Consider the following 144,179-nt stretch of genomic DNA (forward strand, 5'->3'; position numbering starts at 1 on the left):
CTCTTATGGGCTCCTCAATTTTCATGTTCTTTTGTAAGAAAATGCCTCAGACTGTTTGAATCCTTTGCTTCAACATCATAAGATATTTCTTGAAATGGTTAATATTTCCCCCAACAATCCTCTCCTAGAGCTTTTGGTGCCCCGTTGAATGTCTCTGCATCTGTCTGCACTAGATGCCCAACTATCACAAATTCAACTTGAGCCTTTAACCAACTCTCTGGAAATGGCCCATCTTGCATATTATGTTTGCGATGTTGCCCCTCATGATCATGCTCATTATGTTGGTTTACTACTACTGGCTCCTTACTTAAGTCTCCTTGAATGCCTTCTCCTTGGCCTTCTCCACTTGTGGGGACAATTTGTTGTTCATCCTCTCTAGTTGTCAAACATGGATGCACTGGTCGACTTCTATCTACACTTGATTACTCATATTATTCATGGATGTCCTCTTGGATATCTATGGACTTTGTTGTACAAGAGTCTACCACATCATTAGGAATAATTACCTCCTACCTTTCCCCATGTACTTTGTCAAGCTGGTTGATTATCATCAGCTTGTCTTGCAAGTCCCTCTAAATAACATTGTGTTGTTGCTCACCATCTATACTTGAGTGCTTGGATCATTCATGGGTCCTCTCCTAAAAACTGATGAACCCAACTACAGATGAATCCCCATGATCTGAAGGAGTCTCCAACTATTCTTCCTATGTTTCCTCCTTCCTATCACATGGGCATGAATGGTTAAGTTCCCAAGGTCCCTTACAGATAAAGCATAGTCATCTCATTCTTAGTCCATTCTTGCTACATGTTTTATTTCCTTTGTTCTTACTCCTTCCATCCATCCTCTTCAACTCATTCTTAGTCAACACATTTGTAAGCAATTTTATGTTTTGCATGACAACCTTTTCGACTGGATCATAGCAGGTCAGTGATACAACTAGTTCCTTTCTCCATAGCGTCAACAATTTGGACCTTAGTATCTTGCAAATGTCAACATCTCCTTTTAATAACAAGGACACAATATTTTGCATGATTGTTTTGACACGGTTGGGATGAACTAATGTAATGCTGGTGTAAAAGGTGTGGAGCAACTGAAATATTAAGTCTTCACATTCCAAATTTAGCATAAAGGTGCCAAAGTTGAACTCTGCCATGAGTTCTAAAATTTTGTGCCGCTTCTAAAAGGTAGGAAGCATCATGTTGTTCAACCCTTGAAGGGTTTCTACTATCAACTACAATATCTCCCTCATGAGGTCATTATGATAAGGTGGTAGAGGCAATGTTAAATTTAGGATCCTGCTGAGACAAGAGGCAATTGTGAGCCTGACCTCTTCACAAGGATGCTCCCAAAGTTTGGGTTGTATCAACTCAAGCATGGATGGCTTGAGAGCCCAATTGAGTTTCTTCCATTCTGGCTGCCCCACCCCGGACAGACACATGTCTAATTCCTCCAACTTACGAAGGTCTATGACTAAATTTGTCATTGCAATTCGGATCCAAGTGCGAATAGCATAGCCCCTCTTCCCTGTCCTTCCTTCACTTCCCATTGGCACTTTTGCTGCAGAATGGCATAGACTCTTTTTAAGAAAGGTCTACAGCTTTGACCATTATTTTGGTCCAAAAAGGTATTCGTGCGTAAAAGACCATATATTTTCTCTAGTTCATCAATAAATTTTTAAGTGTTTTCTAGTATCTCTTCAAGACCCATCTTCCCACATACCACATACCAAAGAAGAGAAATATCAATTCTCTTTAACATCTAACCATCATAAATCCCAAAATTAAAGCCCCTTTCTTCTCCTTTTTTTTTCTTTCTCCGTTTTTTTTAATAATAATATCAAACCCTTATTTACATATATATAGTTATATCCTTATATCTCCCACATTCTTCATTATAACTAATCGCTGGTCTCCACAACACAACAACCTCGTCGTCTCCACAATATGTATGGATCAATATTGGCAGTCCCCTTCTACAATTTGACCCAATGCCCAGATGTTATGGCCCTTGGTGCTGCTACGGATGCGATGATTCCAAGCTTTCTCCAGAGACTCTAGTCTATTGGAAAACTGGGATCATCTAATTTTATTGTAAGGAAACAACCTCCAAATACCGGCGCGACGCCACCAATTCAAATATTTTCTTACAAATCGACTGACCCATTCCGGATATGCAACGCACCCTCAAATATACTCCATTAAATATACCGGGGAAACTTGTGATCCCTAAAGCATTGTTGACAATGCTCGAGCCCATGTTGATTCGCTCTGCGCACCTGTTGGACATGGTATCTAGCGCCTTGACCGCTATGTGTTGTTGTTAAGACCGACGTCCACTCTGATTTTTCCTGTTCACATGCTCTTTGACTTCCCAGACAGATATTTTTTCAAATAACTTACATGTAAACAATCAGTTAAATATCTGAGGCAAGGCAAAAATCTGATTACAGTGCTACTGGAGGTCGGACCCCAAATTATCCAAATTGCTTCAATATTCAGATCTGGAACTTCTTTAGAATTTGGTCATCCTATCAGATGCACAACTCGGCCTCTTTTTCAGAAGAAAAAAAACATCATATATTTATATTAAGGATATATAAAGGTCTTAGATACAATGACTGTAAGAGACTGTTGCCAGCCCTTAATCATAATGCTGTATGAACAATCTATACCAAACAGAACCAGTTCAAATCATCCTTATCAGAAAGACCGAGAACTGGAGAGCGACTTAAATGGCTATGAGAAGAGGCTGTATTTCTCCCAGATTTAAGACCCCAGATTAGAGACCCAAATTTTTTTTACAAGACTGTACCAAAAAGCAGAGCATCAATAATATGAATGACTGTTGCGCCCAGCCTGCTGAAATGTGGAGCCATGATCAACAAAACTGAACCAAAAAGCAGACCATCTAAAATATGGATGACAGTTGCGCCCAACCTGCTGAAATGTGGAGCCATGATCAACAGGAGCATGTTACATACGAAGATCATCAGAGAGCAATTGCTGGTCTAGAACTACGACATCAAAAGAGAATCATATTTATACAAAGAGCTTTTCTTGGAGAGACTCATGACAGGCCAGAATACGCTGGAAGATAGCCTGGATAGGCTCCTTTGAGTCTTGAAAAGTATGTGCATTCCTCCAGATCCGTAGATGCCAAACGGTGATAATGAACAACGACCTCCTAGAGGGCGGTTGCCCACTCCACCAAAGAACTCCTTCCTGGACAGAAGAGAAACGGATGAGAGGGAAAACATAATGCAATGATAAATCATACCAGATTTGAAGGGACGATGGGCAGTGGAAGAACATATGCAGGTTTGTTTCCGAAGCTTTCAGGCACATGGAGCATCGGCTGGGTCCCTGACATCGTCTCCTTTGCAATGACTCCCATGTGAGGTTCTTATTCCAGAATACCAACCAGGAAAAGATAACCATCTTCATCGGGCAAGCTGCTTTCCAGAAGCAGGCAGGAAAGAGAGGATGTGAATTCTCTGTAGCAAAAGAAAACAAGTCTTCATAAATGTTCTTAACGCTGACCAGCTTATGAATGGACCAAACCAGGCAATCATGGTCGCCTGTCCTGGAGACCCCCAAGCTAATGAGCCGCTCCTTTGTCGACCGCCATAAGGGAAGCATCTGACGAGATAGATGAAGGTCTTCACCTTCCTTCCAGATCGGAGAGGCAGTTGTCCACCCCTTAATCAATTTGTCCCATGTAAAGATCCCCAGCCTGTGAAATTCGTGCAGCAGCGGATGTGGAAAAGAGAACCCCTTGCCTGATAAGATGGAATCGAAGGCAACAAGAATGTTGGATCCGGAATATAGGGTCCAGCAGAATTTGGACATGAAGAGGGGTTGAACCTTGCGGAAACTGTTCCATATCAGCGAGCCTTTTCTGATTCCCAAGGATTGCTTTCTATACCATAAATGAACAAGTTTTCCTTTGAGGTATTTTGTCCTTAAGAGATTACTCCACGGCCCGTCCCCAAATAGGCCTCTGTGAAGAGTTTTACAGAGCAAAGCGTTTCCAAAGGCGCGAATGTTCTTCAGGCCCCATCCACCCATAAATTTTGGGGCAGCAATGGAAGCAATTTTGACAAGATGGATTTTCCGGATAGAGATTGATTTCCTCTTTGCAAAAATAATTTGGCTCTCTTCCGGATAGAGATTGATTTCCTCTTTGCAAATAGGTCTTGGCCTTTATACTCCCTAGAAAATCATACTTCACCATACAACTCGATGATCTGGGAAATAGAGAATATGCTTCAGCGCTTAGATTGGTTCCTTACACTGCATAAGTTCTAAAAAAAACTCTGGTAAATTAAGTTGAATGAATGGTATGGTATGTTAGATATTCTACAGTTTTAACAATGATTCTGCATGCAGAATAAACTCAAAGAATCATTAAACCTTATTGCCCAGGGATACGAGTTACCTCTAGCCATTGGTGATGTATTGATGCAGGCCACAGTCCACAAGCTGCTCCTTCAGCACTCCAGCTTCTGTCCAAGCAAAAGAACACAAAATTCTGAAGGCACTTCCAAGCTCAGTTATCTCAGCTAGATGGTGTAGAACTGAAGGGGGTTGAGATGTGAGCTTGGGGACCAAACAGATGAACATATAGCTAAGCTTCCATCAAGCTTCTAAATGCTATGTGTTAGAAAAACCACAAATCAAGGTAGAGATGAGATCAAAGTAATGGACCACTTTAGTAGCTCCCAATTATAAATTTAGTAATTGCAGTTGATTTTCTTAACTTAAGGAAACTACTGCAGTTGGTTTCCATAAGTTAAGAAAAGCTGCAACTCCATAAATCAAGGTAGCTTTTGTGTAAAATTAATGGAGCTTAACATTCTCCCACTTGGTCCATACTTCCAAACTTAATGTCTCAACTTAAAAACCATTGATAATCTGTATTAAGTAATAGATACATGAATCATGGCGATAAGTCCTCTAATGACGAGTATTACCTTCCATGTATTACTATGCATTTATTCTTATTATAATTTATGTGGCAACAATTTCTTAATGAATAAACCTTATGTTTATTCTTGGTCCTTCTTAAATGAATTTTCTCAAATCAACTTAAGGTGCACATAAATATGAGAAAAAACATCACAATAATTAAGAATTTCATTAACATAACATTGTCCATACAATGAGAAACTACATAATGGAACCAAGTCCCATATTCAATACACGATCCTTGAATTTAAACGGTGGCATGCCCTTAGTCAAAGGATCAGCGATCATTAACTCAGTGCTGACGTGCTCAATGACCACTTTCTTTTCTTTAACACGTTCCCTTATAGCTAAATACTTAATGTCGATGTGTTTATTTCGACTCCCACTTTTATTGTTTTTAGCCATAAAAACAGCAGCTGAATTATCACAATATATTCTCAATGGCTTAGATATAGAATCCATAATTCTAAGCCCAGAAATGAAATTCCTAAGCCATACACCATGTAAAGTAGCCTCAAAACAGGAGACGAACTCGGCTTCCATAGTGGAAGTGGCAATCAATGTCTGTTTGGCACTCCTCCATGATACAGCTCCACCGGCCATCATAAAAATGTATCCTGATGTTGATTTGCGTGAATCAACACATCCAGCAAAGTCAGAATCTGAGTAGCCAATTACTTCCAAGCTGTCCGTCCGTCTATACATAAGCATGTAGTCTTTGGTTCCTTGAAGGTACCTCATTACTTTCTTTGCAGCTCTCCAGTGGTCTAAACCTGGATCACTCTGATATCGTCCCAACATTCCCCCAACAAATGCAATGTCAGGTCTTGTGCAGACTTGAGCATACATTAGGCTTCCGACAGCAGAAGCATATGGAATGTTCTTCATTTGTTCCCTTTCAAAGTCGTTCTTCGGGCATTGGTTCAAATTGAACCTATCACCCTTCACAATGGGAGCTACACTTGGTGAACAATCCTTCATCCGAAATCTCTCTAAAATTTTATTAATATAGGTTTCCTGTGACAGACCCAAGATGCCTCGAAATCTGTCTCTATGGATCTTAATGCCAATGACATAAGATGCCTCACCCATATCCTTCATATCAAAACTTTTAGAGAGGAATTGTTTCACTTCATGTAGCAAACCCTTATCATTGGTTGCTAGCAAAATGTCATCCACATATAAAACAAGAAAACAAATTTTACTCCCACTAACTTTCAGGTATATACATTGATCCATAATGTTTTCTACAAAACCAAAAGAAGAAATTACATTATGGAATTTCAAATACCATTGGCGGGATGCTTGTTTTAAACCATATAATGACTTCTTGAGCTTGCAAACCAATTTCTCACTATCACTAGAGAGGAATCCTTCAGGTTGTTTCATATAAACCTCCTCCTCTAGATCTCCATTAAGGAAAGCCGTTTTCACATCCATTTGATGCAACTCCAAGTCAAAATGGGCTACTAATGCCATAATAACGCACAAGGAATCTTTCTTAGATACATGAGAAAAAGTCTCCGTGTAGTCGATTCCTTCTTTCTGAGTGAATCCCTTAGCAACAAGTCTTGCCTTGTATCTCTCAATGTTGCCCAATGAGTCTTTCTTTGTCTTAAAGACCCATTTACATCCAATGGCTTTTGCACCATCAGGCAACTCAACAAGATCCCAGACTTCGTTACTCTTCGTGGAATTAATCTCTTCCTTCATGGCATTGTACCATAGTTCTGATTCTTTGCAACTCATGGCTTGTGAAAATGACTCAGGATCATTTTCGGCTCCAATATTATAGTCAGATTCTTGTAGATACACAACATAATCATTAGGAATTGCTGATCTCTTAGGTCTAGTAGATCTTCTTAATGTTGTACCATCATCTTCCTGAGAAGTATGTGGTTCAACTTGTTGTTCAAAAGTTCCTTGCAATTCTTGAACTCCTTGATCTACTGGAATATCGTCAGCAGCTTGTGGAACTTCAACAATTGGTTGTTCGACACCAGTTTGTACTTGAGGGGTGCCCTGAACAACAACCAATCTATCACTTGAAGTGGAAGGTTGAGATTCTGAATGATCCTTCTCAGAAACTATGTTTCTGGTTTGATCGCTCCCACTAATCAAGTCATTTTCAAGAAACTTTGCATTTCTTGATTCCACAATCCTAGTGCTGTGAGATGGACAATAAAATCTGTAACCTTTAGACCTTTCAGCATATCCAATGAAATACCCACTAATGGTCCTTGGGTCCAACTTCTTCTCTTGTGGATTATAAATTCTTACTTCAGACGGGCATCCCCAAACGCGCATATGTCGCAAACTCGGTTTCCAACCTTTCCATAATTCAAATGGCGTTTTAGGAACCGCCTTGGTTGGAACTCGGATTAATATATACACTGCCGTCTTAAGTGCTTCAGTCCACAAAGATTTAGGAAGATTGGAGCTGCTAAGCATACTCCGCACCATGTCCAACAATGTTCGATTTCTTCTTTCTGCTACACCATTCTGGTCGGGTGAACCAGGCATGGTGTATTGGGCAACAATCCCATGTTCTTGAAGAAACTTAGCAAATGGCCCAGGTGCTTGTCCATCTTCTGTGTATCTACCATAATATTCTCCACCTCTATCTGATCTCACGATCTTAATTTGCTTGCCGCATTGTTTCTCTACTTCAGCCTTAAAGATCTTAAAGGCATCTAATGCTTCGCTCTTATTATGAAGCATGTAGAGATACATATATCGTGAGTAGTCATCTATAAAGGAGATGAAGTATCTCTGACCATGTGAGTCCATGTCTGGACTACATATATCAGTATGTATGATTTCTAATATGTCTGAACTCCTATTGGCACCTTTCTTTGACTTGTTGGTCTGCTTTCCCTTTATGCAGTCCACACAAGTCTCAAAATCAGTCAAATCTAGAGTATCAAGTATTCCTTCATTTACCAATCTTTTAATTCTATCTATGGAGATATGACCTAGTCTCCGGTGCCATAATGTAGAGGAATCTTCATTGATAACACATCTTTTAGTGCCAGTGTGAACATGCATTGAATCATAAGTGACATTGTTTTGTAAATTAATGCAGTAAAGACCATTAGACAAAATACCATTCCCAACATAATCAGATTTATAGAATAGACTGAAAGATTTTTCTGAAAAGTTTAAGGAATATCCAAAAGGTACAAGCCTTGAAACTGAAATCAAGTTTCTAGAAAAACTTGGAACATAAAAGGTCTTTTCTAACTCCAAAGCAAAACCACTACTTAAAGTCAAATAAGATGTTCCTATAGCTTCCACATGCGAGCCCATCTTGTTTCCTGATAAGATGCTTTGCTCACTTCCCACTGGCTTCCTTAGGTTTTGCAAACTTTGTAAGGAATTCGTAATGTGAATTGTTGATCCAGAATCAATCCACCATGTGTTAATATTAACGTTAACCATATTAGATTCATAACAAACAAATGAGATTGTTTCCTTAAGTTCAGGAATGTCACAACGAATTTCAGAGAAATTTCCAGGTCGTACTGCTGCATCAAAATAAAGAATCACATGCTTATGTTAAAAATTGAGGCTTAATAAACTTTCATGTTTTACCAATGTAAACCATGCTTAAAAAAAATTGAATCAATTGACATAAAAATTGCCTGTGGGCTAAATTTTTAATTCAAACAGATTCAATAAACTTTATGAACTTTTATGTTTTACCAATGTAAAACATGATAAAAAAAAAGAATTGAATCAAATGACATGAAAATTGCCTGTGGGCTAAATTTTCAATTCAAACAGATTCAATAAATTTTATGAACTTTTATGTTTTACCAATGTAAAACATGATAAAAAAAGAATTGAATCAAATGACATGAAAATTGCCTGTGGGCTAGATTTTCAATTCAAACAGATTCAATAAAACTTTATGATAAAACTTATTAATTCATAACTCCTGTGGGTAGGTTATGAAATTTTATCCTAATTAATCACATAAATATAATAAAAATTCATGTGGGATAAAATTTATTATATTCAGTGTAATTAATTACAATTTAATGTCTAAATAATCTTTATGTGATCTTGCCAATCAATATATAATTTTATTTAATTAAAGATGCTGTGGCTACTCTCTAATTAATTAAAATTACATGGATCACTAGACATTAATTTTGTTGCATAAACAAAACTTAACCAGAGAGAAAAATAATGTTTACTGAAAGGAGTAAGTCAAAATGACATTTAATAAACTCCATATAACTGTAATATTTTTCCGCTTTAACATTTAATGCTCTCAGTCTCTGGATTAGTAAAACATCAAAGTTTTAAATTGAAATCCACTGAATTGAGATACTTCCAATATCTACGATGCAAAAATGTAAATTTTACATTAAATATGTAATAAAAATTATAAAATTTATTTTGCATTGTTGATTTTATATAGTTATCCAAATGCAAAACATATTACCAGAAATACAACGAAAAATTAAGCTACAGATCGCACTCGAAACTCTAATAAGCATTTATTAGTATGGATGCTTTCGCAGAGAGACATTTTGTTATTGATTTTTTGGTTTATCAGTGCGTTAATTGTTTTGTCTCCGAAAAGTTTCGGCTTAACTCTGCCCTCATGCTCAGGGCAACATGAAAAGTAGCAGCGACCTCAACAGAACCGGAATTCAAGACCGCCGCACATAAACTTTCAGGAAATCCAAAAAAAAAAAAAAATCTAAGAAAATAAGCAAAAAAAACGCCATGCTTCACGAGCGACGTTTCAAAACTCTTAGAATACATGGCAAAGGTAATATTTATCAAAAGAAACTACAAACACGATTTGCATGCGGACCCAGAAAACCAAAGTTGACAAATGCCCTCCACAATTCAAACGCGGATTCATATCAAGAAACCTCGGAAAAATCAGAACTAATTTCTAATGCTATTCGAATTGCACACTAAGGCAGAGGCAAAAATAGGCTCCGATACCAAATGTTAGATATTCTACAATTTTAACAATGATTCTGCATGCGGAATAAACTCAAAGAATCATTAAACCTTATTGCCCAGGGATACGAGTTACCTCCAGCCATTGGTGATGTATTGATGCAGGCCACAGTCCACAAGCTGCTCCTTCAGCACTCCAGCTTCTGTCCAAGCAAAAGAACACAAAATTCTGAAGGCACTTCCGAGCTCAGCTATCTCAGCTAGATGGTGTAGAACTGAAGGGGGTTGAGATGTGAGCTTGGGGACCAAACAGATGAACATATAGCTAAGTTTCCATCAAGCTTCTAAATGCTATGTGTTAGAAAAACCACAAATCAAGGTAGAGATGAGATCAAAGTAATGGACCACTTTAGTAGCTCCCAATTATAAATTTAGTAATTGCAGTTGATTTTCTTAACTTAAGGAAACTACTGCAGTTGGTTTCCATAAGTTAAGAAAAACTCCAACTCCATAAATCAAAGTAGCTTTTGTGTCAAATTAATGGAACTTAACATGGTAGGGGTCAGCTCAACTGATGCCTTAATGAGGGCAATAATTTTCAGAAAATTCCATTATCTTGTAAGAAATTTTTTGTTTTGATGTGCGATTGTCTCAACGGATGATTCGGCCACTGCTTAAGAAATGTGCCTCTGATGCGTAAGTCGAACCCTGCAAGAGCAATTCTTTGTCTTCGCTCCTTCAGAAATTATAATTAATCTTGCCCTGTAAATTTCCACGAATTCACACCAGCAATGTGGCTCGGCTCCTTGCAAATAATTGACCCTTTAATTGAAGAGATATGATTTTGAGATTTAATAATAATTCACGGCCTTCATAAATTTTTTAAAGAAATTCGCTCCTTTTAATAATTCCACTAAGCAGAATATGTATATGGCTTTAAGAATATAGTCCTCTGTCTCTTTTCTTCTCAAACCTTAGCCTTCTAAATATTTGGCCCCTTTAAGAAAATTAATGATTCAGCTTCATGGTTTTCTTTCGGCCTAAGAATATTAATTGGGCCTTTGCAGCTGATTCCCAGCCTGCTGTATCAATCGGTGGTCGCTCGACTCTTCTCTCAAGACCTTAAGGCTACTGCACTCTACCTTGTAATCACCACCGGGGAACGAGAAAATCGCCTCTCATCCCTGTCTCCACAACGCTAGATCCTTTTCTGCAACAAAGTAGGGTCGATCTTCGAAATTTGGTAGTTGTTGGAATATGGCTTATGCTCTGTATAAGTTTGTGGCCTATCAGCCTGACTGGCTTCGACTTTGAGTTTCTGTTGCGATGGGTTATGGTCCCACTCATCTATGGCGTGGTGCCCTCCTCTGCTCCTGTACAACCAGTTTTTTGACTGACGAATTTAATCTGAGGCACAAGCTACTGTGCACTTGTTGCTTCCATAAAATAGATGGAGATTTGAACTATGGTACAATACAATATTCACAAGTTTGATGTTTGTGGCAATGACATCCCAATTCATATCCAGTATAAGAGTATATAGGAGAATTGGCAAAGGATGGGTACATGGCCCAATTACAAAAAGTACATATAAATTGGAAGAAGATGACAAGTTGATGGATGGACATGTAGAGGGGATTAATGGAATATATAGGTGAATATTTAATAGAAGGTATATGATGATACACAAGGAAGAAGGATAGAGATGAAACCTATTATTGTTTTTTTAAGACAAGAACCTATTAAATGCATCTTTAAGCAGAGAGGCTTTTTCTACAACCCAGTAGGAGGGGATGTGTAAGTATGAGGGGATGGACAAGGATAGATATGAAACCTATTATTGTTCTTCTAAGACAAGAACCTATGCAATGCATCTTTAAGGCGAGAGGCTCATTCGACAACCCAGTATGAGGGGATGTGTAAGTTTGTTCGTCTGTAGGTGCCCCTTTAAAATAAAAATAAAAAATAAAAATGTTCTAAATAGAAAAATAATGTCCACTATAATCTAAAAAAAAAATGAATATGTTGTAAAGTAATCAGAAGTAAAAAAAATGTGTAAATCAAATGTTTAAATCTTATACTTTTCAAAAATATTTCGATAAGATATTTAAATAAACTATTTGAAAATCTATGTTAACTAATTTATGTCGATATCAACTTCATATATATCTATACATAGAAAAAAATCAAGTTTTTTATGGTTAAAATTTTTATTTGGTCCTATATATACTATATTTAACATTCAGAAATACAATTTAACCAATGAAAAATTACACATTATATTTTGCACTCTAAAAAGGTTTGAATGTGAAGAGATTTGATCCCTCTTGGCTCATGTTAGATCCGTACTTAAATGGATCTATGCTGGTAAATAAACATCTCATTCAAAACAATCATAACAGGTTTTTATTTGAAGTGTAACTTGTATTTTCCATGGAATTTTGAAACAAATCAATGACCTTGATTAATGAATTGAGCAAAAGCTAAGTTGTGTGCAAAGTTATGCTCTTCATTCTTTCTATCAAAATATGCCCTCCATTTATTGCAATTCACTATATATAACATAGCAACTTAAACATTAGACATTTTTACACTTTTCCGGGCAATTATTCTGATTAATTTTGGCAGAAATTTGGTAGGGAAATTTTAGAATCTTAAGTTTTAGTGTTGTAATATGTAGAAATAGAGTGTCCTATGGACTTTTCATAGCATTAAATATATTTATACATTTAAAAATGCTTTCTAAACCATTTAAATTCAACATTTTATCAAATCAATTTATCACCAAATTCAAAAAGGAAAATAAAAAAACATCTAATAATTAAACTCTTCAGTGAAAACGTGTATAAAATAAATAAAAAATAAAAATAAATAAAAATAAAAAATTATAATGAAAATAAATATATTTAAAAAAATATTCTTAAAAATAAAATACAAATATAATTGAATAGACATAAAACTTTAATTGAAATAAATTTATTTTAAAAAATATAGTCTTAAAAACAATATATAAATAAATAAATAAAAACAAAAAAACACAAAACACATAAACATAATAAATAAAAACAAAAAAACATAAACATAATAAATAAAAACAAAAAAACATAAACATAAACATAAACATGTGATAGTGTCCAATTACTTGTAAAGGACGTCCAAATGGAAGGTTGCAAGAACTACAACCATCACTTTAAGAGAGCATTAAAACTAGCATTTGCATTAGATGTTGCAAAGGAAATGTCGTAAAGCATAAATTCAAGAAGAATGATGACATATAAAAAGTCATTAGATCCCATTGTCAAATTCAAGAAGAATCATGACATATAAAAAATCATTAGATCCCATTGTCATTCTTTCTGTGTTCATAGAAAATACCATTGTAGGAAAAGAAGGTAGAGGATACCCACATTTTAATAAAGTTGAGGTGTTCATAGAAAATACCATTGTAGGAAAAGAAAGTAAAGGATACACACATTTTAATAAGGTTGAAGGTTTTAGGATCAATTGGATATTAATTTGGGTATTTTCTAGTATTTTCTAAAATTGGATATTAATTTGGGTATTTTCTAGTATTTTCTAAAACGTCAGGAACAAGGATTCTTAACCATCTTGGATATTAATTTGGGTATTTTCTAGTATTTTCTAAAACTTCAGGAACAAGGATTCACTATTTTTCGACCAACAAAACATCAAAACATCAATACATGCTATTTTTTTAATCAAACTTAATCACAATTATTCAACCCACAAAACATCGAGAATTAAGTCATGTTTTTAAACTAAGAAATAACTAAATTAATTATCAACATTGTATGAAAGAAGACAAGCAACACATGCATGACTTTCAACTTGCTTATTATGTACCCTAAGAAATATAATAAATACCCTTCATTATTTAATCATACATCATGAGAAAATATATATATGAGCGTGCTTCGAGCTATTTCATAAGTGGCACCTACTCAAATGATCTACTCAACCTAGGATTCACCTATAAACGTTGAACACTTCGCATTAAAAATTGAGCAACTATCTGCTTCTCCTTATTCAAATGCAAACCCACTTCTGCATCCACAATTAGATAATTGGAAAAGTTGTGATTCTAAATTTCATTAGTATATGAAGAATGAAAAATAGGCCAATACATTTTATATTATAACTCCACACATGCATTAGAAAGAAAATTCAACAAGCTAGGAATATCGTTGACAATATACAACTGGAACGTACTTACTTTATAATGATAACATGAAATTTGTGTTACATAATATAGTAGAAACAACCGAGGGAAAGCGCAATGGCAGAGAAAAATTTAGTTTGGAAATTTGCTGAGCTACTTATCATATGGCGCTGCGTTCTGGAGGTGGGAAATGGGCACCATGGAGGGCCGATTTCCAACATATATATTTGAGCCGGCTCCTCTCGCTGCTACGCCATAGAAAAATCCATCAACGCTCGACGAGGCTCTCCGCTCGAATTCGAGCAGTGAAATTGGCCACAGATCTATCGCTGGCAATGATGGTGAGGAGTCCAACTACGTGGTGCTGGGCCATCTCCAGAGCAGTTGCAACGGATTAACTATCCCCAACAAAACGCTAGGAAAAATAAACACGTTTGATTCACAAGCCAGAGTAGTTTGTGCGGTTGGGAAAGCTAGCAACCGTCATCCAATTCAAATCAACGGATCATCTTAACCTAATCGTCTAACAAAATATCTAATGGCACAGGTTATGACACGAAAGCAGTTAGGATAGTTGATTTCAGAGAGAAACGCCTTACGACGTAATTACCGTGTCCATAAAATCATGTCGAATCTTTGTAAAAACCAAAGTATGAATCTAATAGCTAAAAATATTAGTTAGAAGGTAAAGTAAGAAGAGAAAACCAGCCCAACTGTCATGCGCATTCACATCAGGTCGCAATCACAAGAAACGAATGGTCTATTCAAATGGACGGCTCCACTACCAAATTGTATAAAGAATTGGGTCCCAACTACTTATCTGTGGTAAAGCAGATTTGCACAGGAAAATCAACTTAGTTACGTAGGTCTTCCAAACGCTTTTTGCGTACGGGAACAGACCGATGGGAATGGTCAATAATGTTGTGACGGGAGGAAGCAGAAATTGGCAGGAAACTTCATACTTCCATCATTCAAATTAAGGTATATTGGCACTTGATTTGCTCAAGGAAATAATCAACCAGATATCAAAGGTGTTTTGTTTTCAATGGTGTGCCCAACTATTGAGGTATTTTGATGGGACCAGCCCACCCTTGTCACACTACCCAAGGTTAATAATGCGTGAATAAATGGAATTGAATGATGGCAATTAGATTACATGCAATGTTGATTCATCCGGCGGTTGATTGTAATGATTTTGATTTGGTTTTGGAGTCCGCACTTATGATTGGTACCTTGCGCTTCAATCGATGGACAAGTGTCCACCCTTGGGATTGTCAACCCCACCTTGGTATGGGAGATCAAACCCTAACGCTGGTCATTTGCATGCACATTTGTTGAGTTTGAGAGCTCTGCATTTTTTATATGTCGTGGTTGTTTCTGAGTGATTTTTCTGTTGTTACTATGCTCTGGTTCGGCTCTTGACCTGAAAGTTTCGTCCTCCGTCCGGTATGAACCTCTGTTGAACCTGTTAGTTTCGTTCACATTGCTTTATCTGCACTTGTTCTTGTGGGCTATTGTGAAACTGTAGTTTGCTGGTTAAACTCTGCGTTTTCTCTGTATGCGATGCCAATGCTGGTTGTTTGCTGGATAATGTGACTCTTTCCGGTCTTGAATCTTTCTAGGCGACAGTTGTTGAGTCTCTGGTTATCTTCCCTCGGTTTCGAATAGGATGCGGTTGCAGTTCTCGGCTTCGGCTTCTTCAACGATGCAAAGGTAAGTTCTCTGGTTCTATGCTATCAGTTGTCTCCTCTTTTCCCTCAGTTGACTGATGTTTTTGCTCCTCTGCGAGCAGGGTAACCCTAATGAACTGCCATGACCGCAGCTTGTCTCTGCCAGGTAATTTCGAACCCAGGTTTTGTTCTTCCTTCTGTTCTTGACTTACTCTGCCACTCAATACTCACGAGCTTTGATTAATGGTTGTCGTTGCAGGTATAATGACCTGGAGGGTTTCGGAATTCGGCTATTCGAGACTCCGGCTAGACTCGGGTAGAGTCGTTCTCTGTTTTCCTTGTCATTTGCATTCAATGCCGTAGGCTTGGGTTATTGTAATTCTTGTTTCAAAGATTTCTTAAGTCATCGACTGTATGAAGTCACAGGCTGTTGGCTTGCATGGTTGTTCTGTTAGTTAGTTGTTGTAGGTTCAGCCCTAGGGTTTCTAGGCCCGCACGATATGTTACCTCGAACTTGTAATATGTTATGGTATGGACTGTATAATTATTCGAACAAGGTTTTGAAACTGTGTATGACTGAACAGAGATTTTCTCATGCTTATTTTATAAATAAAACAGTGGGTTTACTCTTCAGGCATACCTGGATATTTTGCTTGGTTTGTTGTTCGTAAATGCTTGTGCCTTATCTGTATTTTAATGCTCGAAATATACGACTTGTTCTGGACTCCTCGGCGTTTATATGCTTGTTAGGTTCAGGGTCTGTAGGTCTTGTTTCAACAACGCGTTCTTGCATTATGTCTACAATTCGTTTGGTTTCGTAAGCCTGCTTGAATCAATGCAATTCGAAATACATGTACATATATGTGCTCGTAGAATAAAACAACAACTAGACTTTTACTGTTACTGGAAATCAACAGAATGACATGTAGATAATTAAACAATCACAGGATGCTGGAAAGAAATGTCTGTGTGCTCAGAGATATATTTCATTAGTTTTTTCGCTTACTCTCCAAAAAGTCGAACCTTACAATTGTGTTCTATTCCTCTTTTAAAATGATTGTAAGGCACTGTTTTGTATGGAACTGTTTTCTTCCAACTGTGGTTGGTTACATATTTTTAGTTCCAGGAACTGTTATTGTCCTACATTATTATTATGAAAATAAAACTAGTTACTTACAACAATTGTCCTAATTAATCCTTTACCTTCCTACATACTGTTCTTTATTAATTTAAACATCATAAACAAAATAAAAAAAAACAACCACATTGTTCACTCCGCAAATTCCTCTTCTGTCCTCTTCAGAGACCAAACAACCTTTCCTTTCGTCTTGACCTGTCAGCTAGATGCTCCTGCATCAGGCTCCCGGGGTAAGAAAAAGTCATGGCTCTGTTCCATGAGTTCCTCCACAGAATAACCAGCCTTTTGTATTTGTGCCGCGTCGAGCCATGAACTGTCCTCAATTGGACGGTTCTTCCACTTGACAAGGTATCGCAGATACTCTTTCCTGCGAGTCCTCTTGGCTACCTGTGTGTCGAGAATCTTCTCGATCTCATGGGGTTGAGCCGAAGGCATATGCCTCATCCAAGAACTGTCTCCAACTTGGGTGTCCCGTTCTGGCCGTACCACACTGTCTTCCTCTGGGTTGGCAGTATATGGGAATAGGTCTGCCACATTGAAAATAGGTGATATGCCTATATCAGGTGGCAGTTGTATCTCATAAGCGTTGGTTGAGAATTTACGCAAAATCTTGCAGGGACCAATCTTCTTGAATTTTAGCTTGTTATACGCGCCCTTAGGAAACCGTTCTTTGTGTAAGTGTGCAAGGACTTCATCACCTATATTGAATTGGACTTCTCGCCGCTTTAAATCTGCCTATTGTTTATATTTCTGCACGTTGTCCTGCAACTTTAATTTCACCTGTTTGTGTAGTTCACTCATCGCTTCAGCAAAATCTTCCCCATCAACACTTCTCCTCTCCAACTTTCCAAGATCCCGCAATTCATGTATTCCGCGAGGATGCATACTGTATAGGATCTGAAATGGACTGTGTCCGGTGTTGTGGTTCGGTGAATCGTTATAAGCGAATTCTGCCTAAGCGAGAGCACGATCTCATAACCGTGAATTTTCCCCAGTCAAGCTCCGTAACAAGTTCCCCAAACTCCTGTTCACCACTTTCGTTTGCCTGTCAGTCTGCGGATGATATGAAAAACTAAAGTTCAACTGTGTGTCCAACTTCTTCCACAAGGTGCGCCAAAAGTGTCCCGTGAATTTTACGTCCCTGTCAGAAACAATAGATTTGGGTAGGCAGTGTAATCTAACAATCTCCGTGAAAAACAGGTGAGCTACGTGAGTGGCATCACTAGTTTTTCGACAAGGGATGAAATGCGCCATTTTCGAAAACCTGTCTACCACCACCATCACTGAGTCATAACCTCGCTGTGTTCTAGGCAGTCCTAAGACAAAGTCAATGCTGACTGAGTCCCATGGTCTACTTGGAATAGGTAGTGGTGTGTAAAGTCCAGTGTTTTGACTATGTCCCTTCGCTAGTTGGCAAACTTTACACCTGTTCACATACCGCTGTACATCCCTTCGCATTCTTGGCCAGTAATAGAAGTGTCCGAGCTGCTCCAAAGTTTTGTCTATGCCGAAGTGTCTGGCTAGACCCCCGCTATGTTTCTCTCGTATAATATTTTCTCTCATCGAACAATCAAGGATACATAACTGTCCCCCTCTAAATAGTAGTTCCTCCTGCAAGTTGTAGTCCAACCATGGACTTTTGTTCCTCAGCATGGGATTTTGACAGGCTTCAAAGGCCTCTTTGAAATCTGTGTCGGTCTGGTACAAATCTTTCAAGTGCTCGAAACCCAACACCTGTATTGTACTTTCCTGTAAGAGCAAGGCTCTTCTGCTCAATGCATCCGCCACCTTATTGGCCTGCCCGCTGATGTGTTTCAGCACAAAGGTGAAACTCTGTAAATACTCCACCCATTTGGCATGCTTGTGGTTCAATTTGTGCTGTTGCATTACATATTGCAACACTAAATTATCAGAAAATAACACAAACTCATTCCCCAGCAGGTAGTGTCTCCAATGCTTTAAAGCTTGGACGACAGCATAAAATTCCTTGTCATATGAGGAATATTTCTGCCTGCTTTTGTTCAATTTCTCACTGAAAAATGCAACAGGTTTGTCTTCTTGGCTGAGTACAGCACCAATAGCTGTACCACTTGGAAAAGCTTATTAAAATATGGCAACCTTAGAATCGGTCTTTCCATAATTTTCTGCTTTAGGAGCTGAAAGCTGTCCTCTGCTGCCTTGGTCCAACAAAAAGGTTGACTGGCCTCATTGATAGTGTCCAGCATAGGCGCGCAGATTTCACTAAAATTTCTTATAAATTTGTGATAGAAACTCGCCAGCCCATGAAAACTACGTACCTCGAATAAGCTTTTTAGAGATGGCCAATTAACGATTGCTGCAATCTTTTCTCGATCCATCTTCAATTCGTTTTCTGCAATTACAAAGCCCAAATAAACCAGTTCTCTTTGTAGGAAAGTACATTTCTTCAAATTTATCAGCAGTTTATTCTGCTGCAATTTCTCTAGCACTCTTCGAACATGTTGAAGGTGCTCCTCTTTAGTCCTTCTGAAAATCAATATGTCATCAAGGTATACTATCACAAACTTGCCGATGAACTCTTTCAACATTTCATTCATCAATCTCATAAAAGTACTAGGAGTGTTACTGAAACCGAACGGAATGACCAACCACTCGTACAACCCTTCATTAGTCTTGAAGGCTGTCTTCCACTCATCTCTTTCTCTGATCCGGATCTGATGATAACCACTCTTTAGATCAATCTTCGTGAAATACGCTGCCCCACTTAGACAGTCCATCATATCGTCCATCCTTGGTAAGGGAAACCTGTACCTAATGGTGATTTTGTTGATGGCCTGTGAGTCCGTGCACATCCGCCATTCTCCTCCTTTCTTAGGAGCAAGAACTGTTGGTACTGCACAAGGGCTCAAGCTTTCCCTTATCAACCCTTTATCTAGCAGCTCCTGCACTTGCTTCCTGATCTCTTCATTATCTTTGGGGCTCATCCGATATGCTGCCTTATTTGGTAAGCTTGCTCCGGGTATGAAATCGATATGATGACTGATGCTTCTTTTGGGAGGCAACTTGTTCGGCAAATCATCAACTACAATGTCTTTGAATTCCTGTAGCATCTCTTGAATTTCTGCAGGCAATTCAAACATTTCTGTGTGCAACAACACTATCTTTGCCCTCCTCACAACAACATAATTCACTTCGTTTTCCTCGATCTGTTTCACAAACTGTTTTCCACCTACTAACAACGCTTTTGTCCCACTTGCTTTTGTTGTATCCTCTTCCTTGATGGGTACAAGCGTATGCTTGACTCCATCTTTAACAAACTTGTAGCAATTCGTCTTCCCATCATGTGCCACCTTCCAATCATATTGCCATGGTCTTCCCAGCAGTATGTGGCACACGTCTATTGGCATAATATCGCAGATAACTTTGTCCTTGTACCTGCCAATGTGAAATTCAACCTCACACTGTTCATCAACCAATAGCTGGTGGCCTTTCTGCAGCCACGACACCTTGTAAGGGGTGGGGTGCTTAAGCCGCTTCAATCCCAGCTTCTCCACCATCTCGGTGGCAACCAAATTATCTGTACTCCCACTGTCTATGATCAATTTGCAGCACTTTCCGTGTGATTTGTAAATTGTCCGGAACAGTGCTTTCCATTGGGTCTGCTCAGCAGTTTCCTTGGCTGGCTTCAACAATACTTTGTTTAGAACCAAGGCCTCCCCGTTTCCGCTACATTTTTTGCTTCTTGGGGCGGTGCCTCAGCGTCCTTAGGTTGTGCAACAAATGTTCCCCTCCGGCCAGCTTACTCTACTTCAGGGCATTCAAAAGATCTGTGCCCCCACTTGTGGCACCTGTAGCACTGGAAATTAGCTCCTCTACCTCGGCCATTCCCTCTTCCTCGCTGATATGGCCTGCCACCTCTAGTGCTGTCTCCTTTCTCTGCTGTTCCTGAAGCCTTGGAGCTGCTGCCTTCTTCGCTATTACTGGCAGTTCGCCCTCTGCCATAGGACTATCCTCGTCCTCTATCGTTTCCCCGTCCTCTCCTATTATTCTGTTTTCTATTAATCTTTTCTTCAACCTTTACAGCACTCTGATAGGCTTCCTCTATGTTCCTCGGGGAAAGAATACTGATTTCATCCAGTATTTCCAGCCTCAAACCGTTTACATATCTTGCTGTCTTCTCCGGAGTTTCATCGGTATAACCAGCCCTCAAGTTCACCCGGTAGAATTCTTCTGTATACTCCTTTACTGTCATGCCTTTCTGTCTTAAGTTCTGCACTTGTCGGTAAAGTGCAACTTGGTAATCCTTAGGCAGAAATCTGCCTTTCAGCTTGGCCACCATCCTTGGCCACTTCTTTATCGGTAGCTTATTCATTCTCCTTCTCTCTGCTTGAACACTATCCCACCACAGGGCGACGTGTCCCTTCAATTTGGTTGCAGCGAACCTGACTCTCCGGTCCTTGCTGATCTCTTCACTTTCAAAATACTTATCCAACTCGCTTATCCAGTCCAGCAGAACTTCTATGGACAGACTGCCATCATAGTTAGGAATTTCTGGTTTGGGCTTGCTGCTGGCCAACAGAACTGACCTCAGCAATCTTATCTCTGGTGCTTCCTCATCTGATCCGTCTGTTGTAACTACTGCTTCCTCCTCGTTGTCATCTCTGATTTCTGGATCCCTTCTCCTTCCTGCCTCCACTGCCTCTAAACGAGCAATAAGGGTCCTTATTTCTTCCCTCAGTCTTTCGTCTGCTGCTCTGCGCACACCTCTCCCACGTCCTCGTCTTCCAACCTCCATATCCTGACTCTTTCAACTTCTTGCTCTGATACCACCAGCCCACCCTTGTCACACTACCCAAGGTTGATAATGCGTGAATAAATAAAATTGAATGATGGCAATCAGATTATATGTAATGTTGATTCATCCGGCGGTTGATTGTAATGATTTTGATTTGGTTTTCGAATCCATACTTATGATTAGTACCCTACATTAAATTTCCAATGAATGGGATAATAATTCTTTCTTAAAAACTATCATGCCAATGCTAAGAGAGAAAAGCTTTACCCGAATTGTCAATCCTTAGCTTCCAATGAATGAGAGAGCTTTCATTAAACAGAAAATCATATTTATTGAATCATGGCTAAAGGCATCAAGTGGGAAGAGGCTGCTAAACCCTCCCTTAAACCTCAACTCGATTCCTTTCGCGGGGACAAAACCATGAGCGACGGGCCGAACGAGCGATCAGTCAAGCACAGCGTCACATGATCACTTCTCTGAAAGGTTTGCTACAAATTTCTGAGATTTTTTTGACCAAACATAGCAGGGGAAAAACACGAGAGAAAAGCTATATATGGCACGAATTAGATCTATATACCCTGTAAAAATTTATCAGAATACCCTAACGAGAGTCATTTCCTCGCATTTTTCGGCACTTCCACAACCCTATTTCGATGAGCCAACAAGTAATTTGCCTTCAGAGAATTCGAGGGGATCAAAACACAAAGACCAACATGCGAAAACATCGCAGAAGGACGTCATTAATGCGCTTTTGAATGAGACCAGGGTTACTGAAGCCAAGCGAATGTATGACAAAATGGTACGTAGTAATTTCATCCCAGATACTTCTACCCACAACACAGTGATTAATGGGTTTGCAAAGGCTGGACGAGTTGAAGATGCCTTGAGCCTCCTTCAGCACATGAAACAGAAGGGTGGATTTTCACCAAATACAGTGACTTTCAATGTTTTGCTCGGTGAACCCAGCAAATTAGGCCATGTGGGTCGTATTGAAAATATACTAGATCTGATGATTGATGATGGTTGTGCAGCTGATCATGTCACTTCTGATTTGTTAGTTCGTGCATTCTGTAATGCAGGCAGAGATGAGGAAGCCTGCAATATTTTCATTGAAATGGTGAGATATGTTGTTAATCTAGATATGAGTACTCTCAATTTTCTCATCAGGCATTTGTGTAAGGCTGGGAAGATTGACACAGCATATACGTTTCTGGAGGAAATGAAGGGTCTAAACTGCAAGATGGGTCTAAATTGCAAGCCTGATATTGTCACTTGCAGCATTCTGATGGATGCTTTCTGCAATGGCAAACATATGAGAAAAGCAAGAAATTTGTTGGATGAGATGTTAGAGTCTGGGTGCAAGCCTGATAGCTTCTTATACAACACGCTAATGAAGGGTTACTGTAAAATCGATAAGACCAATGAAGCCTTGGAGGTTTATAAGAAGATGGACACAGAGGGGTGTGCTCCTGATGTCGTAACATTTAATACTCTCATATTTGGGTTGTCCAAGGCTGGGAAAATAGATGAAGCCAAGAAGTTTCTGAAGCTCATGGTCAGGAAAGGGCATTCTCCCGATGTCATTACTTACACTTCACTTATGAATGGGATGTGTAGAGAAGGCGATGCCATGGGAGCTCTTACGTTGTTAGAGGAAATGGAACAATCTGTGTGTCAGCCTGATGGTTGCACGTACAACACCCTTATGCATGGCCTTTGTATGTGTCAGCACTTACATCAGGCCTTGAAGCTGTATGAGGTGCTGAAGTCGAAGGAAGTTGATCTTGAGAGTGGCACCTATGCGGCGTTTCTCAAGGCACTTTGTAGAGCAGGGAAAGTGGCTGAAGCATATGAAGTCTTTGATTACGTGTTAAACAGGAAAACATTACCAGATGTTGTAGCATATTCTGTTTTGGAAAATTCTCTGAAGTTTTTTAAGAAACCTCGTTTTTCGAGGTAATTCCTTCAAGTTTGTTCTCTCTGGTCAAGGTTATCTTGAGAGTGGTACCTATGCGGCATTTCTTAAGGCGTTTTGTAGGGCAGGGAAAGTGGCTGAAGCATATCAAATTTTCGATTACATGTTAAACTGGAAATCATTGCCAGATGTTGTAGCATATTATGTGTTGGAAAATTCAATGGGTTTTTTTAAGCAACCTCGTTTATCTAGGTAATTCCTTCAGTTTATTCTTTCTGGTCAAGGGTTTGCTTGAGAGTAGTACCTATGCTTGCCAGATTTTGTAGCTTATTCTGTGTTGGAAAATTCTCCAAAGTTTTTTAAGAAACCTCGTCTATCTGGATAATTCCTTCAGTTTATTCTCTCTGGTCAAGGGTTATCAAAGGAATTCAAATTTTGTGCATCTGATTTGATAGCTCTTTGCCCTCTGGTCCACCTCATCCAAGGTAATTCCTTGTTATCTATTTGATTGCTGTTGCTTTTCTGGCATGCCTAATGGCAATATACCTCTCTATTTGGAATTTCCGAGTCTTGATTGCTGATCAGCCTATATTGTTTGAGTTTGAGTCCCACGTATAGCTGACCAGCAATTGCGAAAGAATAAAAATCTGACATTTTGTTTTAATGCATTAACTTTTTGGTTAAACTGTTGTCAATATGTTGCAATTGTACTGTTTTTTCTTCACTTTGGTATGGACCACAAGCAATGGCAGTAGTCTAACCAGACTGCTTTTTTGCCCTGAAAATCATAGAATTTCCGGCAATATTTTGATAAAATCCGGCAGGGATTTTTGTAAATCGAGGTTAAAGTTGTCAATTTTCAAGATTTTGGATTCCCCAGACGTTTTTGATGGTGCTGAATCCATTTCCACCATCAAAAACATGATTCAAACACTGCTATTGCAAGATTTCTTGAATTTTTTTCGCCTGGATTCCAGCCACTTTTGGCTGTCTGGGCAAATCCTCCACCTCTGTAGACGCCCAAGCAATGTGGCTAAGGGATTAGTCTTGTTTTGTGGGTCAGCTAGACAAGAAGCCAGGACTATAGTCAAAGCTATATAAGATAAGAAAAAGAGTTACATTATTTAGCCTCAGTTATACCTGGTGGGTGAACTGCTACAGGAAAACGTGACAAAGAGACAAAAATAAACTTAAAGATCTCATCTGTTTTCCGGTTCCCATCCTTTAGCAATCAACAAACTGGGCTACCTTCTGTTTGAGAAGCTTCTCCATGAGGCTCATGTCGGATGAAACCTGTTCACTTTTCTCAGCTATCTCTTTATAGCTTTTTTCTGTTTGCTTCTTCACAACAATCCATTATCCGTGTGTCTCTTCTTCATAGGGAAGAGGCAGGGAAGGGGCCTTTGACATTGGAGCCATGAACATTGGATTCGTCTCCACCTTAGCTACAGCTTATGTTGCCCATTATTTTACTTCAATAAGTTAGTGGTGATCTTCCACTCCTTTCCACCAACTAGGTTCCTTGCTTCTCTTTTTTTTAATGGTCTTTCCATCCTCACCCTTCACGACCTTTTGGCAAGAAGATGCTAAATGGACATATTTGAAGCAAGAGCAAGATCTACGCTTGAAGGCCACCTGCTCATACTTGAGCTTTTGCTTCCAGGTCATGTCTGCCACTTTTAAGCCCTATTATGATGTCTTCTGGCAAATCAGAAGCAAAGTCCATCTCAATGCAGTGTGCACAAACTTGATTAAGTTGAGATCAGTCCATTATTGGTTTTTGGGGCACAAAAGTGAAATCTTCCAAAAGCGTTGTCTATGGAGGTTAGGGATTATCTCCCTAGAAATGCAATTGCAGTTTTAGCAACCTTACCTATAGTGTTGTTGATGAAAAAGCCTGAGGAGGGATCAAAAAGTGGAGACCATGGTTTTACTACTATTTAGGCACAAGCCTTCTTTACCCATAAACCTATTAATTTTTTACCTTTGTTGCTCAGTTAGTTTTGTCCAGCAGTGATGGTGCTCCAGCTTCATTGTTCTTGGTTCCTGTGCGCAGCAGCAGAGAGAGGGCAGTGTGTATGAGGGTGCAGCTCTAGTGGAATAAATGAGGTGCACAACAGTTATGTATGAGAGATATGGAGCGGACGCATGCATGCATGCATCAACCTTACGACAATTCCAGAATTATATTGCTGTTCAGATTTATCACTTTAGTTAGCTTTTATATTTCGGAGTTTGTTTTTTGCATGGATTATCATTTTTCGATTGGGTGAATATCCCTAGGACTTCTAGGGTGCTTTCATGACAACTTGAGGAGGGCTTAGATCCCAAGGAGGAGTGTGTATACATGTGACAGTTATCCTCTTGGCACTTATATGCATGTAGGATGGTTAAGATTGGATTGAGTTACATTGGGTGCTTCATGCATGTGACCGTATACCTTGTGTCTTCCCTCAGTCTCTTGTATAATGAAAGAGATCCGGAGCTCACCATTTTGTTGGTTGGCAAGTTTAAGTTCTAAGCTATAACTGTAATTTTTCTTCTTTTGGTAAATAGAAGATAGTTGCAGCATTGAATGTTGTGCATTATGCATTAGTGCAGAAGTTGCTTACCATCGTCTGAAATTTTAATAAAACTCAAGGTATTGATGGAAGAACATGCTCTATAATTTGTGTAATCAAATGTCACGATGATAAACCTGAGTATATGGCTAAATGGCAGCTTTCTTGTGAAGAGAGGTTTTCCAAGTTTGAGAAATCTAGAGGATGGATATCTGAGAGCCACCACCAAAACACAAGAAATTTGCAAATCAATGCATGAGAAACTTTTGGAAAAACAATAACCTTTTCAACTAAAAAGCGACCTTTAGGAGCTATGAGAACAACGAAGCTCAGAGCTATGAGGGCCTGCTTAAAAGATGTACCACTCACAAGGGCTAAAGGAAGAATTGACGAAACAAAGATTTTTACTCTTGAAAAAACTGAGGGATTTATGAGGAATGCACCAAAAACCTTGGCAACAAACACCTTGGCTACAACAGATGAAGAAGAGGAAGGAGCCACGAGGACAATGAGGTGGTTAGGTAAAGCCCTAGCCTAGGCAAAGCATCTAACATAAAGTCCTAGCAAAGTGCTTACTAGAGCATAGGTAGTGAACTCAAAATGGGTGACCTGAAGGAGGACTTGGGGGTGGGCTTTGATCTGCTTATGTGTGCATGGGTAGTGCAATGCAAGGTTCACGCATTCAACCACTACCTCTAGGTGCCCACGTGGCTACATAAATAGGGCAGAAAAGCCCCAATGAGAATTGAACATTGGCCAGTGTTCACCATTGCATGTAGCCCACTTGGGCTTATAATTTGTAGAAATCCCACGAAGTTTTGCAACTATTAATATAAACAATTTGAAACTAATTTCTTTTCATATAGACACATAATTTCTCTACTTATTTTTGCAGTGGAGTAGAAACATAAATAAATACACAATCACACAATTCAACAACACAATTTTTCTAGGAACCCAACTGGGAAAACCCTTTGCTTGATTGAGAATATTATTGAAGAAGAATAAGCAATAGATCCCTTACAATACAATATAATTTCAATAGAGAATACAATGATCTCCTTGCTTGAACTAAGCTTGAAACAATTTGTAAGACCCTTGCTCTGCTTGCCTTCTTGCCTTGCCTGGATGAGCTCTGAAATCCTTGCACAAATCCTAGGAAATAAGGCCCTATTTCCTAGCGCATTCTGAAGGCAATTCTTCATTCTTCAATACTCGCACAAGCTCCTCTTGTTCTTGTTACTCTTACAAGCTCATGCACAATACTTGTGCTCAAGAAGAATGATTACAATTGTGCCTGCGTCCTCCTTATAAGCAATTCGAATGGCTAAGTCTAGCAAATTATATTTTAGGAATTGATTTTGTGATTGATGAGTTAACCGAGTTAACTAACTCATGCAACTCGTCTCATCTCAATTCTAGAACTTGATATTCGGTGACTTGTCCTTTTTCCAAATTAACTCGCACTACAAGACAATAAACTTGACCTTCCACTTATGCACATTAGTTAACTGCTTCATAACTCCCCCTAACTTTTAGGAACTGATCCTAAATTATAGGAACTTGTCCTAATTTGTAGCGACTCATGCTAAATCATAGGAATTCATCATAATTTATAGGAATTAGCTCCTAACTTATAGGAATTGGTTCCTAACTTATAGGAACTCGAGCATGCTAAGGAAGAACTCGTTGAGGTCCCTTTGATCAAGGCACAAATCAAGGAACCCTTTCTTGCTATCATTTTCAACATAATCCAAGGTTTTGGAAGGTAGATTGGCATTTAAGTATTTACCTTATGGTTTCTTTAAGTCCATTTTCAATAAGCGTTTGGCTAATATGTTGAAGCTTGTCCTAGAGTAAAGGGTGTGGAGCTATGTAACTTGAGCCAAATAATTTTATTTTTTGATTTTTCTTCAAGAAACATGCCATGATGTTGGAGTTTACACCATGTAAGATGAACTTCTTGTGCCTTATGTAGATTTTTTTTACAATTTTGTAGCCCACCTAGTTTCAAGGAATTAGCATAATGTTTAATGCGCACAACCCCGAAGTGTTAGCTGATATAAAAACTGATAATGCTAATTAACTCAAAACATACAAAACTATTCTACTCCATTTAGTTTTCAGCTGATAAAGAAGAAATAACACAAACTCACACAAAGTTTACACAGTGGTTTTTGTTCAGCTAGACCCTGGATAAACCCTACAATGGGGCAAACCAGTTTAAGGAGGATTGATATTTCCTTCTCAGGAAATTAATTGCACAACAATAAAACAACAGGGTACTTATCTCCCCTTTCTTTGCCATTGTTTAACCTTTTGTCATAGAAATTTGTGCCCCACAATTGTGTTGGAAAATGTAACTAGGTTCGGTCTTCATTAATGTATATGAGTCATCATGAAATGTACTTGTCAAAAGAATAAAGAAAATAATTTTTATTATTGTATCAATGACTTATTAAAGCATGGGTTTCATGTTTGGGTCATCATTATATTAGTCAAAGTCCCATTGTGGACTTCTAGGATTAATATTGAGTCTATAAAGTCATTGTACATTTAAAGAGACCCTTCTTGGGCTTTTGAATTATGTAAAAATGTTTACTATTGAGTCAAATATAATTACTGTAACCTCCACACTAAGTCGGCCTAGAAGAGATCAAGTCGGCATAAGGACACCAATTCGACCTCACTTGGAGCCTATAAATAGAAGGAAGTCGAATTCATTTGGAGCATCTCATCTCAAGCTAGTTTGATATCTCTAAGGAAGCTGGAGAAGTGTGAAGTGGGTAAACGGAAAGCTAAAGTAAGTGTGACTTGGGTGAAGTCTAAGGAAGAGAAGAAAATTGAAATTTTGGAGCTACTCTCTCTCTGTTTTGTGCCCTAGTTTGGGAGATCGAAGTCTTCCAAGTGTTGTTGCTGCCAGTTGCTGCCTAATGTTGTAAGTTGTTGCATAGTCGAAGTTGCTAGGGTGAAAGTGTCGTTGCAAAGGGGTCGAATATCTGGAAGGTTGACTTGGTGTGGAGGGAAGGTTTGGTCTTTGTCTAGGTTGAAGAGTCTCAAAGAATACTATTGAAGGAAGATAAATTTTGACTGGGTTTTCCCCTCGAGGGGGGTTTTGCCCTGGCATAGTGCCTACATCTTCTGTCTCTTGTTTTGTGATCTTCATACACACATAATATGGTAATTGCTTGATGAAAGATAAGATAATAAAGAAGTAAAAGAAGCCAACATAACTCACAAGTAATTATCAAGAAAGAGGAATCAAACCCTGATCTACTTGCATTTGATTTCTCAACATGGTATTAGAGCTAAGGTCAAGAAAAGTTGAAGATCACTTTGTTGGCATAGATTCTCCCTCTTTGATAAACTACATGAAGATGGATATCAACACTGTTGGAAGCTAGATCAAGAAGGTCATCTACTACTTATTCAACAAAGTCAAAAGTCAAGGGTTCTTGGATGCTCTTACAGGTTCTCTTAGTGATGACAATGCATGGATCATTGATAATGGATCATCAAGACACATGACAGGAGAAAGTAAACAACTCCATACACTATCAAAAGAGCCACTTCTCATGCAGCGGAATTGGGTGACAACAAAAGCTCTGCTGTTAGAGGTCTGGGATCAACATCGTTGAAGATGGAAAATGGATTGAAGCTGCACGTCAACAACATTCTATATGTTCCAGGTTTGAAAAAGAATTTTCTTTTTTATTTCTTGTTTAGAAGATAAAGGGGATAGAGTTGCTTTTGTTGATGGAAAAGTATTGGTTTGGGGAAAAGACTCTAGCATTGATAAAGCTAGGGTTATTGGAGTTCGTGAAGGAAGCCTCTATAGGGTTATTACACCACCTCCTCAAGCTTTGGTTCACATGGAAATCAATGCCATTGAGGTATGGTCATCTATATCGTAAGGTCATCCCTACTCTTAGTCAATTAGTTCATGGCATCCCTAATATGAAGTTAGATCATGAAGGAGTGTGCAAGGGATGCTCTTTGAGAAAACATATAAGAAAGCCATTTCCGAATAGTGAAACTAGGTCTAAAGAGATATTAGACCTCATCCATTCTGATGTGTGTGGGCCCATGTCTGACAAATCACTTGTAGGTCATCTCTACTATGTAACATTCATTGATGACCATTCTAGAAAGACATGGCTCTACCTTCTCAAAACAAAAGATGAAGTCTTCGAAAAGTTCAAGGAGTTTAGGTCCAAAGTGGAAACCCTAACCGAAAGAAAGATAAAAACTCTAAGGTCCGACAATGGTGGGGAATACACTTCTAAGGAATTGATTGCATATTGTAAGAAAGCATCAATTAAGAGGGAGCTCATTGTTCCCTATTATCTCGAACAAATTGGAGTCTCTGAAAGGAAGAATAGGTCAATTGAAGAAGGCATTCGAACAATGCTCCTTGATTAAGACCTACCAAAATTCTTATGGGGAGAAGCAACAATGACAGCTGTGTACATTCAAAATAGAAGTCCTCATAGAAGTCTTAATAATATAACACCCAAAGAAGTATTCATAGGAAAGAAGCCAAGTGTGGATCACCTCTGAATCTTTGGAAGTCTAGCATACATCCATGTTCCAAAGGACAAGCAAAAGAAGTTGGATTCGACAAGTATCAAGGGAATATTCGTTGGATATAGTCTCTCCTCAAAAGCATATAGAATCTACATTAAGGAAGGAAGACATATTGAAGTAAGCAGGGATGTCATATTCGATGAAAATCAAGCCTACAAGAAATCAAAGGATATTCCTATTGATTTTGATGACGAAGAAGTTCCAATATTTGAAGAAGAAGATCATCATGAAAACCGTACTACAAATCAAGAAGAAGAAGGACCAAGTGAGCCTATTCAATCGGTGGTCATTCCAATCACAAGGAAAAGGCCAAATTGGTTAAAAGCTACATTAGAAGATGCTAAAGGACATGAAGTTGTGAAAGGAACCTTAAGGGAAAGTAAGAGACCAAAAACATATTCTGGTTATGCTGCTACATGACAAAATTGAAGCCGAACCATCTACATTCAAGGAAGCTTCTCATCAAGAGGTTTGGAAGAAAACGATGCAGGAAGAATATCAATCCATCATGAAGAACGGGGTTTGGGAAATCGTTCCTAAACCTAGTGACAAATTGGTTGTCACCTCCAAATGGATCTATAAGATCAAACATACTGTTTGTTGAAATTTGGTACCGGAAGACAAGTGGTTCCTGATATTGGTCATCTTCGTATCTTTGGGTGCATTACATACTCCTACATACCCAAGGAGAAGAGGACCAAACTAGAGCCCACCGCAGAGAAGGGTATCTTTGTGGGCTACAGTGAGACCTCAAAGGCCTTTCGGATTTACATTCCTGCACAGAGGAAAGTTGTTGTCAGGCGGGATGTGAAGTTCGAGGAGGATAGGGCCTTTAGGAGGTCACGGGAGTTAGAGTATCTGGATCAGCCAGACCCTCAGCAGCAGTTGAGTCAGTCGCAGGGATCAGGAGGATCCGGAGGTACATCTATGAGGATGTCAGGTCCGTCAGTGAGCAGTGGCTCGCCGAGCTAGAGGGGTGGTGCTCCGGGCAGCATGCAGAGCAGTTCACAGAGCAGTTCACTAGGGAGTCCACTGATGGACAATTCACACGGTACCTCAGCTTCTACAGGTTCAGGTGCAGGCAGGAGGACAACAGATAGACAGTCAGGAGTTCAGGCTCCTGATGATGATGAGGAGGAGGAGTTTCATTCTCCAATGGGAGAAGTACGCTCAGGGAAGAGGAAGCCCAAGTGGCTTCAGGACACCTTGAGAGATGCCACATCTGTTGTTGAGCCTAAGAGGCCGGTCAGAGAGAGTAGACCACCTGAGAGGTTTTGTAGCTATATGGCAATGGCTACCAGCATCCTTGACTCTGAGCCTTCTAGCTATGAGGAGGTAGCTAGCCAGCAGGTCTGGAGAGAGGCCATGCAGGAGGAGTATTCTTCTATCATGAAGAATGATGTTTGGGAGGTGGTGCCGAGGCCTGAGGGCAAATCCGTGGTTACTTCCAGATGGCTTTACAAGGTAAAGCATGCTGCAGATGGCAGCATTGAGAAATTTAAAGCAAGGTTTGTGGCTAGAGGGTTCTCCCAGGTAGAGGGAGTTGATTATGAGGAGACCTTCGCTCCCGTGGCTCGATATACTTCGATCGGCTCCATTATATCGATAGCAGCAGAGATGGGTTGGAAGATCCACCAAATGGATGTGAAGACTGCATTTCTCAATGGCTTCATACATGAGGAGGTGTACATTGAGCAGCCACAGGGCTTTGATGTGCATGGGAAGGAGTCCCATGTGTGCAGACTGAAGAAGGCCCTTTATGGCCTGAAGCAAGCTCCCAGAGCTTGGTACTCCAGGATAGATACGTACTTGCAGGGGATGGGTTTCACAAAGAGTGAGGCAGATCCGAACCTTTACTATATTGTGATAGGTGAGGAGCCTCTCATTCTGGTGTTGTATGTGGATGACTTGGTCATTACAGGCGCAGAGAGACTCATAGAGCACTGCAAGAGAGATCTTGCGGCGGAGTTTGAGATGAGGGACATCGGTTTGATGCATTACTTTTTGGGTTTGGAGGTATGGCAAGAGGAGGGGCATTTCTTCCTGGGGCAGGGGAAGTATATTGTGGACATCCTTGGCAGATTTCACATGGAGGATTGTAAACCCATGTCGACACCAATGATCACCAACTGGAAGAAGCTTCATGCTTCAGATTCCGAGTTGGTGGATCCCACATTGTATAGGCAGCTGATTGGTTCCTTGATGTATTTGGTCAACACTAGACTAGATATTTGTTTTGCAGTCAACACGATGAGTCAGTTTATGTGTGAGCCTAGGAAGGTTCACTGGGTGGCTGCAAAACACATTTTGCGGCACTTGCAGGGGACAGTGGATTATGGTCTCAACTACAGGCAGGGGGATGGAGTGAGATTGGCAGGTTATACTGATTCTGATTGGGCAGGTTGTGCTTCTGATAGGAAGAGCACTTCAGGGTGCTGTTTTGGGTTGGGTTCGGCAGTAGTGTCATGGTTCAGCCGGAAGCAGTAGTCAGTAGCATTGAGTTCAGCGGAAGCAGAGTATATGGCAGCCAGTCTAGCTAGTTGTGAGGCCATCTGGCTTTGCAAGATGTTGTTTGGCTTATTTGGTCAGCGATTGAGACCTTCAGTGATTTACTGTGATAATCAGAGTTGCATTAAACTCACGGAGAATCCAGTATTTCATGACAGGTCAAAGCATATCGGGATCAAATATCATTTCATCAGAGACTGTGTTCAGAAGGGCACTGTGAAGATTGAGTATATTCCTACTGATGAGTAGGTTGCAGATATTCTTACGAAAGCCTTACCACGGGGCAAGCATGACTACTTCAGAGACAAGATGGGTGTGGTGAGGAACACCTTCCTCGGTAAGGAGTGTTGAAATTTGGTACCGGAGGACAGGTGGTTCCCTAAGGCTTTGATCTTTGGCCTAGGGAAAAGTGTCCAAAAGAATTTAATTTTTCTCCTAAAATGACTTTATAATTTTTATAAAGTCAAATCTAATTTAAAAGTGACTTTAAGTGATAAAGTTACTTAAGTCTAATTTTAAAGTGACTTTAATAAAGTCAATGTAAAATTAGAAAGGAAAAGTGACTTTGGAAATAAATGACTAAGTGGGTCTTTATTAAAGTGGGGTGAATTAAAAAATAGAAAGTGAGATTTAAATGAGCATTTAATCTCAGCCCTAGATCTCAATCTATTTCAGCCATTGGATTTAGGGGTTCCCCAAAAGTCACTTAGGGTTAGATTAAAGGAGGAAAAGGAGGAAAAGGTCATTCATTCTTTCATGAGCAGATTGAGAGAAGGAGAGCAAGGGAGATTTTTGGACAGGGAGGAGAAGGAGGCAGCAACTTGGCACACATTCCAAGGCAGCAGTTTAGCAAATCCGTACAGTTGAGTTAGCACACAGTGAAAGGCAGACATTGGGCACGATTTTCTAGAAATCCGTACAGCAAGTGCACAAAAATCGAGGAGCAGAAATCCGTACAGCAAGTGGCTGTACCTTGGCACGCAAATTGAGGAAATCTGTACAACATATTTATGGCAGCTTGCACGCTTTTCTAGGTAGGCCGTACAACAACAATTAAGGTTGAAATTTGGCACAAAAATCGAGGAGGCTGTACAACATTTATCGCTATTCTGTTTTGCTGTTTGCAAGTTTTTCCAGTTGGCTGTGAGGCATGGAAAACGAGATAAGTTGTAAAAGTTTGCTTGCTGATTTTTTGTTGAATATTTCTCTCATTGTAAAAAGCATTTTCCAGAAATAAAAGAAGCTTTCAAACTGGTTTTCCCCAAGAGTTGTAGGGGGTTTTTCCAGGGTCACCTTGACCAAAAATCTCTGTGTTTAAATGTTTTAAATGGTTGTTTGTACCTGCTGATTTTTTATTTCTGCATTTTCCAGCATTCTGTAAAATTTCCAGAATTTGTGTTTTCAGCAAAAAATTATTTTTCAGTTGTTGAATGTATGGATATGGGAAAGGGCATTTAACTATTTTGGAGAAATAAGGAGAAACTGAAAACCAGGGTGGGAAATGAGAAATTTCTACACTGTTGATGGAAGTATAGACAAGTACAAAGCTATATTCGTTGTAAGGGTTTCTCTCAAACAGAAAGCATTGATTATGAAGAAACCTTTGCACCCACAACAAGGTACACTACCATTAGATCCTTGGTTTCATTGGCTGCTACAATGGGTTGGAGTATCCATCAAATGGATGTGAAGACTGCATTTCTGAATGGGACCATTGCTGAGGAAGTGTATATCGAACGACCCGAAGGTTTTGAAGTTAATAGTAGGAACTCTCATGTTTGCAGACTTAAGAAGGCCCTATATGGTTTGAAGCAAGCACCTAGGGCATGGTATGCAAGGATGAATGCATATTTACTTAGAATTGGGTTTGTAAAGAGTTCTGCTGATCCAAATCTCTACATCAAGGTCGTGAATAATGAGCCCACCATTATTCTACTATATGTGGATGATCTATTCATCATAGGTGTGGAGCGAAGAATTCAAGAATGCAAGAAGATGTTGGCAGTTGAATTTGAAATGAAGGATCTAGGATTGATGCACTATTACTTGGGTCTAGAAGTATGGTAGAGACGTGGGGAGATATAATTGGGGCAAGGAAAGTACATCATCAAGTTGTTGCAGAAATTCAGGATGATGGATTTGAAGCCTATTACTCCTATGATCACCAATCTCAAGAAGTTGAGGGGCTCTGACTCTAGTCTCGTGGATCCTACCTCCTATCATCAGTTGGTGGGTTCCCTAATGTATCTGTTCAATACTAGGCCAAATATATTTTTTGCAGTAAACATTCTTAGTCAGTTTCAGTTGGAGCCTCGTCATGATCATTGGATAACTGCCAAACACATGTTGAGATATCTTCGTGGCACTATACATCACTGCCTAAAGTATGATAGTAAGGAAGTCAAGCTAATAAGCTTCACAAATTCTGATTGGGGTGGCAGTGAGACTGATGTAAGGAGCACTACTGGAGGATGTTTTAGTCTGGGAGCTGCTATGATCTCATGGATGAGTAGGAAGCAAGATCTCGTTGCTTTAAGTAGTGCTGAGGCAGAATATGTGGCTGCATGTGAAGTAGGAAAGGAGGCTGTTTGGTTAAGGAAGCTTCTAACAGATTTGTTTGAGAAGTCTCTGGGTCCTACTGTGATTAATTTTGACAATCAAAGTTGTATCAAGATGTCTGGAGATCCCATGTTTCATGCTAGAACGAAACATATCAACAATAAGTTCCACTATATTAGGAACTTGGTGCAGGATAGGATCGTGAAGTTGGAGTATGTCTCGACAAATGAACACGTAGCAAACATACTAACAAAGGCTCTTCCTAATAAGAAGTTTGAATATGTTATGCTCTTAACCTGCAAAGCGATACCCAAACATAGAATTTGCGAAGAAAAGATACCGAGAACACAGAATATGCGAAAAAATATACCCAGAGCACAGAATAGCAATGATTTTATTATTCAGAGAGAAATGTTCACAGGCCTCTTCGAGGGGGCAACCTCCAATAGAGCAGAGCTCGATTACGAAACAAGACACAATGCTCCTCGCAGGGAGTCTCTATCCTTTATATATGACTCATACATGCAATACCACGAGCCAATATCATGGGTTTTATTAATCCCATCTATCTAATACTACCGCCCATTTACCATCTAACTAATACTACCGCCCATTTGCAACTAACTGTGGTCCCGTAATTAATTGCGGGTTAAACACTTACAAATATTAATATGGGCTTTATTGACTCTTGACTATGACGTGATCCCATGACATAAATAAGGGGGTTAGGGTGGGACCCTAACATGCCCTCCCCCTTAAGACTAGCCTTGTCCTCAAGGCTGAAGCTGCGGAAACTGCTGAAGAATAGCGGCTGGTTCCCAAGTTGCATCTTCCGGCGAGGTATCTTTCCATTTGACGAGGACCTCCTTAATCATGCGGCCGCGCAGGTGCTTGTCTCGAGTGTCTAGAACCTGTTCAGGTTGAAGCCAGATTGATCCTTCTTCATCCAACTCAGGTAGACTGGTTTGAACTCGGCAATTGTTCCCAATCACTTTCTTGAGGCACGATACATGGAAAACTGGGTGGATTTTTGCTGTAGGTGGCAAAGCCAACTTGTAAGCCACTTCTCCAATGCGCTGAAGTACTTGATATGGTCCGTAGAATTTTGGAGAGAGCTTTTGACAGCCCTTGTCTTTGAGTGATGTTTGCTTATATGGTTGCAGCTTCAAAAAGACCTGATCCCCTTCTTGAAATTGGCGCTCTGAGCGATGTTGGTCAGCCTGTTGCTTCATACGGTTTTGAGCTTGATGAAGATTCTCGCGCAGGTGGGCAAGCATGGTTGCACGGTGTTGTAGGAGTTGATCCACGGCTTGTACTTTGGGGCACCCCGTGAGATAAGAAGTGGGGGATGGCGGAAGTTGTCCATAGACTGCTTCATAGGGAGTCATTTTGGTGGTGGCATGATAGTTGGTGTTATACCACCATTCCGCCAGAGGTAACCACTGTACCCAAAGGTGTTGTTTTTCTGAAGTGAAACACCTAAGGTAGGTTTCTAGACATTTGTTGACGGCTTCGGTTTGACCATCTGTTTGCGGATGATATGAAGTACTGAGTTTGAGTTGAGTGCCTTGTATTCTGAAGAGCTCCTGCCAAAAATTACTGGTGAAGATTGGGTCGCGGTCGGACACAATAGAAGTGGGCATGCCATGCAATTTGAAGATTTGATCCATGAAAGTTTGAGCAACCAAAGTGGGTGTGAATGGTTGGGGTAGGGCGCAGAAATGAGCATACTTCGACAGTCGGTCCACAACCACCATGATGACTGATTTGTTCCCGGACTTTGGAAGACCTGTAATGAAATCCATGGAGACCTCCATTCAAATTGACGCCGGAATGGGCAATGGTTGTAATGTCCCTGGTGTGTTGACGGTTTCCCCTTTGTGGCGTTGACAGACGTCACATTTTGCTACAAAAGTAAGGATGTCCTGTTTCATGCCGGTCCAAAAAAATGATCTTCTGGTGCGAGCGTATGTCTTTTGAAAGCTCGAATGTCCTGCAATGGGAGATGAATGCAATTCTGCCAAAATGCGACTTTTGAGGGTGGATGTTGGTGATATGACGATTCTGTCCTTGTAGCGAAGAATATCATTCTGCCACGAGTAGCCCTTGCTGGAATTAGGATCTGCCTGTAATTGAGAAATGAGTTGGGAGAGCCCGGGATGTGAAAACCATTCCCTGCGAGCCTCTTCAATCCAGTCTGGAATGGGGAGGGATATTGCGAGCAGAGTACTTTCCTCCTCAAATTGGCGCGACAATGCATCTGCTACCCTGTTGTCTTTCCCTTTCTTGTAAATGATCTCATAATCATATCCCAACATTTTGGCTAACCATTTATTTTGTTGGGGGGACGATAGGCGTTGCTCCAAAAAATATTTAAGACTGTGATGATCTGTGCGGATTTGGAAACGTCGCCCCAACAAGTAGGGTCGCCAGGTCTCAACTGCATGTAAGATGGCCATCATTTCCTTCTCATAGGTAGATTGGCCCAAGTTCTTCCCACTTAGTTGTTGGCTGGTGAAGGCCAATGGTCGCCCTTCCTGCATTAAGACTGCTCCAATACCTGTTCCTGAAGCATCAGATTCAATGACAAATGTTTTGGTGAAGTCCGGTAGTGCTAAGACCGGAGTGGAACACATGGCGGTTTTGAGAGCGGTAAATGCCTGTTGTGCTTCTTCGTTCCAAAAGAAGGAATTTTTCTTTAGAATTTGCGTCAGGGGCTTCGCTATGCGGCCATAGTTGCGGACAAATTTACGATAATAGCCTGTGAGACCCAAAAATCCTCTCAAGCTTTTCAAGGTCTTAGGTTGAGGCCATTCTTGCATTGCCTGGATCTTTTTGGGATCCACCTTGACACCTTCACGCCCCACAATGTGGCCTAAATACTCAACTTCTTCCATGCCAAACGCACACTTAGACATTTTGACAAATAGTTTATGCGTGCGGAGCAGTTGCAAAAGGATATCTACATGCTGAAGATGTGCTGCCCAAGTGCCACTATAGATGAGTATGTCATCGAAGAAGACCAGGACGAATTTTCTGAGATATGGTTTGAGGAGGTGATTCATAAGGCTCTGAAAAGTAGAGGGGGCATTACAGAGACCAAATGGCATGACCAAGAACTCATAATGGCCTTCATGAGTTCTGAAAGCTGTCTTGGGAATGTCGACTTCCTTCATGCGAATTTGGTGGTAGCCTGAGCGAAGATCCAATTTAGTGAAGAATTGAGCCCCATTGAGTTCGTCCAGCAAATCGTCAACCACTGGGATGGGAAATTTATCTTTGACTGTTAACTTATTGAGGGCCCTGAAGTCTGGACACATCCGCCACTCCCCATCTTTTTTGAGGACCATGACGACTGGAGATGAATAAGGACTAATGCTAGGACGAATGACACCTGCTTCCAACAATTCCTTGATGATTTTTTCTATTTCATTCTTTTGGGTGAACGGATGTCTGTATGGCCGCACATTTGGGGGTTGGGCCCCTGGAACCAATGTGATGCTATGATCATGTTCCCCTCGCGAGGGTGGAAGTTCATGAGGTTTGTCAAAGACCATCCGATGTTTATTCAAAATCTGTTGCATCTCAGGATGAATTGGCGAAGACATGGTGTCTACTACCTGGATGGCATTAAATTGAGCTACCACTCCATGATGGCCCTTTTTTAACAATTTTTCCATCCTATGCGAGCTTATGATAGAGGGGGCTCCCGCCTGTAGTCCACGGAGGGTATGTGTGAAGTCGTTCTGCTTAAAACTCATATATAACTCCTTGAAATCCATTGTGATTGGCCCAAGAGTGCGGAGACATTCCGCACTGAGGACAATGTCGCAACCCCCCATGTGTATTGCAAACATGTGGGTTTTCAAATGATAATCCCCCATTTGAATTTTGACATTTTCACAGCGACCTTCACATTTCATTGTGCCCCCATCTGCAATCTGGACTTGGAAGTTAGAAACTGCCCGGACAAAACAATGTGCTGCTTCAGCGATCTTTTGGTGGATGAAATTATGGGTACTTCCACTATCAATCAAGACTACTACTGGGCGATGTTTAAGAAAACCCCTGATTTTGAGAGTTTGAGGGGAAGAAATTCCTGCCAATGCATGTAGCGAAATCATTGGTTCATCAGATACCATCTCCTGTTGGTTATCTTCTTCGGTGGCCTCTGGTTCCTCAAGTGGTGGATCTTCCTCGGTGGAGCTGTAGTCAGTGGCATCTATTTGAAAAAACTTGTGCTCTTTGCATTTATGACCCGGGGAATATTTTTCATCACAGTAGTAACATAGTCCTTGCTTCCTTCTTTCGGCCATTTCTGCCGGTGACACCTTTTGAATCTTAAGTGTTTGGGTCATATTGGGAGCCTGTGAGGGACGACCTTTAGCGGGGAAGTTGGGGCGGCTGGATTGGGCTGTTAATGCATGTTCCACCTTACGGGCTACCTGGCAAGCCTCGGTCCATGTGGGGGGGTGGTGGAGTAGAACCTGAGCTTTGATGGCTTCTTTAAGACCGTTGATAAAGCATTCCATGTAGAACTCATTTGTGAGACCCTTAGTGCGGAAGGCTAAAGCTTCAAAAGCAGCCATATATTCCTCCACTGTACCCGTCTGTCGAAGCTTAGTGAGACGCCCCAAAAAAGAGTCTTCCTGTTCAAAGCGACTGCGGAGAGTTTTGGCAAATTGGGCCCAATTCTGAAAATGTCCATTGCAGCGTTGATGCCATTCCTTCCATTGCCATCTTTCATTGTCCAAGTACATGGTGCCCACCATAAGCTTAGTTCCCTCATCTGTGATATGATTCAATTGGAAATACTGCTCCATTTGTGCTAGCCATGTTGACGTGTGAGAACCATCAAATTTCTGCATATCCAACTTGGGAGGACGCTGACTGGGTGGTGGATGGGAGTGCCAAATGTGAGGAGAGTGGCTAGACTCACCCTCATGGTAGTTATGGCCATTATACCCCTCCTCGTGGGCTGGCTCCTTGCCTTCTGGGAATGCCTGCTGTATCTGGTTACTCATTCCTTTAAGCTGAAGTTGTACGAAGCTACTCATTTCTTGAAGCTCATGTTCGATCTTGTTCATAGCCGTTTCGAGGGTCTCCATATGGTTTTCAATTTTGTCGATCCGTTCATTGGCCATCGCTTGAGCGCGAGTTTCTACCATACACCAACCTGATGAAAATTTGGGACCGCCTAAATTTTTTTTACTAAGAAATTGAATGGTACCACCTTGCTCAGCTCGTCGTCCTGATACTGATGGGCTAGGTCACCAATAAGCGTCCCGGAAGATCTCAGACTCTTTTTTTTGCAAAACTCCTAACGGAGTTTTACTCCTTCCTGATCAATACTGCAGTCGCCAAATCCTCAAAATGTCAATGCCGCCAAAAGTCCTGCGAAAATTATATCCAGGTACAGGAACCCTTCCCAACTACTCCGATCTGGTGAATCTGAGAGATCTGAATGGTGGAACAACTGCTGCTGCTGATCTGAAATATCCGATCTGGTGGATCTGAGAGATCTGAATGGTGGACAACTGCTGCTGCTGATCTGGAATATCCGATCTGGTGGATCTGAGAGATCTGAATGGTGGAACAACTGCTGCTGCTAATCTGGAATAGATGATGTGTGATCCCCCGATAGAAAGGGAACTATGGTCTTGGGGAGTGTCAGGTGCTACAGATCGCAATATACATAAGGGTCTGACAGTAGTACTCGGCCCAATGTTTCAGGGCTCTAACTAAGGAGGATCGACCGTACCCTGGGTTAGCGAAGGAGTATTTCTTCTGGGGTACTTGTTCTGGGTAACCAAGATAGAGATCTAGACTAGAGACCGAGATTCTCTAGAGGAAGCTAGTAAGATCATAAAGTCTAAGATTCTTTAGGAGAAGTCGAGAAGAAGCAGGGTGAAGGATAGAGACTGAGATTCTCTAGAAGAAGCCGAGGAGAGCAATTCGAGATCAAGAAGATCAAGAAGAAAATTGAGAGAGGGAAGAGCCAAAGCATCAAGGTTAGTGACAAGGTTCTTGGGAGGATACTAGAGTCAAAGGTCTTTGCCATGGTCTTAGTACTCATCAATTGAAGATCTAGAAGAAGAATTTTGATCGGGTTTTCCTCTCAAGAGGTGAGAGGTTTTGGCCTTGGCTGACAAGCCTACATACTGTGTCACTTGTCTTTTATTGTGCATTTTTGGTAATTGTCTTGATGAAAAGAACACAATAATAACATAACGGAGAAAAGACTATAAGCTAAGAAGTAAAAGTATATCACAAACAATTATCAGGTAGAGAAATATTTTAACTTTTCATGCCCTAGATTTTTCAACAACTTGGAGCGTATAAATAGAAGGAAGTCGAATTCATTTGGAGCATCTCATCTCAAGCTGGTTCGATATCTCTAAGGAAGTTGGAGAAGTGCAAAGTGGTTAAAAGGAAGCTAAAGGAAGTGCGAGTTGGGTCAAGTCTAAGGAAGAGAAGAAAATCGAAATTTTGGAGCTGCTCTCTCTGTTTTGTGTCCTAGTCTAGGAGATCAAAGTCTTCCATGTGTTGCTATTGTCAGTTGCTGTCTGATGCCGTAAGTTGCTGCATAGTCGAAGTTGCTGGGGTGAAAGTGCTGCTGCAAAGGGGTCAAAGATCTGGAAGGTTGACTTGGTGTGGAGGGAAGGTTTGGTCTTTTCCCGGGTTGAAGAGTCTCAAAGAATACTGTTGAAGGAAGAAAAATTTTGATTGGGTTTTCCACTCGAGGGTGGCTATGCCCTGGCATAGTGCCTACATTTTGTGTCTCTTGTTTTGTGATCTTCATACACACATAATATGGTAATTGCTTGATGAAAGATAAGATAATAAAGAAGTAAAAGAAGCCAACATAACTCACAAGTAATTATCAAGAAAGAGGAATCAAACCCTAATCTACTTGCATTGATTTCTCAACAAGTTGACTTTTGATAGCCACAATAAATGCACTATCAACTGGTTGATATGCCTTGAATTTTGTGCTCTTTCACTGACAAAATTCCCTCGAACTTTGTGCCTGAGATCTGCCACTTTTTTGGAAAATTGGGCCTACAAATAACTGCCCTCTCCTTAGAATTTCAGGCCTATAAATATCAGTCCTCTTCCTTGAAATTCAGGCCTATAGCGGATAGAAGTCTTCCTCAATTTTCGAGCCAGGAATCAACGGTTCTACTCCTTGAAATTTGTGCTTGTTCTCTTCAGAAAATTTGAGCTCAACAACTTTAGAACTCATGTTGAGACAACTCCCTAGAATTTCGGGCCAGCAGTGCTGAAGCAACTCCCTAGAATTTCGGGCTAGCAGTGCTGAAGCAGCTCCCTAGAATTTCGGGCCAGCAATGCTGAAGTGGCTCTCTAGAATTTCGGGCCAGCAGTGCTGAACTGGCTATCTAGAATTTTGGGCTTGAGTGTGATCTCTTTGCTGTAGTTGGTCTCTCTGCCTTAGCAAACTTGTTCTCAGAGCCTCCTCCTCTTTTCTTTGCTCCCTCTCTTTTCCAAATGCTCATGTGAAGAATGAATGAGCTTCTCTTGCCTTTTTCTCACTTTTTGTTTTTCATTAGATAGGAGAACCCTAACCCTAGTGATCAAGGGTTGAGATTAGATCTCAGCGCATGAGATCAATGTGGAGATCATTTCCTCACTTGACCCCCTTTTAATGTGGTCCCCCTCACTAATGACTCCAAGTCACTTTATAACTTCATTTTTGTACCTTGTACGTTCTCTCTACATAAAGTCACCTTTAAAATATAGTGACTTCAATATTAGGAAGTACTTGAGTACTTTTTTCAAAAATTCAGTTTAATACATAATGTGACATTAATATAAAGTACCTAGTAGTTGTACCACATAAAGTGACATTTTCCTCATGACTTAAATATAACCCATAAAGTCACCTGCCAAAAAGGTAATTAAAGTGTCTTCCTAGGAAAAAAGGCTAAAGCACTAGGAAACACTTCCTTGGTACCTTAAAATTTTTAACACTCCCTCTTATCGAGGAAGGTGTTTCTCACCACTCCCATTCTGTCTCTTAAATACACGTGCTTGCACCTTGGCAATGACTTGTTGAGAATATCTGCAACCTGTTCATCAAAGGATATATATTGAAGCCTCCTCTCTGAACCCAATCCTTAATGAAGTGGTACTTGATCTCTATGTGCTTTATCCGTTCATGAAATATTGGATTATCTGTGGGTTTGATACAACTCTAATTATCATAATACATCGTAGTTGGTCTCAGCCTCTGACCAAATAAGCCACATATCATCTTCCGATACCAAATAGCCTCGCAACTGGCCTGACTAGCTGCAATATACTCAACTTCTATTGAGCTCAGTGCCATTGATCTCTGCTTCCTGCTAAACCATGACACAACTTGCTGAACCCAACATGAAACAACATCCAGAAGTACTCTTACGGTCACTAGGACTTCTTGCCCAGTCTGAGTCTGTACAACCTGTCAACCTGACTCCATCCCCTCGGATATAGTCCAGATTGTAGTCCACTACGCCTTGAAGGTACCTCAACACATGTTTCGCAGCCACCCAATGTACTCTCCCAAGCTCCATCCTAAATTGACTCAATGTGTTGATTGTGAAACAGATATCCAGTCTAGTGTTTACCAGATACATCAAAGAACTGATCAAATGACGATACAAGGTGGGGTTCACCAACTCGAAATCTGAAGCATGCATCTTCTTCCAATTGGTGATCATAGGAGTAGCCATAGGCATGCAACCCTCCATACGAAATCTCTCCAGTATGTCCTCTGCATACTTTCCCTGGCCCATGAAGATATGCCCATCCTCCTGGCAAACCTCCAACTTGAAATTGTAATGCATCAATCCTAGATCAGTCATGTCAAACTTTGAAGCAAGGTCCCTCTTGCAGTGCTGGATGAGTCTGTCCTCTCCTGTAATAAACAAGTTATCTACATACAGAACCTGAATGAGTGGATCGTCACCAACCATGATAAAGTATAGGTTCGGATCTGCATCACTCTTCTGGAAACCCATCTGCTGCAAGTAGGAATTGATCCTCTCGTACCATGCTCTCGGCCCCTGCTTCAGTCCATATAAGGCTTTCTTAAGCGTACACACATGAGACTTTCTCCCATGCACCTTAAAGCCCTGTGGTTGTTTAATGTACACCTCCTCTTGTATAACCCCATTGAGAAAGGCAGTGTTCACATCCATCTGATGAATCCTCCAACCCATCTCAGCTGCTATAGATATCATTGCTCTAATGGAGGTATATCGAGCAATTGGTGCAAAGTCTCCTCATAGTCAACTCCTTCTACCTGTGAGAACCCCCACGCCAGAAAACGAGCTTTGAACTTCTCCACGCTGCCATTCGCAACATTTTTGATCTTGTAGAGCCACCTGGAAGTTACCACTGACGTCCCCTTAGGTCTCGGCACTATCTCCCACACAACATTCTTCATGATAGAGGCATACTACTCCACCATGGCATCCCTCCAGATCTGCTGACTAGCTGCCTCCTCGTAACTACCTGGCTCAGTCTCCACAACATCTGCCACATAGCCAACCAACCGCTTTGGTGGTCTGCTCTCCCTAACTAACCACTTGGGTTTCCCTACCGCATCTTGTGCTTTCTTCAGGGTCTCTCAAAGCCATTTTGGCTTCCTCTTCCCTTTAGTAGCCTCCTCTACTAGTATGGGAAAATCCTCCATTGGAGTCTCTCCTCGTGATGAGAAATCCACACTTGTGGTTTGTGTAAACATGCACTTTGAGATTCTGTGCTTGGTGATATTGGACTTTGTGAACCTATCACCCCAGATGTAGGTGATCCTCCTGACCTTGGTGTACCGCTTGAAGATCCTGATATGTTATGAAACCAACTCAAAAAAAGATAGAAAAGATAGATCAATGCCTTAGAATTCAGCCTCTTCGAGGGGGCAACCTCCTTTACATTACATAAATGAACAATTCTTGGATGATTCAAATGACAAAACCTCCTTTCTATATATAGGAGTCTAAGGAGTCACAATATAACCCAGCCGACCTAACAATAATAATCTAAAGCCACAAAAATAACAATAGAGAGATTCTATGGGGCACAGTAATAATAATATGGGGACAATAGGGGCACAACAATATTAATAAGGGATACAACTACAATAGTAATGGGGTAATCACTAGTATTATAGGGACCTAACATGCCCCTCTCTTCAAAAAAGTGTTGTCCTCAACGCTTGAGTAGTTCTAGATGCTTCTGTATAAATTTTTCATCCTCCCATGTGGAATCTTCAGTGGATAAGTTCTTCCACTTGATAAGATACTCCGAAATTGATCGATTTCGTAGCTGTCGAGTTCTTGTTTCTGTGACTGCTTCCGGTTCCAATATAATTTTTCCTTCCTCGTCAAGTTCTGGCAATATTGTTTGAACTGGGAGCTTGTCGCCTATAACCTTCTTTAAACATGAAACATGGAAAACTGGGTGCAATCGAGAAGCTGCAGGAAGCTCCAATTTGTATGCCATAGTACCAATCTTTTGCAACACCTTGTACGGACCATAATACTTTGGTGATAATTTATTATCCTTCTTAGCTTGCTTGAGGGACATTTGCTTATATGGTTGTAGCCGTAGGAATACCCAATCACCTACATCAAAACTTCTTTCGTTGCGATGTTGATCTGCCTGTTGTTTCATTCTATTTTGTGCCAACACGAGGTTATCCTTTAAGAGTTGGAGGACGACTTGTTGATGTTCGATGTGATGTTCCACTGCTTGAACCTTAGAATTTTCTCTTAAATATGATGTGATGGATGGTGGCTGATATCCATAAAGTGCCATAAATGGGGTCATTTTTGTTGCTGTATGGAAGGAAGTGTTATACCACCATTCAGCCAGAGGCAACCATTTGACCCATTGTGTCTGTTTATCAGATACAAAGCAACGAAGATATCCTTCCAAACATTTGTTTACTATCTCAGTTTGCCCATCAGATTGAGGATGATAAGATGAGCTATGAGCTAACTGAGTACCAAGACAAGAAAATAATTCTGTCCAAAAATTTCCAGTGAAAATGGGATCTCTGTCACTTACAATAATCTTTGGGTTTCCATGTAGCTTTTGAATTGTTTCCATAAATGCAGTAGAAACTGTACTGGCTTTAAATGGATGTGATAATGCACAAAAGTGTGCATACTTGGTAAGTCTGTCAACTACCACCATGATGACACTCTTTCCCTCAGACTTGGGTAAACCTGTGATAAAATCCATTGAAACCTCCTCCCAATGTTGGCTTGGAATGGATAAAGGTTGTAATAGCCCGGTGTCTTAATTGTTTCAACTTTATTTTGTTGGCAAACCAAACATTCCGCCACAAACTTTTGAATATCCGATTTAAGGCCATCCCAAAAAAATTCCTTCTTAACCCTGTGGTAAGTTTTTAAAAATCCTGAGTGCCCTCCTAAGGGAAAGTGTGCAATTCCATAAGAATCTTTTGTTTTAGTTGGGAATTCTTACAGAGGTATAAGCGATCTTTGTACCATAACGAATCATTTTGCCAGCTAAATGTATCAGATGTACTGGAATCTTGTTGTAGCTTTCGAATAAGTGCCCACACTTCTTCATCATTCTTCCATTCCTCCCTTGCTTCGTTTATCCAATCTGGTTGGATAATAGAAATGGCACACAACAATGCTTCCACATCCTCATCCTTTCTTGAGAGTGCATCTGCCACCACATTTTGCTTCCCTTTTTTGTAGATGATTTCAAAGTCATAACCCAACATCTTTGTGACCCACTTTTGTTGCTCTTCAGAGGATAATCTTTGTTCTAAAAAGTATTTAAGGCTATCATGATCCGTTTTTACCTTGAAGTGTCTTCCCATTAGGTAGGGTCGCCATTTCTTAAGTGCATGGAGTATTGCCAACATTTCCTTCTCATAAATAGCTTTGTGTAAAAACTTTCCCTTGATTGGACGACTTTCAAAAGCAATGGGTCTTTCATCTTGCATTAAAACAACACCAATTCCATTTCCTGAAGCATCACATTCCACAATAAAGGTTTTTGTGAAGTCCGGTGTAGCTAAGACCGGTGCTTGGCACATTGCCTCTTTAAGATGTTCAAAGGCCTTTGTTGCTTCTGGAGTCCATGAAAATGCATCTTTCTTCAATAATGTTGTTAGAGGTGCTGCTATTCTCCCATAATTCTTAACAAACTTGCGATAATACCCTGTCAACCCGAGAAATCCTCGCAGATGCTTTATGGATGTGGGGATTTTCCATTCCTTAATGGCTTTAATTTTGCTAGGGTCTACCTTAACTCCTTCATGAGATACAATATGACCCAGATATTCCACCTCTTGTACTCCAAAGAAACATTTGGATCTTTTTGCATATAATTGTTTCTCCTCCAATAGTTGTAGCACCTTGTCAACATGTTCAACATGATCCTTCCAAGACTTGCTGTAGATTAGTATATCATCAAAAAATACTAACACAAATTTTCTAAGGAATGGTTTGAAAATGGAATTCATCAAACCTTGAAATGTTGAAGGTGCATTGTAAGGCCAAAAGGCATGACCAAAAATTCATAATGACCCTCATGAGTTCTAAATGCTGTTTTGGAATGTCTTCAGTCTTCATTCTGATTTGATGATATCCTGAACGAAGATCCAACTTGGTGAAGTAAATTGATCCATGCAATTCATCCAGTAATTCATCAATGACAGGAATGGGAAACTTATCTTTAATAGTGAGCTTGTTGAGCTCCCTATAATCCGGACACATGCGCCATGATCCATCCTTCTTGTGCACCAATACTACTGGAGCAGAGAAAGAACTTTGACTAGGTTGAATTATACCAGCCTCTAGCATTTCTGCAACCATACGTTCAATTTCACTCTTTTGGGCATAGGGATATCTGTACGGCCTGATGTTTGGAGGAACACTTCCTGGAATCAGATGAATAGCATGATCATGATCACAAATAGGTGGGAGACCTTTGGGAGTCTCAAATACCTTGGAATGATTGTCCAAGACTTTTTGGAGATCTGGAGAAATAGATGATTCCAATGTGGAAACATCTAGCGAACATAATTGTGCAATTACACCTCTTTGTTCCTTTTTTAGAAGCTTTGTCATACTGTTAGAGCTGATTATCTTTCCTGGTTTCCCTGCAATACCCCTTAATTCAACTTCCTTTCCTTCCACAGAAAATTTCATGAAAAGTTTTTGAAAATTAAAAGCTATTGTACCCAAGGATTGTAGCCATTGGACTCCTAGTACAACATCATCACCTCCCATTGGAATGGAAAGCATTGGGCTAGTCAATACATATTCTCCCATGGATAGCTTGATATTATGGCACTTTCCAGAGCAATTTATTGTTCCTCCATTTGCAACCATCACTTGACACTCTGGTGCTGGATATAGGAAGCAATTCAATTCTTTTGCTACCTTACAATGAATAAAATTGTGGGTACTTCCTGAATCAATCAACACTATTACCTTTTTCTTCTTGATTTGTCCTTCTATCTTGATGGTTTGAGGAGTGGTAATTCCAGCCAATGCATTACAAGATATGGTCGGATTCATTTCTTCTTTATCTAGGCTTTGTTCCTGGAGTATATCCTCTTCTTTTGACCTTTCTTGCTCCTTTTCTTCTTCCTCTTCACAATCTATGTAGAATAATTTCTTCTCAGCACACTTATGACCTTTAGTGTATTTGCTATCACAACTGTAACAAAGCCCTTTTGCTCTTTTTTCTTCCAATTGTTGTGGTGTCAACCTTATAGGTTGTGGAAGACTAGGGGCAACAACACTTCCATCTTTATAGTTGTGAGTGGTATGCTTCCTGGTTGCCATAATTTTGCTTTCCATTTTTCTTGCTAACCTGAATGCCTTCTCTAATGAATCAGGTTCCCAAAGGCGAACATCATGTTGGATATTATCCTTTAAAGACCCTATGAACACATCAATCCTATGCTCCTCTGGAATATTTTTTACCCTTATGTTCAATTTTTGGAACTCCTCAATGTGCTCCATTATTGAACCCTTTTGTTTGAGACTTATCAATTGGCTAAAAAAAGTGTTGCTTTTTGTATCCTCATAATGTGCTGTCAATTCTTCCGTAAAAATTGCCCAAGTGATAATTTGTTTACGAGAGCAAAGCCATTGATACCATACAAACTGATTTGGTTCCAAATATAAAGTTGCAATACGTACCTTTTGTGTGTTTTGCACATTATTGAGATCGAAAAATTGCTCCATTTGTAATATCCATGTTGCGGGATCCTTGCCATCAAACTTCCTCATATCAATTTTTGGAATATGGTGGGTCTTCGATCCAACATTAGAGTCTATGAAATCATGATTAACATTTCTTTTGTTCTCATCATGAGTTTCCTTTACTACCCTTTCACCATTAGTAAGCATTTCTTGTAGAAACTTTGTCAAATCTGTCTTCAAATCTTCCATGCATGTCTTCAAATCTATCTTCAAATCGTCCATCTTAGCTTCCATGCCATTCATCTTAGCTTCCACGCCCTTTATCTTAAATTCCACGTCATTTATTTTAGATTCCACGCCATTTATCTTAGCTTCTGTTAGCTTTTGTGAGAGTGACATTTGTTGCACTTGGTCTTGTAATTTTGATATATCATGTAGCATTTCTTCCTCTTCTTCATGAGTCATGCTAGAGCTTTCAGATTGCTTACTAGGTGTTTGCATTTTCTTTTCTTGGGGCATCAATTACCGATAATAATGCTCTACTATGCCCTTTGAATTCTTCAAAATAATTTTTCAAACCAAGCTTAAGAAATTTTTTTAAAAAAATCTACACACTTTTTTTCACTTTGTAGGAGCTCGATATTGCCTCTGATGTATCTCTGTAATTTCGGATCATCCAGTTCTGAAATTGCGACCTGCAGTAGCCCTCTGTGTCCTCTTTCCAATGCCACTAGTCTGATCCAAATTGGATTCTCCAAGGAAGAGTTATGCCAAATCTCCCACAGTGACCTAATTATAGACTAGTTCAGTAGAGCGAACTTGTACGACGTGCCACGAGTCACTGTTTCGACCTTTTTCTCTGAAAAATATATACAAGAAACTACAATCCGTCCTCTTTCTGTAACTTCTTACGAAATTTCAATCCGATGCTCAGAGAGAAAGTTATGACGATTTTCCCCAGGTCACCTGTTTGGAATGTAATTCAGGAGTCTGCAAAAAGACCAACTTCCTCAGATCATATCTCCGCAAATATAGTGCGAAAATCTCTGAAATTCGGACCCGAGGTTCAGTGCGATTTCTTCTCAAATGGGTTTTTTTTTTAGCTTCTGAAACGTCGCAGAAAAAAGTTATAGCGAAAATGCCACGATCACCTATTTGGAGCAGCGAAACCCTAGAATCCAAAGCTCTGATACCAAATGTTATGAAACCAGCTCAAAAAAAGATAGAAAAGATAGATCAACGCCTTAGAATTCAGCCTCTTCGAGGGGGAAACCTCCTTTACATTACATAAATGAACAATTCTTGGATGATTCAAATGACAAAACCTCCTTTCTATATATAGGAGTCTAAGGAGTCACAATATAACCCAGCCGACCTAACAATAATAATATAAAGCCACAAAAATAACAATAGAGGGATTCTATGGGGCACAATAATAACAATATGGGGACAATAGGGGTACAACAATATTAATAAGGGATACAACTACAATAGTAATGGGGTAATCACTAGTATTCTAGGAGCCTACTACTCTACCCGATCAACCTCTTGAGACCTTCTCAAGGCCCTCTCTTGAAATCTCACATCCTGCCTCAGGACAACTTTCCTCTGCGCAAGAATGTTTATATGGTAGGCCTTGCTGGTTTCACTGTAACCCACAAAGATACCCTTCTCTGTAGTTGGTTCCAACTTCGTTCTCTTCTCTTGAGGGACGTGTGAATATGTAAGGCACCCAAAAATCCTGATGTGCCCAATCTCAGGCTTCTTCCTAGGAAAAGCCTCCTCGGGAGTCTTACTCCCCAAGACTCTATGTGGGATCATGTTCTGTAGATACACTGTAGTGTTACATTCCTCGGCCCACAAAAATAAAGGTAGCCTCTGATCATGCAACATAGCTCTAACTGCAACCACTATGGCTTTGTTCTTCTTCATCTCCACCCCATTATGCTAGGGGTTATAAGGCATTATGTACTGTCTTGATGTCCACACTCGTATAAAACTCCTTCATCTCCTTGGAGCTATACTTACCCCCGTTGTCTGATCTCAACACCTTGATCTTCTTCTTCATTTAGTTCTCCACAAGAGCCTTAAACCCTTGGAACCTCTTGAAGGCCTCATCCTTGGTCTTCAGAAAGAAAATCCAAGTCTTCCTCGAGTAGTCATCAATGAAAGTCACATAATACTCGTGTCCGCTCAATGATACATGAGGCATAGGACCACACACATCAAAGTGTACCAAGTCTAGGATACCTGTTGCTTTGTTGTCACTGCTTGGGAAAGTTTTCTTGGTGTAATTTCCCAAACCACACCTCCTGTAGACATCATGATGCTTAGTTCTGAACTCAGGTAAACCTGCAACCATCTACCTCAACATCCTGAATGCTCCATGGTGCAAGTGGGCCATCCCCATGTGCCAAATATCACACAAATCACTACTGTTGGTTTGTGCACTAAGACTCTAGTAGGATGAAACATAAACCTATCGAGTGACCCACTGTGGACTCCAATCACTCTAGCAGACTCAATACTGGATTCCCTAGGATATATGAGCACCTGTCCTCGGAACACCGCCTTATATCCCCTGCCCTCAATACTGGAGACTGAAAACAAGTTCGTCTTCAACCTGGGAACATAAAGTACATTCGTCACTTTTAGAGGAGGTGAAGACTCCCTCTGAAAGGATACTGTCCACACTCCTACTGCTTTGACCTTGGAGTTATCACCAAGTACAACCTCCAAGTCAATATCATCCTCTCTCAGACTCATGGAGTGCTCTCTCACTCCAGTCTTTTGGCAGGAAGCTCCATTGTCCACAATCCACTCACCAGAGGACGTGACACTCGTGGCAAGACTCACCACTAAGGCAAACTCCGTGTCAAATATGGAGGCGAACTCATCCACCTCTGTCAAAGCTGCTACACTCTTCTTCTTATTCTTCTTGTTGGGACACTAAACAACATAGTGGCGCAACTTCCCACAAGCAAAGCATTTCACTTGCTCATTTCCTTCTCCTTGGCCTCCTGCTCCCCCTTCTGCTGCTTGGCTCCATTAGAAGAGACCTTCATGGCCTTCTTCTTTCCCTTAGCTGCGAGGGCAAGATTCTTTTCCTCACTTACCCACCACACTCACTGCCACTCTTGGCACTCCTCTTGGATGAAATCATCCCACATCCTCCTCCAATTTGGAAAATGCTCTTTGGCAACAATGCCATCTATGAATCCATCCCACTATTTGGGAAAACCATCTAGTGCCGTCCTGACTAACTGGTCCTCAAGGATAGCCTCTCCCATGATAGCCAACTCATCTCTCACCTATGTGATCTTGGTGAGGTATGAGGTCACTATGTCGGTCTTGGTCATCTTGGTGTTTCTCAACCTTTGTCTCAACACCATCTTCCCATTCTCATTGGAACTCTGGTGTAGTGTGAGTCACGGTCGGTCTTCATAATTGATATCTTAGCCCTCCAAATATATGTAATAATAAATACAAGACATGTTCTTCATGTCAACTTCAAAGAGAGGGAATTTTGAATTTTCTAAATTTTGAATTTTTGCCTACAATTGTAAGGTCGGCTTCAAGTTTGGCCCCAGTGAAGGGACATGCCAATTTGGCCTCCTAGGATCACTATATATATGCCATTCGATTTCCTCCTCTTGGCCAATTCGGATCTCACACACAACAAATTATCTTCTGCTCATCCATGTGAAGGAGACAAAGAAAAGGAGGCCGAAATTGATTAGAAGAAGACCGAGCTCTCTCTCTCCTCATTTGATCTCACACGTGTAGCAGATTGACAGATTTTTTCTGGGCATCTTCATTGGGAACCATCCAAATTTTTTTATGGAAGGAGTAGGTCCAAGTTTCGGTCTGTTTGACTGGCTTTGACCGAATCTTCAAGTAGCATCTTATCTCATCTTGTGGATAGTCTAACCAAGTTTGACTTGGGAATATTGCTGGTCAGTTTGATCTTGTTTTGACTACAAGGATTAGATGTATTTCTTGATGAATTCAATAATTTCTCTAAGGAAAAGGTTGTTGGGTTTTTACCCCAAGTGGGCTTTCCCAGGGTGAAATACTTGTATCTCTTGTTTGGTTGTCTCTTTATGACCTTATTGGCATTTTTGTTTCTATTGTTGAGATCTTTTGTGTAACTTCTTTCTGATGAATATGAATACAATAAAGATCAACTTAAGAAATCATAAGAAGTAATCATTAAATTAGAATATCTGTGAAAAATCAACACTTTGCCCTTAGAAGGGGTGACATAGGGCACATTTTTGATGACATCATGGATTTGGAGGCACTTTTGAAGGCATTACCCATATACTTGAGCTTTTCCTTGGAGTATTGAGCACTCATGACCCATTTGTCACTTGTAGCATATTAAGCCTTAATGGAGGATGATGTCTTATTGGAGGACATAATTTCCCCACATGTGTGGGATTTTTGGCATTTATTGTTATGTTTTTGAGCTATATTAAGGTTGGCTTGTAACCTCACACTTGTTGAACACTCAAACAACCTTGTTTTAGGGTATTGCTTGTAAAATTAGTGAAAACAAGGGTTGTTAGGCCTCATACAAATAAAGGTAACCTTATTTCCTTTTCATCTTCACACATCCATTCACTTTTCTCTTCAAAAGAGTGTGAATTAGTCTCCTTGTTTCAACTTGGGCAAAATGTGATCTTTTTATGGTGTGAGTTTCTCTTGGAGATGGTTTCTTGCTTGGAGATGATTTTCTGAGATTGATTGAAGTGTTTCTTTTGGAAAATTTTGTAAGTTTACCGCAAATTTTCTATATTTTGCATATTGTATTTGTGTAGTAGGGTTTTTAATTGTGCCATGATATAATTGCTAAATTTATCTTGAAATCTTGCTCCTCTATGATATGTAAGATTGTTTTTTCGGGGAACCTTCTAAGGGAACTTTGAGTGTGCATCCCTTAAATTTAAAATTTCCCTCACATGGAAATCACTAGGGTTTTAAGTGGATGTCCTAATCATTCTCCCCTTACTTCAACAAGGCCATTCTCAGAGATTTAGCCCTAAAAGACTCCATTTTCCCATTTAGGACAAAGGCACTAATCATTGTTGTGTTAATCAACCCCCTTATATATTAAATTTTTCCTTCTTTTTTTTCCTAGATATCTAGGGTTAGGGCTAGAGTTTTATGTGGAAAATTGCTAAAAATAAAATTATATTTGATGTTTTATTGCTCTTAAAGTAGAAAATGCATTAACAATAAATATAAAAGCAAAATCTAGCATTATTGCATGTTGAATCCTCCTCTATAGGGCTTGATGTCTTCCCTAGTTTGTTGTTTATGCATGTTTTCAACCATAAAACTCCATTAAAAACCCTTAAACCCCGATATCTATTTGAAGGCCTGACATCTGTTATTCACATGAGAAGGTCTTTGCGCTTGGCCGATATATGATAGTGTTCAACTTATCGTTGAAAATATGCAAAACCCTTATTTATAACAACCCTCTAATTGGTCTAGGAATAGGGTTTTTGAACATTGGCATAAAACACTTCAGCCTTCTAGGCTATGCTAGTACTATATCCCATTTAGTAGACCTCATATCAATCACCTTGAGCCATTATCTTTGGATATCCTTTAGATAAGTTTATAGAAGCCTCCCTTGTGATTAAATACCACTAAAGAGCAAGAGAAAGGTTGATGAGGTGACAATGGCAACCCTTTTTCTTGTTGCCCTAAGGTCTGGTTTTGCCTAGTAGGGTTTTGCACTAGGTTTGCTAGATTTTGTGGCAACAATGCACAATAATTGTTCCAAGGTGATGTGGCTACGTGAGGCAAGTTCACATCCCTCCATTAGAAGCCTCCATGAATTCCATCAAACAACCTAAGCAATGACATTGGGTCAGTTGCCCCTACAAGAACATTGTAGAAGCCCCATTCGTCTTCGAGCCATCCCTAATTCTTTGAAGGGGTATCCAAACTGCCACATGCCAACTAGGGGTTGATGGCCTTCTCCAGGTTGCACAATGTTCCTCAATCCATATAGTGTGCTCTCCTAGCAAGTGGATTCTTTAAGGGGCCCCAATGAAGGGCACCCATCAAACTGTGAAGATAACTCCAATGCCTAAGGGAATAACACTAAACCTGTAACGATTAGAGTTAAAGCATCCACTGAGCAATCTATCTCACCTGTGCAAATCCATCAAGGATTATTTCTAATATGCCAACCCATCTTGGACCATTTAGGAGTTGAACATACACCATGTACCCAAATCTCAAGAAGCACCCCAGGCATGGTGTAAACACTTTCAAAGTAACCTTGAAAGTCAACACTCCCTCTTTACAAGGAAAGTGTTTACGTTGACAACTATCGACTCCCTTTGCAATTCTACCAAATCTGTTCCTTGTTGGGGTCTTGGAATCAAACACTGTCATTTGCGAAGAATTTGTCACCCATGCTATCCCAACATCCTGAGTCAAAATCAACATAGAACACATTATGAGCTATTTAGGACATTTTATAGAGATGATCACATTTCTATACAGGATCAAGATAGGTGTATCGCATCTATCAAAGTCACAAATATAGAGATCCATACATGTTAACTACTCGATCCTAGAATACGAAGCTTGTGGTATAGGTAATAATCCATGTAGGGTCATCATCTTGTGAACACGAGAGTCCCTCTCATACATCTCAAATCTTTTGGCAATTGGACCAAGATGAACTAGATCGATCCCCTCACGTAGAGAAAATCCTAAAGTAAGAGTAATATCATGGTGAATTTCTTCTGTACAAGAGAGTCCATGATCCTTGGAAAGAGTATCATCATGGGAAACTCCCTTTATTTGAGAGAATCCATGATTCCTAGTTTTGTACTCTTTAATACTCCCATTAGTTGCAACTTTGGAATCAATCTCAACATCATCCTCCCTCAAAGTATCATACTTCTTCTTTAGTGTACAATTAGAAGTCTCACGGATGGAAGAAACCAATGCAACATAACTAGCATATGTACTAGGAGGAACAATTGCCCCTAGGAATTCCTACATGCTCTCGAGCCTCTAAATTTGGAACCCCAAACTTCTCATCCTCCTTGATCATTGAAGGAGAATCTTGCGAATTGAAGGTTCTTGCATCCTAATCAACACCATATGCTATTAGAGCATTTGCAGTTGGTGTTGAACTTGGATCTATGATCTCTCACCATGCATGTGCCTCCTCAAAGCTGGAAAGCTCTTCTAGTGTCCCAGTGGAATATACACGTGCCATGGATCAACAAGTAGCCCTTGGACTAGCTAGACTACAATCATTGATGGTGCACTATTGTCCCTCAAAGGAAACCGTCCAATGTTTATATATCATACAAGAAACTGAAAGGAGGTTCTTCGTCAAACGAGGAACCAACAAAATGTGATCTAGCTTAAGAACGTCACCTGAAGGCATTTGAAATGAAATGGACCCAATTTCTCTCACATGGTAAGTGGCATCATTGCCAAGCTCCACAGTCATGCCTCCTTGCTCCTAAGTTGTATTGAACAAAGACCTCTCATATATCATGTGTCTTGAAGCTCCATTATTGTTAAAATTGACAACTAGGGCCAAACTCCATGTGGGTCATCTGATTTATGGCAACTGATATTTTTCTTGGATCCCTCTCATCGAGAGGTGTAGGATTGATCTAAAGATCATCCGATTCCGATAAGTATTCATGAAGTTATGGGTTTATTTGTGTTATAAGACAATTCATCAAGTTCGGCCAGCAACCAAATAACCCCCACATGTGCTCAACGTTTTAGTATAAAAGGAGGTGACTTGATAGTCATTTCTACACACACTTCACTCTTGATTTCTCTCCACTTGTTCTGGGTTTTAGTGGCAAGAGAAATTTAGATGATGAAGCCCTAGACGCAAGAGGAAAGGATACTAAGGGAGCTGCCTTAGAGATGATGCCCTAGCAAGGAAAACACAGTCCTAAGGAGGATGCCCTAGCCGCAGTCCTAAGGAGGATGACCTAGCCACAGTCTTAAAGGATGTCTAGCCGCAGTCTGCCCTAATCCAAGAAGATGCAGTCATGTTGTGAAGGAGATAGCCCTAAGTTGGAGGCAAGGGAACTCTGTCTTAGCCGCAACAAAGGAGAGCTGAACAACGTGGTTATAGAGGCCCGTTTCATGATATTTTGGAGGGCCGAGTTTGTTGTAAGGGAGGCCGAGATTACTCCCTAAAGGGCCGAGACAAGGAAAGGCTGTTGCAGCCTGCGTGGAGGAGTTCTTAGGTGTCTAACTCATGGTGACGGGCTGTGTAGGTTGTTGTGGGTAAGCCGCAAACCCTACGAGCAGTTTAGAGGGCAACGTAAGGTGTTTTGAATGGGTTGTAGGTGGCAGCAGAGGTCTGTGGTAGGCCGCAGGGCTAGCCACTCCAAAACAGGCCAACGTGGAAGTGTTAGGGGCTGCCATATGCCCAGAATAACAACATGTGGAGGCAGCTATCTACCTTGACTAGGCCGCAGTTTATTGAGGTTGTTCAAGGTATGTTTTGGGCATGATTGTTGGGTTGCTGTAGGTTACTATGGGACAACAACAACAACAAGGTGCAACAAGCACATGGGACAATAGTGGCAAGCATGGTGCAGTAAGCACATGGGACAACAATAGCAAGCATGGTGCTGCAAGCACATGGGACAGTAGTGGCAAGCATGGTGCTGCAAGCACATGGGACAACAGTGGCAAGCATGGTGCTGCAAGCACATGGGACAACAGTATGGCAACATGGTACAACATGCCACATGGGACAACAATGTGGCAACATGGTGCAGCAATGGCACATGGGACAACAATGGTACATGATGCAGTACAGTGATGGGTACAATCATGATTAGTGAAGCATGATGAGATGCAACATAGTGATGATGGGTGCAGCATGGTGCAACTTAGTGAGGTGCAACATGATGATGAGGAGCAGCACAATGATAGGTGCAGCATGGTGATGGAGTCACCTGGGAGAATCAGTTGAAGCAGCATGTCTTCAATTGAGTTCAACTACCTCATGTATCATCTACTTAGAGATGATCTATGCTCTTATTTAGATAAGTCAAAGTGTTGACTTCTGTTGTATATGTACTATCTCTCTCTCTCTCTGCTGAATTATTGAAGAACTTATAAGAAGAATTGATCAAGGGTTTCTCCACATTGGGGTTTGTCCTTGGCTAGCGCCACATCTTGTGTCCTCTTGTCTTGGCTTGTCTTCTGCGATTTATGTTTATGTTCTATCTGCGATTTACTATTATGCTGATGTGATTGCTAATTTGGAAAAGATATTGAGCTAACTGTGAAAATTGAAATAAATTGCTCTAAGCATAGAACATACCTAAAATTAACATGGGATCAGAGTTGAGGTGAAGACAAAGCCCAAGCAAGAGTGAAAGAGCAATCACCGAAGACAGTTGGGAAAGGACAAAAGGATCAAGGATTCCTCATCCCTCTTCAAATTCACCAAGAGTGAAGTCGAAGCAGAGAATATTATTAGAATGGTGCAGCAGAAGCTTCTGATGACCTACCTAAAGATCACTTCAATGGGAAGTCCGGATCTAAGGGTGGAAGGAAAGGCAGATGCCTTGGTTGTAATAAGTTCGACCATTATGTGAAGGAGTGTCCGAATGGTAGGGACACATCACTTGATGACGATAACAATCATTCCAGGGACATCTTCAATGATCGGAGGAATGACAGGTAATGCAAGTCATCAAGGAAATAGTCGACTCTTCAAAGAAAGCAAGGAACCCCAGGTACGAAGAATCAAATGTTGTTTCTGATAAGATAAAGAAGCATTATCTTATATTGGCCCTCTCCTCCAGACTCTTTGGGAATCTGGCTTATTGTAGTGCTTCAAGGTACTTCATCGAATAGAAGGGTGCACTCTCTAATTTGGTAGAGATGGAAACAATCGTGGGATTATACTTGGAGTCACTGCCACCTATCCCGGAAAGGGTGTAGGGAATGTTACCCTCAAGTGAATGAGGGTAACTCTATTCATTTACGAGAATCTCTTTATGTACCTGATCGCAAGAAGAACCAGGTGTCCATTTCGGCAATGGAAATCAAAGGTTTCAGGGTGGCATTCATCGATGGAAAGGTACGTGTTTGAAAATAGAATTTTCAAAGATGCTTTTACTCATGGGTTTAGGATTGGGAATTTGTATGGTCTCATACTGACACCTTCTGAGGACGACTTCTTTCTGACAGGTGCAAACCCTCTCATTTGCAAAAGTAAGAGGGAGTTGGATTCCGGATTTGGAATGGTAAACTGCAAGCCTGTGACTACCTCGATGGATCTTAACTTTCAGAAGTTATGTGGTAGGGATGCCAGACCTGATTTGGGAAATGCCTCTGAGTTTCATAAACTCATTCTAGCATTGATGTTCTTGGTGAACTCCTGTCCGGATATATGTTTTGTAGTTAGCATGTTGAGCTCATATATGGTTGAGCCTCACTAGATTGGTGCCAAGAATCTTCTGAGATATCTTCGAGGCACAATCTCTCATGGATTGAGATACACTACTGGAAATGTGAAGCTGCATGACTATTTGAACTGACTGGGCAGGCAGTGTGGAGGATCCCAAGAGCACTTCTGGGTGCTGGTTCTCTTTGGGTTCTGCTCGATATCTTGGATGAGCAGGAAGCAGAAGACGGTTGCTTTGAGCACCGCTGAGACTGAATACATAGCTACGAGTATGACCTCGTGTGAAGCTGCCTAGTTGAGGAAGCTCTTCAGTGAGCTGTTTGACACATGATGGATACCACCGTGATCTTTTGTGTCAACCAGAGGGGATTCGATTGTTGAGGAATCCCGTATCCTATGATTGCTCCAACATATAGACATCAGGTACTACCTTATCTGGGATATGGTACATCGATGAGTAAGAAGGCTCCATCACATTGGGACTGATGTGCAAGTCGTAGACATTCTGTCGAAGCCCCAAGGAAAGGTCAAATTTGTGACTTTCCAGAACGACTTGGAGTCGTTGAGAGACCCTCTTATGAGGGTCTTGTATGATGCATGCATTGAGCTCTGGGAGCTCTGGGGGGCTTGGGGTACTTCTTGGAGCAATAAGCGACCATAGGGCGACTCACCCTCCCCTAATGGTGCACTGTGTACAGGGTGAATGGTTCATCCTTCCCCTGTGATACCCTGTGGCGACTTATGGACAGGATGAGTGGTTCTCCTATCGAGGTATCCTACCATGCAGTTTGGGACTCATGGGAAGTACCTCTCATCTAGCCAATGAGTAGGGAAATGGGGTTAGGGACCATAGAAGTACTATCGATGGACGCATCATTGTATCTATCGTACTCCCTATGCTAGGATGACCTACACTGATCTGGGACCAGTAAGAGTGATATAGCTCACTCTCTTTTGATATTGATCTGGGATCAATGAAACTGACTTTGGGTCAGTATGAGGGGTTTGAGACACTCTCTTGTGATGTTGATCTTGGATCAATGAAACTGACTTCGGGTCAGTAAGAGTGATATAACTCACTCTCTTTTGGAACTGATTTGGGATCAGTAAGAGTGGTATGACACACTCTCTTCATATGGGACTGACTCCGGGTCAGTAGAGAATGGTATGAGACATTCTCGATCAATTCTTCTTCTTCATGGTTCAGCAGAGCAGAGCAGTGCAGGGCACTGATGGCAAAGATAATACAGTCTGGCAGATGGATCAATAGATGGAGTTCTCCCTAGTTGAGAGGGAGTGTTAAAATTGGCAAATAGGGCCAAACTCCATGCGGGTCATCTGATTTATGGCAACTGATATTTTTCTTGGATCCCTCTCATCGAGAGGTGTAGGATTGATCTAAAGATCATCCGATTCCGATAAGTATTCATGAAGTTATGAATTTATTTGTGTTATAAGACAATTCGTCAAGGTCGGCCAACAACCAAATAACCCCCACATGTGCTTAACGTTTTAGTATAAAAGGAGGTGACTTGATAGTCATTTCTACACACACTTCACTCTTGATTTCTCTCCACTTGTTCTGGGTTTTAGTGGCAAGAGAAATTTAGATGATGAAGCCCTAGACGCAGGAGGAAAGGAGACTAAGGGAGCTTCCCTAGAGATGATACCCTAGCAAGGAAAACGTAGTCCTAAGTAGGAAGCCCTAGCCGCAGTCCTAAAGGATGTCTAGCCGCAGTCTGCCCTAATCCAAGAAGACGCAGTCATGTTGTGAAGGAGATAGCCCTAAGTTGGAGGCAAGGGAACTCTGTCTTAGCTGCAACAAAGGAGAGTTGAATAGCGTGGTTATAGAGGCTTGTTTCATGATCTTTTGGAGGGCCGAGTTTGCTATAAGGGAGGCCGAGATTACTCCCTAAAGGGCCGAGACAAGGAAAGGCTGTTGCAACCTGCGTGGAGGAGTTCTTAGGTGTCTAACTCATGGTGACGGGCTGTGTAGGTTGCTATGGGTAAGCCGCAAGCCCTACGAGCAGTTTAGATGGCAACGTAAGGTGTTTTGAATGGGTTGTAGGTGGCAGCGGAGGTCTGTGGTAGGCCGCAGGCCTAGCCACTCCAAAACAGGCGAGCGTGGAAGTGTTAGGGGCTGCCATATGCCCAGAACAACAACATGTGGAGGCAACTATCTACCTTCACTAGGCTGCAGTTTATTGAGGTTGTTCAAGGTATGTTTTGGGCATGATTGTTGGGTTGCTGTAGCTTACTATGGGATAGCAGCGACAACAAGGTGCAACAAGCACATGGTAGCAAGAATGGTGGTGCAAGCACATTGGGACAACGGTATGGCAAGCACATGGGACAGTAGTGGCAAGCATGGTGCAACAAGCACATGGGACAACAGTGGCAAGCATGGTGCTGCAAGCACATGGGACAACAGTGGCAAGCATGGTGTTGCAAGCACATGGGACAATAGTATGGCAACATGGTACAACATGCCACATGGGATAGTAGTGTGGCAACATGGTGCAACAATGGCACATGGGACAACAATGGTACATGATGCAGTACAGTGATGGGTACAGTCATGATTAGTGAAGCATGATGAGATGCAACATAATGATGATGGGTGCAACATGGTGCAACTCAGTGAGGTGCAACATGATGATGAGGAGCAACACAATGATAGGTGTAGCATGGTGATGGAGTCACCTGGGAGAATCAGTTGAAGCAACATGTCTTCAACTGAGTTCAGCTACCTCATGTATCATATACTTAGAGATGATCTATGCTCTTATTTAGATAAGTCAAAGTGTTGACTTCTGTTGTATATGTACTATCTCTCTCTCTCTACTGAACTATTGAAGAACATATAAGAAGAATTGATCAAGGGTTTCCCCACATTGGGGTTTGTCCCTGGCTAGCGCCACATCTTGTGTCCTCTTGTCTTGGCTGTCTTCTGCGATTTATGTTTATGTTCTATCTGCAATTTACTATTATGTTGACGTGATTGCTAATTTGGAAAAGATATTGAGCTAACTGTGAAAATTGAAATAAATTGCTCTAAGCATAGAACATACCTAAAATTAACAATTATCCACATATTGACTAGCAATCGATACAATGTTAGAAGATAAACAAGAAGTCATGGAAAAGGTAGTCTCAAATTGAGATCTCATCTCCTCTAGTCTTGCAATAGTCCCATCTACAACCTATCTTGCATCCCCTCCCTTTTTTAGTGGACTCTAGCTTGCATAATGTCTCATCTTGTGACATCAGAAGCACATCACCTTACTCAAGTTTTTTTCCCTGTATTTGTCCCATCCTTCTTCTTGAATCCTTTCTTGCTATTCTTGTTTTCCTTTTCGACAAGACCAAATAGCATTTACTTTCCACATGTTTTTCTAAACAGGATTGCAATTTGATTTCTTCCTGTTCAAGATCAACTCAAAGCCTAGGAAACTTTGGTATATTTTTTTGAGCACAAATACCTTGAAGAAAAGGAATTCAAGAAGGAGCAAGCCATTTTAGGGAAATGACCACCAACTCTTGATCCTTTACTTTACTGATTCTGGTCAAGTAGCTCATCATAGTATTTGTCTTGCTCATGCGAACAACTAAGAGCTAGTTTCACAAAGTCATCTATGTTGAGAAGCGCAAGAGTTCTGAAACAACTCAACCAAAGAATCAAACATCTTTTTACCTATGTCTTATCTAAAATGTGTGAGATGAAGTGATTCTTCATAGGATCAAGAATGATTCTCTTCACTTTCGCTTCCTTCTTTCGATTAGGGGCTAAAGTTGTTGGATCAACATATTTTGAAATCTCCTTCTCAACTTGCTCCCAAAGTTTTGGCCTCCTCCACAAAAAATTGAAGTCTAAGCTTCAATGGAACAAAGTTAGAGACTCCATTTAACTTGTCACACCCTCTGAGATTGAGAGTCACCCTGCACATCTTGAACAAGTCTCAAGTGCATGAAGTCAGTAGTATATGAAGTAGACAAAACCCTTTCTAGGGTACAAATACTTCTCCCAAGTAACCTAGGGTTTCTCACACAATGACATCAACTTGGTCAAGTACCTATCCTAAGTAAACTCCAACTGAAATACAAAATCAACAGTACATTAAGTAGACTGTTAAAATTGGCAACTAGGGCCAAACTCCATGTGGGTCACCTCATTTATGGCAGCTGATATTTTTCCTAGATTCCTCTTGTCGAGAGGTGTAGGATTGATCTAAAGATCATCCGATTCCGACAAGTATTTATGGAGATATGAATTTATTTGTATTTACTTAACAAATTGTCAAGGTCGGCCAGTGGTTAAAAGTGTGGCACACATGCCTAGTGAATCATATAAATACAAGAGAGGTTGATTCATTTTCTCATCATCTCATCTCACTCATTCTTCTCTCTCTCTCCTTAGCTTTGGGTTATACAAGGAGCAACTCACATGTGGGAAGGAGGACGCTGAAAGGAGGACGCTCAAACTGCTGAAGGTTCGTCCACAGGTTTGACCAGTGTTGACTGCCCTAGTTTTGGGAAGCAAGTTGACTTCAGTCAACAATAGTTTGACTGTGTTTTTGGGGTTGTTCAAGGGCTGTTCGAGGGCTAGTTGACCAGAAATTGACCAAGCATATTGGAGGTCAATTTCAACTCATTTGACCAAGTTTGACTTTGCTGATATAGGGTTTGCTGCTGCTGATATAAAATTACAGAATTCTGATTTTGTACTATTTCTCTCTGCTGAACTATTGAAGATAAAAGAAGATTTGATCAAAGGGTTTCCCCGCATTGGGGTTTGTCCCTGGCTAGCCGCCACATCTTGTGTCTCTTGTCTTGGCTTGTTTTCTGTTGATCGTTTAATGTTCTATCTGCACTTTACTTAATGTATATGTGATTGCTAATCAGTGGCTAATAAGAAGAAAAGAAGTAAACTGATGTAAGCATAGAACATACCATAATTTAACATGGTATCAGAGCTGAGGTGAAGACAAAGCCCAAGCAAGAGCAAGAGCAAGAGCAATCACCGAAGAGAAGGTTGGCAAGGCTATCCTAAAAACTTCATGGGGTCCTCAACACTCTTCCCCGTCGAAGACAAGCTTCATGAGAAGTCTGACTATCACGGATGGAAGATGTCTCTCGATCTAACTTTAGAATATCAAGAAGTGTTGGACCATGTGAGAGGCAATATTGTTTCGCCTCCATCAAATGCATCCGCTGCTGCCAAAAGCAAGTGGTCCAAGGGAGAATTCAAAGCAAGGAAGATCATCCGAGACTCTATCGACAAGTGCCTGGTGGCCTATGTTTCCGACCTAACAACCTCCAAGGAAATCTACGATAGACTGGTGAGTTTATTTAAAGTTAATGATGCAAATCAAGTTTTGTTCCTTAGAAATAAGCTGAAGGAAATTAAGAAGGGAAAAGATGAGAGTATGCAAGCATATTTCTTAAGGATCACCGAGATCATAAATGATCTCCTATCTATTGGGGAAGTAGTTCCTCATAGGGAAATGACTATCACAACTCTTGGAGGACTGCCACTTGAATGGTATATATTCAGGACTACTCTTCTCAACAATAATGCCATCCCAGGATTTGAGGAATTGATGGCTAGATGTATTTAAGAAGAGACAAGGATGGAAGAACAAGAAATGCCCGCACTTAAAGGCCATCCCTCTGCCTTTTCTTCTCATGCTAAAAGAAGAAACAATTATGGGGCTAAATCCAAAGGAAAGGCTGGACCAAAGGGTGGAAGTTACAACTGCAACAAAATGGGCCACTATGCGAGGGAGTGCCCTGATAAAAGGGACTCACACCATGACGATGAACAAAATCACTCTCAAGGCAATCAAAGGAATGGCAGGTCCAATGGTAGAGGTAAAAGAAATGCCAAAAATCAAGGAAGAGGACAACCCTTCAAGAAGGCAAGAAACTCCAAGTATGAATCTAACGTTGTTAACAATAAGCAAGATGAATATTGTCTACCAGCGACCCTCTCTACTATTGCTCCCCCGGACATGCTGGGAAATTGGCTTATTGATAGTGGTGCCTCAAGGCACTTCACTGGTTTCAAAGAAGCTCTCTCTAAACTGATAGAAAAGGAGACCACCCTGGAAATTGTTCTTGGGGACAACGCAAAATATCCCCTCTAAACTGATAGAAAAGGAGACCACCCTGGAAATTGTTCTTGGGGACAATGCAAAATATCCCGTGAAAGGCGTAGGGAATGTCACTCTTCAGTTGAATCAGGGTAATACAATTCATTTGCAAGAAGTCCTATATGTACCTGATCTAAAAAAGAACCTGGTGTTCGTTTCAGCAATGGAGGACAAAGGCTACAAGGTAACCTTCATTGATGGCAAGGTACGTGTATGGAAAAAGAATTTTAAGGAAGCTTTCACTCTTGGGTTTCGAGTTGCTTCATTATATCAGGTCGGAGGAAGTCCGCTGGGTGTCATGTCTTGTGACACATCACTTCAGTTCGAACTATGGCATCAGAGGTTTGCTCACCTTCATTATAAAGCTCTACCCAATGCAAGACAAATGGTGACAGGGATGCCCGAGTTCCAAGTAGAGCAAGAAGGTGTATGTCTTGGATGTGTTGAAGGGAAGCTCAAAAGGGGACTATTCCCCTCAAGCCAAAGCAAGACCTCCGATATATTGCAGTTGGTTCACTCAGACATATCTGGTATGATGCCTGTGAACTCTTTGGGAGGATATTTATATTACCTCACTTTTATAGATGATTATTCTCGCAAGACTTGGATATACTTCTTGAAAAAGAAGGATGAAGTGTTCACTTGGTTTCGTCACTTCAAAGCCTTGATCGAAAATCAAACCGAAAAGAAGATCAAGATCTTAAGGACTGATAATGGGACTGAGTATGAATCCAATGAGTTCCATGACTTTTGCAAAGAGGTTGGCATTAAGAGGGAGACTACAACACCATATACTCCTGAGCAGAATGGTGTGGCGGAAAGGAAGAATCGTACGATTGTGGAAGCTGTCTGTGCTATGCTCCATGATCAAAGACTTCCAAAGTTTCTATGGGCCGAAGCTGCAAATACCGCCGTATATGTGCAAAACCGATGCCCTCATCAAGCATTGGGTTCCAAGACTCCCGAAGAGATGTTCACTAGTAAGAAACCTGACGTATCTCATTTTAGAATTTTTGGAAGTCCGGTATATTTTCATGTGCCGAAGGAGAAGAGGAATAAATTGGGTGCATCTGGAAAGAAAGGAATCTTCGTGGGCTATAGCGAAAACACTAAGGGCTATAGAATCTATGTGACTGGTCAAAGGGAAATCGAGATTAGCCATGATGTCACCTTTGACGAAGATATGGCTCTTAGCAAAGTTGACAATCTTCCTACTCAAAGGGGATCTAAAGAAGCTGACACCAGGGAACCAAAGGAAAAGGAAGATGAGACGATGCCCGATGTGGAAGAACCTATGGATCCTATTGATCCCCCTCCGCAAGAGCCTTCCTCTTCTAGGAAGAGGCCTTCATGGCTTAGGGGGACACTTGATGATGCTGAAGGGCACGTTGCACCCAGGGGAACCTTCCGGGAAAGTAAGAAGCCGACCAGGTATCAGGGATACTTGACCATCATGAGCACGATCATCCAAATGATCCTTCGTCATTCGCAGAATTTGTCAAGCATCAAGTATGGAAGGATGCTATGATTGAGGAATATGAGTCCATCATGAAAAACAATGTCTGGGATGTGGTCCCCAGACCCCAGGACAAAGCAATTGTCACTTCGAAATGGCTTTACAAGATAAAGCATGCAGTTGATGGAAGTGTGGAAAAGTATAAGGCTCGTTTTGTTGCTCGTGGCTTCTCTCAGAAGGAAGGTATAGACTATGACGAGATCTTTGCACCTGTTGCTCGATATACCACCATCCGCTCGATCATAGCCCTTGCTGCTTCGCAAGGATGGAACCTACATCAAATGGATGTCAAGACCGCGTTCTTGCATGGTTCGATCAAAGAGGAGGTCTATGTGGAGCAACCCGAAGGATTTGAAACTCATGATCGAGAATCTCATGTGTGCAGGTTGAAGAAAGCCCTCTATGGGCTAAAGCAAGCACCCCGAGCATGGTATGAGAGGATCGATAGCTACTTGATGAAGCTAGGATTCACTAGGAGTGAAGTCGACCCTAACCTTTACTTTAAGGTTGAAGATGACAAACCTCTCATACTAGTGTTGTACATTGACGACCTCTTTCTAATAGGTGCAGACCCTCTCATTCTCAAATGTAAGAGGGAGTTGGCTTCCGAGTTCGAGATAAAAGACCTAGGACTGATGCACTATTTCCTAGGACTGGAAGTTTGGCAGAAACCAGGGGAGATTTTCCTATCTCAAGGAAAATACGTGGTGAAAATATTGGAGAGATTTGGTATGGTGGACTGCAAGCCCGTGACTACCTCGATGGAGCTTGACTTCAAGAAGTTAAGCGGTAGTGTTGCCGGACCTGTTTTACGAAATGCTACCGAGTATCGTCAACTCATCGGAGCATTGATGTTCTTGGTGAACTCCCGTCCGAATATATGCTTTGCAGTCAACATATGGTTGAGCCTCACCACACACATTGGATTGGTGCCAACAATCTGTTGAGATATCTTCGTGGCACAATCACTCATGGGTTGAGATACACTGCCGGAGATGTGAGACTACTTGGATATACTGATATTGATTGGGCAGGCAGTGTGGTGGACCGAAAGAGCACTTCCGGTGTTGTTTCTCTTTGGGATTTGCCTCGATATCCTGGATGAGCAGGAAGCAGAAGTCGACGACTTTGAGCACCGCCGAGGCAGAGTACATTGCTGCTAGTATGGCCTCTTGTGAGGCAGTCTGGTTGCGAAAGCTCTTCAGTGAGTTGTTTGATTTACATTGGATACCACCATGATCCTGTGTGACAACCAGAGTGGGATTCGTTTATCAGAGAATCCCGTATTTCATGATTGCTCCAAGCATATCGATATCAAGTACCACTATATTCGGGATATGGTGCAATGGGGAGCAATAAGGCTCCAACATATCGGTACAAATGAACAGGTTGCTGACATTTTGACAAAGCCCCTGGGAAAGGTCAAATTCTTGACTTTCCGAGAACGACTTGGTGTCGTTCAGAGACCCTCTTATGAGGGTCGAGTATGATGTATTGAGCTTTGGGAGCTCCAGGGGGGCGGGGTACTTCTTGGAGCGACATGCGACCACAGGGCGACTCACCATCCCCTGGTGGTGCACTATGTACAGGGTGAAAGGTTCAACCTTCCCTTGTGACACCCCGTGGCGACTGTAGGACAGGATGATTAGTTCTTCGTGGCGATTGTGGAGCAGGATGATTAGTTCTCCTGTGGGCCAGGATGATTAGTTCTCTGTGGCGACTGTGGAACAGGATGATTAGTTCTTCTATGGCACTGTTGGATAGGATGATTCATTCTCCTGTGGACAGGATGATTAGTTCTCTTGTCGAGGCATCCTACCCATGCAGTCTGGGACTCATGGGAAGTACCTCTCATCTGATCAATGAGTAGGGAAATGGGGTTAGGGACCATTAGTAGTACTATCGATGGACGCATCGTTGTATCTACTGTACTCCCTATGCTAGGATGACCTCCATTAATCTGGGATCAATGATACTGATATGGGATCAGTGAGAGTGGTATGACACACTTTGAGACTGACTTCGGGTCAGTGGAGGATGGTATGATACATCCTCGATCATTTCTTCTTCTTCATAGTTCGAGCAGAGCAGGGCCAAGCAGTGCAGGGCAGTGCATTTGATGGCTGGGATAGTAGCGACAGTTAGATGGATTGCAAATGGAGTTCTCCCTAGTTGAGAGGGAGTGTTAAAATTGGCAACTAGGGCCAAACTCCATGTGGGTCACCTCATTTATGGCAGCTGATATTTTTCCTAGATTCCTCTTGTCGAGAGGTGTAGGATTGATCTAAAGATCATCCGATTCCGACAAGTATTTATGGAGATATGAATTTATTTGTATTTACTTGACAAATTGTCAAGGTCGGCCAGCAGTTAAAAGTGTGGCACACATGCCCAGTGAATCATATAAATACAAGAGAGGTTGATTCATTTTCTCATCATCTCATCTCACTCATTCTTCTCTCTCTCCCCTTAGCTTTGGGTTATACAAGGAGCAACTCACACGTGGGAAGGAGGACGCATTAGGGCAAGGAGGATGCTGAAAGGAGGACGCTCAAACTGCTGAAGGTCTCTTTGACCTGCGTTGACTAAGCGTTGACTCATCAAGGGTGCGTTTTGGTGTGGCTGCCTCTCCTAGGTTGGCCGCAGATTTTGGCACAAAAATCGAGGCAATCCGTCCACAGGTTTGACCAGTGTTGACTGCCCTAGTTTTGGGCAGCAGGTTGACTTCAGTCAACAGCAGTTTGACTGTGTTTTTGGGGCTGTTCAAGGGCTGTTCGAGGGCTAGTTGACCGGAAATTGACCAAGCATATTGGAGGTCAATTTCAACTCGTTTGACCAAGTTTGACTTTGCTGATCTAGGGTTTGCTGCTGCTGATATAAAATTACAGAATCCTGATTTTGTACTATTTCTCTCTGCTGAACTATTGAAGATAAAAGAAGATTTGATCAAAGGGTTTCTCCGCATTGGGGTTTGTCCTTGGCTAGCCGCCACATCTTGTGTCTCTTGTCTTGACTTGTTTTCTGTTGATCGTTTAATGTTCTATCTGCACTTTACTTAATGTATATGTGATTGCTAATCTGTGGCTAATAAGAAGAAAAGAAGTAAACTGATGTAAGCATAGAACATACCATAATTTAACATAGACGAAACGCTTTATAGGGTATAAATGCTTCTCCCAAGCAACCCAGGGTTTCTCACCCAATGACTTCAACTTGGTCAAGTACTTATCCTAGGTAAACTCCAGCTGAAATACAAACTTCCTCTTACTCAAGAGTGATATCAACCATAGCAAGATCTGGTACCATGTTGAAATTTCTCAAAATTCAAAATTCAAAATTCAACGCAAACAAAAGTTTCATCTTCAACCTAGAAGGTTTCTTAGATCTTAGCTCTGTAAATTTTCGGCTGTAGGGCTGCTGTAAAAGAAAGTACAGAACAACAGCAGAAAGAGTACAACGTTTCATTCCAAACAGCCCAAACTTCCTGGCAATTCAAGGAAAAATGATACCAAACCACAGGGATAAGTTTCAGCCCTTTTAGGGCAATTTATCAGCCACATATCTGAAAAATTCTTTTACAGGATACATCAGTAAAATCAGCCCCTTATATTCGTTTCTTAGATGTCATCGCTTAATTATTGTCCTTTTACTTATATCAAATCAGCAAGACATTTTTTTTTCCATGTAACTGAGCACCCGACCCTCCAACCTGTAGGCAAGGGTGAAATATTCTTCAGGGCTCAAGGCCATTCAACAACAAGGTTTGAAGGCATTACAACAATATGCTTGGTATGAACTCAACATGCCACTTGTGGAAATTGAAGCTAGGTGGGGAGAAGGACAATCATTCCTCCCAACCACCCGAGATAAGCTCAATTGACAGTGAAATCAACAAGACATATATGGCTGTAAATAGCAATGCATAAAGAACATATATAGCTGAAAATTGCACAAGTTTTGGACAGATGGAAACTTTATTAATCTGCTCAAAGTGAAGTACATGTACATCTCATAGCCTTCTCTCAAGGCTAGTACAAATCGTCTTATCTCTTCAAGCCCTGGTTAGGGCAACTCAACAAACCCCTAGCAACCAAGAAGATCCAATACATGAGAATCACTCCAACACATTCTCCAAGGCATGACATCCTCTCCTGTTCTTTTTTACAATTCAACCTTATGTTTTTATCACAAAACCCTAATCTCCAATCTCCAAGTGATAAACCCTAACCCTCCAAAATGCTCCAAGAAGACCAAGGAACCTAGCAACTTGAGAGAGAGAGAGGCTAGTGAATGAAGTAGACAATACCCAATTCTAGGTCACATCTCATCACAAGAATAAAAATGAGGGAATAAATGTATACTAATGGAATGACTCTTTCCTTCCTCTATATGAAAGGTAAGGGAGGCCAACAATACAATGTGGGTCTTAGCCCTTACAAGCAACCTACAATGAGCACTTGTAGACCAACACAAGTGAGACACTACACTTAAAAGTAAATGTGTCCTGCTCCAATATGATCCTGTGCACAATAATGGTTCCAAGGTGATGTAGCTACGGAAGGCAAGTCCACATGTGCCCATCACAAACCTCCATGGAATCCATTGATCCTCCTAAGCAATGTATTCCATTAGTCATCTGCCCCTACAATAATTCTGTCAAATCCCTAGGTGCCCTTGAGCCATCTCCAATCCTCTAAATAAGAATCCAAGGTACCACATGCCAACTAGGGTATAATGCTCTCCTTCATGTTGCACAACGTTCCTCATCCCATGTAGGGCATTCTCCAAACAAATGGATCTCTTTCATGGGGCTCCGATGAAGTGTGTCCACCAAATTGTCAAGAGAAGTCCAACACCTAAGGGAAGAACACTAATCAAGCAACCATCTAATGTCAACCATCCACTAAGCACGCTATCTCAATTATGCAAACCCATCAAGGGTGATTTCTCATGTGCCAATCCATCTTGGACCATCTAAGGGTTGAACATATACCATGTACCCCAAATCTCATGAAGCACCACAAACATAGTGTATACACTCTCAAACTAACCCTGCAAGTAATAGATTCTCAGGTTTAGACTACCATCCATGGGTGTTTGTTCCTGCCTTGAATTCTCTAGGGGGATTCACCTCTATCTTTCTCGCTATCCAATCAACTCTGGGTGATGAATGACAACCATAGTTCCAAACTTCTTTAGCTATCAGATTGGTGAGACCTTGGATCTCTACTTGCCCCTACCCCTCCCCTCTGATGGGTTATGCTTCTTATGACAGAATTTTGAGGAGCTCTTGTCCCTGACCTTGGAATAAACTTCATTGGAGTGAGAGATAGGGGAGCTCTAGGAGAAGGTCTAGAGCCAAATACAGACTCTGTTGGCCCAAAATACCAGCCTAGAGCCAGAGGCAGAGTCTCTTGGCTCAAAGTACCTTTCTCCAGGCTTCATTGAATGACTGGTTTTTTATTTAGAGTTTCTTGCCCCACATGTTGAGTGTTAGGAGTGGTGAGTATTCTCATTCTATGTGTCACCATAGGTTCCTTAACCACGATTACATAATTGGCCCTCCTCAATTCCATGCCCTTTTTGGATGACCTTCTTAGATAGTGCATTGACTCCATGGTGATTGGGGTCAGAGGAGTCACATAAAGAGACTGTTTCTTCTTTCCCTTTTCTTTGAGTCCCAGTTTCTAGTTGCAGCCCCAATTGACATGCTCTTATTGAGTTTGAGATTTCATTTTGTGTCTGTCCCTTTCTCTCTTGGATTAGTTTCTCAGTCTTATTGTGGCTATGTCCTTAGATCTTAGTTCTTTTCATGTTGCTGTTAGCGTAGATATAGGTTGCTTTTGTACTCCCACTTGTTTAAACTGATTGTACTCTTTTAGTTCCACTGACCTACTTTTTGTGGTCATTCTTTGGTAATATAATTATCTTATCAAATGTCTGAGGTTTATTTTTTGCTTGGTTTTTTGTGTGCCACATTTCAAAATAGTCAAGGAAGGATATGTATAGGAAGAGAACTGGACATGACAGGTCACAGAAACTACATTAATCATTTGAAATTTCTCTTGATAAATGGAAAATACTTCAACTCTGATTTGCAGCCATTGAGACTGAGGGCTAAGATCATCAAAAGGAGCCCAAAACGAGGGCCTTATCCCCTTTGAGTTTGGTTAATCTCAAATGTTGTACACAATGTTACTGGATCTACTTATGGAGGATCCAGGATTTGCATTTCCTTTGATTCGGATCTGGATGTGTTTTTGGTTTAGAAATACTAGAGCATCTGCTTGAGATCCATTTCCAGTCTTTCAGAAATGGCAAAGCTGACAGTTCCTTCAAAAAGACTATTTGTAAAAGATACTAGAACACATTTATATATTATTGGCAATCTAATTTTTGCCTATCAAACACACAAACCTGATTTTTTCATAACAGTCTGCATTTTTGAGTTTGTTAGAGCAATTTGGAGTGAAATATATTTGGAGCTCTGATTTTCCTATGTTTTCACTATCCACTTAATGAATTATTTTTTAGTTGTTTTTGATGGAAATGATGTGTGTGTGTGTGTGTGTTGTTTCCCCATATCTGGATTCTGACTTTTCAAAAATATGGGGGATCTTTTTTTTCTTGGAAAAAATCATAATTTTATTGAACTTGCAACAAGGAAGAAAGTTACATTCTGTAGATGCTGAAAACATTTGGTTAGATAAGCCTTTTGGGTTATGAGCAATAAAAAAGGAACTGTAAAAATTACATAAAATATGCCAAAGTTAAGCATGATAAAAATCCCTTAACTTCTACTTTTTTCCTTTCTTTTTCTAAACCTTTTGCCAACCCCCAGGGCTGGGATCAACCGGTACCATTGCCAATTCATTTCCAACTGTCTGCAAGGGGACTTCTTTATCTGAGTCTGAACTCTCAGAGACATGGGTTCTCTTTATACCCCCCATGCCCTTTTTTGTTATGTGTTTCCTTTTATTTGCTGCTATGATGCTTGGATATCTACTAATTCGGTACCCTTTTGAATGTGGGTTGCGATTCCGGACTGAGCCACAACACCCTCTTCTGCGTGGTTACCATGTTGAACTTGTGCATCCACATTTGGATGGTTCTCCATGGTTTCTTCTTCTTCTTCTTCTGAAAGATGAGGGTCAGATACCTGCCACCCCTTGGGCTTATGGGTTTGTTTCTTTTTCTTTTTTGGGACTTTTTTGCTAGTGGGCATGTGTTCTACAAATGTCCTGTTTGAAAGCATATTCAACATCTAAATGTCGTGTTCTCATAATCTAATACTTGGGTCCATTGAAAGTTTTTATGTTTCAATTGAATGCAGTCAGGTAGACTTTCGCTGAGGTCTATCTCTACACAAATTCTAGCGAAAGTAAAGATACCTTTTCCTATTCTTTCAAGGTCCATCTTTTTGAATTTTCCTAGAGTATTTCCAATATCCTCTAGGACCTTATGGTGCCAAGAAGGAAGAGGGAGATTGGGTAGTCTTTCCCATACTACCATTGTTGAGACCACCATATTTGTAGCATCAAAATCTGGGAACCATGGAGTAATGAAGAGCCCAACTCTGCCCCAAAACCATCGCCCATCATGTAGGATGCACTCTAGATCTTTTTGTGTATCAAATTGAACAATGAAGAAACCTTTAGAACAGAAATAGATATCACAGTTGGGGGTCCAAGTAGAGAAAACCCACTGGTGTAATGCGCCAAATCTAGGCCAGAAACCATTGAATTTGCATATAGCAGCCCTGGATTGGAGAACAGAAAAAAGAGAATTTACTTCTGGAAGATTAACTTCCATGGCTAGTGCTTGTTCCATTTGTTCTACAATGTAGGGTCTTGGGTTGTTTTGGATCTGATCTGATGTGATGTAAGCCTTCCCTTGCACTGCATCCTTGAAAGAGACAAATTCACTGGGGTTTTTGCAGCTTCAAGCTCCACCACGCAGCTTCAGATTTAAAATGATGGTGGAGTTCCACACAATGCCATAGTCCTCCATCTGGAAGGAGTCATGTAGCATTTTCCCTTCGAAAAACAAGCAAATTGCATATATATCAAGACTATTCTGAATGCTCTGTTTCAAGTTTTCCACCAGGTTTGAGTCCCTGATCCAAAAAATAGAGGTCTTCCCATTAAGATTTTTTAAGAAAATCTGAAATGTTTCCTTTTCTGTCTTGGCCTACCTTTTGGCCAGATCAGAGAGGGAAAAACGATGGGGATTTCCATGGGAAGATAGGTCCCTCATGTACACAGGCCGCTTCAAATCTGCAGACCCCAAATCAACCACAAGGGGTTGCTTCTTCGACGGATTCAGATCCCTAGAGACAGCATAAACATAAGATCCCTGTGCATGGAGAGAAGGATGTTCAATAAACATCTCTGTAGGGCACACCTGACGCAACCACCCCAAACAAGCCACGCCGCCACCAGAGATATAAGCTTTGGACTCCTTTTTGATACTCTGTTCTTTATCTGCAGTTTCATGAGGAGCCCATTCACAAAAGATTTTAACAGGGCAGAGCATTTGCTTACCCTCAAGGACTGTTTGCGAACAATAGCAGAAATTGTACCATTCCATGACAGATTTAACCATAATCTCCCATCGGTCCTCGTCTCGAAGGATGCAAAGGACAATGTCTCCACTCCATTGCTTGCCTTCGATGCACCTTACCAGTTCGAGACTAGTGACGACACCTGGCAAAAGACTGCATGAAAACCTAACCCTAGAGCAGCGCGAAAAATCCATCTTGAATCGAAAAATCTGGTGGATCTACATCTGGACCCAATATTTATTTTTCATGTAACTAAGGCCTCACATTGGATAGATAATCTCCAAGATTAGTGTAAGGGCTGATAGATTCAGGGTCATCAATATGGCATATTCTGATTATTTGCCTGCCCTTACCAGCGAAATGACTGAGAAACTTAGCAGAGAAATGACTCTGGCTGTATCAAACAAGTGTTTACTCGTGAACATAAAATCCTGAGTAATATTCTTTCAACAATCTATTTGTATAATGGTGGATAAAGACAAAGTCACGGATCCTAATTCATAATTAGGATATACGCCTTTATCCATCTCAACAGAATATCAGTACCAAATTGATGTCATTACATATGCAGTAGTTTCTATTTATGCAGTCTCCCAGAACCGTGCCTTCTCAACTGATCACACCCCCAGTTATATCATGACATTTCTATCGTGTGGCTCTTCTGAGGATGGCTGTGACAGTTGTGAATCTGACAAGAGGTCTTCTGCGTTGCTTCAGTTGCTTTCACAGCTTTCACAGCATCAAGAAACATGCATGACTCTTGAAGCTAAACAAGTTTTGCAAGTGTGATTGAGTTCATATCTTGCAAAAGAAGTAAGATTTAAGAACTATTGAATTGGGTGAAGGCTAACTATCTTTTTTAAACATGAAGGAATGTTGTACAAGCTCTATTATATTGCTGGATTTTATTTTGTCCTTTTTGTGTAACCAACAATCAGTTTTTGTTTATACTAGTTAAGTATTTCGTAGTTTTTTAACAATTTTTTCCCAAACGAAGGAAACATCATGCCATGTTAGTAGTTGTGCTAAATTTTCCAGAAGTACACAAAAAATGACTTGAGTTGTTCTGATTGAGTGAATAAAACAGTTGCTTGACATTACACCAATTACATGAGCTTTATCTAGAAATATCAAGTGGTCTTCTGAACTCTTTTGTGGATTTTTTTGGTTTCTTCAAACAAAGTTTAGAGTTTGAGAAAATTCTCCTCTCTCTCTCTCTCTCTCTCTCTCTCTCGATATATATATATATATATATATATATATATAATGTCAATTATCATGTCTCTGCACCACAGTATTTGGAGGACATGCATGGCAAGCAACGAAAGCCGAGAGCTGTCTCTACCTGTCAATTTTACTGTATTAAGGTGATGTTTGACATGAGGTGGGTGTGATATTCCCTCTTTTAGATGACTATGGTATAGCCTATGGGCTTCTTGCCAGAGCGCAAATAAGGTTTTCAACATATTTACCAGATTCACCTTAGGGCACCTTGCACCCCGATCTGAATCTCCTCAGAATTGTGGAATCTTGGGTTCTTGTTTTTTTCTTTTGTGTATCTGTTTCCTGACATAGGATCAGTTTATGGTATTTGGGTCGTGGCAAATTTACCCCCCTAGGTGCATGTTTTGAACAATCTCTACTATCATCATTTCCAGGAACAGTGAGCACACAATTTACATAATAATATTTTTCTAACTTTGTCAAAATTTGAGCAATTTGTTCCCAGTGCTCTGGTTGAGCACTTTAGGGTTGGCATAAGATTTGTTGTGATCATCATGTTTATACGAATACTGTATTTTAGTAGTTATGTACAGTAAGTTGGCATCACTGTAGTCTGTCTTCTAGAGAACTGTAGTTCTCATCTGAAAGGTTAAAGTTCACTGCAGTGTGTCTTTCTGTATTTAATGGACCTCTCTTTGTATTTAGCCATCAACACTCGTAGTTTGGTAATATGAATTAGAAGTGTTCACACTGCACAGAGTTCCACTACTAGATCTTGCAATTAGAGGAATTGATTTTACTTCTTTCCACCATTTTCCATCTTGGCTCGTATTATTTTGGTGTTATAGCCTGAATATTTGATGATGTTATTTGTTAATTGCTAGGAATTGCAGTCATTTAATAGTCAGCAAACTTGGTGGTCTTGTCCCATTCCCCAATTAGCACTATGAGTATGAAGGCTACAAAGTTGATATGCTTTAATTCGGATTTCATTTTTCTTTTTAAATGTCTATTTATTACAAAAAATTAGGGTTAGGTCTCTGATCATACAATCCCTAATTTCCAAACAAGTGCAACACCCACACTGGATTCTTTTGCCAATTTTGATTGCACCCATGGTTTGTGTAACCATGGTTTTCAATGGTCATCTTACTAGCCTTGTGTCTGTTCATTCAGATATGTACAGTTGTAGTTTTGAGGATTCAAATTAGAGGCTTGTGAAGAAATGAAACCAGTGTTGCGTTGGTGTGATTGGGTGGCTAGTACAGTTGAACGTGTGTGTTTAGGATAAGTGGAGCAATGCAGATATTTTTATTTTGTAGAGGAAGTTGTTTGGATGTGGGTGCAGCAGGTATGGGTGTGGCTTATACAGGAATAGAAAAATCCGTGCAACTCCTGGTGAAATATGTTAACCATGAGTCTTCTGCTCTGGCCATGGGTGTTAAAAGGGCTCATGAAAAAAACAGCAGGTGCTCAACACACATTTCAACCTTAACCTATACTTCCGTGCATGCAAATTAATTTTTCCATTCAGCAATTCTTATCCTGATTCTGATCAAATATTGAAGATGGAGAATGACAATTGTACAAAATTAGTTGAGACAGTATACATTCGCTCTTATAGTAAAAGTTTACGTATGTTGTTAAATGGACTATTTTCCACGGCTGAGGCATGGTTCAGGATACAACAAATCCAATATTTATGAACGTATGCTCCTGATGACATCCCTGTGTATTATCAAGATGCAATTGTTGTAGCAAATACAAGCTCACCCAGTTAGGGTTGAGCATCCTGCCTACAACACTTGAGCGTAATCATATTAAATCCCCATTAAAGTCTAGGTTGCAATGTGACAAGGATGATGCATATTTGATTCTGATGCAAGGCCATATGTTTTTTAGAAACTACCGTTCTTACCATGTGCTTAGTCTTTCCTTATTTCTGGTTTGTCAAATCCATAAGGTTCAGTTTTATCTTCATTACATCATTCTTCTGAGAATTTTTTGTCTTATATGTGGTAAAAATGCATGAGTTTTATGGCAAGGGTCAAGACTCAAGACAAACTTCCTATTCTTGGGTTGCACATACGTTGGCTCAGCAGTCTTCTTTGTGCTTGAAGCTCTGTGGTACGCATAACAATGGACAATGCACACCATAGAAAAGATGTCTGAAATCTTGGCCAGGGCCAGTCATGTTTGTCTGCCAAATGCCGTCTCGCTGGATGATGTGGTAGTGACTTCTATTATGTAAAGTAACATATTTGATGGAGATAATATGTCAAATGTTTCTAATGAGGCAGGGCCATATTTTCCATTTATGGATGGAGGATTTTGTGAATCATAACAATGTTGTTCCTATTTTAGATCCTTACTGACTTTGGGGCATGTTACCTCCCAAGCCATTTCTCCAAATGCTACTAAGTCCTTTAACAAAGTGCAACCTAGGGAAACCTGGGAAGATTGCCCATTGTCATCTCAACAATTCTTCCACTCATTTTAGGCACATGGTGGGAAACCCAGGAAAATGTTGCCTCCCAAGCCATCTCTCCAAATGCTACTAAGTCCTTTAACAAAGTGCAACCTAGGGAAACTTAGGAAGATTGCCCATTGTCACCTCAACAATTCTTCCACTCATTTTAGGCTAGTATTTTTAGGCACATGGTGGGAAACCCTAGAAAATATATGTTTTATGATGTTTTGTAAAGAAGAAAGTGGATGGTGGAACCAAGATAAGTGCCCATATTGTTGGGTTATGAAGTCAAGATCAATGAACAAGAGGGTTTGAATATGATGAAAAAGGCATAGTTAGGCTATTTACAATATTCTCTGAACTATTGAAAAACAATATGCTCTAACCACATGGATCTTCTTCAATATGCATAAATATAGAGGGTCATTCTAATGAGCACCTCACAATACTTGTAAAATAACCAAGTAACAACGTGCAAGCATGAATAGGAAATGGGCATCCATGGCCTCTCAATATGTAGGAAAACAACAATATCCATAGAATGAACAATGATTACAACACAAGATAGGGAGGGTGAAACCAAGGCCATATGTTTTTTAGAAAGCACCGTTCTTACCATGTGCTTAGTCTTTCCCTATTTCTGGTTTGTCAAATCCATAAGGTTCAGTTTTATCTTCATTACATCATTCTTCTGAGAGTTTTGTCTTATATGTGGTAAAAATGCATGAATTTTATGGCAAGGGTCAAGACTCAAGATAAACTTTCTATTCTTGGGTTGCACATACGTTGGCTAAGTAGTCTTCTTTGTGCTTGAAGCTCTGTGGTACGCATAACAATGGACAATGCACACCATAGAAAAGATGTTTGAAATCTTGGCCAAGGCTAGTCATGTTTGTCTGCCAAACGCTGTCTTCCAGGATGATGTGGTAGTGACTTCTATTATGTAAAGTAACATATTTCATGGACATAATATGTCAAATGTTTCTAATGAGGTAGGGCCATATTTTCCATTTATGGATGGAGGATTTTGTGAATCATAACAATGTTGTTCCTATTTTATATCCTTACTGACTTTGGGGCATGTTACCTCGCAAGCCATTTCTCCAAATGCTACTAAGTCCTTTAACAAAGTGCAACCTAGGGAAACCTGGGAAGATTGCCCATTGTCACCTCAACAATTCTTCCACTCATTTTAGGTTGGTATTTTAGGCACATGGCGGGAAATCCTAGAAAATGTTACCTCCCAAGCCATCTCTCCAAATGCTACTAAGTCCTTTAACAAAGTGAAACCTAGGGAAACTTGGGAAGATTGCCCGTTGTCACACAAATCTTCCCTCATTTTAGGCTAGTATTTTTAGGCACATGGTGGGAAACCCTAGAAAATATATGTTTTATGATGTTTTGTAAAGAAGAAAGTGGATGGTGGAACCAAGATAAGTGCCTATATTGTTGGGTTATGAAGTCAAGATCAATGAACAAGAGGGTTTGAATATGATGAAAAAGGCATAGTTAGGCTATTTACAATATTCTCTGAACTATCGAAAAACAATATGCTCTAACCACATGGATCTTCTTCAATATGCATAAATATATAGGCCCTAGGGTCATTCTAATGAGCACCTCACTATACTTGCAAAATAAACAAGTAACAATGTGCAAGCATGAATAGGAAATGGGCATCCATGGCCTCTCAATATGTAGGACAACAACAATATCCATAGAATGAACAATGATTACAACACAAGATAGGGTGGGTGAAACCAAGGCCATATGTTTTTTAGAAACCACGGTTCTTACCATGTGCTTAGTCTTTCCCTATTTCTGGTTTGTCAAATCCATAAGGTTCAGTTTTATCTTCATTACATCATTCTTTTGAGAATTTTTTGTCTTGTATGTGGTAAAAATGCATTAGTTTTATGGCAAGGGTTAAGACTCAAGACAAACTTCCTATTCTTGGGTTGCACATACATTGGCTAAGCAGTCTTCTTTGTGCTTGAAGTTTTGTGATACACATAACAATGGACAATGCACACCATAGAAAAGATGTCTGAAATCTTGGCCAGGGCCAGTCATGTTTGTCTGCCAAATGTCGTCTTCCTGGATGATGTGGTAGTGACTTCTATTATGTAAAGTAACATATTTGATGGAGAGAATATGTCAAATGTTTCTAATGAGGCAGGGCCATATTTTCCATTTATGGACGGAGGATTTTTTGAATCATAACAATGTTGTTCCTATTTTAGATCTTTACTGACTTTGGGGCATGTTACCTCCCAAGCCATCTCTCCAAATGCTACAAAGTCCTTTAACAAAGTGCAACCTAGGGAAACCTGGGAAGATTGCCCATTGTCACCTCAACAATTCTTCCACTCATTTTAGGCTGGTATTTTAGGCACATGGTGGGAAACCCTAGAAAATGTTACCTCCCAAGCCATCTCTCCAAATGCTACTAAGTCCTTTAACAAAGTGCAACCTAGGGAAACTTGGGAAGATTGCCCATTGTCACCTCAACAATTCTTCCACTCATTTTAGGCTAGTATTTTTAGGCACATGGTGGGAAACCCAAGAAAATATATGTTTTATGATGTTTTGTAAAGAAGAAAGTGGATGGTGGAACCAAGATAAGTGCCTATATTGTTGGGTTATGAAGTCAAGATCAATGAACAAGAGGGTTTGAATATGATGAAAAAGGCATAGTTAGGCTATTTACAATATTCTCTGAACTATCAAAAAACAATATGCTCTAACCACATGGATCTTCTTCAATATGCATAAATATAGAGGGTCATTCTAGTGAGCACCTCACAATACTTGCAAAATAACCAAGTAACAACGTGCAAGCATGAATAGGAAATGGGCATCCATGGCCTCTCAATATGTAGGACAACAACAATATCCATAGAATGAACAATGATTATAAAACAAGATACAAGATAGGGAGGGTGAAACCAAGGCCATATGTTTTTTAGAAACCACCGTTCTTACCATGTGCTTAGTCTTTCCCTATTTCTGGTTTGTCAAATCCATGAGGTTCAATTTTATCTTCATTACATCACTCTTCTGAGAATTTTGTCTTATATGTGGTAAAAATGCATGAGTTTTATGGCAAGTGTCAAGACTCAAGATAAACTTCCTATTCTTGGGTTGCACATACGTTGGCTAAGTAGTCTTCTTTGTTCTTGAAGCTCTATGGCACACATAACAATGGACAATGCACACCATAGAAAAGATGTCTGAAATCTTGGCCAGGGCCAGTCATGTTTGTCTGCCAAATGTCGTCTTCCAGGATGATGTGGTAGTGACTTCTATTATGTAAAGTAACATATTTGATGGAGAGAATATGTCAAATGTTTCTAATGAGGCAGGGCCATATTTTCCATTTATGGATGAAGGATTTTGTGAATCATAACAATGTTGTTCCTATTTTAGATCCTTACTGACTTTGGGGCATGTTACCTCCCAAGCCATCTCTCCAAATGCTACTAAGTCCTTTAACAAAGTGCAACCTAGGGAAATCTGGGAAGATTGCCCATTGTCACCTAAACAATTCTTCCACTCATTTTAGGCTGGTATTTTAGGCACATGGTGGGAAACCCTAGAAAATGTTACCTCCCAAGCCATCTGTCTAAATGCTACTAAGTCCTTTAACAAAGTGCAACCTAGGGAAACTTGGGAAGATTGCACATTGTCACCTCAATAATTCTTCCACTCATTTTAGGCTAGTATTTTTAGGCACATGGTGGGAAACCCTAGAAAATATATGTTTTATGATGTTTTGTAAAGAAGAAAGTGGATGGTGGAACCAAGATAAGTGCCTATATTGTTGGGTTATGAAGTTAAGATCAATGAACAAGAGGGTTTGAATATGATGAAAAAGGCATAGTTAGGCTAGTTACAATATTCTCTGAACTATCGAAAAACAATAATGTCTAACCACATGGATCTTCTTCAATATGCATAAATATAGAGGGTCATTCTAATGAGCACCTCACAATACTTGCAAAATAACCAAGTAACAACATGCAAGCATGAATAGGAAATGGGCATCCATGGCCTCTCAATATGTAGAACAACAACAATATCCATAGAATGAACAATGATTACAACACAAGATAGGGAGGGTGAAACTTCTACCCTAATGTCTTCTTTTTGGATCAAAATTTCGATTCTTCAAGGATTACACTAGCCCTTTGTAAGAGTAATTTACAATCATCAAATCAACCCATTAAAAGTGGAAAAAATAAGAAAAACCTCACTCGGACTTGTCCTTGTTCCAATCCTCCAAAGATATCCAACTAAGTGCTTGGGGGAATTCCTTATCTTCCAACCATGCCTTAAGCAATTGAATCCTCTTTTATATTTACCTTTCAAACCAAACCTAATCAATAAAATAATAATAAAAGAGCGCTAGAAACCCTAGAGTTAGGGTGTTCCTCATAGAGTAGCTGTTAGGGTTTGATTTAATTATAGGTTGATACATGTCAACTTCTCTTAGGGGGTTCTCTAAATATGTGAACAACTTACCTCCAATGATTTGTGGTGCCAGATAAAAAGCCCTAAGAATGCATTAGGTGCCTTGTCGAACAATACATCCCTCTTTTAAGGGTAAATTCATGATCAAGCAACAAAAGGTCTTCTTATTCATCCTTGGAGTGGAGTGGTCCTCATCAAGTGATCCTTTTTTGACCATACAAATGCTACTAGTGCCACATGGCACTTTTCTAAATAGGTGTTCCTCTTTTGGCATCTTTCCCTACCATATTTTTTTCTTTGAGCTTCCTCCAAGGTAGGGAATTTGCTCCTTTTCCATTTGTGTGAAAAGGAATACACCTACACCTTGATTTCAATCCATTGAATACTTTACCATTCATTCATCATTGTAAACTCTCTTTTGAATTCTTTGAATAGTCTATCTTTGCAATCCTATCTTGCAACTGTACACTCGAACTTGCAATACATATAGATCTAAGCTCTCTTCCACCTTTTCAATGTTGATATTTGTTTGCATATAGAAAAATGTTTAATGGAAAGAGCTTAAGTGACATCTCTAACATTGCTCAAGAGATATTTGCTACTTACTATCACTTAAGTGATGCCTATCAGGGGAAAAGTTAAAAAAATAGAGACATATTTCACAATTTTTAATTGATTTTCAACATAAAAAATGTCTTTTTCATTAAAGCTCAAGTTCAAATGTTGAATTTATACCCCAAATGTAGTAGTGAGTTACATATCTAAAACTTCTCATCTTTAGATTTTTATGTAATCGATGGTGACCCCTTACATATTAATATTATTATTTTAATAGAAAAATATATAAAGTCCAATCTCTTAACTACTAAATCTTTATGCACAAGTTGCCCCTTTAACTTTTGCTAGCACAACAACAAACTATGGATTAAGGTTTTGTTTAATGAACAATCTATCCTTGAAATCTTATCTTGCAATTGTACACTTGAGTTTGCAATACATCTAGATCTATTCTCCCTTCCACCTTTTCCATACCATTATCTATTTGTATATAGAAAAATGTTTAATGGAATGTGCTTAGGTGACATTTCTAACATTACTTAAGAGATATTTTTTTGCCTATCGTCACTTAAGCGATTTTTATCAAGGATAAAAAGAAGAAAAAACAAAATTTACATTCTTTTCACTAATTTCATATATATTCTTTTTCATTCAACAAACATCAGTTCAAACATTGAATTTTAACCCTAAATGTTGTGGTGAGTTACATGCCTACAACTTCCCCTCTTTACATTCGTATGTGATCCATGGTGACCCCTTATAAATCCTTTTCTTTTTAGAAAAATCTATTGACTCTAATCTCTTACCTGATAAATCTCTATGCATAATTTTCTCCTTTAACGTTTTCTTGCATAACAATGGATCAAGGATTAGGGTTTTGTTTAACTTATGTTTATAAAATTAAAGCCTATTTATTTTTTCCAATTGATTTTACAATACATTGATGAAAGTCATGCAACCTATTTTTCAATTATCTATTTTGTTCAAAATGTGATGTGCTTGTCAAGTTTAAGCACATAGGTGCACTACATTACTATAATTCCACCATACTAACCATTTTCAACAAAAATAATAGAAGTGAAAACCTTTGCAATTAGTACTTTAAGGAGGTTTTAGTGTAGGTATTTTTTTGGTGGGCATCAAATTGTAGTGCACTTGTGGGTCTAGTAGAAGAATGTGCACTGGTTTGCCAATGTAAACTAGGCACACTGCCTACTTAAAAATGGCCTAAAAATATTTGTTTGAAGTTAGAGTGCTACAAGCGTGCCAAACTTTCTTTTATGGATACATACATACTGATTGTGTTTTGGGCTCAAATGCAGGAAAAATAGTGACAATATCAAATGGATGATTCCTTAGATTTCTCATTCCATATCAAGCTCCCCCTTGTTATTTGTAGTATGCCATATTTTATTTATATTTTGATTATCTAATTGAATTTATGCCATCTTTGCATGCACATTTAAATAATTGCACATTGAATCTTGTAGGATCTTGATTCAAGATTGAGTTCAAATGCACGAGATATTCCACCAAGACATAAAAGCCACAAGCTCTTATCTGAAACAAGATACCTTACGTAAATGGTAGATGAAAATTAGGAGCCACTTGTTGATCATTTTTCCTTGCACTGGAAAAATATTAAACATTGAGGACAATCTTCTGGGAAACAAGAAAATTTCTCCATTTTTATTGAAGTGATACTCGTCAGTATCTTGAAAGGTGTCTTCTTGACTTTCTTCAAAAAATGGAAATGTGAGTGCTATACAACAAACCTCTTGAGTTCTTTTCTTATTGGATTTTTTTTTAATAAAGAAATTTTCTTTAACAACCAAATTTTTCTTTCAAACACAACTATGCTACTAGATGGGCTAGATAACTTAGAAGAATGAAATATAAATAGATATGATGTTATCAAGAAAGATACTTGTTGTTGAACACAACATGCCTTTGTAATATCTGCAAGTATGAGATACAACTAGATATCATTGTAGAGTAAGCCAAACTCTGATATTGATACTATCCAAAACCTCTCTACTTGGAGGTTTGAAAAGTTGTATGAGTTGAGAAAAAAAATGTCCAAGTACAAATCAAAATCAATTCAATTGCTCGAGCATAGTGATGACTTATTTCTTCTCAACCATCTATAGAGTAAATAACAAAGTTGTTATAAGTGTGCCTTGTATGTCACTTGGTCACCTTCCCTAACTATGTGGAATATTGGAATCAAAATCTCCTTTTGTGGTAATCATTACATGTTTTCCAAGTCTAAAATAGATTCTACAATCTTGTGTGGTTTATCCTTTCACATGTGTTTGATTCTCTCAAAAAATAAGTAACACTTATTTCATTTGATGATTCTATTTATATTTGGTATGATTTCTTGAATATTGTTAATTATAGATATAACATTTCCATATATAGTATGTGCACGAATGATTATTATTCTGAAAACTTTAATAGGAAGAGCCTATTATATATCAATGGTGATCCACACACTCATGGAAACATTTCAAGTTCATAATAACTATAGCTGTGCATTGTTCAATGCAAAATGCTTGTTTGAGGAACACTCTAGTGACAAACAATTCTTTATGAAAAGGAAGACATCCACATTTTCTATTGTGCATGCGATACCTAGTTTATCTCATAGCAATGAGTTGTTAATAAACTACAACTTTCAAACCACTAACTACTTTTGAAAGGTTGCTTGACTTGGGACTATATTTAGACATCCCCATTTGGGGCAGAAGAAAAAAGTTTAGAGTAATTGTATTTCTAGATTTTCAATGGAATAATGTAAATTTAGTGCTTAATTCAACATTTGCTTTATAAAGTGGTTGATTGCATGTGTACTGAATGTGTTTTTTTGGTGCTTTTAGTAAATGTTTGAACATAGTAAATGCATTACAATCATTGATATTATTAATTTAACGTTTAATATTTGTATAGTTAGGATTCATAATGCGAATGACATGTCTACCATCTATGGTTTGCACCCCACAATGATATCAACTCGAGAGAGGGATATTGAATGACCACAACTCATAGAGGAAACATACCAAACATGGTTGAATCAACCACCTATTCACTTTCCATTGCATCCTGAGTTATAATTTCATAACATCTATAGCAACACTAGTTATTTACATGTTGGAAATGAAAACAATGACACCAAGGTTGGTATGGATGGTTTCTTATGAGATACACATGCCATAAAGGGAATGTTGTTAACACATTCTTGTGAGATGAGATGTGGGGTGATGGTCATATCACTAATACCTTCTTGCAAATCTTAAAATATATGTCCACCACCCATCTCTTTGGAAATGGGTCAATGTCTACCCAACTAGGGATAACAATTCTACTGTACAACTTGAAAGTAATGTAGGTATGTCAGATACATGTTTATTAACATTAATAGACTAACTAACCATTAATTTCCCTATAGTTTAATGAATATTTTCACACAATCATCAATGATAATGTACATTCATATTTCCCACTAATTGTAGGTTATTCAAAGATAAGGTGCTTCGAGGTGAAAATGGCCTCCTTGATAGCTCTAAAAGGGCAAATAAACCACTAAAAAGGTTGGTTGAATAGTGACTCTTAGATCATGCTTGCATGAATGATTGTATTCTTAATAGAGGCAAATTCAAAGACAAGGAGATATACTTAGAATTTGGACATGACAAGTACCGGAAAACTAAAAAAGGGTGAGACACATGGTCCTCTTCATAATATATTGAGCCATATGCTTTTATTAATTCCAAGGATTCAAAAGATATCTTATTGCAAATAATTAACGATGTTGCAGGAGTGGTATGTCTCACATAAAGTGATTCAGAAGTGATGCGTATCCCAATAGATCAATAACCATGAATCATATAAAGGATGCATGGCACAATAAATTCAAGGATGAAATATAAATCGTCTTATTGAGCATAGCCATGGATGGTGCTAACACACATTCCCTCCAAACCAACATTTATTCTATTTGGCCAGTGGTAGTGATTAATATCAATATTCTTGGTATGGTTGTTCATGAAGAATAAACATCTTATGTTGACTCTTATAGTTCACATAGTAAAAGACAAATTAAGGGAATTGATGTCTACCTCCAATGGTTGATTGATGGATTGAAGGACTAATGGGAATACATGCAATTATGCAATGTATCAAGACCCATCCCAATAATAATAGAGCTCTTTTATATTGTATGACATATGCACATACACCATGCATGGTTTTCTAGGATTGAGTTCGCTCTAGTAAGCATGCTTATTGGTTTGTTTACAACTGCAACATTATTTGGCATACATAAATTGGTACAATTGTTGTCATTGGTGCTAACATGTTCTATATACAATAACATCACAAGCTTGTAACAAAGGATATCATGGATGTAAATATTATTAGGACCTTCTATAAAGGTTAAGTGGTCCAGTGGTCTACGAAAGACAATGTATAACTACTCAAAATTATTCCTCCCAAAAGACACCCTTATAGAAGAGTAGCATTTACCTTCAATGATAAACTAGAGAGAATCTAGGGACTTGAAATAAGGACATTGACATACTAACTTAGGCCATATGAAATAGAGAAAGAGAAGCGAATTATAGAATTGTTCAATTCAAACAAGGAACCTATGTTTGATGATCCTAAATTTTTCAACACTTATGTTGAGAAAATTCCCATTGGTATGAAAAGGAAATTTGATTTTATGAATTTCCATATCGGGACCATCTTAATATTTCCCACTTAATAGACCCCATGCATACATTCAAAATGTTTCATCTTCTTTACATGGGCTCATCTCATTGACAAAAAGTAACACATTAGGTGTTATGAGGTATCTTATTTATTTGAGTACTAGAAATAAACATCGCCCAAGAAAAATAAATAGAGGAGAGGTCAATCCCTCAGTATTTTGAAGAAGCTAATGTATATGATTTATTTATGGCAAATGATGTTATATTCAGTGCGAAAATGCTTTATTTATATGGGTTGACTCTACAATGCAACTTCTTTATAGGACATTTGTTGGGATTGAATTCACATGGCCATTCAAGCCTTCTAAAGGCATACATGTGGATTAAATGCTTCTTTTCTATAGGGTAGTTTATATGCTTTGTACTAATTTTATTATGCCAATTAATTTTGTAGTGTCCTTATCCTTTACTTATATGTGGTTGTACGAACCATGATTTACCCTATGACCTATGATGTGCCATATCTAAATTATCAACATCTGCATGTTGGATTGCATCAGAGGATATCCACGTGGTCAACATTCCAAGTGTTGGCATTGTGAGATAACTGAGATTGTTTATATGTTTTAGGAGTTGCTCACAAATTTCATGGACCTGAAAGTTCATCTTTCAATTCACTTAGCTATTGAGTTTGAATTAGTTCAGGTGGAGTGATATTCTTGGACAACATGAGAAAGTTGAAGGTTTTTCTTTGATAAAGGGAAAGACACGAGGGGTCTATGGCTACGAGTTAAATAGTATATGAGGTGTTCCATTATGATAGTGAGTACATCAAGTAAATAAATGACACACCCAACAACAACATTTAGGATGACAATCGGGATGAGGACGAAAGGGAAAGAGAGCTACTCGAAACCAATGAAAAAAGGCACATGATAAAGAGGAAGTCACTTTTCATGTGTCAATTGTATATAGAGAAATTCTTTACTCCAACTTGGTAATATATATTTCTTTTTTTTGTTTGTCAAGTGGTATGAGTTCATCAGGCTTGATCTGTGGTTTGAGAAACCGTGACCCAGGGGCATCTAAGCCATCAAAATCACTCGGGGAACACACCTGACCTAGGGCACACTAGCTCTTAACATGATTGTATTTTTGCCCAAGGAGTTTGAAACCGGTGACCTTCACATCTCGGAGTGACTTAACAATACGCCCCATCACTATCTATTCTACGCCCCATGAGCTTGGTAATATATATTTAATGTCATACTATTTATTTTGATTTCATGAATACATTAACAAATGTAGAGATTGATGCTAGTAATGAATTTATTCTTTACAACCTAGAGGCAACACAACCTCAGGCTACATTGTATGAGAAGAGAAGGAAATGGGACAATGACATGAACAAATACAAATAATTGAAAGGTAGAAACATGCCTTATCTTGAACATTTTAAAGAAAATATACCAATGATATGTCACAATAGCTAGGTGGTTGACCAAAAAGAAAAATGACACATCCAATCATTAACCTCATGGTGAAGAGGATGTACTAAACATAGGGATTAGATGCAATAACTCTATACTAATATTTGTATGTCAATTATTCTTCTTATAATGCACATTTGAAGTATAACATGCATTTTTATATTAACGCTCGGGTTACTAAACATATTACACCATTTTTTTAAACATTTTTATAGCTGCATTTGTTTCCATCTACATGGGCATATGTACATCATTTTTGCACTGAGGATGCCAATGATGGACGTGTCACACTTGATTATGGAGTGGAGGTTGAATTTAACTAATATAGTGTTTCTAGCCACAATGATTTGAACTTATTAAAGGAGTGTTTAGGTTATGTTGGAAAGATACAAAAGATCATACAAGTGGACTTGTCATCTTTATGATATGCTAAATTTAGCTGCAAATGGTGGATACCTTCAATTGAAGTAATGTAAAGGAATATTATGATAGTGGGCTCACATATATTAACTCTAAAAAGATGTGGGATGAAATGAAGGAGCTTTATTGGTCCATTAAATGTTGTGGATATTCCACTAGAATAAATTGAATTCTATACTAAGAGGGTTAATTTCATAGATTCCAAATTCATTAATTATTTCTTTCTGCTTATGCATGTAATAGATAAATGTGGAAAATAGAGAAAAATAAAATACAATAACACATGCACCCTAATGAACACAATATATTTGATGGTGAACCATTACAGGAGAAAACCTAGTTGGAAGGTGAGGATGCTCTGCTCTTTTTTTTTTCTTGAATGGAAATAATGCAAGTACAAAGGAGAAATAACTCTCTATGGAGTTGTCTGAGACCTGTGGAATGATAAGATATTATAGAACATTAAACTCCCTTTGTTATTCTCTCTCACCCCCACTCCCTATTGCTTTGCTCTCTATGGAACAAGATACAATCAAAATGAATGAAACCCCTTCTCCTCCTAGTGGCCCAATTTTAACACAACTCAATAGCCAACTAGGGGTCAATTTGACTCCTTCAACTCTCAAAAAGAGTTACAAATTTGACCCTTCTAGAGCCTTATGCATAGTACTCTTGTGGTTAACTGATTTTCCATGAGTAATAGGGGTTGATGTGGCATTCTCTTGAATCATGGTGGTCAAACATGGTACGTCAATTCGCGAGAGACATAACTTTCTTGTATGAGCTCCAATTGAGTCAATTATTGTGTCGTTGGGAATGTATCGATGTGTAGAATATGGAATATTGATTTATAGTAAGTTTGGGACCACAAAAGGTTGTAATTTAATGCCTCAAAATGGCTTAAGAAGTTTTTTAACCCGAATTTTCCAAACTAGGATTGTTCATAAAAATGACCCTACAAGTTGATTCCTCCAATTTTCCCACTCTAGAAGCATCAAGATGAATAAAAAATAATATAATTATTCTATCCAGATAACTTATGTTTTTCTAAACATCACAAACAAATGCTTTTTTACCAGAATGTGTTGGATAGAGATTAGTGGTTCATACTAAGACATAATAAACAACATTATATCATGCTAAGTAGGAAGATATTTAGGGCGATGGCAATGAAGGGTGATATGTACACGTTTTATTTCAAAAATTATCTTGTGGACATGTCATTTTATTAGAGTTTCTATAAACTAGCCAATTATGTATATATTCCTTTTTTTGTGAATTAAATTTGTATTACCTCAAAATTTCGAAGTACATCAAAATCATCAAAATTCACCCGATGTTTATAGTATTCAGTCTCAATTGCCTCGAGGGAAACTAGATTTGTTGACCATTAATTGAAAATCAAGTCTACCAAAAATAAACAACGACTGCCAATAACAACCCAAACTACCATGTACTGAACTACACATAGGAAGAAAACAACTGCTAAAAGCCATATCATGATATCAAGAGTCTGAAGAGGTCACTAGGGTTGGATCCTAAGCATTGGCACTTGTAGGATCCATAGGCTTAAGTTCATATCGAAGGTGGCTTTCTAGGTGGGTTGGTCAGGCATCTAGACTCACCAAGCAAGAATGCTGATATTGTTACACTCACTTAATTTCATTCGAGGAAGAGATGATGTCATCATGGTCCTCATGCTTATGTTTCAAGATCCTGCCCAAAAGGGTTTTCATCTGCTAATGAAGGGTGATGGAGTTCAGGTATTGGATCTGTCTTCCCATGGTACAAATAGGGCCAGGAACCCAATGGTTTACCTCCAGGATTTTAGAGTCATAATAAGCTTGACAATGATTGGTAGTGAGGGTCTCGAGTTGGCAGATTTCTTCGTGAATTTTGTGAGGGGTAGTGGAATGAAAGTTAACATTAGCTTCTTGGGCCTGGGCTTGGGTGCACGACCTGCATTGAGGGTTTAGGCCACCACCTCCGCAATGATTGTGTATACTTTTCCGGGGCATAATGCACTAAGAAATACAAAATCAGTCAAGACAACTATGCCACAACAACCTAAGAATGATAGGAATGAGGTTGAGAAAGTTGAAATGAAAGCAGAGCCAAGAGTTACTGGGGGTTTTGGGCAACTCGAGCAACTAGAAAATTAGAGAGATAGGTAAAAAACTTTGGGTAGGGGTCACACACTAACCAGGAGACACAAAGATGCCAGTCGCAATGTAGACCCTTAGAAAATATGGCAAATCCACCTGACTTGCACTAGTGAGACATAAAACCAGTAAAGAAAAGAACTAAGCTAGATGGGAGAGACAATACCTTGTTGAATTTGGTCAATGATGCTCGGGCCGTCGAATTCACTTGCATTGAAGGCAGATGGTGTTGTCTACAGTTGTAACCTCTGATACAATACTCAACTTCCCCTACAAGCACCAGGTCCCTCTAGATAAGTAAGCCAGATTAGGTTGCATGCATGTACAATTCACATCGACACCATTGTCAGAGGTAAGAGACCTCCCCTAAGGAAGAGAGAGTGAATTTAGCCATGTTTCTACAAACTTCTCACTACACATAGACCCGCCATACCAGATAGCTAAGAGAATAGTCCCACTTGTGGCAGGAAACAAGCCTAAACACACCACAAAATCCAGAGGGCAGGGTCTATCCTCACAGAGCAATTGAATAGACACAGGTTTGCCATGGTAATGAATTGGGAAGGAGTGTTTCACATGTGCAGTGCATGGGGTGGGCTGGCGATGCCACCCCCCTCTTAAATGTAGTTGGAGGCGGTGGGGTGGCGACCTCCCCCCAACCTCCAAGTTCACTTCACCGAACACCCCAATCAGGGGAACTATGTATATATTCTTAATTATCATAGTTTTAATTAAATTTTGCATTTAAGTAACAATTAGTGAGATTTTATAAACATATTTAACAAATGTATTTAAGCATTATTAATTATTGCCAAGTTTCAATAATTCCAAAAAGTTAATACATACCAAAGTCATTTATACGAAAAATTAACCATTTACAACTATCATCTTGGATTTTTTTTTTTGAAATTCCAATTTATTTAAGGAATTGTGAATAATTTTTATTTAATGACATTAATATTAACAACTGAAATTGTCAATGCCACTTTGGTGGAAAACCTTTCAATCTCTTTATATATTTTCAATTTTTTTTTGTCAAGGCCACTTTGGTGTAAAACCTTTCAATCTCTTTATATATTTATTATAAAAAATTCAAAAATATTTTTATGAATTAAATCAAGCAAATTGATTTACAAAATTGATAAAAATTGATTTAGAATTATTTTCATGATTGGATATGCAATATATCATCACTATTGGTAAGATTAATATTAATGACTATTATTTTTATGATCATTTTAGTTGAAGGTTTTTGTTTTGTTTTTTTTTTCTTAAATCTATTTATATATTTAATATGAAAAATTAGATGTATTTTTATGATTTAATGGAAGATGTAATCAAATAAATTGATTCAAAAATCTAATCCATTTTGATTTAGAATTTTCTTCATCATTTAATATGGCAATATATTAACTATTTGTAAGATTAACAATAACAACTATTATTATCTATGTCATTTTAGTTGATTTTTTATTTTATTTTTATAGAATTGATGATAAAATATTTTCTTATAGTGAAATATCTATCATGATATTAATGGTTTGTGGTGAAATATTTGTCTTGAAAATACTTTTCTAACACATAGATAAGAGAATATGGTTTTTAAAAACTTATTTGCATTGATCTTAAATGGTCCATGGTGAAATATCTATCTCAATATTAAATAGTTTGTGGTGACATATTTGTCTTTACTAAATACTATTATGTTGTTAGTTATTCACTTTTGTCTCTGGCTTTGTTTTGTGGGACTACAAACATAAGCACAAAAATCCCAACAACATATATATAAAGAAAATCAAAAGAAACATAGATATAGAGATGACCTATCCAATCCAATAAACATATGCATAGAAACTACACACAAAATAGAGATCGCTAGGTAGACATGAGAACAAGTTTTTTTGTAGAGTATATATGCTTTGCAAAAGAGAAGTTTCCCTAGAAATAAAACAATTTTTTGGAGATAGATCAATGGTGAAATATCTGTGTGATGAAATTCCTAGCATATTGAATTCTAAGGCAACTACAATGAGCTATGGTTTGTGGTGATTTCTTGGTATGTCATGGATTGAGTTCAAAGATGGATTAAATTCAAAAGGATCTCTAATTGATGCTATGGTGAGGTATATTTGAGCTCCATTCTAGTTGTTTTGCTGCTATTCAAACCCCATGGTAAATTAGGTGCACAAGTTCCTTCTATAATTTTTATTTATTATTCATGCTTTCCAATATGAGTAATTCAACATAGATAAAAAAAACTTTCCATTGAAGGCTTATATTAAGTTGATGGATTATGAGGGGAAATTTATATTATATTTATAGTTGAAACTTGGAAGAATGAATAATATAAGGTCCCTAACATATAATTATTTGTATTGTGGTTGGCATGGAAAAATATATCCCCACGATAGAGGGATTGGTGGAAAGAAAAGAAAAATAAAAGAAAAAGAAAACCATTTCTTTTCACGAATTTGTAAGAAAGACTCTCTCAAACAATACAATTTTATGAAGTTTTCAGATATTAATACAAATAAGATATATATATCAACTTTTTTATTTCATGCATATTAACTATACATTTTATAAGAAAGAAGTCTAGATTAAAATGGTCCCTACAAAAGCCTAAGAACAAACTATTTATAGTTTAAGAAATGAAGATAGTACCCTCCTGCTAGGAGAATTTAATTCTATAACTGCAACCAATCAAGCTACTTGTTTAAGCAATGATTCCAACCCTAATCCTGCATGGCTAGATGAGGAAATTATTTTAGCTTAATTGATATGAAAGAAACTTTAAATGAAGAGGGATGGGTGTTTGTGAGGGGGCGGGATGGCTAGGGCTCTGAAGTCCTGTAGCGTCGCGAGAGCTAGCGACAGTCTAGGGCACGGTTAGGGTCCGTGGAATCCGATTCCCGCAGACAGAGGCAACACGCGGCAAGGAAAGCTAAAAAAATCTCGGGGAAGGCGAAGGACGCGACATCGTTTCTGGGCAGTGACTCTGATGGCAGACGACAACTACACTCTCAACGAAACTCTTTTGCGACCGTTTTTGGCAACTCTGTTGATATGGATGAGGAAATCGTTGAGTACTCCACAGACTCAATGGATCACACGCTGATTTGGACTAAGGATCCACCTCAACATCTCTCTTTGCACTCACTGGAGATCTCTCGGGTACCTGCTGACCAGGTCGAGCCCTATATTACTGATATGGAAGATGGTGTGACCTCCCTCAATACCCTAGGGTTTTCTCATCCTACCTCTACAGTTCGAGCGGGTATTGACCTCATTCTACCATACTATCAACCCCAACTGAAACTTACGATCTCGTCTCCGTCAGAACTACAGATATGGGAGCTTGAGCAACTTTCAAAGTTGCATTTGGACAAGGTGAGAAATGTGCGGTGACAGTAGGGTTTCCTATATCTGAATCGGAAACCATTGGTTTTGAGAGATTGGGGCTTAATGTATCAGGGGTTGCAAACCTTGGATCCCAGGTACCACAACCGACGCATACTATAAAAACCTTGGGCTGCTTTGAAGGCATCCCCCATCAGATATTGGATCAAGAAGACGTTAGGGTTTCTGACTCTGACGAAGCTCACTCAGAGGAGATAGGGAAAACATGTGAAGAACAATAAAAAAAATAGGGGGGAAAAAGTCTAAGTGCACAAAGGTCAGGGAACTCAGACGATTATTAGTTTTTGGCGAAGGCATTAGCATGTCACAGGTTGCAGAAACAGAGAGCTCGGTGTTGGTCGGTAGGCTCAAAGGACGTAACTATTCCACAACAAGGCTCAAGAGATGGGTGACGAAAATCTAGGGCAATACCCTTGACCAGTTATCAACGGTCCTCACTGTGACAAGAGGGTGGTTTTCCCTCATTTTCACTCTCCTTGAATATGTGAATTGGGTCCTTTCCAAATTTTGGCATATTGAAATGACTCTGGTTCTTCTAAAGCGCTGGATGCCTGTCTTTGACCTAAACAAAGAAAAATTGGGGGCAGGTCCTATATGGGTCAGAATGCCAGGATTACCACTCCATTTCTGGTCTAAGGATGTGTTCAGATGCATCGGAGACGATCTGGGGGTCTATTTAGACCATGAAAAGTCCTTCATGGAAACGGGGAATGTAGCTATAACTAGAATTCTGGTTCACTTGGACACCAGGGAAGGTCTCATGGAGAGTTTTCGTCTCCAATACCATGGTCACATAAGATGAAAGATTCTGGACTATGAAGGGGTCCCTTTCCATTGCAGAAGATGCCATGAAGTGGGAAATCTCTATAAGGATTTCCCGATGTGATCTGAAAATGGGGAACTTAGGCTTCTTGTCTAACTTACAAGAACCTCTCCCACTTCCAAAGCTTTAAATATTCCCAAGTCTATTTGATTAACCAATGCAAAATTAAGAAATGCTTGAGAACATGGGTGTATGCTGGTATTTGTTTTAAACTGATTACATGCTTTAATTTCTGTTGTTGTGCTGTAAGTGGATATGCTTAAACTGATATATAAATGCATATAACAGTAAATAAAATAGCAGAGACAATGCAGCAATAAACAATCACACAGAAACGACAATTTAATTAGGAGTTCACCCAAAACTCTTGGGCTACGTCTCCGTGAGCTCTAGTCAACTCAACTAGGCTCTCTGGGATTATGGTGTAAGTCTTTTTTACAAGCTCTTGGCTTAACTCCTGCTGTTCTACACAAAAACAGTGGGTTCAGACACCATTTTATCCCCTGGCTCTTGAAGCTCTGGCTCTTGGCTCTTGGTTCTGGCTCTTGGCTCTGACTCTGGCTCTTTGGCTCTAACTCTGGCTCTTTGGCTCTGACTCTGGCTCTTTGGCTCTTGGTTCTGGCTCTTGGCTCTGACTCTGGCTCTTTGGCTCTGGCTCTTTGGCTCTTTGGCTCTTTGGCTCTTCGGCTCTAGCTTCTTGGCCCTTTGGCTGTTTACAGCTCTCTTTGGGCTTTTCACTTGAACTCCAAGTGACTCCCTTGGCTTCTGCGTTGCCTCTTTTGCCTTAGCTTCCTGCTTTGGCTTGGCTTTCAGCAACCAACAGTCTCAGTAGCCTCCAACAACCACTGTCTCTGTCATTCTGTGGCTTTTAAGCCAAATCGTGCTGCCTGTTCATTTTCCCTCTCGGGCTCTCTGTCTTCCCGCTTTGGTCCGCTCAAATCCCTTCTCTGAGCATTCAATAATCATTGCATAACGCCTTTAGGGCAGGCGACCACCTGTTCCGTAACGGATGAGGGCGTCGGCGCTTGAAATCCTTCAAAAACAGTCATTCTGTGTTTTACACAGAGAACGCTGTAAAGCACAGGAAAATTCCGCAGAGAACACTGTTCCGGACTTCAAATTTTCATAACTGCGCTTTAATTTCCTATCGGGTCCACCCGTAAGTCACCATCGCATGTCGCAATTGGCCTGTTCCAAGGTTTCTCTTTGTATTTCAAAAATACATTAAAACATGGAAAATATCGCAAAATGGCTCATGACGGATTCCAAATATCATGTATTTTCATTTCGGAACCCTTTCGGGTCCGATTTTCATCGCATCGCGCTTCCCCTTTGTATTTCGTTTAATAACGAAATATACAAAAATACATAAAGAAATGCCTTTCGGTGGATTTCAAAATATATTAAATCCAGTTCATATCGCTGTCGGGTCCGGCTATCGCATCGGGCATATATATATATATATATATATATAAAAGCCCTGCTCCGTTGTGTTCGTTGATTACAATCTGTCAATATCGGCGATTGCGGTATCGCATTGGCTCGGTCCCGTCGCATGTTCTGCCTTGTGGTATCGCCGATTGCGATCTGCCGATTTCGGTGATCGCACCATTGCATCGGCCCGAGACCTTTTCCTGGGGTATACACTGCCTTCCTCCGGTCTGACTCGCCGATCCGATCATTGGAGGTCGCTGATCGGGGGTGCTTTCCACCCGACTTTAAGTCTTGGCCTCATGCGATGCGAGTTTCCCTTATAAGGGTCTTTTGCCCATTTTTAAAGGATTTTTTCCTCTTTTCCCAAAGAACAAGGGGAGCTTCTCTTTGTGATAACTCCTTCATCTGAAGTCCGTTTTTGCCCATTCAAGTTGCGTTGGATTCAGAATGAGGAGATCTCTGCAATGAGACTATTTCCGAGAGTAGCCTGCGATTTTGATTTTCCTCTGATTTACAAAGGATTTGTGCCATTTGGCACCTTTTACCTCTTATATGAAGTCTTTTAGACTTAGAGGTTTATCTAGGATCCATTTTTGGATCACGATGAACAATATGGTGAACAAGGAATCAACAAAATGACAAGAATTAGTAGGAACACAAACTCATGTCGATGAAGAAGCGACTGCTCAAACAAATGTGACCACCAAACCGCTGAGGCGACATAAGGACACTAGAAAGAACACACAACATCTGACAACTCAGACACCTTCAACAAGGGTTACTCGCTCACACTCTTCTGGATCTGGTCCGCTTCCAGGTACTGTTCTCTCTTCTTCTCCCCCTATAACATCTCATGAATTTATTTCTGAATGTGCCAACATATCTTTATCTTTTTCCAGTTCTGTTTTGTCTACTTGCAATTTGAATATGATCCCTTGTCCTGTGGCCACAACTCCCCTTTGCAACTGTTAGAAAAATATTATATATCACAAAGAAATGCAAGACATATAATATGCGGAAAAACACAAACACATAAAACTAGAGAGACACAGATATACGTGGTTCACCCAGTTTGGGCTACGTCCACCCCGAACAACCAGTCCTTCCTTTCTATTATCTAGCAAAATGAAGAGACACAACCTACAACAGATCCACTGTAATATCCTCTGTTTTCTCTCACAGTCTCACCTCTTTGTTTCTCGCTTTGAGAATACACACATATTCCACAGCCTCAATACAATACCCTCATACCAAGAGAGGGGTTGCCTTCTAGGGAAAAAAATCCTAAACTAAACATAAATTCTATCGTCAGATCATCCGCCTAATGAGCGGCCCAGATTGACTAAAAAATCATGCTCCACACCCAACAACAACTCTTCCCCTAACCCTACTACCCTGGAAGGGGTCTCCTTATCGTATCCTCTTGGAGGCGCAGATTCATCAGACAATAGCTCCAGCCATAGGTACAATCTTCGATCCCATGCTCACCCTAAGCATTCCCCCCATGGAATTGGTGAACTCTCCCCCCCGAAACTTCCGAGAACTACCAGAGGAAGACACTCCAACATATTAAAAGCTATCCATCAGGCTGGAATCGAGGTGGCATCTAGAAAACAAATCTCCATTGACTGGGTTCTTATAGAAAAAGGAAACCCTAATTTGGTTACCTCATGAAGTGCCTATCCTTCAATTGTAGGAGTCTGGACTGCCCTGATAAAAAAATGGCCCTCAGGCGGCTGTTTGAAGTAGAGAGGTTGGATGTTATATATTTTCAAGAGACCCTGGGAGATGGAGAAACTATCAACAATTTCCTAAAATCTATCCTACCTGGTTGAACCTTTCATTCCCTGGATGTGAGAGGGCGGTCTGGAGGCTGTGCTATTGGCTTCAACAAAAGAACTATGAAGCTCGAAAATTACTAGGGGAGGGAAGGAATCCTAGGAGCAGATTTCATATCTATAGATCTAGGTATCCCTCTTCGTTTACTCAATATATACGGGCCCTGCCATAACTGCGAAGCTTTTTGGGATGACCTGATGTCAAATTCCATTATGAATAATGATAATATTATCGTTGGTGGAGATATGAATTTCTCCCTGGGTCATGCAGAATCTTGGGGAAATCACGCTCAGACTGACCCTCTCATGGAATATTTTGAGCATCTATTAGATCATCACAATTTCTTGAATATTGACATGGCCAGGATACAACCAACTTGGCATAATCAGAGGATTGGGGAAGATTCACTAACCAGAAGACTGGGTCGCTTTCTCATAAAGTTTTAGCTGGTGGATCGCCTGGACATAATCAGACAATGGATAGGTTCTGGGGGTATATCATATCATTCCCCCATCTTCTTAGAAATTCTGAACTCCTCCTGTAAGCCAAAATCCCCATTCAAATTCAATTCTTCCTGGCTTAAGGAGGATGACTTCCATAAAATTGTTAAGGAGTCATGGATTCACTGCTGTCAAGATAGAAATTCCCCACCTCCCTCTACCATTGCAAATAATATGTCTCGCCTTAAGCACAAAATGATAGAGTGGGCCAAGGAAAAGAAGAAAAGGGATGAATCCACCTTGACGAATATTGAAGCTGAACTCGCTATACTGATGGACTCAGAGAACTCTAGATTCCGATCCTTAGAAAAAAAAACCATCTAACAAGATTGGAAGCATAAAATATTAGACTATTATGACAAAAAGAGGAAGCATGGAGATTAAAAGGAAGAGCCATATGGCTCCAAGAAGGGGATGAAAATACAAAATTCTTTCAGCAATGTGTAAGGGGGAGGAAGATAACCAATACCATATGGACACTTAGAGATCAAGTTGGAAGGGAGCCCTCTACTTTCAGTCAACTAGCAGACATGGGTATCAGACACTTTGGTCATTTATTCAGAGCCCCTCGAGAATCAACCATATCAGAGGTTCTCCACATTGCCAAAACATTGCCTCGGTTTGTGGATGATGATGACTTGGAGAAATTGAACAAACTTGTCACTTTGGGGGGACTAGAAGAAGTCCTGAAATGGTTTAAAAAAGACAAAAATCTGGGACTAGATCGATGGCTCATTGAATTCTATCTTACCTTCTTTGAATTAATTGGCTAGGACCTTCTCCTGGCTATCGAAGATTGCAGACTGTCTAGAAATATGTAGGAGGGTTTCAATTCTACTTTTATTGCTCTCATCCCCAAATCCGACAATCCCCTGACTTTTGATGACTATCGACCTATCTCCTCATGCAACTATATCTACAAAATCATTGCCAATCATATCAAACTCATCTTATCCCATCATATCTCCAAAGAACAATTTGCTTTCATTAACCACAAATAGATACATGAATCCATAGGCACTGCATAAGAAGGCCTCCACTCCATTAAACTCAAGAGCCTCAAAAGCATCATTCTCAAAATTGATTTGTCCAAAGCTTTTGATTGGCCCAACTAGACCTACCTCCACCTAATCCTCACCCACATCAGCTTCCCTCACTCATTCATTAATTGGATCATGTGCTGTATTGTTGAAGGAAATGTAACTAGGTTCGGTCTTTATAAATGTACTTTTGATATTTGTATTTATTCAAGAAAAGAAATATTATTCTTATAATATATGTCAATGAGTTTCTTGCTCATTGAAATAGGTCTAGCACTAGTTAAAGTGCTATAAGTGAGTCAAATAGTCAAAAGAAAAGATTGAAGACCTTAAGGGCTTGTTACACCATGCAATAATATGTATTAGGGTCATAAGAAGACCTCCAAGAAAATTCATAATCCTCCTCCAAGAAATGGCACCATCAAAAGAAGCAACCCGAATTATATAAAGCAAGTCGGCCTCAAGTCTTCATGTCGGCCTCTAGTCGGCCTAAAAGAAGGAGACAAACTCCTATATAAGAAGCCATTCAACCTCCTCAAAGGACAATGATATCATCTCTGAAATCAGTGAGAAAGAGGATGAGTAAAGGGTACAGAAAAGTCAAGGAAAGACGTCTCCAAGTATAGCGAAGAAGGAGGAAGAAATATCAAAGCTTTGAAGTTTGTTCTAGGGCTAAAATATAGTCACATGTGCGAAGAAGGAGAGGGTATCTTTGCTGTCATAGCAAGCCCTCTATCACATTCACACAAACTTCATTATTTGGGCTAAGATCATAGGCCTAAAGGGAATCCCACTCAAGCGAAGAAGAAAGGAAGAATAACGAAGTTAATAGGGCTGATCTGAAGCATACTACAGTCACACGCGCGAAGGCAAAGAAGGCTATTCTACTGTCATATCAAACTCTCCTATTGCAGTGATAAAGGAGAAGTGTTTGGGCTAGAAAAGAGTGCATATAAGGTCACCCACTCAATCAAGGAAAAAGGCTATACAAGTGAAGGAAGAAGGAAAGTCTAACAAAGTTCTTGTGAGGGTATTCCCTCACACATGCGAAGAACTCGGGCTGCATCACTGCTGCTCTAAGTCTGTAATCTTTGTGAAAGAGAAGAAGGCTTGGTTGGGAGGAAACAAGGTCATCTTCTCAAGTTAGGAAGGCTCCATCTCAAGTGAAGGAATGTTAGGTCCCTATACTACTAGTTTAACCCCTTATTGTTATTAGTACAACCCCCTTATTATATTGTTGTGCCCATCTAGTCCCCATATTGTTATTATTGTGCCCCATAGAAGCCCACTATTGTTATTATTGTGCCCTTACATTATTATTGTTAGGTCGGCTCTGATTATATTATGTCCCCTTAGACTCCTATATATAGAAAGGAGGTCTTGTCATTTGTATCATCCAAGAATTGTTCATTTGTGTAATGTAAAGGAGGTTTCCCCCTCGAAGAGGCTGAATTCTAAGGCATTGATCTATCTTTTCTATCTTTCTGTGAGCTGGTTTCATAACATTTGGTATCAGAGCTTTGGATTCTAGGGTTTTGCTGCTCCAAACAAGTCATCGTGGAATTTTTGCTATCACTTTTTTTTCTGCGATGTTTCAGAAGCTTAAAAAAACCCATTTGAGATGAAATCTTGCTAAACCTCACGTCCGAATTTCAGATCTTGTCTCGCTATATTTTCAGAGATATGATCCGAGAAAGATAGAGTTTTTGCAAGCTCCAGAATTTCATCTAAAATAGGTCATCGTAGAATGTTCGCTATAACGTTTTCACTACGAGGTTTCAGAAGCTAAAACAAAAACCCATTTGAGAAGACATCAGTTTGAACCTTGGGTCCGAATTTCAGATCTTGTCTCGCTATAGTTTCGGATATATGATCTGAGGAAGTTAGGGTTTTTGCAGACTTCCGAATTACATCCTAAACAGGCGACCTTGGGAAAATGGTCATAACTTTCTCTTTGAGCATCTTATTGAAAATTCGTAAGAAGTTACAAAAAGAGGACGGACTGTGTTTTGTTTGGGTATAATTTTCATAACCTAAGGTTGAAACAGTGACACATGGCATGTCGTACAAGTTAACTCTACTGAACTAGTCTATAATTAGGTCATCGCGGGAGATTGGGAATAAATATTTCTTCAGGAATCCAATTGCGATTAGACTCGTGGAGTTAGAAAGAGAACTTAGAGGGCTATTACAGGCTGAAATTTTAGAACTTAGAGATCTGAAATTACAGAGTTACAGTCGTTTCAAGATCGAGCTCCTAAAATCAAGAAAAAGCAAGATGAGGAAGTTTGATGGCAAGGATCTGGTAAATTGGGTACTATAGATGGAGAAATATTTTGATCTACATGGTGTACCACTATTACAAAAGGTACATATTGCATCTAATTATTTAGAACCGAATCAATTTTATGGTATAAAAGGCTTTGTTCTCGTAAACCACTTGTTACGTGGTCAATTTTCATGGAGAAAATAATAGCATATTATAAGGATACAAAGAGAAACACCTTCTTTAGCCCATTGATAAATCTCAAACAAAAGTGTTCAATGGTAGAGAACATTGAGGACTTTCAAAAATTGAATATAAGGGAAAATGATATTCAAGAGAATGTTATGCTCTTAACCTGCAAGATGATACCATAATACCAAATATGCGAAGAAATATACCCTAAACATAGAACAATGAGAAATAATAAGAAGTATTTTATTATTCAAAAAGCAATGTTCACTTGCCTCTTCGAGGGGGCAACCTCCAATAGAGAAGAGCTCAATACAAAATAAGACACAATGCTCCTCGAGGGGAGTCTCTATCCTTTATATAGGATTCATACATGCAATACCATGGTTCTTATTGATACCATCTATCTAATACCATGGCCCATTTGCAACTAACTGTGGTCCCTTCATTAAATGCGGGTTAACCACTTACAATTATTAATATGGGCTTTATTGACTCTTTACTTAACTATAACTATGACTCGATCCTATTACATAAATAAGGGGGTTAGGGTGGGACCCTAACATGCCCTCCCCCATAAGAATAGCCTTGTCCTCAAGGCTGAAGTTGCGGAAACTGCTGAAGAATAGTCGCTAGTTCCTAGGTTGCATCTTCCAGAGAGGTGTCTTTCCACTTGACGAGGACTTCCTTGATCATGCGGCCACGTAGGTGCCGTTCTTGTGTGTTAAGAACCTATTCAGGTTGGAGCTAGATTGACCCTTCTTCATCCAGTTCAGGTAGATTGGTTTGAATTCTGCAATTGTTCCCAATCACTTTCTTGAGGCATGAGACATGGAAGATTGGATGGATTTTTGCAGTGGGTGGCAAAGCTAGCTTGTAGGCAACTTCTCCAATGCGCTGAAGTACTTGATACGGTCCGTAGAATTTTAGAGATAGTTTTTGACAACCCTTGGCTTTGAGTGATGTTTGCTTATATGGTTGCAGCCTCAAAAATACCTGATCCCCTTCTTGAAATTGGTGTTCTGAGCGATGTTGATCTACCTGTTGCTTCATGCGGTTTTGAGCTTGATGAAGATTCTCTCTAAGGTGGGCCATCATGGTTGTGCGGTTCTATTGGAGTTGATCCACTGCTTGTACCTTCAAGCATCCCTTGATATAAGAACTAGGGGAAGGAGGGAGTTGACCATAAAATGCTTCATATGGAGTCATTTTGGTGGTGGCATGATAGTTGGTGTTATACCACCATTCAGCTAGAGGTAACCACTGTACATAGAGATGTTGCTTTTCTGAAGTGAAACACCTAAGGTAGGTTACCAAACATTTGTTAACTGCTTCAGTTTGACCATCAGTTTGTGGATGATAGGAAGTACTGAGTTGTAGTTGGGTACCTTGTAGCCTGAAGAGTTCCTGCCAAAAGTTACTGGTGAAGACCGGGTCACGATCAGACACAATGGAAGTGGGCATGCCATGCAATTTGAAGATCTGATCCATGAAAGATTGAGTGACCAAAGTTGGTGTAAAAGGGTGGGGTAGGGCACAAAAATGAGCATACTTAGAAAGTATGTCCACAACCACCATGATGACTGACTTGTTTCCTGACTTTGGAAGACCCGTAATGAAATCCATAGAAACCTCCGTCCATATTGAGGCCGGGATGGGCAATGGCTGTAATGTGCCTGGGGATTTGACTGTTTCTCCTTTGTGGTGCTGACAGACATCGCATTCAGCTACAAAAGTAAGAATGTCCTTTTTCATGCCTATCCAAAAAAATGATCTTTGAGTGCAAGCATACGTCTTATGAAAGCCTGAATGTCCTGCAGTGGGAGATGAGTGCAACTCTGCCAAAATGCGGCTTTTGAGGGTGGATGTTGGTGATATTACGACTCTGTCCTTGTAGCGAAGAATCTCATCCTGCCATGAGTAGCCCGCTGTGGAATTTGGATTCGCCTGCAATTGATTAATGAGTTGGGAGAGCCAGGGATGTGAAAACCATTCCTTGCGAGCCTCTTCAATCCATTTTGGAATGGGAAGGGAAATTGCGAGCATGGTACTTTCCCCCTCAAATTGGCGGGATAACGCATCTGCTACAATATTTTTGCGCCCTTTCTTGTAAATGATCTCATAATCATATCCCAACATTTTGGAGAGCCATTTATTTTGTTGTTGTGATGATAGACATTGCTCCAAAAAATATTTAAGGCTTTGATGGTCTGTGCGGATTTGGAAACGTCGCCCCAATAAGTATGGTCGCCAGGTATCTATTGCATGTAAGATGGCCATCATCTCCTTCTCATAGGTAGATTGTCCCAGATTCTTCCCACTTAGTTGTTGGCTCATGAAGGCCAAGGGTCAACCTTCCTGCATTAAGACCACCCCAATACCTGTACCCGAAGCATCACATTCAATCACAAAATATTTGGTGAAGTCGGGTAGTGCTAAGACTGGAGCAGAACACATGGCATGTTTGAGAGTTGTAAAGGCCTATTGTCCTTCATCATTCCAAAGGAATGAATTTTTCTTGAGGAGTTGAGTGAGGGGCCTAGAAATGTGATCATAATTACGGAAAAATTTGCGATAGTAGCCTGTGAGACCCAAAAATCCTCTCAAGCTCTTCAAGGTTATAGGTTGAGGCCAATCCTGCATTGCCTGGATCTTTTTGGGGTCCACCTTGACACCTTCACACCCCACAATGTGGCCCAAATACTCAACTGCTTCCATGCTAAAAGAACACTTGGACATCTTGACAAATAATTTATGCTTGCGGAGTAGTTGCAAGAGCAGATATACATGCTGAAGATGTGCAGCCCAGGTGCGACTGTAGATGAGGATGTCATCAAAGAAAACAAGGAAAAACTTTCTGAGATATGGTTTGAGCAGGTGGTTCATAAGGCTTTGAGAAGTGGATGGGGTATTACAAAGATCGAATAGCATGACCAAGAACTCATAATGGCCTTCATGAATTTGGAAAGCAGTCTTTGGAATGTCTACTTCTTTCATGCGAATTTGGTGGTAGCCTGAGCGAAGGTCGAGCTTAGTAAAGAATTGAGCCCCATTGAGTTCATCCAACAAATCATCGACAACCGGGATGGGAAATTTATCTTTGACTGTCAACTTATTAAGGGCCCTGAAGTCTGGACACATACGCCATTCCCCATCTTTTTTGAGCACCATGACCAACGATGATGAATAAGGACTAATGCTGGGACGAATGACGCCTGCTTCCAAGAGTTCCTTGATTATTTTTTCTATTTCATTCTTTTGGGTGAACGGATATCTATATGGGCGCACATTTGGTGGTTGGGCCCTTGGGACCAAAGTAATGCTATGATCATGTTCCCCTCTTGAGGGTGGGAGCTCATGAGGCTTGTCAAAGATTGGCAGATGGTTGTTTAAGATCTGTTGCATCTCAGGATGAATATGAAGAGAATTGGGTTCGAAGGCCTGGATGGCATTAAATTGAGCTATAACTCCATGGTGGCCCTTTTTTAACAATTTTTCCATCCGATGTGAGCTGATGATAGAGGGAGCTCCCGCCTGAAGTCCGCGGAGGATATGTGTGTGGTTGTTTTGCTTAAAGCTCATATATAACTCCTGGAAATCCATTGTGATTGGGCCAAGTGTGTTAAGCCATTCAGCACCAAGGACAATGTCACACCCTCCCATGTGTATGGCAAACATGTGGGTCTTTAACTGATAATCCCCCATTTGAAGTTTGACATTTTCGTAGCGGTCTTCACATTTCATTGTTCCCCCATCAGCAATTTGGACCTGGAAGTTGGGAACTGCTCGGACAAAACAATGCACTGCTTCCGCGACTCTTTGATGGATAAAATTATGTGTAATTCCACTATCAATCAAGACTATTACTGGGTGATGCTTAATAAAACCTATGATTTTGAGAGTTTGAGACGAAGAAATCCCTGCCAAAGCATGCAACGAGATAACTGATTCTTCAGGTACATTGTCCTGCTGGTTGTCCTCTTCTTCCTCCTCTGGTTTCTCAAGTGGTGGGGCTTCCTCCGATGAACTATGATCAGTCGCATCAATATGAAAGAATTTGGGCTCCTTGCATTTATGCCCGAGGGAGTATTTCTCATCACTGTAGTAACATAATCCTTGCTTTCTTCTTTCCACCATTTCTACTGGTGACACCTTTTGAACCTTGAGTGTTTGGGTAGTGCTTTGAGCCTGTGGGGGGCAACCCTTGGCGATGAAATTTGGGCGATTGGACTGGGACGCTAACGCACATTCGACTTCACGAGCTATCCTGCAAGCATGCAGCCATGAGCTAGGGTGGTGCAGTCGGACGTGGGCTTGTATGGCTTCTTTGAGACCACTGACAAAACATTCCATGTAGAACTCATCGTGTAGTCCTCCAGTGCGGAAAGCTAAGGCTTGAAAGGCTGCAATATATTCATTCTCTGTGCCTATCTGTCGGAGCTTAGTGAGACGACCCAAAAAGTCAGATTCATGGTCAAAGCGATCCATAAGATATTTTTTGAATGTCTCCCAAGTCAAGGGCCTTCCATAGCAACGTTGATGCCATTGCCACCATTTCCATCTTTCATTGTCCAAGTACATGATACCCACACTAAGCTGAGTCGCATTATCCAGGATGTAATTCAGTGTGAAATATTGCTCCATTTGTGCTATCCATGCGGCCGGGTGAGAGCCATCAAATTTATACATGTCCAGTTTGGGTGGTCGCGGATGGGATTGTTGGTGGGTGCCAAAGAGGTGAAGACACTGGCTAGACTCACCCTCACTGCTTTCATTGCCAATACATGCCTCCTCGCGTGCCTCCGCCTTACCCTTAAAGAGTTGTGCATTTAAGTTCTGCAGCTACGACACGACCTTTTTCAAGGTTGATTCAAGGCTGTCCATCCTCTCATTCACCATAGCTTGAGCTCTAGTTTGTACCATGCACCGAGCCGACGTACTTGAAATTTGGGACTGCCCGAATTTTTTGGCATTGACAATTGAATGGTACCACCTTGCTCAGCTCGTCGTCCTGATTCTTATGGGCTAAGTCATCAATAAGTGCCCCGGGGGGTCTCAGACTCGTTTTTTTTATACTCGGAACGAAGTTTTACTCCTTGCTTAGGAATACTGCAGTAGCTGAATCCCAGAAATGTCAATGCTGCCAAAAGTCCTGTGAAAATCACGCCCAGGTATAGGAACCCACACACTACTCAGATCTGGATGGTGGATCTGATGGATTTGAGAGATCTGAATGGCTAATCTGATAGATTTGAACGACAGAACTGATTGCTGCTGCGGATCTGATGGATCTAATAGATCTGAATGCCTGTTCTGATAGATATGAATGACAAAATTGATTGCTGTTGCTGCGAAAAAACCCCACTTGCGAGATCTGATCTGGAAAAGATTATGCATGATCTAGAGATAGAGAAGGGAACTATAGTCTCCAGGAGTGTTAGGTGCTACAGATCGCAATATACATAAGGGTTTGACAGTAGTACTCGGCCCAATTTTTCAGGGCACTAACCAAGGAGGATCAACCGTACCCTTAGCTGTACAACCCGACTACCCTATCGTACGCGCAAGTAATCTCTCTGAGTGCTGTTCTCGGTGTACTGTAGTAGCTTGGCGGCCGACGGTTTATCTATGGCGCGGTTTCAAGGGAGCTAGGGGGGCTTCTGATATACCCAGAGGGTACTTGGAAGACAGTTCGTGCATGGTTTTGTCTAATGCGCTACTACTCGAAGGGGTACCCACAGGGGTTACAAGGGAGTCCAAAAAGCGTGACCACCTCTTGTATTTCCTACGTGCATGCCTCCCCAAATCCGCAGGTTTATGCGCTCAACGACAGATCCCGTGGTTTAAAGACACCGGAACACGTATCTAGCCAATTTTTTTTTTTTTTGCTAAAAATTGAGATCCCATCGGCCTTGGAAAGCGCTTTGATACCACTTGTTATGCTCTTAACCTGCAAGATGATACTAGAATACCAAGTATGCGAAGAAATATACCGAGAACATAGAACAATGAGAAATAACAACAAGTATTTTATTATTCAGAAAGCAATGTTCACTTGCCTCTTCGAGGGGGCAACCTTCAATAGAGCAGAGCTCAATACAAAATAAGACATGATGCTCCTCTAGGGGAGTCTCTATCCTTTATATAGGATTCATACATGCAATACCATGGGGAAATACCATGGTTCTTATTAATACCATCTATCTAATACCATGGCCCATTTGCAACTAACTGTGGTCCCTTCATTAAATGCGGGTTAACCACTTACAATTATTAATATGGGCTTTATTGACTCTTTACTTAACTATAATTATGGCTCGATCCTATTACATAAATAAGGGGGTTAGGGTGGGACCCTAACAGAGAAGCAGAGGATTGATGTCTCCATAGGGAGTTTAAAGGATAACATTCAACATGAGGTTCATCTTTGGGAACCTGATTCATTGGAGAAGGAATTCAGGCTGGCAAGAAAAGTGGAAAGCAAAATTATGGCTACAAGGAAGTCTACCCCTCACAACTATAAAGATGGAAGTGTTGTTTCTCCTAGCCTTCCACAACCTACAAGGTTGACACCACAACAGTTGGAAGAAAAAAGAGCAAAAGGACTTTGTTACAATTGTGATAACAAATACATTAAAGGTCATAAGTGTGCTGAGAAGAAATTATTTTACATAGATTATGAAGAGGAGGAAGAAAAGGATCAAGAAACATCAAAAGAAGAGGATATACACCAGGAACCAACCCCAAATGAAGAAGAAATGAATCCGACCATATCTTTTAAAGCATTGGCAAGAATTACCACTTCTCAAACTCTCAAGATAGAAGGACATATCAAGAAGAAAAAGGTTCAAGAAGTGAAAGATCACATCGAGAAAGAGGAAATGAATCCGACCATATCTTTTAATGCATTGGCCAGAATTACCACTCCTCAAACTATCAAGGTAGAAGGACATATCAAGAAGAAAAATGTTCAAGAAGTGAAAGATCACATTGAGCATTAAGAAATGAATCTGACCATATCTTGTAATGCATTGGAAGAAACTACCACTCCTCAAACTATCAAGATAGAAGGACATATCAAGAAGAAAAAGGTAATAGTGTTGATTGGTTCGGGCAGTACCCATAATTTCATTCATTGTAAGATAGCCAAGGAATTGAATTTCTTCCTCTATCCAGCACCAGAGTGTCAAGTGATGGTTGCAAGTGGAGGAACCATAAATTGCTCTAGAAAGTGCCATAATATCAAGCTATCCATGAGAGAATATGTATTGAATAGCCCAATGCTTTTCATTCCAATGGGTGGTGCTGATGTTTTACTAGGAGTCCAATGGCTACAATCTTTGGGTACGATAGCTTTTAATTTTCAAGAAATTTTCTTGAAATTTTTTTGGGAATGAAAGGAAGTTGAATTGAGGGGTATCGAAGGGAAACCAAGAAATATAATCAACTCTAACAACATGACAAAGCTTCTAAAAAAAGAACAATGGGGTGTAATTGCACAATTATTTTCACTAGAGGATCCCACATCGAAATCATCTATTTCTCCAGATCTCCAAAACATTTTGGACAATCATTCCAAGGTATTTGAGACTCCCAAATGCCTCCCACCTATTTGTGATCATGATCATGCTATTCATTTGATTCTAGGAAGTGTTCCTCCAAACATAAGGCCTTACAGATATCCATATGCCCAAAGGAGTGGGAACTCATTCAAAAGTTGCAGAAGATCCCAGTTCAAATAATATTGCGAGAACTTGACAAGGAAGGAAAAATCATATTGGAACCTGAAGCAGTCATAGAACCGAGAAATCGATAGCTACGAAATAGATCAATTTCAGAGTATCTCATCAAGTGGAAGAACTTACCCACTGAAGATTCCACATGGGAGGACGAGAATTTTATACATAAGCATCCAGAACTACTCAAGCGTTGAGGACAACACTTTTTAAAGGAGAGGGGCATGTTAGGTCCCTATACTACTAGTTTAACCCCTTATTGTTATTAGTACAACCCCCTTATTATATTTTTGTGCCCATCTAGTCCCCATATTGTTATTATTGTGCCCCATAGAAGCCCATTATTGTTATTATTGTGCCCTTACATTATTATTGTTATGTCGGCTGTGATTATATTACGTCCCCTTAGACTCGTATATATAGAAAGGAGGTCTTGTCATTTGTATCATCCAAGAATTATTCATTTGTGTAATGTAAAGGAGGTTGCCCCCTCGAAGAGGCTAAATTCTAAGGCGTTGATCTATCTTTTCTATCTTTCTGTGAGCTGGTTTCATAACAAGGAAGAAAAGGTCAAGGTTCATCCTAGAGCATACAATCTAAGGTCTCTACAGTTGCTGGAAGAAGTGCCAAAGGGAGGAAGACAAAGTACTGGAAAGATAAGGACGAAGTGTTGCAAGAGGAAGTAATCTTGAAAGGACTTGACTTGTGCTTGGAGGATCTTCTTATCAAGGGTCTAGGGTTTGGCATTGATCAATAGAAGCTTCAATAAGAGAAATTCACGAAAGGGTTTTCCTCTCAAGAGAAGAGAGGTTTTGGCCCTGGTAGAGAGCCAACATGTTGTGTTCTTGTTCTTATGTTTTGATATAAGTTTGATGAAGTAAACACACATGCATTAATAATAATAAGAAGAATATTAAGCTAACAAGAAAAATTAAAAAGACTCCACAAATTGTTATGAGGTAACAAAGAATCACACTACACTACTTTGCCCTAGATTCTTCAACATGGTATTAGAGCTAAGGTGACACATCAAGGAAAGGGAAACTCAAGAACAATCATCAAGGAAAGTCATCTACAAGGTTGAAGCATCAAGCCAAATCTACTCAAGGAAAAGAAGGCCTATCACCTATCATTCACCAAGGAAGACTACATAGCAAGAAGAAGAGCCTTTCATAAAGGCACCTACAAATCTGAAGAGCAGATTGAAGCACGACCTACATCAAGCTACAAGTCATCAAGAAAATCTCATCATCGAGCAAGTCCACTCGGAGAAGGAAACTTGAAGAACATCAAGATCATAGGAAGGTAATCCATTAAGTCTTCAAGGAGAAAGAAAATCCACTACATCTCAAAACCTATCAAGTAAGTACATGTCCCCTTTTTTATATACATCAATGTCTTTTTGCAAAGAAAGCAATAAATTTGTAGGTACCAATAACTTTCTTGCATGTAAGAATAGGATTGATTTACTTCTAAAGGAGAATGAACTTCTAGAGAATGTAAAAGGGAATATCACTATCGCTGCTAAGGAACAAACTCAAGCCTTAGCTAAGTACAATAAGGATGAGACAAGAGATGAAAGGATTATGATAGAATCAATCAAAGACTCTCTCATTCCTTATGCCTCCAAATTTGAAACTTCAAAATAAATTTATGATAAGCTAGTAGAGCTATTCTCGGTATCCACAACCAGAGAAGTAATATCTCTAAGGAATGAACAGTACAAGATGAAGATAACAAAGGAAGGAATAGCTCCCTACTTCATGAAAATCTCTAAAATAAGAGATCAACTTCAAGAGCTTGGGTAGTCATGTATGACAGAGAGATGACAACTATAGTACTCAATGCTCTACCTGAGGATTGGGGCAAATTCACATCAAGCATATATGCCAAGAAGGAAGCAACCACACTCAGTGAAATGTGGTCTCTATGCATGACAGAGGAAACCAGACTTAAAGCAAAGGCAGATGTGGGATCAAAGGAGAAAGAATTTGCTACCATGGCCAAGAGAAAGGGAAAATTTGGCAAATTTGGTCCACGAAGAACAAACAACAAAGGCATGTCCAAAATTCAATGTTTTGGATGCCAAGAATATGGACACTACAAAAGGAATTGTCCTATGCTTAAGAAGGACAACAACAACAAAAGAAAGAGGGAAGAAACTCACATGACTCAAGAGGTGAAAGAAGAATAAAAGAAGCAAAATAAGGAAGATCCATCGGATATCTACTATGACTAAGACAAACTATTTAGTTCAAGTCTTGTTTCAAGGTTTTGAGTAGGATAGGAGCATGTAGGAATAAAATAAAATTTCATGACTAGAAACATCTTCTAGAATCTAGAAGCATGAAGTACATAGAGTTCTAGATACTCATGAAGATGTAGCATTTATAATGAGAATAAAAATGCATGGGTAGAAATATCTTCTAGAATATAGGAGCATGGCAGATATAGCTCAAGATATTCATATAGAAGGAGCATACCTAGTATAGGACCTCATCCATGATAAAAGAAGATTGATCACGTTTAAGAATCTTAGAAGACCTCCATCATCAAAAGAAAATAAACGTTTACAAGGAAAGGGTCTTTAAGATCCTATAATGGAATCTTCAAAAGAAGGTTCATGAACCAAAGCAGATGTCTCATCGGGAATCCCATTCATGGGATTCAAGAAAAGGATGATATGCAAGAAAGCTAAGATGAAGCAAGAAGGGCCACACCAAGGACAACCAAATGAAGCTAAGATGATCAAAGGAGAAACAAGATGAGGTATGTATGCATCAAAGTTTAGTCATGTTATCTTTTGTGTATTATTGAGTCATGGGAATAGTTCTATAACATGATCAAGTATGGAAGAATCTCTTTCACCAAGGACATGCTTGAAGGCATGTACTACAATGCAATGAAGATCAACAAAAGAATATGCTCACATAAGGAGTATAATATTGCTGACTACAAAGAAAGAAGAAATGCTGACTAGTCTAGGAAGAAAGCAATAAAGAAATGCTCTCACAAGAAGCATAAGATGGTTGACCTATCTATCTAAGAAGAAGCAAATGAAGAAAGAGATCAAGCATGTGAAGAACACCATGATCACCAAGAATCACTATCTGATAAGATACTTTGAAGATATCTCCTAAAAGAAGGCAAGACAACTCTGACAAAGGAAGGAAGGACCCTTGAAACCTATGAAGGCCTTGGAGATATGAAATATACAGATAACTGATTCTACTCTACAAAGATGTTGCGATGAAGAAGCCATCCAACAAAAGAAAAAAAATGTTGAAGCAATATCAGGATGAAGTCATGATGGGATACTAGGTCGAAGCATGTAAACAAGAAAATACAACGAAGCATCTATGAGAAGAGTATTTCGAAGCATGGACAGATGAAAAAGGGGTAGCTAGATGAAAAGAAAACCTAATGTACGGTAAGAAAGACACTTTCCACAAAGGAAGCAATGACATGAAAAAACAGGAAGGAAAGTGATTGATGGATGGTGCCCTACCTAGAAGAAGTTCAAACAAAGACTTCATGGCATCAAAGAAAGGAAGGAGATCAGGCAGCTGAAGGACCCATGAAGAAGAAATTGTTGATGAATGAAAGAGTCCCTAGTTAAGAGGGAGCTCTGACAAGTCCCTGATCAAGAGGGAGTTTTGGATCACCCCTAATTACAAAGGAGTGACATTTTTGTTTTTCCCATTTCATGGGTCTTGCACTAGACCAGCACTGACAACCATAAGTCTAGATTAAGGCCATGAATGGAAATGTAGACACAAGATAGACACAACATTCTTGCATTCACTTGGGAAGAAAGAATGGGAGGATTAGGTAATCATCTGGCATTCGATACTCTTTGAGGATGTGTAGGGCATCCAAGACAAGAGTAGGCAAGAGGACTGATATTATTTGAGGGTTGGGAACCCAAGATAATAATAGTCCTAGAAGGTCATACTTAGAGAACACCCAGGTGACTATGTACCTTGAGAGAGAATGATCAAGGTGTCTATAAATCATTGGTATCACCAACATTGTAGCTCATGATCTCATGAAGAGATGGGGTTGTTAGTCAAGGTTTTGCACTATGACAATGATGATTGATATGATGTTATAACAGATGGATTGCAAATCTGGTCTCTCTTATGTGAATTCTTCAGAGATTGATAATAGCCAAACACCTTGTAATTTTATATGAATACCTCCCTAATTAAGAGGGAGTGTTGAAGGAAATGTAACTAGGTTCGATATTCATAAATGTACTTTTAATATTTGTATTTATTCAAGAAAAGAAATATTATTCTTATAATATATGTCAATGAGTTTCTTTCTCATTGAAATAGGTCTAGCACTAGTTAAAGTGCTATAGGTGAGTCAAATAGTCAAAATAAAAGGTTTAATACCTTAAGGGCTTGTTACACCATGCAATAATATGTATTAGGGTCATAAGAAGACCTCCAAGAAAAGTCATAAGCCTCCTCCAAACAATGGCACCATCAAAAGAAGAAATTAGAATTATATCAAGCAAGTCGACCTCAAGTCTTCACGTCAGCCTCTAGTCAACCTAAAAGAAGGAGATCGACTCCTATATAAGGAGCCATTCGACCTCCTCAAAGGACAACGATATCATATCTGAAATCAGCGAGAAAGAGGATGAGTAAAGGGTAGGGAAAAGTCAAGGAAAGAGGTCTCCAAGTATAGCGAAGAAGGAGGAAGAAATACCGAAGCTTTGGAAGTCTATTCTAGGGCTAAAAGATAGTCACACATGCGAAGAAGGAGAGGGTCTCTCTGCTGTCACAACAACCCTCTATCACAGTCACACAAACTTCATTATTTGGGCTAAGATCATAGGCCTAAAGGGCCTCCCATTCAAGCGAATAAGCAAGGAAGAATAGTGAAGTTAATAGGGTTGATCTGAAGCATACTACAGTCACACGTGCGAAGGAAAAGAAGGCTATTCTACTGTCATATCGAACTCTCCTATTGCAGGCATAAAGGAGAAGTGTTTGGGCTAGAAAATAATGCCTATAAGGTCACCCACTCAAGCAAGGGAAAAGGCTATACAAGCGAAGGAAGAAGGAGAAGTCTAACAGAGTTCTTGTGAGGGTATTCCCTCACACGTGCGAAGAACTAGGGCTGCATTACTGCTGCTCTAAGTTTGCAATCTTTGTAAAAGAGAAGAAGGCTCGGTTGGGAGGAAACAAGGTCATCTTCTCAAGTTAGGAAGGCTCCATCTCAAGTGAAGGAAGAAAAGGTCAAGGTTCATCCTAGAGCATACAATCTAAGGTCTCTACAGTTGTCAGAAGAAGTGTCGAAGGGAGGAAGACAAAGTAGTGGAAGGAGAAGGATGAAGTGTTGCAAGAGGAAGTAATCTTGAAAGGACTTGACTTGTGCTTGGAGGATATTCTTATCAAGGGTCTAGGTTTTGACATTGATCAATAGAAGCTTGAATAAGAGAAATTCATGAAAGGGTTTTCCTCTCAAGAGAGAAGAGATTTTGGCCTTGACAGAAAGCCAACATCTGTGTTCTTGTTCTTATGTTTTGGTAGAAGTTTGATGAAGTACACACACATGCATTAATCATAATAATAATAAAATCAAGATAACAAGAGAAAGTAAACATACTCCACAAACTGTTATCAAGTAACGAAGAATCATAGTACACTACTTTGCCATAGATTCTTCAACATGTATTGCATCTATTTCCTAAACCATTCTCATCAATGGGGCTGCTTCTAATTTCTTTCATGCTGAGAGGGGACTTAGACATGGTTTCCCTCTACCCCCCTTACTATTCCTTCTGATCATGGAAGGTTTTAGTAGGCTAATTTCCACTGTTAGATCGTCCATATATTTACATGGGGTTAAAATGACTGCTGTTATTTTTCATTGCATCTATTATTTGTTGACGATGTCCTAATTTTTCTTGATGGATCCATTAGAGATTCTAAAAATTTCATGCAAGTTCTATCCCTTTTCTGCAAAGCTACTAGAATGACTTCGAATCACAGCAGGTATTCCATCATGACTATAAATTTATCTCTCAATGAATGAAGATACACACTGCACCAATTTCAATACAGACATCTAGACCTGGAGGAGGGTATAAAGTATCTAGGTTACAGACTAAAGCCAAACAATTACTGTATTGTGGATTGGACTTGGTTGATAGAAAAATTCGAGCGTCGTATTAACATATGGCAGCAGCAATGGCTATCACGAGCATGCATATTAGTCCTCATTAAATCAATGTTAGAAGCCATACCAGTATATTGGATGGCACTGGCTTGGATCCCTAAAGGTATCACCTGCAGAATACAACAAATATGTCGTAGATTCTTATGGAGAGGGAATCATGATGGTAGGACTTTCGCTTGTGTCAAATGGGAGTGTATAGAAAAACCTAAAAAATGGGGCGGTTGGGGATTAAAGGATCTAAACTTCTTTGCAAAATCACTTGCAACAAAAATGGGTTGGTAGATTCTCTCAACCACCAGTTTATGGAAAGAGGTGGTATATCACAAGTACATTTACCCCCAATCGATACTTGAATGGATTCGTAGCCCGATAAGGAATAGAACTGGAGTCTCCACCATTTGGAAATAAATCACACAATCCATATTAGTTATCAAAAAAGGATTGGCCTGGCGAATCGGATCAGGCGAACAAGTATGTATTGGCCAAGATGCTTGGTCGGGTTGTGGGAACGCCCACCTCCTTCCACTCGACCTCAAACAGTTCCTTGATTCAGTTGGCATAAGATATCTATCCTAGATTGCAGATGAAGGAAATATAACTTGGCTTTCACAGGCTTGGAATCAACACACGATCTCATGATCTCAGACAACTGGACAAATGATTGGAACATATATATTTGTGCTATCGAAGAATCCCATGTCAGAATTATAGAACACGAGGATGAATTAATATGGGATGATTCTCTTCGATGGTGAATACACCCCCAAGGAAGGATACTCTTTCATAGTTTTTGAGCATGAACCTGAGATTTCTGAGTGGTGGTGGCAACCCCTCTGGAAATTAAAGGCGCCTCCCAAATAAATATTGTTCATGTGGTGCCTATTAACCAAGAAAGCTCCTACTGATGACAACTTACATAATAGATCTATCTATGGCCCTTCTCATTGCTGTCTCTGTAAGGAACAATCTAAATTCATAAACCACCTATTTATGTCATGTCCAGTGACCCAGCTAGTTTGGAAACAACTTTACATTTCCCTTGACATTACTAGTAGATGTGTAACCCCTTATTGTTATTAGTACAACCCCCTTATTATATTTTTGTGCCCATGTAATCCCCATATTGTTATTATTGTGCCCCATAGAAGCCCACTATTGTTATTATTGTGCCCTTACATTATTATTGTTATGTCGGCTCTAATTATATTATGACCCGTTAGACTCCTATATATAGAAAGGAGGTCTTGTCATTTGTATCATACAAGAATTGTTCATTTGTGTAATGTAAAGGAGGTTGCCCCCTCGAAGAGGCTTATTTCTAAGGCATTTATCTATCTTTTCTATCTTTTTGTGAGCTAGTCTCATAAAATTTGGTATCAGAGCTGTGGATTCTAGGGTTTCGCTGCTCCAAATAGGTCATCGTGGAATTTTTGCTATGAAGTTTCAGAAGCTAAAAAAAACTCATTTGAGAAGAAATCGATCTAAACCTCGCATCCAAATTTTAGATCTTGTCTCGCTATATTTTCGGAGATACGATCTGAGGAAGTTAGGGTTTTTGCAAGCTTCAGACTTTCATCTCAAACAGGTCATCGTGGAATTTTCTCTATAATATTTGTTCTACAAACGTCCAGACTCTGAAAGTAATTTAAACCGAAATCTTGGTGAAGCTTGGGTCCAAATTTCAGATCTTGTCTCACTATATTTTCGGAGATATAATCTGAGACATTTAGGGTTTCTGCAGGCGCCCGAATTACATCCGAAATAGGTGCCCTAGGGAAAATCGTCATAACTTTCTCTTTGAGCATCAATGTGAAATTTCGTAAGAAGTTGCAGAAAGAAGACAGACTGTAGTTTTCTGTATATCGTTTTCAGATCCTAAGGTTGAAACAATGACACGTGGCACTTCGTACAAGCTCGCTCTACTGAACTAGTCTATAATCGGGTCATCGTGGGAGATTTGACATAATTTTTCCTTACAAAATCCAATATTGATAAAACTTTCGGGGTTAGAAAGAGGACTCAGAGGGCTATTGCAGGATGAAATTTCAGAACTTGGAGATATGAAATTACAAAGTTACAATTGTTTCAAGATCGAACTCCTAAAATCAAGAAAAAGCGAGATGAGGAAGTTTGATGGCAAGGATCCGATAAATTGGATACTATAGATGGAGAAATATTTTGATCTACATGGCGTATCACTGTTACAAAAGGTACATATTGCATCTAATTATTTAGAACCAAATCAATTTTTATGGTACAAAGGGCTTTGTTCTCGTAATCCACTTGTTACGTGGTCAATTTTCATGGAGAAAATGATAACACATTATGAGGATACAAAGACCAACACCTTCTTTAGCCTATTGATAAATCTCAAACGAAAGTGTTCAATGGCAGAGAACATTGAGGAATTTCAAAAATTGAATATTTGGGAAAATGATATTCGAGAGAAGCAAAGGATTGATGTCTCCATAGGGACTTTAAAGGATAACATTCAACATGAGGTTCGTCACTGGGAACCTGATTCATTGGAGAGTGCAAGAAAAGTGCAAAGCAAAATTATGGCAACAAGGAAGTCTACCCCTCACAACTATAAAGATGGAAGTATTGCTTCTCCTATCCTTCCACAACCTACAAGGTTGACACCACAATAGTTGGAAGAAAAAAGAGCAAAAGGGCTTTGTTACAATTGTGATAAAAAATACACTAAAGGTCATAAATGTGCTGAGAAGAAATTATTTTACATAGATTATGAAGAGGATGAAGAAAAGGATCAAGAAACATCAAAAGAAGAGGATATACACCAGGAACCAACCCTAGAGAAAGAAGAAATGAATCTGACCATATCTTGTAAAGCATTGGCAAGAATTACCACTCCTCAAACTCTCAAGATAGAAGGACACATCAAGAAGAAAAAGGTTCAAGAAGTGAAAGATCACATCGAGAAAGAAGAAATGAATCTGACCATATCTTGTAATGCATTGGCTGAAATTACCACTCCTCAAACTATCAAGATAGAAGGACATATCAAGAAGAAAAATGTTCAAGAAGTGAAAGATCACATCGAGCATCAAGAAATGAATCCGACCATATCTTGTAATGCATTCGAAGAAATTACCACTCAAACTCTCAAGATAGAAGGACATATCAAGAAGAAAAATATTCAAGCAGTGAAATATCACATCGAGCATCAACAACAAGTTCTCCAACTTTTAAAGGATAATGCCACTTTGGTGCAGAATCGAATGAAACAACAGGCAAATCAACATCACAATGAAAGAAGTTTTGATGTAGGCGATTGGGTATTTTTACAACTACATCTCAAGCAAGCAATTTATGAGAAGGAAATGTTGGCAATATTACATGCACTTAAGAAATGGTGACCTTAACTAATGGGAAGACACTTCAAGGTAAAAATGGATCATGATAGTCTTAAATACTTTTTAGAACAAAGATTATATTTAGAAGAACAGAAAAAATGGGTCACAAATATGTTGGGTTATGACTTTGAAATCATCTGCAAAAAATGGAAGCAAAATGTTGTTGCAGATGCACTCTCAAGAAAGGATGAGGATGTGGAAGCATTGTTTTGTGCTATTTCTATTATCCAACCAGATTGGATACACGAAGCAAGGGATGAATGGAAAAAGGATGAAGAAGTGTGGCCACTCATTCAAAAGTTGCAGAAGATCCCAGTTCAAACAATATTGCCAGAACTTTATGAGGAAGGAAAAATCATATTGGAACCTGGAGCATTCACAGAAACAAGAACCCGACAGCTATGAAATCGATCAATTTTAAAGTATCTCATCAAGTGGAAGAACTTACCCACTGAAGATTCCACATGGGAGGACAAGAATTTTGTACAGAAGTGTCAAGAACTACTCAAGCGTTGAGGACAACACTTTTTGAAGGAAAGGGGCATGTTAGGTCCTTATACTACTAGTGTAACCCCTTATTTTTATTAGTACAACCCCCTTATTATATTGTTGTGCCCATGTAGTCCCCATATTGTTATTATTGTGCCCCATAAAATCCCACTATTGTTATTATTGTGCCCTTACATTATTATTGTTATGTCAGCTCTAATTATATTATGAACCCTTAGACTCCTATATATAGAAAGGAGGTCTTGTCATTTGTATCATCCAAGAATTGTTCATTTGTGTAATGTAAACGAGGTTTCCCCCTTGAACATGCTTATTTCTAAGGCGTTTATCTATCTTTTCTATCTTTTTGTGAGCTAGTTTCATAACAGATGTTATTTTTCATTTCATCTATTATTTGTTGACGATGTCCTAATTTTTCTTGATGGATCCATTAGAGATTCTAAAAATGTCATGCAAGTTCTATCCCTTTTCTACAAAGCTACTAGAATGACTTCAAATCATAGCAGGTATTCCATCATGATTGTAAATTTCTCTCTCAATGAACGAAGATACGCACTACACCAATTTCAATATAGACATCTGGACCTGGAGGAGGGTGTAAAGTATCTAGGTTACAGACTAAAGCCAAAAAATTACCGTATTGTGGATTGGACTTGGCTGATAGAAAAATTCGAGCATCGTATTAACATATGGCAGCAACGATGGCTATCACGAGCAAGCATATTAGTCCTCATTAAATCAGTGTTAGAAGCCATACCAGTATACTGGATGGCACTGGCTTGGATCCCTAAAGGTATCACCTACAGAATACAACAAATATGCCATAGATTCTTATGGAGAGGGAATCATGATGGTAGGACTTTCACTTGGGTCAAATGGGAGTGTATAGAAAAACCTAAAAAATGGGGCGGTTGGGGATTAAAGGATCTAAACTGCTTTACAAAATCACTTGCAGCAAAAATGGGCTGGTAGATTCTCTCAACCACCAGTTTATGGAAAGAGGTGGTATATCACAAGTACATTTACCCCCAATCGATACTTGAATGGATTCGTAGCCCGATAAGGAATAGAACTGGAGTCTCCACCATTTGGAAATAAATCACACAATCCATATTAGTTATCAAAAAAGGATTGGCCTGATGAATCTGATCAGGTGAACAAGTATGTATTGGCCAAGATGCTTGGTCAGGTTGTGGGAACACCCACTTCCTTCTACTCGACCTCAAACAGTTCCATGATTCAGTTGGCATAAGATATCTATCCTAGATTTCAGATGAAGGAAATACAACTTGGCTTTCACAGGCTTGGAATCAACACATGATCTCATGATCCCAGACAACTGGACAAATGATTGGAACATATATATTGTGCTATCGAAGAATCCCATGTCAGAATTATAGAACACGAGGATGAATTAATATGGGATGCTTCTCCCTGTGGTCAATACACCCCCAAGGAAGGATACTCTTTCATAGTTTCTGAGCATGAACCTGAGATTTCCGAGTGGTGGTGGCGACCCCTCTAGAAATTAGAGGCGCCTCCCAAATCAAGATTGTTCATGTGGTGCCTATTAACCAAGAAAGCTCCTACTGATGACAACTTACATAATAGATCTATCTATGGCCCTTCTCGCTGTTGTCTCTATAAGGAACAATCTAAATTCATAGATCACCTATTTATGTCATGTCCAGTGACCCAACTGGTTTGGCAACAACTTTACATTTCCCTTGACATTACTAGTAGATGTCAGGGAGAAAGTTTCATATCTGCATGGCAATCTTGGTGGCGCTCTGCATAGTCATAGAAAATCCACAACCTCCCTCTTTTAGTTTGCTTGGGCATATGGCTTGCTAGGAACAAAATTATCTTACACGATTCCCTAATCCTTTGGAACAACATATGCTCCAATATAGAGGCACTTTTTTGTCTGATCCCTAAAGAGGAACCCAAGAACTTGGCCTGAAACATTGTACCTGAAGTCATTGACAAATCGTTCCCATGGGCATACTTCGACGGATCTTCTCAAGAAATTAGATGTGGGGGGGGAGCTATATTGTATCTCTCTAACAATCATTATTACAAACTAAAGATGGGGTTTGGCCGTGACACAAACAATTATGCAAAACTTAACTGCCTCAGATTACTCCTCATATTTGCACTTGAGAAGAACTATAACTAGATTCAGATATTTGGAGACAAAAAAATTGTCATCAATTGGTTCAAATCACTTACTCATTGTCACATGCACACACTCAGAGCCTTATTGGAGTAAATTATAGCTTTAAGGTCACAATTTGATTTTATTGTTTGCTCCCACATTTACAGGGAAAGGAACCAGATTTATGATAGTCTTTCCAAACAAGCCGCACAACAACCCAGCGACCAATGGTTAATACTGGAACAAATGGAATAGGAAAGATACCAGTATTACCACAAGCCTTTCATCGAGCATACATGGGTAGCAACACTGACTGATCAATCTCCATGATCACTGACAATTTTTATTAGACACCTTTTGCTGTTATTTTTTCTCAGACAATTACTATACACTGCTTATATATATATATATATATATATATATATATATATATATATATATATATATATATATATATATATCTGTGTTTGTGTGTGTGTGTGTGTGTCATTTTTGTTAAATATTTATGAACGATGAAATGATATTCTGGGATAAATGGCTCGGTCCATCTCTGATTCATGCATAATACTTTATGCAGCTGATACACCATGTAATTTTCAATATTAATATAATGGAAGTTATGATTTTTTCCTTGGGGGAAAAATAAAGAAACTTTAAATACCTAATTGAGAATTCGTTTGGTATCGAGCTAATCAAGATATACAATTCTCAAGATCTAATAATTTGGAATAGTCTAATGAAATGGATGAAATATATTTGGATGAATCTACCCATTGGTTGGGTGTAGTTTCATGGATTATGTGATATCATATATCTTTTGTTGGCATTATGATTCAAGTGTTGTCCTTGATGGCAACTCACTCAGAGGTTGGTACAGGTGCTCAGAGGTTGGTACAGGTGATGGCAACTTAATCAGAAGACAGATCCTAGTACAGTATGCCAAGAAAGTTCATACACGCATGTTCGTTAAGCCCAAGTCGCGTGTATACGCCGGTTGGCTTCAGCAAAAGCGCGTGTCTGTGGAAAAGTACCTTTGGTCCATGGCAGTTAATCCTTGGAAGTTGTGCCTATGGTTTCGGACCATTGTGTCTCGACGGGCGTGTCAATCCCTAGTTTTGAAGTTGATGGTATTGTGTTACTATGGTTTTGGCTCTTGGTATTGAACAAGGCCTAAGGCTATATAAGGAGAAGGAAATCATTAGGCAAGTGTATCTGAAATGTCTTGAATATCTGATGAAGCATTAGATCCAGTATGCAGTGTTATGGGTTGATGATGCATTGCTTGATCTGAGCTAAGGAGAAGATCTCACCGGTTGATGGAGAACTAGATCTAAGGATAGATCGGGATCTAATGGTTTGAAATGCACTATCATGATATGGTTGATTATGCGTATTTCTAGATCTGCATACTGTCGCAATGCTATGTTCTGGGTCTAACTGATGTCTGGTACAGCTGCAAATTGAGAAAGTTTATTTTTAGATCTGTACGCAGGTTGGTTTCGGTAAAAGCGCGTGTATACGCGGGTTTCACTCATTGAAGTAGCGTATATCTCTTGAAGCTTGATTTTTGGGTTTGCAGATTGGATCTGACTGTTATTGCAGAGTTCTGTAGACTGCTCTGTGTTCTGGTGTCTGGTGATTGACAGGGTTCAGTGGTTCAGTGATTCAAAGTTTGATGATGCTAGTATTGGTTGTTTTATGCTACAATGATCTGTTGTGAAAGTTGAATGAATTGTGGTCTACAGATTGTAATGTTGTGCTTCAGGAATATCCAGTTTGAAAATGTATGAAAGGTGGTACCTGAAAGAAAGAAGATTGTAGGTCAGCACCTACGTACTAGTATCTTAGCTAGTACAAAAGCAAAGGGGGGTTGGAGCTCCCTTCCAAGGAAGTTTGGAGAACGAGAGAAGGTTGTAGCCTTCTGCAGGTTGTAGCCTGCGTGCTGGTATAAGGCTGCACCAGTACAAAAGAATTGTAAACTGAAGTTTCATATAAAAGATAGAAACAACTTGCAGCAGGTGGTTTTCACCCACATTGGGTTTCCACCTTATATCTTGGTGTTCATATGTGTGGTTCTGTGTGATCTGTTCTACTGCATCTGTTTACTCTTAATATGGTGAATAATGTCCTCATGCACTTAACTGAAGATAAACTGACTGAATTATAAGATTTCTAGTTATACGCTGTTTTCTTTATTCACAGTTGCGTGTACACGCTGGTTCACTTAACGAAAGTAGCGTATATGTTTCTGAGCATTGAAAAAGTTTTTATAGTTCTGATAATACTGATTCACCCCCCCTCTCAGTATTATTTCCAACAATTGGTATCAGAGCAGGTCCTTCAGAGAAGCTTGATCGCTTGAAGGTAGATCGTTCATCATGAGAAACTACGAGAAAGAAGCATCAGTCAGGCCACCCGTTTTCGATGGGACAAACTTCAATTATTGGAAGGTAAGAGTTACTGCATATCTTCAATCTCTTGGTACAGAAGTTTGGAACATTGTAGAAACAGGCTATGCCTTTCCTTCAGCTACTCCTACAGATCCAGCTGAGAAAAAGCAGTATGAAACAAATGCAAAAGCAGTCAGTACTCTATTAGGAAGTATATCCCAAACAGAATTCATGAAGGTCATGCACTTCAAATCAGCAAAAGAAATATGGGACAAAATGATCACTAGCTATGAAGGAGATGAACAGGTAAAAGAAGCTAAACTTCAAACTCTCAGGATTCAATATGAGACTCTCAAGATGTATAATGATGAAAGTGTGGCTAATTATTTTCTTCGGGTAGATGAGATTGTTAATTGTATGAAAAATTTGGGTGAAGAAATAAAAGAGACTATAGTAGTTCAAAAGATTCTAAGATCATTATCCCCCAAGTTTGAATCTAAAGTATCTGCAGTAGAAGAAAAGGAAACTCTCCGTGTTCTCACTATGTCTCAGCTGCATGGAATTCTAACTGCTTATGAAATGAGAAAGGGAGGTCCATCAGACAGAAGGGACGCTGCTTTTAAGGCATCAGGAAAAGAAGATTACTATGAAGCAAGCCATGTTCCAGAAGAAGAGGAAGAAGAATCAAATTTTGTCAGAAATCTTCAAAGGGGTTCTGGAAGGTTCAGAGGTAAGCTACCTTTCAAATGCTTTGCTTGTGGAAGAGTAGGTCATTATGCTGCAAAATGTCCTTATAAGGATAAAGGAAAAGAACCTGCTAGATGGAACAAGAAACAAAGTACAAATAAGAAAAGCTACTACACCCATGAGGATAGTGATGGCTTATCAAACAGTGATGAAGATGAACAAGGTAATAAATATAAGCTGTTAATGGCATTTGAAAATGAGGATTATGAGGATGCTGTAGATGTGGATAATCTCTATGATGAAATTACTAGACTCAAGAGATGCATAGAAGAAAGGAATGTGATCATTGATACTTTGCAATTTCAAATTGATGAAAAGGAAAAACATCTTGAAAAACTAGAAGGTGAAATTGTTGGTCTCAGAAAAGAAATTGAGAAAACAAAAGCTATTAATCTTAAGTTTGTCAAAGGATCTGAAACTTTGGATGAGATTATCAATGTGCAGCGGTCTCCTCTAAACAAAACAGGTTTGGGCTATAATGGAGAAACCACTCAAGCCTCTACCTCTAAAAGTTATCTTGATGCAGCAAGGAGAAGCGAGCAAAGGCCAAATAAAAGTCATCAGGTGAATCAGGGACAGTTTATCTCAAGAACAAATAAAGACCATCAAGAAATTCAGGGACAAACAGCCTTAAGGACAAACAGAAGCTACAATCAGCCACAGGTAAAATCTTCCCAATTTGCTCCAAGAATGAATATAAGCTATAATCGGTTGGATGATAGATCTGATTACCGCAGAAATTTCTTTAATGGCCAATGCTTTTCTTGCCATAACTTCGGTCACAAAGCAGCTGAATGTGTGGCCTACAAAACAATCATGACTAGAGAAGCTCAAAAGCAAGGGAGAAGGACTGGAATCATGAAGAGGACTTATAACAGTTTTTCGGTTCTTGAAAATGAAGTTGAATGCTCTATTTGTAATAACTTTGGTCATGAAGACTCTGAATGCAGGAGAAGATTCCGGAAGACAACTCAGAAGGAACAAACCTCAAATGTTAGAACATGGAGAATAAAAGAATCACAACCAGAAAGATGTGGGATAGCCTTTTATGCAGAAGGTCAAGAAAATCTATGGTACATTGACAGCGGATGTTCGAAGCATATGACACGGGACAAAGAAAAGCTTGAGTCATATACCGCATTAGAAAAGGGGAAGAAAGTTTCTTTCGGGAACGATATCTCTGCAGCCATAAAAGGAAAAGGTGTTGCTCCGTTGAAAGAAGAGGTCAAAGCAGGAAATGTTTTATATGTTGATGGTTTAAAACATAATCTTCTCAGTGTCAGTCAAATGTGCGATCAAGGAACTGAGGTAATATTTAGATCAAATGGATGTTGTGTTCGAGATCTTGATACAGGTAAAACAGTGATCAAAGGAAGAAGGACTCCAAATAATCTATATATCTTTGAGGAAAGACAACAATGCTACTTAAGCAAGGATGATGAACATTGGCTATGGCATCGGAGGTTGGGGCATCTAAGCTTTTCACAAATAAGGAAAGCATGCAAATATCAGGCAGTTCGTGGTCTTCCAGATATCAAAATTCCAGACAACACCATATGCAAATCTTGTCAGTTTGGAAAGCAAACCAGAACTAACTTTCCAGAGAAGGAAGGATCAGCTAGCTTGCCTCTTGAGCTAGTCCATACAGATTTATGTGGTCCATTTAGGAAAAGGACACCTCGAGGAGAAGAATATCTGATATTATTCGTTGATGATTTCTCAAGGTTTGTTTGGTTAGGACTTATGAAGCACAAAGATGAAGCATTCGAAAAATTCAAATCCTTCAAAGCATTGGTTGAAAATGAATCAGGACACAAAATTAAGTGCCTCAGATCTGACAGAGGTGGGGAGTTCACCTCAAATGAATTTTTTGATTTCTGTGACGAACATGGGATAAGAAGAGAATTCTCTACAGCTAGAACTCCTCAGCAAAATGGGGTTGTGGAAAGAATGAACAGAACTATCCAACAAATGGCTCGTGCTATGCTCGATGAATCAGGTACTCCTGCAACCTTCTGGGGTGAAGCTGCACATGCTGCTGTTATTATTCTTAACAAAACAAATGTCCGAGTAAATAGCACTCAAACACCTCATGAGCTTTGGAGTGGTAAAACTCCTTCCGTGAAGCACTTCAAAATCTTTGGGAGCAAATGTTATATTAAGAATACTGATGAGCAACTTGGCAAACTTGAACCAAGAACAGATGAGGGCATTCTTCTTGGTTATTCTCCACATAGCAAAGCATACAAGTGTTACAATAAAAGACTTGGCAGAATTGTTGACAGTATTGATATAGTAGTTGACGAGAAGGGATATATTCCTAGGCAAGTTCATCATGAAGACATTGAAGAAGATGAAGGTTACTCTCAAAGGCGAAATGATGAAGAAGAAGAACCTCAAGAAGAAGAAGAATCTCAAGAAGAACCAGAGGAGCAGACAAGAATAGAAGGGAAGACTCCATCCAGATATGTTCAAAAGAACCATCCAGAAACTCAGATTGTGGGGCAGAAAGAAGCAGGAATACAAACAAGAAGGACACTTGCAGAAGCTTCAAGCTACTTAGCATTACTCTCCTCCATTGAACCACAAAATGTGAAAGAGGCATGCAAAGATGAATGTTGGGTCAAAGCAATGGATGAAGAACTTGAGCAAATCGAAAAGAACAACACTTGGGAATTAGTTCCTAGACCAAAAGATAAGAATGTAATAGGAACAAAATGGGTCTTCAAGAATAAATTAAATGAAAATGGAGAAGTAATTAGAAACAAGGCCAGACTTGTTTGTAAAGGGTATGCACAGCAAGAAGGAATAGATTTTGAAGAGACCTTTGCTCCTGTGGCAAGACTTGAGGCCATCCGAATGTTTCTTGCTCTCTCAAGCTTTCAAAACTTCAAGGTATTTCAAATGGACGTGAAATCAGCCTTCCTGAATGGAGACTTAGAAGAAGAAGTATATATTGAGCAGCCAGATGGCTTCATTCTTGGGAATGATCCAAACCTTGTATGCAGACTGAAAAAGGCACTCTATGGACTCAAACAAGCTCCAAGGGCTTGGTACTATCGGTTGGACAAATATCTTCACCAACAAGGCTTCTCAAAAGGATCAGCAGATAGCAATCTCTATATAAAAGTTGAAAATAACAAATTGCTAATTCTTGTTGTTTATGTAGATGATATTATTTTTGGCAGCAATGAAGAGACTATGAGTCAAAACTTTGCCTTGGTTATGCAGAAAGAATTCGAAATGTCACTTCTTGGAGAATTGACATATTTTCTTGGATTGCAAATCCAACAAAATGAAGGAGGAATCTTCTTGTCTCAAACTAAATACCTCAAGCAGATCTTGAAGAAGTATGGCATGGAAGAGTCAAAGCCAGTATGTACACCCATGATTACAGGATGCAGCCTCAGTGCAAATGATGAATCAGCAGCAGTTCACCAACCCACTTATAGATCCATGATTGGGAGTTTGCTTTATTTGACAGGTACTCGACCAGATATTACACATGCAGTAGGAATGGTTGGAAGATTTCAAGCCAACCCAAAGGAAACTCATCTTCAAGCAGTCAAAAGAATCTTCAAATATCTTCAAGGGACCCAAAACTATGGCTTATGGTATCCCAGAAATACAGATCTCACTCTTCATGCTTACACAGATGCAGATTGGGCTGGAAGTGTGGATGATAGGAAAAGCACAAGTGGTGGTGCTTTCTTCATGGGTTCCAGATTAGTATCTTGGTTCAGCAAGAAACAGAGTTCGATTGCCTTATCTACAGCTGAAGCAGAATATGTGGCTGCGGCATCTTGTTGCACACAACTTCTTTGGATGATGCAGACCTTGCAGGACTTTCAAATCACTTGCACTCCACCCGTTTCTATCTTATGTGATAACACTAGTGCAATCAGCATTTCAAAGAATCCAGTCATGCACTCAAAGACCAAGCACATACCAATCAAGTACCATTTTCTCCGGGAACAAGTGCTTGAGCAGAAGGTTAAGTTGGAGTATGTTCCTTCTAAGGAACAAGTTGCGGATATTCTCACAAAACCACTGCCCAGGGAAACTTTTGAATATCTCAGACAAAAGCTGGGAGTAGTTGATGCTTCATACTGCTGTTGAAGCTTAACTGTTCTACAGAAAAGTTGGTATACGCAAGTTACGAAAGGTATATACGCGTATACACGCCGATTTATGCGGTGAAAGTCGCGTGTATGGAGTACGCTTGTTGCAGAGATTATATCCGCGTGCATACGCTGTTTTGTACAGGATAACTCGCGTATATGGAATTCTGAGCAGCAAGGGCAATCTCTGGTTTACAAGATCTGAGATGGGTATGTCAGAATTCTTCAGACACACTTTCAAGGGGTGCAGCGGCACAGGTTCAGAGGGAGCAGCTTAAAAGTTTCATAAAGCATTGTTGGCATTTCGATGTTTTGGTTATTAATTTCTCAGAAAGAAATCCTGGTTGCTGATCTAAAAGATGTTTATCAGATACTGCTGGTGACTTTCATAAGTCTTGATCTAGATCTATTGTCTCTATGTCATGCCTCTCTTTTGTGATATTTCTTTAATGGTGTCAAGGTCATGTAACGGCCTATTTTGGTTTCCCCACTATGCCTGGGATGATTGATGCAACGTGATTTATTGTCATATGTAAAATTTTGATGTATTCCCACTTGGTTGGGTGGATGAGTCAATTTTGTATATCCTCACTTAGTTGAGAGATGGATGTATGTATGAGTCCTAAGTGATAGGAAGGTCCTTTATGATGTATAGAGTCATGTTCTTCTTGAAGAACATCTTTTGTAGACCTTGCTTTCAGTCAGGGAGAGCATGAACAGCACACTTCAGCAGTACAGAGACTTGGCATGTACTCAGGGGGAGCATTGACAGATTGGTACACCTTGGCATATACAAAGGGGGAGATTATTCAGAGATTTCAGCAGGTACTCAGGGGGAGTATGGACAGTGGAATGATTCAGCAAAGGAAGAGAATATCTTGGTCCACCCTTTGCCCTTGATGTCAAAGGGGGAGAGTGATTTGGTGTGGTGGTTGCCATCAAGTCCAAAGGGGGAGATTGTTGGCATTATGATTCAAGTGTTGTCCTTGATGGCAACTCACTCAGAGGTTGGTACAGGTGCTCAGAGGTTGGTACAGGTGATGGCAACTTAATCAGAAGACAGATCCTAGTACAGTATGCCAAGAAAGTTCATACACGCATGTTCGTTAAGCCCAAGTCGCGTGTATACGCCGGTTGGCTTCAGCAAAAGCGCGTGTCTGTGGAAAAGTACCTTTGGTCCATGGCAGTTAATCCTTGGAAGTTGTGCCTATGGTTTCGGACCATTGTGTCTCGACGGGCGTGTCAATCCCTAGTTTTGAAGTTGATGGTATTGTGTTACTATGGTTTTGGCTCTTGGTATTGAACAAGGCCTAAGGCTATATAAGGAGAAGGAAATCATTAGGCAAGTGTATCTGAAATGTCTTGAATATCTGATGAAGCATTAGATCCAGTATGCAGTGTTATGGGTTGATGATGCATTGCTTGATCTGAGCTAAGGAGAAGATCTCACCGGTTGATGGAGAACTAGATCTAAGGATAGATCGGGATCTAATGGTTTGAAATGCACTATCATGATATGGTTGATTATGCGTATTTCTAGATCTGCATACTGTCGCAATGCTATGTTCTGGGTCTAACTGATGTCTGGTACAACTGCAAATTGAGAAAGTTTATTTTTAGATCTGTACGCAGGTTGGTTTCGGTAAAAGCGCGTGTATACGCGGGTTTCACTCATTGAAGTAGCGTATATCTCTTGAAGCTTGATTTTTGGGTTTGCAGATTGGATATGACTGTTATTGCAGAGTTCTGTAGACTGCTCTGTGTTCTGGTGTCTGGTGATTGACAGGGTTCAGTGATTCAAAGTTTGATGATGCTAGTATTGGTTGTTTTATGCTACAATGATCTGTTGTGAAAGTTGAATGAATTGTGGTCTACAGATTGTAATGTTGTGCTTCAGGAATATCCAGTTTGAAAATGTATGAAAGGTGGTACCTGAAAGAAAGAAGATTGTAGGTCAGCACCTACGTACTAGTATCTTAGCTAGTACAAAAGCAAAGGGGGGTTGGAGCTCCCTTCCAAGGAAGTTTGGAGAACGAGAGAAGGTTGTAGCCTTCTACAGGTTGTAGCCTGCGTGCTGGTATAAGGCTGCACCAGTACAAAAGAATTGTAAACTGAAGTTTCATATAAAAGATAGAAACAACTTGCAGCAGGTGGTTTTCACCCACATTGGGTTTCCACCTTATATCTTGGTGTTCATATGTGTGGTTCTGTGTGATCTGTTCTACTGCATCTGTTTACTCTTAATATGGTGAATAATGTCCTCATGCACTTAACTGAAGATAAACTGACTGAATTATAAGATTTCTAGTTATACGCTGTTTTCTTTATTCACAGTTGCGTGTACACGCTGGTTCACTTAACGAAAGTAGCGTATATGTTTCTGAGCATTGAAAAAGTTTTTATAGTTCTGATAATACTGATTCACCCCCCCTCTCAGTATTATTTCCAACATCTTTGTATACAACCAAATTGTAAATTTTAACCTTTTAAATGACCATGGGCATGAATCTAATCATAGACCTTTTAACCCCCACTCTAAACATTGTCATGTGCAAAAGCTCCATTGAAGAGAATTTTGATAACCAAAGGCACTTGCTTTTTGAAAAAAATAAAGATACCTTTCCTTAAAGGAATTAAATAGTTAATTAAAGCTCCTATTATATAAGAACCATATTGGAGACCTCTATCCAAAATTTACAACAACCCTTTTAACTTCCATTAACAAATTCTCTATTAAGGTTATATTGTGTAAAAGGAAACATAGAACAACCAATCCTTGGTATGATAATAAGTGTAAAATTTCTATAAAACACATTAGGGATGCTTCTAACAAGTTTTAAAATTTGATAAGATAAATGAATATGAAACACTAATTAGAAAGAAAAAATTATGAGGTCCTTCATCTGATCCCTAAATTAACTTATGCCCATATTAGTGGTAGGTATGGTGCACCTAGTGGTTATAGTGGTAGTGGATGGAATTAACCCCATGTCACATGAGTATAAGACCATCCTTGTCGCTGATTCCACTAGTAAAAAACGAAAGGAAGATACGTTGTACATAAATAGAAAGCAAGAGAATCGTTTGAACCTATCTAAGCTATCTTATGAAAGTCTAGAGAAAATTTTTGATTCATTAAATAAATAAAATAATATGATTTCCCTAGGGGACTGAAATTCCTATCTTAAAAGACAGAAAGTTTATGCTTAAGTGACTTGCAAAAGGGAAATATAAGGACATTAAAGGATAACAAATTTAAATCTTAAAAGTTTGAGAGCCTACATTCATTCCTTACATACACAAGCTCTTCAATTTAGTTTTCAAGTAGGGCTTCTGTTATGAAACCAACTCACAAAAAGATAGAAAAGATAGTTGAATGCCTTAGAATCCAGCCTCTTCGAGGGGGCAACCTACTTTACATTACACAAATGAACAATTCTTCGATGATCCGAATGAAAAGACCTCCTTTCTATATATAGGAGTCTAAGGGGTCATAATATAATCAAATCTGACATAACAATAATAATGTAAGGGCACAATAATAACACTAGTGGGCTTCTATGGGGCACAATAGTAACAATATGGGCACTACATGGGTACATCAATATAGTAAGGGGGTTGTACTAATAACAATGAGGGGTTACCCTAGTAGTATAGGGGCCTAACATGCCCCTCTCCTTCAAAAAGTTTTGTCCTCAACGCTTGAGTACTTCTTGATGCTTCTGTATAAAATTCTTGTCCTCCCATGTGGAATCTTCAGCAGGTAAGTTCTTCCACTTGATGAGATACTCTGAAATTGAACGATTTCATAGTTGTCAGGTTCTTGTTTCTGTGACTGCTCCAGGTTCCAATATGATTTTTCCTTCCTCTTCAATTTCTAGCAATATTGTTTGAGTTGGTACCTTTTGCAACTTTTGAATAAGTGGCCATACTTCTTCGTCCTTCTTCCATTCATCCCTTGCTTCGTTTATCCAATCTGGTTGGATAATAGAAATAGCACAAACAATGCTTCCACATCCTCATCCTTTCTTGAGAGTGCATCTGCAACAAAATTTTTCTTCCATTTTCTATAGATGATGTCAAAGTCATAACCCATCATATTTGTGACACATTTTTTCTGTTCTTCTAAAGATAATAGTTGTTCTAAAAAGTATTTAAGATTATCATGATCCATTTTTACCTTGAAGTGTCTTCCCATTCAGTAAAGTCGCCATTTCTTAAGTGCATGTAGTATTGCTAACATTTCCTTCTCATAAATAGCTTGCTTGAGATGTAGTAGTAAAAATACCCAATCACCTACATCAAAACAATTTTCACTACGATGTTGATCTACCTATTGTTTCATTCGATTTTGCACCAAAGTGGCGTTATCCTTTAAAAGTTGGAGAACTTGTTGTTGATGCTCAATGTGATATTTTACTGCTTGAACCTTTTTCTTCTTGATATGTCCTTCTATCTTTAGAGTTTGAGGAGTGGTAATTTCTTCCAATCCTTTACAAGATATCGTCAGATTCATTTCGTGATGCTCGATGTGATCTTTCACTTCTTGAACATTTTTCTTCTTGATATGTTCTTTTATCTTGATAGTTTGAGGAGTGGTAATTTCGACCAATGAATTACAAGATATGGTTGGATTCATTTCTTCTTTCTCGATGTGATCTTTCACTTCTTGCACCTTTTTTTTCTTGATATGTCCTTCTATCTTGAGAGTTTGAGGAGTGGTAATTCTTGCCAATGCTTTACAAGATATGGTCTGATTCATTTCTTCTTTCTCTGGGGTTGGGTCCTGGCATATATCCTCTTCTTTTGATGTTTCTTGATCCTTTTTTTCCTCCTCTTCATACTCTATGTAAAATAATTTCTTCTCAGCACACTTATGACCTTTAGTGCATTTGCTATCACAATTGTAACAAAGCCATTTTTCTCTTTTTTCTTCCAATTGTTGTGGTGTAACCATTATAGGTTGTGGAAGGCTAGGAGAAACAACACTTCCATCTTTATAGTTGTGAGGGGTAGAATTCCTTGTTGCCATAATTTTACTTTCCACTATGTAACAAAGCCCTTTTACTCTTTCCAATTGTTGTGGTGTTGCTCTAAAGAAGGTGTTGCTCTTTGTATCCTCATAATGTGCTATCATTTCTTCCGTGAAAATTGACCACGTAACAAGTTGTTTATGAGAACAAAGCCCTTTATACCATAAAAATTGATCCGGTTCTAAATATGAAGATGCAATACATACCTTTTGTAACAGTGGTACACCATGTAGATCAAAATATTGCTCCATCTGAAGTATCCAATTTACCGAATCCTTGCCATCAAACTTCCTCATATCGCCTTTTCTTGATTTTAGGAGCTCAATCTTGAAATGACTATAACTCTGTAATTTCGGTTCTTCCAATTCTGAAATTGCGACCTGCAGTAGCCCTATGTGTCCTCTTTCCAATGCCACCAGTCTGATCCAAATTGGATTCTCCAAGGAAGAGTTATGCCAAATCTCCCATAGTGACCTGATTATAGACTAGTTCAGTAGAGCGAACTTGTAGGACGTGCCGCGTGTCACTGTTTTGACCTTTGGCTCTGAAAAATATATACACGAAACTACAGTCCGTCCTATTTCTGTATCTTCTTATGAAATTTCAATCCGATGCTTAGAGAGAAATTTATGATGATTTTCCCCAGGTCACTTGTTTGGAATGTAATTTAGGAGTTTGCAAAAAGACCAACTTCCTCAGATCATATCTCCGCAAATATAGTGTGAAAAGCTCTGAAATTCAGACCCGAGGTTCAGTGTGATTTCGTCTCAAATGGGTCATTTTTTCGCTTCTGAAACGTCGCAAAAAAAAAGTTATAGTGAAAATTCCATGATGACCTATTTGGAGCAGCGAAACCCTAGAATCTGAAGCTCTGATACCAAATGTTATGAAACCAACTCACAAAAAGATAGAAAATAGAGTTGAACGCCATAGAATTCAGCGTCTTCGAGGGGGCAACCTCCTTTACATTACACGAATGAATAATTATTTGATGATACAAATGAAAATACCTCCTTTCTATATATAGGATTCTAAGGGGTCATAATATAATGAGAGCCGACATAACAATAATAATGTAAGGGCACAATAATAACAATAGTGGGCTTCTATGGGTCACAATAGTAACAATATGGGCACTACATGGGTACATCAATATAATAAGGGGGTTGTACTAATAACAATGAGGGGTTATCCTAGTAGTATAGGGGCCTAACAACTTCCATAAACCTTGGAATCAAAACCTCATTGTACCTATTTTAAAAATAAGGATAAAATTAATTCTTCTAATTTATAATTAGCCCCATTTTACCCTAGCCATATGGAAATATTTTGGGAAAAAAGACTAACACACAACTAATCTTATTATTTAGTGAAGACAATCCTTATTATAGTTTGAACGTTTTTTCTTTGTTATTGATGGAAAATATAATCCCCATATGAATCTTAGTTCTTGATTTCCTTCGATATCTATACTACCACACTCACCTTTTATAATTTTTATTTTTTTTGTTTAATGTTTCTTATATATATATATTTTACAAATTCGGTTGCTATTATAAATCTAAAAAAAGGTGGGAGACTGAGCTCCAGAAATACATGCTGAGGTGCCAAGAAGAGCTAGGGAAGAAGGAGTTACAGCTTAAACAAAATTCCTCCTTAATCCTGCCTTTTGGGCTTCTAAAAACCAAAGACCAAAGGTAAATCCTAACAAACTGCAGTAATAAATAACAACATTTACAAAGCATCAGTCTATATTACTGTGGCTGATGTGTCAAGCAATGGACTCTTCAGGTTTGTCGTCGGCGCCGACTTGCTTCAAGCTTGACGAACTTGTTGGAGCTGCATTTTTCTTTTCTGCTGTTCCTTTTCTGTGTTTCCTTTTCTGCTGTTCCGTTCTTCCTGCTATTCCTTTTCTGCTGTTCCGTTGTTCCTGCTGTTCTGTTTTTTCTGCTTTAAAAAGTGGAGGGGTATATAAATAGAGAGGGGAGAACAAAGGCCTTCGTTTCTCAGGAAAAGCAGAGAAGTAAGAACAGGCAAGGAAGGAACTGCGAAGGGAGGAGTATGCGATGGGGGAAAAATAGGGGCAGTCACTGAAAAAGAGCGCTGTGAAACAACAACGATCCGAAATGATCGAAAGAGCCGCGGAACAAGCGAAGATGGGAAGGGAGGCTTGGGGGTAAAGAGAATGCATCCTGGTATAAGTAGCAAGCAAATAGAGAGGCGTGAAGGACATGATCACGAGGTGAGTGCTGAGGTGGTCACGGATTCTGCACGGGCAACATAGATTCAAAAAATCTGAGGAGACTGCAGGGAGAAAAGGGAGGATTTCCGGCAGCGTGGAGCAGATAGCCTCGGGATTGTTTTTGATTTGGTCAGGGTACGCCCTGAGCAAGATGTGAGTCTTTAGATATGAATTTTTTTTACAAGTCATGGGAATCATGGAAGAAATTGGAATTGTTCCTCGTTGTTACAAAGGATATTTCCTTTTGGTCTTATACAAGCCTGGCTGGTGCGTTTATCAGCTTCCTCGATTGATGGTCCGAAGGATATGGTAAAATTGGAAATCTTGAGTTTGATTGATCATGACTTGGCATCTGCTGATGGTTTGCTGTAAGAAGATGTTGGAGGCTTTTCATTTGCTAGTCATTAAACTGATAATGATAGCAGAATCGCCGAAGATCATATCTTTCTTGATTTCATGAATTTGTAGTTAAAGAATTCCTTGATAGAGCGCCAGAGCCTCTGCTCTGTTGTTTGAAAGGATCCATAATCCCCACTCAAAGGTGACTAAGGGATCACCATTGGATTTGTAGATAACTCCCCCTACTCCCGCTGCTCCTGGGTTTGATTTGGAGGCACCGTTAAAGAACAAGGAGTGGGTGTTGCTAGTACGAAGCCACTTGTTGAAGTCATCCTCCTTTAGTCAGATTTTCCAGTTGTGACTGTGATTGCTGTTGAAGTTGCTGTAGATTTTCGCTGCTGGTAGGATACTGATCTTATATATCAAACTCCTTATGAAATCTTTGTCTTCAACCCAAAGACTTGTCATGTCCATTTTTTTTGTGCTCTTAGAAGCGATGGTTTCTATCGCAAGGCTTTTAGCCTTGCTGCAAAGATGCCTGATTGTGGTCTCTTTATCTTTAAAGATCTTACTGTTCCTAGCAATCCAGATCCTCCATAAGAGGGCAAATGGGAGGGCATCCCACACTCTCTTGGCAATGTTGTTTTTCAGGGATTGCTAGGGGTAGTTTTTTTTCCAGTTGTTAAGGACTTCCCCAATGGATTGCTGAGAGTTCCAGGTAAAGGGAACGATTGGGGTAATATTGTTCCAACAAGAAAAAGCAAAAGGACATGAAATGAAGATGTGCTAGATGGACTCCTCCGCTTCTTGGCAATTAGGTCATTTGGAGGGTCTAGCAATGCCTTTTTTTTAAAGATTTTCTATAGTGAGAGTTTTTTCCTTTAAGAGGGTCCACATAAAAAATTTCACCTTAGGGATGGCTTTTGATTTCCACACTGTTTTCCAATGTGTCTATGTTGGTGCTGGGTAGTCCCTGTTGCATAGATAATTGTATCCTGCTTGTATTGAGTAGTTGGTGCCAGTGGGGTCCCATCGGAATCCATCCTTGCCATTTTTTATTGTAGGAGAAATGTTGTGGAGGTGTATCTGAAAGTTGTCAAGATTCTCTTTGAGTCATTGAGGGATGGGAGGAAGGCTCCATCTCTTCCAAGCTTGGGTATTTGTGTCCCATTGCGAAATTTGATCTAAACTGTATATTCCTTTACTTTGAAGAAAGAGAATTATTGGAGCCATACCTGGAAGACTGCTAATTGGCTGATTCCCCATAATTTTATCAGTGCCAATGTTGATTTTGCTGCCGCCTTTGGGAACCTTGGAGACATTTTGAGCCATAAAGGAGATGGCTTTTTTACAGAGTTTCCAGATCCTTGTGCTGTTCCTGTTGGGTATTTTAGTTGTAAGCAGATGCTGCCTTGGGTGGCTGAGATATTTGGCCTCCAAAACTTTTTTCCACCAAGCTGATTGGTCTTCAATAAGCCTCTAGACTATCTTACCGCCAAAGGCTGAATTGGTGAGAGATGGGGATCTAATTCCAAGACCTCCTTTTTCTTGGTTTTGAATTACTTGTTTCCATCTAACCAAGTTATATTTTCTCTTTTCATTTTTCCCTCCATGCCAAAGGAAAAACCTGAGAATACTATCCATTTTGCGGAGAAAAGAGGTTGGAGCCTAGGCAAGGGAGAATTGGTAAAGAGGAAGAGAGGAAAGGACCGTTTTGAGCAGTACCAATCGTCTAGCTAGGTTGAGCCAAGTGGCTCCCCACTTTTGAACTTTTATTTTCATTTTATCTAAAGTTGTTTCCCAAACATCAACTCTTGCATTTCCTATATTCACTGGCATTCCCAAATAACTGAAATGGTACCAATTTAACTTGCAAGGCACACAGAAGATGTTGGCTATGTTTTGAAGCGTTTGAGCTAAGGCGTTCCATCCATAAATACAACTTTGAAGTGATTAATCATTCCCCCTGAATATCTCATGAATTTGTCTAATAAAGATTTGAATATTCGAGCTATGATTGCAGACGCCCCTCCAATCAGTAGGGTATCATCAGCAAATTGGGAGTGATTGATGCTTTTCACTCCATCTTCAAATTTGATTCCAGTGATGAGGCCTGTCTGCTGCTTATGGTCAAGGGCGCAACTAAAGGACTCAGCCATTAAAAGGAAAAGGTAGGGGGACAGAGGACAACCTTGCCTTAATCCTCTTGAAGATTGAAAGGCAGGGCCAGGTCTGCCATTGATAAGGGGAGCTATCCAAGGGCCAGAGATACAGGCTCTTATGAGATCAATAAAGAAGGATGAGAAGCCCATTTTTTGAAGAACAACAAATAGAAAGGAGTGTTTAACCCTGTCAAAAGTGTTTGCCAAGTCCAATTTCAAGATGAAGCCCTTTTCATTTCTAGAATGGCTTGAGTGAATGGCTTCCTGGACTAAGAGAATAGAATCTGAAATATGCCTATTTGTCATAAAGCCACCTTGGTTTTCAGAGATTAACATAGGCAATAGAGGTTTGAGACGGGAAGCAAGAATTTTTGTGAAAATTTTGTAGGAAGAATTACATAAGGATATGGGCCGGAAACGGGAGAAATTTGAAGGCCAGTTCTCCTTTGGAATGAGGGCTAGATGTGTTGAATTTGTGTAGCCTCCTAATTTATTTTTCCTCTGAATCCATTTAAAGTATTTGATGAGGTCCTTTTTGATCATTTCCCAATACTCCCTATAAAAACAAATAGGAAAGTCGTCCGGCCCTGGTGCCTTGTCTGGCTGGAGGCCCCAAATTGCTTCCTTGATTTCTTCTTCTTTTATTTCCTCTGTCAGCCTTTCATTTGCTTCTGCTGCAATCTTTTTTGGCAAATGCTGTAGGAAGTCAACGTAGTTTTTGTCCTCCCCTGATTCAGTTAGTAGCTCTTTAAAATGTTCTGAGGCAGCGTTTTTGATGGTAGTTTGATCATTGTGTTGAGTGCCTGCATTATCTGTGATAGCTGTTATATTATTTCTGATTTGCCGAACAATGGCTTGCTTATGGAAAAAAGCTGTGTTCCTATCTCCGCTCTTCAACCAAGTCTGCCTTGATTTAATTCACCATTTTTCTTCCTCTTCTCTTCTGATACTGTATAGCTGACTGTAAAGATTTTCTTCTTGATTTTTTTCAGCCTGATAATATTCTTGCTTTTCTAGTGCATAGTGAAGTTCTTCAATTTTGGCTTTCACTTCTCTTTTCTTTGCTTCTGGCTCTTTATATTGGGTTTTTGCCCAATTCTTGAGAGCATTCTTTACATTTCTAAGTTTGCTTTCCCAAATAAAACTTGGAGATCCTTCGACATGTTGGCACCAAGTTTGCTGGACCAACACTTTGGTTGCTTCAATGTCATTCCATAAAGGACTGTATTTAAAAGGGAGAGGGCCCAGGGGGCAGAGAGATTCAAGGGTTAAAGCAGTGGGATAATGGTCTGAAGCAGCAAAAGGAAGGATGGAAGCGTTGACAACTGAAAAGGTGGAGAGAAGGGATACATTTACCAGGATTCGGTTGAGCCTTTCCATAATATTATTTCTCCCCAATTTGCGATTAATCCAGGTGTATTTGAAATTCTTTGGAATGATATCGACAAGATCACCATGTTGCATAACATTTTCCAACTGAT

At 39.6% G+C, this 144,179-nt stretch overlaps 2 protein-coding genes across 3 annotated transcripts; one reads left to right on the forward strand and one right to left on the reverse strand.

The window, feature by feature from the left end:
• Positions 1–17,854: 17,854 nt before the first annotated feature.
• Positions 17,855–20,001, reverse strand: LOC149214732 (uncharacterized). The gene is made up of 3 exons (XM_089389495.1): positions 19,673–20,001; positions 18,321–18,686; positions 17,855–18,023 (listed from the first exon to the last, which is right to left on the reverse strand). Exons 1-3 carry the CDS (start codon positions 19,999–20,001, stop codon positions 17,855–17,857), a joined length of 864 nt encoding a protein of 287 aa, XP_089245621.1.
• Positions 20,002–21,919: 1,918 nt separating this feature from the next.
• Positions 21,920–79,789, forward strand: LOC149214733 (uncharacterized). Of its 2 annotated transcripts, XM_089392385.1 has the most exons (3): positions 21,920–23,823; positions 23,966–24,056; positions 77,961–79,789. In XM_089392385.1, exon 1 carries the CDS (start codon positions 22,210–22,212, stop codon positions 23,614–23,616), a length of 1,407 nt encoding a protein of 468 aa, XP_089248511.1. In that variant the 5' UTR covers positions 21,920–22,209; the 3' UTR covers positions 23,617–23,823; positions 23,966–24,056; positions 77,961–79,789. The 2 variants fall into 2 exon arrangements, with proteins under 2 accessions (XP_089248511.1, XP_089248510.1); XM_089392384.1 differs by having other exon boundaries at positions 21,920–24,056.
• Positions 79,790–144,179: the final 64,390 nt, after the last annotated feature.

The sequence above is a fragment of the Pinus tabuliformis genome, chromosome 1_1 (assembly GCF_031772625.1).
Source record: "Pinus tabuliformis cultivar Carrire ecotype Pingquan chromosome 1_1, CPIR1, whole genome shotgun sequence".
NCBI classification, from domain to species: domain Eukaryota; kingdom Viridiplantae; phylum Streptophyta; class Pinopsida; order Pinales; family Pinaceae; genus Pinus; species Pinus tabuliformis.

What these genes read in the sequence shown, in the direction of transcription:
- LOC149214733 (XM_089392384.1), top strand. Translation starts at nt 22,210, where the DNA reads ATGGCACGAATTAGATCTATATACCCTGTAAAAATTTATCAGAATACC.
- LOC149214732 (XM_089389495.1), bottom strand. Translation starts at nt 20,001, where the DNA reads ATGTTTGAATTGCCTGCAGAAATTCAAGAGATGCTACAGGAATTCAAA. An exon ending in ATCAACAAAATCACCATTAG is followed by an intron (nt 18,687 to 19,672) that starts GTACAGGTTTCC and finishes GAAACACATCAG; the next exon opens with CGGGCAGGCCAATAAGGTGG. An exon ending in ATGCGAAGGGATGTACAGCG is followed by an intron (nt 18,024 to 18,320) that starts GTATGTGAACAG and finishes TGTTTCTGACAG; the next exon opens with GGACGTAAAATTCACGGGAC.